This window comes from Cheilinus undulatus, linkage group 2 (assembly GCF_018320785.1).
Source record: "Cheilinus undulatus linkage group 2, ASM1832078v1, whole genome shotgun sequence".
Lineage (NCBI taxonomy): Eukaryota > Metazoa > Chordata > Actinopteri > Labriformes > Labridae > Cheilinus > Cheilinus undulatus.
Genome location: NC_054866.1, coordinates 37242452 through 37358171, shown reverse-complemented (window position 1 = coordinate 37358171; position 115720 = coordinate 37242452). Strand labels below are relative to the sequence as shown.

Genomic DNA, 115720 nt, shown 5'->3' with positions numbered 1-115720 from the left:
AACTTGAATGATAGAACAAAAGCATTTAAAAGACTCTCAGACAAACTAGCGACCTAGTGACAACAGCTCGGTGACCCACTTTTGGGTCCGAGCCTACCAGTTGAGAACCACTGCTCTGGGGGATCTCAGTGGAAGATGTGAAGTTTGCTTTAAGGTTTTTTCAAATAATATGAACTTCCATCATGATAGCACACATCCTGGATGACACTATCTTATTGTAAGAGCAACTGTAGGCCTAGTTGGTTGAGATCTTATCAGTGAAAACTGGTCAAATAGTCCATTATTGACAGCCTTCTTTTTTTGGAAGTGGGTTGGATATAGAGGAAGGGGCCTCAGTAGATGGTTGGTAACCAGTGATTTAGAGGTATTCAACTCTGATGTTTTACATTATTCAAAATAAGGATTTTCTGCTGTCACTAGTATCTTAAAACCACATCAAAGGCCCCTCAATCTCTCAGTCTCACACATGTGAAGTATTTCACCACTAGGTGTCTCCCTTCACAAGCATAATCTCACTTGTGCAGCCTGTGCAGTAAACTTTCATTGGGATATTTTCTCAAAGCATGCATGTTTAATTTGCGCAATGAATAAACATTTCAGCATGAAATTAGGCAGTCAGCAGCCAGGCTTTGAAAAGGTTTGTCTTCAATGTTTTATTTATCAGATATGACCCAGCATGGAAAGCCCTCCAACCAGAAATCTTAATAAATGACTCACAGTTTTAATTTGGTGATCTAACCTAAACAAACACAGGACTAGAAAAAACACACAAGCCCTCTGATATAGACATGTATGTTGTGTTTAAGGACCAGGAGGCCGGGTCGTCATTTTGTGTTATCCTGATCAGAAGTTATGAAAAAATTATGAGGCGGCGGGGTTTGGAAATCTTGCTCTGCTGTGTTGTGTTTGTGATCTCTGGTGGGCAGGAAAAACACGGCGTGACTGGGACAACATTATTCCTCCCCACAGACGTAGAGCATGTCATGAAGTCTGTATGTGAGCGGAAAAAAATGGCAGACACGGAGGAGTGGGAGGAGATGAAGCAAGAAGCATGTGCGTCTCCGCTGGGTCCTCCTCCTTCCTGTCCCATCCATTCACTTTTCTTCACCATGGAGCAAAAAAAAAAGAGAGATATCTCTCCTTTCTTTCCTCTTTGTGTGTTTGTGTGCGTGCGTGTGCGTATGACTAGTTATCCCCATAAGAGGTTTTGTATTCTTTCTGCATTATTTATCCTCCCTTTCATCTGAACAGTTCTATTTTCAGACGATCATTTAATGTCCTGCCCGGGGTTATCTCGTGTTGGGGAGAAGCACGGCAAACTCATGAGTTATGGATACGTGCTGAGGCCAAACACATGTATGTCTATTCCTCAAGAAAAGCAGAGGTGGCTGAGGTCAGGATGTGACACATTGGAATGAGCTTTGTTTATCCTTTCTTCAGTTGTTTATTTGCCTCCTTTTTAAAGCAGAAATGCTGCAAATGTTACTGGAAATGTGCTATAATTAAAGTTGCTCTGATTGGTGATATGGTGACATTTTGTTCGTTTTAAATTACAGCTGGGGTGACACACAACGGTTGGCATTTATGTATGCTCTGGTTTGTCTTTTCTCACTGCAAGAGAAGAGGTTTTCGCCGTCAGGCTTGCACATTTTCTTGTGCAAAACTTCACTCTCCTTGTTGGGATCAATATTTCATATACAGATCTGTAAAACAGAACAAAAGACCACTGAATTTTCCTTAAATCAGCATCTCTACATGCAGGGAAGCCATTCTCTTCGAGTGTCTGTAAGATGGAAAGGCAAGAACACCTTAATTAATGTGATCTAGTTGAAGATTGGTGGTCAGAAGCCATGGAACAAAGATGAGCTGCCAGGATTTTTGCACAATGAGTTGCATAAAAACACCAAGCAGCTGCTTGAAAGACTGGAGAGCATGTCAAGATGAATGAAAGTTGTAATTTCAAATCAGGGTTTTTCCATCAAATATTGATTTCTGAACCCTTCCTAAGTAAAAACATTAGTATTCTGTTGTTTAAAAATGAATATGAACTTTTCTTCACATTGCTCAAGGCCTGAAAAACAGCATCTTTTTGTTATCTTAACTAGTTGACATTTCCACAGATATACACTCTAAAAATGCTCAGTTAAAATCAAACTGTGCACCTTTTAATTTAAAACCTGGATCAAATTAGGATCAACTATTGTGCAAGTGTGGTTACTTTTTAACCCATATAAACAGGTAATAAATATTTTAAATGTTGGTTCATTTAAATTTACAAGGTTTTGGTTATTTTCTTTAAAATATCTTCTCTTTTTTGTTTTTTAATTTATGAAGTAATCAGGGACAGGCCTGCCCACAGATTTGGTTGGATCCCTGATAAACCCAGAAAATGGGCCCTGCACAGGTGTTACAGTATAAATCATGTACGTCTGATCAGTAGCATCGGTGCCAGCATCCCGGTACTTTATTTTGGAGCTGTGTGTCAAACTATTATTGAGTTCTGATGATGAAATTATTTATTTGTGCCACTTCTAACCCCTTTTTCCACCTATTTTTGCCATTATTATTTGCCACTTTCATCAACTTTTGTCCATTTTTGCCTTTGCCAACCAATTATTGCCATTTTAAACATATTTCTGACATATTCTAACCCCTTTTTGTCACTCCTGCCCATTTTTGCCACTATGAACACATTTTTGCCACTTTTAACCCCATTTTACCACCTTTTCTACCCATGTCTGTTAAATAATTCTTACTACTATTAACCCCTTTTCACCACTCTCCTTGGCCATTTTTGCCAGTTTTAAGTGCATTTCAATATTTGTAAAGCCCTTTTCCCACTTATAACCCACATTTGACACTTAACCACATTGTACATTTTTTTTCTGCCAGTTTTTGCAACATTAACCATTTTATGTCACATTACACCTATTTTTTGCCTTTCCTAACAAGTCTATGCCACTTTACACCAAATTATGCTACATATTAACCCTTTTTCATCCTCGTTGTTGCCCATTTCTGCAACCAGTGTTTATTTTGTTGACTAAAACTATGACTAAAAATGTTCATCGACAGCCTTTTTTTCTGTGACAAAAACTGGACTAAGACTGACAAAAAATAGATCTTTGAAGGCAAAAAACGGACAAAAAGTAAGTTTAGTTTTCGTCAAAATGACTAAAAGGAGACTGAAATGTAATGCTGTTTCCATCGGACATGCAAAATCTGTTTTATTTCCCCATTGTGAGTAAATATGACTTAAATTAAAGACTAAAATGTGGGAACTTTTTATGGACTAAAACTACACTAAAATGTTTTTGAGTTTTTGTCAGCTAAAACTAGACTAAAACTATAACGAGTAAAAATGACTAAAATGGGACTAAAACCAAAGACATTTCGTCTAAAGACTAAAACTAAGACTAAAATCAAAAATAGCTGCCAAAATTAACACTGTCTGCAACTGTTAAGTAGTTTTTGCCACTATTAACCTATTTTCGCCACAATCTTTGCCTACTTATGCCAGTTTTAACCACATTTCACTATTTGCCATGCCCATTTTTGCTTCTTTTAGCCCCTTTTTACCCCTTTCTTATCGGTTTTTGCTACTTTTAATCCTGTAAAGTCTGATACCTCAAGTAATAGACTAAAAATTCTCTTTTTTTGGACCTGAGATTTGTATTTAACCTTGACCTTGCCATAACATTTCACACAGTTTTTTCTGCATCACATTTGATACATGAGGCCACCTAATACACTATTTTCAGACATGTACAAAAGGTTTTTAAGGAAATAATTGATCATGTTGATTTAAAAACTCGTGTATCAAATATAATTGGCTTTAAAGGGTTAAAATCCAAGTTCATCACCTTTTCTGCCCATTTTAGCCACTTTTAATCAATTTTAATTCTGTTTAAGGAAAGGAGTTTTCATTTTTCAAAAGGCTCCAATTTGGCATATATATAAAAATATATATATTTGTTGCTTTTATAAGAGTGGTTATTATTCAGGTTAAAAAATATAAGGTTATCACTTAACTTTACAATATGGACCATGATTTTGCTGACCTAGACCTTAAGATGACTTGAAAATAGTGCCTGATAAGCTAAACATTTCTGAGGCAGCATGTCTCCAGACTTTTAATGGTCAATCATATCTGATCCAGTGGAAGAGAAGGCAAGCAGCAAAAACATATTTTTGCAGTTGTTTGTTATTTTTTCTGGAGTTGTATTGAATGCTACACAGGCATGGGGGTGAGAGAGGGTCTTCCCAGGTCATTTTATGGAGAATGACAGCTATCATATAAGAACCTGGTCTTAAAAGCTTGCTCTGGTGTGATACACAGAAAACTCATCCTGAACTTGTTTTCTCCAGTTTTGTACAAGGCCATGTTTACTGCTGCTTTCCTTTTTGTCAGAAGTAATATAACTGTATATCTGTATGTATGTGTATTTTGTGTGTGAATCATACCAGCACACAGAGAAGCATTCGGTTTCTGATGGGACCCCCAGGTCTTCACTCATCTTCCTTATTGATTTTCTCTTGCTTTTCTTTTTTGCTCACCCGGGGGACGGGGACGTCTCAATCGGTCCCAACTGGAGAAGGAGAGTGTGAGCGATTGAGAAACAGATAGAAGATGAGTGAAAGCAGAGGGAAAAAAGAGAAAAGAAGAGGACATAAAGAGAGAAAAGTGTAGGAGGGGAGGAGCCTTTTCGCGGAGGCCCTGGCTAACCCCTGACCTTGATCATGACCTCAGAGGTTACCCCAGAGGTCAGAGGTTGTGTGAAAGTGCCACGGCAGCGATTCACTCCACTACTGGGTGACGATGATCTTATGCAGCTTCCCCAGCCTGTCTGACATGATCAGTGTTGCTCTCTGCCTGCGGCTCCCAAGGGCCACACATCCATCTCGAACCGGGCCACACAAGGCCCCGTTAAAAGCACCTCGCAGGCAGAGTCGATGAGCGGGAGGAAAAAAGGGTCACAAACAGAGAAAAGTGGGGAAGCTAAAGGACAGAGAAGGCTGTTTTATTTTCTAGCCTGTAGCTCTAGCAGGGGTCTAAAATCTACTCTTATAATGGCACTGACACAAAGAATGTGTGTTTACTCCTCTATATTTAAACTTTAACCAAATTCACATGAACTGATGAGGCTTCTGTAGAGGCTGGATCTGTGGGCCTCAACATGTTCCCTCTGCCGTCCTTGTCAAGAACAATTTACGTTGTTTTATCCTCCTCTTTAATTTTACCATAGAGTGTAATAAAAAGACAAGCGAGGGGGGTGAAAACCCTCTCAAGTCATTCATGCCAGACGTGCATGAGCTTCAGTCGCAGGAACATGATAATTTGTAGGTGGATTGATAACTCAGAGTCTTACTTGTACCGACTTACACTGTGTACCCCCCACTGCTTCAAAGTAATCCAGAGCCTTTAGTGGAGCTGCAGTCAAATCCTCCAGGAGATGCTGTGCTCGAATTCAGAGAGTTTGAGAAGAGGCCGCCTGGCAGCTACAAAATCAACCAATTTTTAATGTTCACTCTTACTTAGCATGAAGGCAATTTTTGGAATAAAATTACTGCTCTACTGAGCTGATTCTAGCATCAAAACACGGCGGGATTAATCGTATGAAGTATGTGAAAGTCAGAGATGTCTGCATGGAAAGGGACAGAGAAAGTGCTAGCTTCTTATGTCTTTTCATGGGGAATGTGGAAAAAATCCATTTCATGTTTTATTTTCTTACATGAAGACTAAACTGCAGCACTTTTTGTCTAACTTCTGATGATTTCTTTCAAACGCATGATTAAAGAACTGTTTTTAGGAGGCTAATTTCTTTTTAAGTGGGAGGGTGTGTGGTGCTTTATTTATAGCGCTTTGGAAAGACAGCAAAGTTCTTTCTTTGCAGAGTAATGTGTGGAAAAATATGGTCATGTCTGTAAAATGTTGCAACACTACAACAGCATTTATGCTGCCTTTCACATGCATGACAAAATGCATGCAGCATTTAAAGATGTAATCACTAATTGATAAAGTATTACAGACTACTTTTCTATCAGCAAAGATAGTCAGAGGCATCAAATACGTCATGTTCCTATCAGTGATGCGTCTTCTTTGTGTGATAGCAAGAGAAAACTATACAAACATGGCACAATAGACACACTGCAAAGCTACTAAGCCTGTACAGATTATCCCAGACCTGTATTTCTGGTTTGGCTTAATGACAGGTAGCATCACAAGTCATGCAGGCTGAGCCAAGGAAGCACTGATTAACATGGCGGAAAGGGGGAAGAAATGAGAGGATTAAAGACAGGATTTATGGGTTCATATGAAGTATTTTGTTTTTTAAAGTCTTCATTTTGCATCTCAGGGTACACATCAGTTGGTTGCACTTTTAAAAAAGATCAAGATGGTGAAATTGCAAGTAATTGACACTGACTATAACAAGAATCAGGTGGCTTTTGTCTTCTTTCTTTCAAAGCAGCTGCTCCTATTTGTTACAATGAAAAGAATTTTAGTTAGTATTGGAAGCATGTGAATGCCTTTATTTAAGTGTGTTATGTCAGCAAATGTAGTGTGAAATAAGGCAAATCTATTGTGGCTATATATCAGTTAAGCACCATTCTTACAGTAGAAAGAGGGAGACATAAATAGAAAAATCAAATCAAGTAATGACCTGAAAGTTGAGCTAATTTTAAGCACAAAAATGCCCACCTTTGTTTCCACATGAGCGCAGTGTAAGAGCTGTTATTATTTAAGGCAAATTCTTCAGTGCAATTAAAGTAAAATAGTTGCAAAGAAAATAATCAGAAGGGAAATATGAGAGAGTAGTTTAGTTTTGAGATCAGCTGACAGAAACTGCAGGATCTGGGTATGTATGGAAAAAAGTAAATGCCTTGAATGTCAAATTATGGAACCCACAAAAAGCTAAAATGAGAACAACGTGTGTAGCAGATGTGTTACAGTGATAAACCTGTGCAGCTCTGCTCCGTTTTTGGTGTGCAGAGCATTTGGAAGCCATGGCGTGATGTGTTTAAGGTGGCACAGCTTGACACAGGAATTTAGGGCACTCTATACGTACAGTGTAATTAGAAATTCTTAGCATATCCACAAGCTGAGGGGAGGTGGGGGGGGGGGGGGGGGGGTCAGAGGGTATGGTCAGCAGGAGTGACGCCTCGGGAGCAGCCAGGGTTCAGCGTGTTGCTCAAGGTCACTTCAGCAGCAGATCTGTATGCACAATGACACTGTTAGCAGTGGGCTGCCCTGCTGCAAGCCATGAGATGTCTGATCAACTGAACAACAATCTTATTTGAGTAATTAACCTGGTTAATATCTATTGCGCAAACAGGGCCTTTAAATTACACTCCTTTGTTAGATTCTTGTCATAAACTTAGAAAATCATGAAACTGGAAACACTACTGGCACGTGAGCCCAATCAAAGTCTATACACTCTTAAATTTTGCAGGATTGAGCAGCTTTGTTGCATTTGCTAACCCCACCCACCCTTATAATTAAAAAATACAGTAAAATCTCCATTTATCTCTACATTCATACCACTATTTATTTATGTTCATATTTGATTGATATAAGGGCTGTCAAAATTAATCAAGTTGATTGCAATTGATAAAGGTCCAAAATTAGTGCACAAATTTTTTAAATCTCATGCTTTATCGTCCCTTTCAACACATTTTGGTTAAGCCACATCAGCGTCTCCCTGCAGCTAAAGTGATGCAAATAAGTCCACCACTGCTCCTTAACGTCTCATTTTACTTGAAAAACTTACAGACAGCTCAGTGGACAAGTCAGAAGTAATCTTAGCCTTGTGTGATCAGAAATGTACCTTTTACTGTCCCCTTATTTCCTTTAAGATCCACAGGTTCATTTTCTTGTGGTTAAATTCATGTTAAAATCTTTGATCTACCCATGAAAGCCTGTCTGTATCTGTATCCAAACAGGAAGTCAAATACCCTCATAATAAGCCAGTAAAAAATCCAAAATGACAAACAAATAGTTCTGAATACAAAATTGTGGAATTTTAAAATGTGATCAAAAAGGTGTGATAACTTGTGATTAACTACCACTAACTTTTGACAGCCCTAATAATAATAAATGCTGAGCAGATGTGCATGCACTTAAAGGGGCAGCATTTAATATTTAGCCTTGAAGCATTTAGCAGATCAAATTTTGGTCAGAATGAAACATACTATTCATTCATCATGTTAATAAACAAGTAGATCTATCTAAATAACTGTTTTAGTCACCTGAATATATAAAAATGTTTTATTTCTATTAATTTAGATTAAGCTTTTTAGTCATGCATACGGACTCCACCATCTCGGATGTTTGCATTTTGCGTGTTATTACAGTACCACAGATGGGAGCAAATCACTAGGGCTGTCAAGATTAATTGTTTTAATCGCGATTAATCAAGGTCCACATCTAGTAACCAATTACCTTTAATGATCTCTTAATTAATTTTCCGTCCATAACAAGTTCCTTTTTCTGTGGTGAAGTTAATACTTCAGTCTGCCAGTAAAAGCAGCTCCAAACAGGAAGTTAACTCTAGTTTAAGAAAAAAAGTGACAAGAAAATGTTCAAAATGCAAAAACAATGGAATGTTGAGATAGAATAAATAGGGTGTGATTAATCAGGGTTAACTACAGAAATTCTGAGATGAATTGCATTTAAAAATGTGATTCTTTAGACAGCACTACTACTAACATATTTTTTATCAACAGAAGTTAGTGCTGAGATCTAGCAATCTGTTTGTTGACACTAATATCCCCAATTTACACACTGCACCTTTAACCTTGGACTATAATTTCAATTGTTCAGATTTATTGCATTAGGTATAAATCTGCATTTAACTTTACTGATATTGCAATATTACCTCCCATACATTTTAATGTAATAAAAATACCAACATTTGTTTGTCCACTTGAATAGTAATAAAACACAAAATTTTGTATATTTTCAACTAAATTTTGCTTTATTTTTCATTTAAATATATTTAGTTTTAACGGAATAGGTGGAATTTAACGACATTAGTAGTTTAACAATGATGCATCAGCTTGAATATATAGAGACATCAAAGTAGATGGTTATCCATCGAGTTTTTTTTAACACTAACATGGATTTTAAGGAAAAAATGATTTTTTTTAAATATAAACTGTTACATATTAGCACTGTTTCACTATTTATTTTCTTGCACTGTCCCACGCAGCTCATCTGCCCCGAAAGCTCCTACAGTGGGACTTTTTCTCTCTTCATATGGCTTCCAAGTAGCCTCCTGGCATTATTTTGTATGATCTTTGCTCTCCCTAAAACGTCATCATCACATACATTATAAAACCAAACATGGCGTCGCCAGCCACTGACAAATTGGTGTGTTTCAACGTAAAAAATTCAATAAAGAGTAATTCAAAGCCATCTCGGTTATTTACCTGTAATATCTGTATGTTGATAAAAAGCTATTTAAGCAATTATAATGGCGTTATTAAGGCTACACTCCTGTATAATGACTCCGTTCCGTGCTCCAGCTGTTACCGTAGTGTCAGTTGAAGTGGTCTGCTCCGGGTCTTCCCGCCGCCCGGTCCTCTCCACTGAACTCCAACCCCCGCGCTCTCTATCAGCATCTCATTCCTGTCTCAATATGTCTCAAGATGGCGGCCAATGCAGGATCGATGTTTCAATATTGGAAGCGCTTTGACTTACAACAACTACAGGTCAGTTGAAGCTCTGTTTAAACCGTGTAGCCCTCTGTTCGTTTAGGCTGTCTTGTGTCTTTCGGCTGCTGTGTTTTGTGTTTTTTCCGCCGCTTCTCGGAGATGTTTCGGAAGAGAATTCAAGACCTCTTCCTCACATTGATGAAAGTGGCTCTCTCGCTGATCAGAAATTGATCCTCTTTGTTCAATTCAACATCGATCGGACACTGCAACTGGGCAAGCCGGGGCGACGCCGCGGGGATGCGCTGAAATAAAAACAAAACGGCGGGGCTTTGGAGGAAAGCTTTCGGTTAGCTATCTTTATTGCGTGTTCTTCAACTTTTACTGGAGCGAGTAGCCGTAGTTAGCCCGACGCTTTAGCCGCTGTAAGGTTGGATAATTTGGGGGAAAAATAAGTGCGACTCATTATACGGTGGCGCTGTGGTGACACCAACCGTTGAGACGGGCAGCTCAGACACACAACAGCGCTTTTACTCCTGTTTTTTCTGCTGTTCACTGTCAATTTGTTAAGTTTATTTTAACGCGAGTGGAAACATTAGCAGCGTTATCGGCTAACGGGTTCGGAGCAGTTTAAATTGAAGTCGTCTCGGTGATTGTGGTTGATGAACTCAGCCGTTTTTCTTATATCTCGGCTTCTCTTGACGGCAATTATACACAGTGAGGTTTTTACAGACGTTGCCACGTCTGAGAAAGTGGACTGGGACGGGACAGTGTTTGTTGACGCTGTGTAATTGAATAAAAAACGATTGAGGAAAAATTAAAAGATCATGACCTTGTTGATTAAGATGAACTCCTGAAATGTCCCAGCCTCGTGCACGCGGCTAATCTTGGCGTGCACGGAGGAGGATATCCACGGCACAGTGAGGGATAGGAGGAAAATATTGGGGCCTGTTCAGTGTGTGAATATAGCCTGTGTATATTAGAGCGTGTTTGACCTATCACAAGACATGCAGACAATGGCACTGTTGTGTTTTCTCGTGGCATTTAACGTGCATTGCTGAATTTCAAATCACAATTTATGAATATTAGCAGTCTAGTGCCCATCTTCATTAACATAAAATTGCATTATGTAGGCTAAGTCCCAATTGTTCATACATTATTTTGTGAATTGCTCAGGCTTGGGATTTAAACTTTTATTTAGGTCATGATGCCCCTATGAACTGGGTAGACAAAAGGACAGTGAACAAGTCTTCCCAGCGGGCTTTGTGTCGCACTTATGCCACATCATCAAGGCTTCACTTCTCCTATTTATTTGATCTGGTTTGGTCCTCCTACTCGTGCCCCCTTGTTCATGCATTATGTAAAAAAATTTGCTTTCTCTTTTCTTTCCTCACTATCTATCTCCCACCCCCTTCCTGCCTGCCTGCCTGTCTGCCCCCCTCTCCCTCCCAATCTTCTCCCTCCCTTGCTTCCCCCTCCCCTCCTTTATCATTATTTTCCCTTCTCTCCTCCCTGGCCCTTCACCCTGCTTTCACCCATTTCGCCCTCTCGGAAGAGCTGGTGTGTGTGTGAGAATTTGTCCAAGATCGGTCTTTTTTCGTGGATTGACTGCCAGCGCGGACAGTGAAGGCACTGCCAGCAGCCAGGACATGAAAAATGCATCGCATAAGTTTGTGATAAGGCCCTGGGTAATTATGGCAAAGGCCCCTATCACAAGCGATTAGTCAGGACAGTGAATCTGAGCGTGTGCAAAAAGCCTGGCGGTTGGCAGGCCTGTCTGCAGGATAGGAATCAGTCGGCGCTCGTGTGTATATGTGTGTGTGTGCAGAACTGCTCAGAACATTCACTGTCTATTATTGATGACATCTTATTTACTCTCCCTCCCACTGAGAGGCTCCTAGAGGAAAGCCTTCAGAGGAGAAGGACCTTTTTTTTCTTATCCAGTTTTTGACGATAATGCGGGGTTAGTGTGATATGATCATGGTCTACACATGGCCTTGTCAGCCAATTGCTTTCTCATTTGCTTCTTGCGTGTGATCGAACGGACAGCGCGCACTTAGACTCACAGTCTGTTTTGTCTGTGTGAGAGGCACCAGCAAAGGAATGTTTTCTCCCTTTTTCTCGCTGTTTCTTTTGATGATGAAAATCCAACCCAAGCTAGATGTCAGTAGCTTTAAGCCATCATAGCGTCTATTCCTCAGGCTCCAAACTGCTGATGTTCATTAAAATCCTATTTGATCAGCGTGTCCCATTCGCTGTGTGAGAAACTAGCTAGGTGGTTGTTACAGGACAGAGAGTGCTTTGAAACAGCACAGCGAGCTGTTAACTTGTCTTCTCCGTCTGCTTTTTTTCTGCCTTTTTTTTTCCCCTCCCTCCCCTCCCCACCATCACTACAAACACAAATGGGTGCAACAGTGATGCTTTTAGCAAGGTCTCGCACACTTGCAAAATGGATCAGTGATTCAGAGATGATGGCAGGGTGACAGTGAATTACAGATGGAGGAGGTTTTAACGTCTGTAATCCCTGTCCGTCCATTACAGAGTTGAGTTTCTTTAGAGGGGATCATCACTCTTCTCTCCTGTTGTTTTTTTTTCCTTTTTTTGACCCAGTCAAGCAGTTTGCTGGAACATTGTGTTTCTACTTGAGAGCGACTAGAGATTGCGCTTCATTGCAGACAAGCCTTAATAAGATATGGGTGAATAGCTGGGCGCGTACCTATACTTTATATTTTCTGTGTAAACTCTCAAAATTAAGAACAGACCTTCCTGTTCTACACAATTCCCAATTTAGGCCTTAATAGCCTGCATCTCACCTCATAACAGTTCCTGGAACAAAGCAGCCCAGGGCCGCTTAAAAAATAGTTTACTATGTTAGCACAGGACCGAAACAGATCTAGAACTAGTTCTGATTCAACACCTCTTAATGGGTAAATTTAGGGAAAGGCTTGTGTAAGCTGATCCCAGAGCTGTGGTCAGAAGCAACCTGAGTGGTTTAAATCTCTCAGCGACTGGCCCGCTGTTGTCTGTAGGAGTTTTAGTGTTAATTTATGAGCTGGTTGTCTGAACTCACTGGTGGGATATTTTTACCCCTCTGTTGCTGCACAGGCAGGGGGAGCAAAGAGGAAGGGGGGCATCACGTCATGCTTTTACTGTAGCCAACCGCTTCTCTGCCCAGTGACAAAACCTGGCATTGGGACTGAGGTTTCACTGTGTGTCGGTGGGTGGTGAACGACTAAGCATGAGTCAGAGAGAGAAGGGACGAGTGCATGTCAGGTCTTTTGGTCTGCCCTCCGTCTACTCTATGTCATCCCACTTTCTCAGAGGTTATCCTTACGGACGGTACGCTCTGTAAGTCTGAGAGGAATGTGCAGCTCCCTGAAAGAGAGAGAAAAAACTTCTCTTCATCCACCTTATCAGTGGATAATTCCCAGCCCAGGCCCTAACTCCCCAACTCTTCAGTGATTTAGTGTACGTCACAGTCGGGATCAGTTTCTCCACCCTCCCTCTACTTTGAGGAGTGTCTGCTCCAGACCCACTTTTGTCTGGTTTTCCTGCGAAAGTAAATACAGTTTACCCAGTAAGAGTCAATACCAGAATATTTAATTTTTACCCAGCATGGTAAAAGAAATTTAGTCCAGTGTGGTGTGATGTTTGAACAAAAGATAAAAAGCATTAAACAGAAGTCTAAAAATAGTCCTACCCAAACAGATGGAGTCAGCAGCTCTTAATGCAGGCTTTAAGCAAAAGTGTGTGAAAAACAGATATGTTTCCTGAAGGTGTGGAAGTCTCTGCGTATGGTTAAAATATTGCTTGAATCTGTTTTTTCCACAGTTTGTAATTTTAGACTTAGTAACACTGAGACTTTTAATGTGGATGCATTTCATTAAAAGTGCCAGCTGAGTTGATCACTTCCTTTATAGATAAAATAAAAATAGGCAGGCCACCTCCGAGTGACCCCAACCTGACTAGTATGAATCCAATATAATAATTGATTTATAATACACTGTGTGAAAAAGTAGCTTTGGGGTGATCTTAATAGGTTTCAGAGATGTGTTTGACTGCACTTAAACAAAAATAGACTGTAAAAACTGGCAGTTTAACCCTTGTTGGACTGCAAAGTATTTATTAGTTATACTGCAGACTCTAAACACAAAATCAGCGAGCTTCTTTTGCTACTAGTGCACAGTAATAATGGAATCAATTGGGATGCACAACAATGGATTTTTGCCAATATTCAGTATGCCGATATTTACGAATTAATTTAGCCAATATTAATATCAATACCTGTATTTAGATGTAGTCCAGACTTAAAACTTGAGTCCTTTTAACACACTTTTTAAAGTGCAAGGAATGATGATGAATAGCTGGGTTTCCATTACAGTTTTTCACAAATTAAAGCGATATTTCTTAAACTTCGACTGAGTACAATGTGTTTCCATTGAAGTGAGTTTTGGGCATGAGACTTGCAATTCTCATAAAATCTCTTCTCGTGAGACTCTGCTGCAAGGAAGCTCGACGTTCAAAACCTGTTGGTATGGTTTTGATTACATCTACAGTGGGTGCCTTGTTAATTCTGAACAAAAGACGAAGACATGGGATGATAGTTTAGAGGGAAAATCTTTATGTATGGAAAACCTGAGGGTATACGTGTGGCTCGGTCTTCTCTTCTGTCCACACGTACCACGCCATGTTGTCTCGGAGTGAACAGGTCATGTGACACCATACGTTATGTCCTGTGACTTGTAAATGCGGAATAAGTGTTTCCATTTCACTTTTGCGATATATTTAAACGCCTGAAAACCCTCCTCATGAAAGCGTAAAAACTTTATAGCGATATTTGAGAGGTTTTTCGAAATTCAGGTGTTCCCATTACCAGTTTTTTAATTGAGCTATTTAGATTTTGTGCATTTCTAAGGGTTATGGAAACACAGCTAGAGAAACAGACTTTGGATGACCTAGCTCTGTTGGTCTAGCCTAAAACTCCACTAACATATTTGTACAGCCAATATTTACAGCTAAACAGGCAGATTTTTATATTCAAAAATTCATCAAAAATGTTCATATCTGCCAATAACGATATCATGCTAATAGAACCACGCATCTCTAAATATTAACACCAGGTTTCACTTTGAAAAGCATCCAAATTTATGACCAACATTCCCAAGGAATCACAGGAAAAAGAAGCCAAAGTATAGAGTTTATTTGCAGCCTTCGAACACAGACATTCAACTCTTGTGAAGTCCTGCACACCCCAGCGAGCCACAGCAGCTAAGTGCTGGGCAATTAACCAAGTTTCAATTTCAACTGCAGTTTTTGCTTCATGAAAACTATAATTACAACTATAATTAAACAATCACTGTGTTGCATACTTTGTTTGGTTTGTTTTGTTCATAGGTTTTGTCATGTTTGGTAATTAGAGCACAGCCTCCCTTCTTTTACATCACAGCTTGTGCTATGCCCCTTTCACCAAAAAAGCTCTCACTTTATTTAAGTGAGGAGCAGAAGGAGCAGGGATGACTATCTAAATCAGGTAGCAACATGGTACCAATACTGTCCAATACCTACCATACTGATGAATTGCACTGGGAATAAGTGAGACCTGGACTCTTTTAGTCTTCCTCACAGGAGCCCTAAAACGGCATCCTGACGGCAAAAGCTGAAACTTTCTCTGAATTGGATGATTTGGACAATCCGGTATAGCATTAGTCCTCCTCAGGACCTGTCTGTTATAAATGGACATGAGCCCTGCTTGATGACTTCATGAGATTTTTCCAGTAGTTTTTACAAGACTTATATTGTTATGTTAAATGAGATTCTACACTTGTCTCTTACAAGAAGTTACCCCTTTTTCCTTTACTTATTAGGACTCCCAGCATCTTTTCAAAGATCTCTCTGTGAATAATTACACCACCAGCAACATTTAACTTTTTTTTCTCTCAAGAAAATTGATTCAGGCATCATTTAGTCACCAGAACCTCTTGAAAAGTATCCGTATAGCATTGGCAGAAAAAGAACAAATGATACCCAACCCTGAGAGGGAGCCACGGTATGAACTACGGTTAGTTTTAAAAGCGAAAGAAGATGGCAAAACTACTCTGCTGGACTGTTTTTGCTGCTTCATTTTGAATTCATGCACAGGTGCAGATATTGTAAAATCAATTAGCTGTTGATGATTGTGATCAATATATCAATGGAAGAAGAAATGGTCATTCCAGCTCTAGAGTAGTGAGATAATGCATCATAGTCAGCATGGATGAAATGATAAATGATGCTTAAATTAAAGTCAGTGTGGCTGCTGAAGTTAAAAATGTGCCCCTGTTTGACACTTCTGCTGAAATACTGGTTGCAGATGTTTTAATACAGCTGGTTTAACAGAAAAAGGCAGATGTCACGTCTATAGCCATGGATAAATCCACAAACAGTACTCAAGTGGCACAACTGTGCATTTATGTTTGAGTTTTTTCACGGAGGAGGAATTACTTGACTCATTGTCTTTAGAGGAGCTCACAACCAGCAGAGTAATTTTTGGAAAAACATAGTATTCTCATGTGTGTGAATGTATTTTATTGCAAATGGGAAACAGAATAGTTGTCTTTGTATGTGACCAGTAGACACAAGAGGAAGGAGAAACACAAAGAGAGAAATATCATGTTAAGGTTCTGTGGTTCGGTTCAGTGATGGCAGTGATTTAGTCATGTTAATGCCCTTTAATGTGCCTGTTTTACAAGTGTTACTAAACTTGATTAATGTTAAATGCAAAGCATTAAAATATATTTCTATTTTACCACATTAATACGCATTTATTTAAACATTTCCTTCAGCAGAAGAAGAAATAAAGGCGTAGAATGCTGCTGAAAATGTCCGGCCTGGTTAAATTTGCAGTTATTTAATCTGGTCTTTTTGAATTGATAAATGAGCGGCCTTGTTGTAGAAGACTGTAACAGTAAAGATTAAACATCCTATGTAAGAATCCTGATCATAAAGCTAGGTAGCAATGTTTAATTGCCCTGAGGTTTGACTTGTTGATGCCCAGAAAACTTTTGTTTGTCTGTTTCATTCATAATTTTGAAATGTTTAGTTCCCATATAAGCAGAGATTATATAGCCAGATAAGCCTGTAAAACTAGGACAGCACAAAGATGGTACAGAGAGTTTTGTTGCTGTGACTTTTATGTTCTCACACTTTGAAATGAATCATCAAGACTGATTGCACAAAGGACATTTTATAAGCTGTTGAAATTAATTAAGCTTCCTTTCACAGGCCGATTGTAGACATCACAATATCTTAGAGGGGCCGCACGGCTTCTTTTAAAGAATATAAAGTTTTTTCATCTAACTTCATTACTTTGTAATTTGTTTAGGGTCTTGGCTCTTCTGAAATCCGCTGATTTTTAGACTTCCAGTTTTAGCACACAGTCGTCCTTCTAAAGAAGTCATTAAAATTGTCTTTGAGGTTTTTTTTACAGCCAGGGTGTAAAAGTGTGTAGCGTTCATTTGCTTACTGAATCAATATCTAAATAGATTTTTTTGAATTTGCACCAGTCGATCATTTTCTCATACAGAAAGTCAACTATTGTGTTGACACAAAGGAAACTTTATCATCTATTAAAATGCATGTTTATTATTGCTACAAATCCACACAAGAAACCTTGTTATACATTTTCACCATTTAAACTTTGTTGTGTCTACAGAAAACTTTTGCCCAACAACCAGCAGCAGGAGCACAACATGGGGGCAGTTTCCAGAGACCTATTTTCAAGTGGCAGGCATTATTTACAGCCCCACTTGGAGTCTCTCTCTCTCTCACCTACAGCATCATAGAGTTTCAGCGTATCTCATGACAGAAGCATTCATTATTCTACTGCTCTGTATTCCTGCAGTGAGAGGGCTTCAGTGACTGGACACTTCTCTTCAGGCTCACTTTAGAATTTACCGGCTGTTCCCACTTCAGGACGGTGCCCACTACTTTATTTAAAAAGCGAGCGTATACCCGTAGCACTGTCTCCAAGGCCGATGTAATCTTGTATAGTCTATTGTTCATCTTGTAATATTAAGCCAACGGTTTTCAGCAAACACAAATCTTGCTTTCCTCGGGGAAGAAAACGTGAGTCCTCGTTCATAGTTGACTGGTAAAGGAGAAAAACTCACGCATGGAAGTGCAGAGCAGCAGTGAGCTGAGAGCTAGTTTTATTAATGCTTCAAAAAGAACCAGTTTTACTCTTTTCTTTGTTTTTTACTAGTCTGCTACTAACATTCAAATGCGTGTCCGCTTTATTTCATTAGTCTGTTAGTTTGGAGCGGTATAAGCCTTAACATTAAGTACACTTTATTAATCTGTGATTTGATAGCTGCAATACATGACTTCATTTACTACGTCTAATTAAGCAGAAGCAACAATTATTATCTAGTTATTCTTAATAATTGAAAAATTTACAGCTATATCTACAGCTGGTATAGACAGATTTTTATAGCCAAAAAAACAGTTGTAAATATCGGCAGAATTGTTCATATCTCTTATATGGCTATTTCACTTCTTAAGCAAATATCTGCCCATAGATATCATGCTGGTGTAGGCACCATGTCAGAGACTGGGCTAACAGATCCGTCTGGGGTCCTGCACCTTCTGATGTCACAAACATTGTTTACTACAACTCCACATGGACAATGTGTAAGATAGATCATTTTAATGTATTATATTGAAAGTGGCAGAGTTTTTTTTTTAATTCTTATTACTTTTTACTGTCGATACAGTAGTTTTTAAGGGTGTTTTCTTTCACAAATACCCTTTTAGTTTCAGTAAATCTTGAAATTTCTGTTGTTAATCGCACCCCTTTTTATCCTGTTTTAAAACTCCACTATTTTGCATTCAAATTGTTTTGTGCCATTTGGGATTTTTCTACTGTCTTAAAGAGGAACTGACTTCCTGTTTGGATACAAACCGGCTTTTATTGGTAGATGGAAGATTTAAGATGAGCTTAACCACAGAAAAGGGATCTTCTTATGGCTCTTAAAGGAAATAAGTGAACAGTTAAAGGTAAATACTAGCTATCACAATCTGCAGATGATTTCTGACTTGTTCTCTGAGTTGTCTGTGAGTTTTTTTTAATGTAAAATGAGACATTAAGGAGCAGTGGTGGACTTATTCTGCATCACTGTGGCTGCAGGGAGATGCCGATATGGCTTAATCAAAGTGTACTGAAAGAGATGCTCAAGTATGCTATGAATGGAAAAACAAATAGCGCATTAATTGTGGACCTTGATTCCTTGTGATTAACTCAATTAACCTTAACAACCCTAATTTTAATCATATAAACTGGATAGACATTTGTAATAAAAAATATATTTGTTGATAAAAGATAAAGAGTGACTCCCTGGGCATAAGATCTGTTCAGTTTTTAAAGTTAAATGTATTGCTTTCATAAATAATGAACTGAATTATCATTTGTTCTCTCTCACTTGTTAAATATTGTTGAAGACATCAGTCACTTCTGATATTTAGCAAGAGCAAACAGAGCGTCATGGCTGGTGAGACACTGTGAATGTCAGAATTAAAATATTTTTATTCAAATGATGTTTCTCACAACCTCAACATCACCTCAAAAATAGAGGGTCAAAAGAGGGTGATTCAGAGGTAAAGAGAAAGTCACAGTATGCATAACATTATGATGCTAAAGTTAGCTTTCAGAGTTAGCTTCATGGAAAGCTAACGGGTTCGCTATCCAGTCTCGTAAGCTGCCAGCCAATTATAATAAGACAACATCATCATTATGTGCTAGTCAATGTGACGCGTCATCACAGCCAGTCATTATGTGCTCTGTCATCAGAAGGTGCAGGCTCTGAACAGACCTATAAACCTGGTACCTACATCTGTAATATTGTGCATTCCTACTAATACATTTGTCCCAGTAACATAATTCTAAACTTTAATAGGCTACTCTTAAAATCAGTTATGGACAATCCCACCCACACTAATGGCTGGGTCCCTGATAGATCCAGCAGAATAAATAAGCTTTTCAAACGTAATTTCTTTTTGGCCCCACAAGACCTACTTCTGGGAATCCTCCCCTCATGTTCTGTCCCAAAAATCAGATAGATACTTGTATAGAATACTGAGAATAACAGCAATGAAACAGATAACTAGAAACTGGTTGAAACCAACAAGGCCACAAATAACTAAATGGAAAGAATCAGTTAAAGAAATGTATAATATGGAAAAGATCACACACAAGATCAGGAATCTAAGCAATGTTTCTCAGTCAAGATGGGGAAAAAATAATCAATAGTGACATAACTTAAACATGTAATGCATGTATGAACGTAGATATGTGTAGGCAGGTAGGCAGTTATACGTGTGTGTGTATCTTTATGCTCATATGTTTATGTATACATACGTGTTTGTGTTTAGGTATGTGCATGTGAATATATAAGCATGTGCTGGTATGAATATGTGTGTGTATGTGGAAGCAAGAATATGTTCAAATAGGGTTGTACAAACTACACTCCAGGCCACATGAATGATAAAATAATATTTGATTCTTTTTTTTTTCTCCTTAGGTCTGGATAAATTTGGACAAATATTTATGTGTATATGAATTAAAATGTAAATCAGCAGGAGTATGAATAATGTTTTGGTTTTACTCCCTTTTGTTTTCCTTTTCTTTTTTCCTTTCTTCATTTTTCCTTTCTTTCTTTGTATATAATGTATTCAAACATGTGCTTATGTTAAAATGTCAGTTTTTGGTTTTGCTTTCAAAATGAATAAATAAGTATAAAATAAATACAAATAAATAAATAAATAAAAGCTCCAACTGGGGCCTCCCCATATGTTCAATAATATAAACCCATACACACTTGATCGAGGCCCTAGCGCTTGCCTCTGGCTGGCATTCGACAGCTTGGTCAAGCAGTCAGCTAGTTTGATAAAAAGTTATTATTAGGGTCAAATGCCTTAACTAGCTCCCACTTGTTCTCTTTTGTTTTGCCATCCTAACTGTTGTGCAGGTTGAGGAGCGTCTGTAGGCAGTCTGACAGTGAAGTTTTGTTGGCCTAGTCTGCACAATGTGAACATTTTAGGAGAAAGGCTCAGACAGTGAAGTAAAGGGGGGGTACATTTAGAAAGAGGCTGCATTTCACTGGAACAGTCATATATAAAATGTGTATTTTCGTTGCTTTGATAAGTAGGGCTGTTAGCATTTATGCATTAATTGCAGTTCAGGTCCACAGTTAGTGCACTGTGTTTTTTAATCCCATGCTTAATTGTCTGTTTCAGCACACTTTGGGTAAGCCCCTGCCATGTCCACCACTGCTCCTTAGTGTAACTGTTTTCTTACTCTTTTCAATCAGTAGGAAATTCCTTTTTCTGTGGTTTAGCTCATTTAATAATCTTTGATCAGCCTTGAGTTCTTTATTTGCTTTCAAGAAGGAAGTCAGTTTCCTTTAGTTAAAGACATATTCCAAAGTGAAGCCGTTTTAAATGCTTAATAGTGGAATTTCAAAGTGCATGGAAAACGGAAAATAATTTTAAATTTACTGTAAAAATTCTGATATTAATTGTGATGAAATATTCAAATTGTTTGACAGCCTGATTGATAAGTAATGAGTGTATAGTTCAAACAAAACAGCTTTTTATGATTGAACTCGGGATTGACCATTTATCTTAATCTCATTGGCTCCAATGAGACTGCTCCCCAGAAAGCTTTCCTCTTTTCTAGGGATGCCAGCGAAAATTTTCGGCCGAAAATGGCCCAAAAGTGCATTTTCGGTTTTCGGCCGAACGACTTTTGTCACCAAAACAACAAGGCCGAAACACGATGTTGTGATGATGCAAGCAAAAACCGCGGTCAGCATGTGCTTGGATCAGTGGTTCTCAAATAGGGGTACGTATATGTGAAAGCACTCTAGGGGGTACGCGAGATTTTAAAATACATGCTGGCTGTTTGAGAAAAATTTTCTTTGCACGCCAGGAGCGACACAATGTTGCGAGTATATTACGTACATTCTAAAATCACATTCGTGCTGCGAATGTCTGCGGTGTTTTCTCTGTCCTCTGATAAACAGTGATATTTATTGGAGTGGAAGATAAAAGGAGGTTTGTCCCTCTCTGTCCTTAACTCCGTGCATAATGCGGCACTTTTACGCACAGCCAGCACGTCAGTGCCGTTTTGTTTCACTGTTTCATTCACTGTGCCAGCCAAGTTTGTAAGAAGAGGGACTGACTTTTCATTTATTCTATGTCAAATATAATCAATAAGAGTTATAATTATTGCACAGCTGAGGCCCGTGGTGAGAGGAGTTAACTCTCTCCACAGCGCACAGACTGGCTCACCTGTTTTTGTTCCAGACTGGTCAGAGGAGTCATTCAGCTGGTTGATTCAGAGCATTTATAAGTCGTTTGTCTGAGGTCAGAGGAGACTGTGTTGGTCAATATTTCACTGAAGTCTCGGTAGTTTAGAAACAGCTCCAGCTGTGTGAGTTTCGCTCTAACTAGTGCACATGGTGGTGGGACCGATTTTTAAGGCAGACAGAGGAACAAAAACGTCCTCCTCTCCAACACCACCTGATGTTTGATATCTCCTCATATCTGTCTGTATCAGTGCTCGTGTTTTTGCCTCTTTTTTTAGCCTGGTAGAGAGGGACACAGGCAACAGGCAGCCCCACATGTCTTTGTGAATGTAAATGCGCTACTTAAATATCCGCAGCAATGTCGCGCTGCAAAATGATGTTGCAAGTGTGGAAGCTTGCTTTGACTCGCTACAGGTTCTAAATGTAAATATTTTGTGTAAATAATTTGCATGAAAAAATTGCGTCTAGAGTGTAAGGACCTTAAGTTTATAAACTGGAGTTAATATTTTGCAGGCTCTTAAATTTAATCACCCTAAAACCCCCTGAGTTTCCCCCATGGCAGAATGGTTTGACCCACACTGGAAAATGCCTGTCAATCACTGTATTCTGATAAAAGGTTGAGAACCACTGATTTAATGTATACATGAGTGGGGTCAAGTTAAACATTTTATTTTGTATTTTATTTTATTTTATAATGTGTATTGTTGGAATGAAGTGCTTAATAAATATTTACATAATTTTGTAGTTGATTTATTGTTTGAAGCATAATATTAATTTTTGTAATTGTTAATAATTGGCATAATAATTTCTTTCGGTGTTGCGGTTTTTTTTTTTGGTTTTCAGCCTTGGTTTCCTCATTTGCAGTTTTCGGTTTCGGCCAAGAATTTTCTTTTCAGTGTGTCCCTACTCTTTTCCCCTTATGGGCAGTCTTTGATATTAATGCATGTAGCCGTACAGGGATGACAACAGTAGAAGTTCTAGGCTGCAATCTTGGGTTATTTCTGGGTTTCTGTCATTAAAAATTGCAGGCAAACTCTTGCATGCTGCCTAATTTGCACAAATATATATGTATATTTACCAACATATTTGTGCAGTTTAGACAAAGCTCAGGAGTTTGCCTTCAGTTTTTGAAGGATTCATTCCACTTCTAAGCATCTGTAAATCATGTTGGCTTTTTCATTTTAATTAACAAAATGTTTTGATCAGACTGAGGTTTTTGAAAGCACCAAAATTCTGACAGCCTGAGTCTATACAGAGTTTGAAATATTAAACATGCCTCTCAATTGGTTTTTAAGCCCAAAGTGACATCTCCAGATTGCTATTTTAGTCCAACATAGCATCAAAAATGTGCAAGATATGTAGTCCACAGTGATTTTAAACTAAGTTAATCCTCACAGCTGAGGATTGTGGGCCAAGTCCCCGGCTCTGCTGCTGTAAGAGCAGTTAATCAATCGTCAAAACAGTTGATGTTTAATCTTATGTCATCTGATAGATGTACTTCATATTCAGCAATACAGCAGTCTCTCCTGTATTTTCCATTCTCTGGAGTCATTTTACACATTATTCATGCAGTACATGAGGATTAGAGCGAGTGAGGAAACTGAAGAAATGTGTGGGGAGAACAACTTCTGAATAATGACAACTTTGGGTGAAAATCTGACTTAAAGCAACACAAGGAGTTTGAGCTTTTTAAAAAACCATTCGATTTGCTCCCTCTGTGCGGATTTCTGATGACCCAGCAAGCTGTAAAGCCTGGATGAGATTTGCAGTATTTTTGCGGAGTTAAACAAGATGTTAACGTGGAAATATAAACAGAGGCAATGGAGCAGAAAACGAAACGGGGGTCCCATTTCCACGAGGTACCACAATGTGATAATTTAGACCAACTGCAGATGCTCGGTCACACAGTGGGGGCTGATGTTTGAAACATTTTTGACAGAGTTTGGCAGAGCGAACTGCTCAGTTTGAAACTAATGCATTGCCTTTTTTTTCTCCTAAAACGTGTCCCTTCCTTTTGAATGAAATGAGTTCCTGCAGCAAACGCCCTGTGGCCTTCAGCGTCTGGTTCAGCCGAGCCTTTTTGGTGAACCACTTGCCCTACCTAATTTTAGTGTTGTTTATCTCACTGTTATCAAGGAGTCTGCTGGGCTAAATCAGGCCTGAGGAAGGATCCTTATGTGCAGACCTCATCCCATGTCAACCCATGACTCCAGTATCAGTGTCCTGTTAGATCATTGACCACAGGTATTGAATTCTAATAGGCCTATTGGTGTGTCCTAATGGTCCGAGTATTGAATTATGATATTGGCATGGGCGGATGGCCTCAGGATTGAATTATGATATTGGTGTGCTGCAGGCTAATGGTTCGTAGTATTGAATTATGATATTGGTGCACTTTGATGGCGTAAGGATTGAATTATGATATGGCCACTATCTGCTAATAGCTCACTCTGTGTAATTTTCAATGTCAATCACAGCTAAGGTTGCTAGATCCATAGCTGGGCCTTCAGGCATCAGTCACATCCAATAGGATCAGAATCCAGCCTGTGTTTCTGCTACTTCATGCTTTTAACTTGTCCATCAATGCATTTGTGATTTTTCTGTTCTCAAAACAAGCCTTTCATTACGGTTTAGGTCTTCTATCACCTTGTAAATCCCCTCTCCTACGTTCCGACTTTATGGATGGAACAAACTTCCACGTCATCCTCTCAGCTTTGAGTCCACCATGGTTAAATGTGTCACAGGATTTGGCATTTTCAAAAGTAATGGAATCATAATAGCTCTAAGTTAATTTTGCTAAGTGTCCACACCTTTTGCTGTGTTTATGTTGAGCTCATTCCTGTTTTGGTAGTTTGAAAAGCAACCAGAGCGGCGATGGTCCTGCTGCCAGCTTACAGAGTAAATGGACGGCCTGCTTCTGTGTCAGCCCTCTAAAAATAACACAGACTGCTGGCTGGGCTCAGCAGAAAACTACCGCCGATTATGATGATTCAACTACCCTGTATTCACAGGTGCGTGTATGTGTGTGTGCTGGATGGGGGCGGTTTATGCTTAACAAATGGTACTCTGCGCTTGAGGGAGATATTCTCTGGTATAGTTCCATGTCGTCGGCTGGGGAACTTTGCTCACACAGAGAAACTGTTTAAGAATTAGGGGTGGGACAAAATGTTGACAGTCAGTCTTATATTACTTTCCTTATATATGTGACAACTATGGAAAAAGGAGGCACTCTGTAAAGTTTTCACGACTCCTCAAGGTGTTTGCTTATGACATGAAAGAAGGTGATGAGAGGCTAAGCTAACTGGCAAAAGATGAAGTTGACAGCAGGAAAAATGATGCAAGAGGAAGACAGAAGGATAATGTTGGACAGTGGTCAAAAGAAGATAAAAGACAGGATAAGAAGAAGTGAAACTGACACCATGTGTCAGTAAATACGTTTATCCTGCTTCTTTTTAGGGATGTTTTATATTCTTATGTCAGTTTGATATCAGGATGTTTCAATTAGAGATATACCAATTGTGACAATCAGGACTAATACTGATACTAGGGATGCGCATTTATTTGCATGGTATCTGTATGTACAGCTTAGAAAATGACATTTCTTCAGATATTTTCAGCCAAAATATCAGCCACAGTTATTGGAAAAATGTCTGAATAAGTTTGGCGCCAGTTGGTAGAGCAGGCATCGATACTCCTGGTTCAGGTGCTGTTTGATGCATTCCCCCCTCCTCACTCTCTTAACCCATATTTCCTGTTAAGCTGTCCTTTCTAAATAAAAGCAAAAAGCACAAAAAATGCATGAATAAGTTGTACAGAACAAAGCAGAAATCAATGGACCTGCCTCTGCTGCCTTATGGATAAAAAGATAATCTCATTCTTTTCACACTTGATGTTAAATGTGAGTGTAATCTGCTGGACTTTTGTTTTTCATTACTTGATATCTGGATTTGACAAGATTGTATTCATCATTAATGTTAGAGTAAAAGGTTTGACTTTGTGATATTTTTTTCCCTTTTTTTATCTCCTCTACAAATAAACTTTCGAGATTGGAGTGAATAAGTCCATTTAATGAACAGTGAAAAAAATGTGTGCATTAATATTGATAGGATCAGCTAATTTTGCTATATTGGCAAAAATCCAATATTGTGCATCCCTGACTGATGTCAGTGCTCAACTCTCTGGGACAGACAATGTTGTATACAACAAGAGAGACACAGGTAATAAAAGTCAAATAACTTTTGAGCCATAAATTGTAGCTACTTCCTTTTCTCCCTCTGGAAACCCTCTGCTTTGCTGTTCTATTGACGCTATCTATGCCTTCATAGTGCTTACACTAGCTTTTCTAGTGAGCCTGAAATTTGGGTGATGATTGAATCCACGCCAGTAACTCCAGTATTGAATGTTTTTTTAATCAATTTTCTGAATCAATTTTAGAATTTTTTTTTCTTCTGCTAGCTTGGCATTAGCCACCATGTGCCACAGATTAGGAGTGCACTGATTGCAATTTTCTGGCCGATCACCGATCCTCAAAAAGCCTGACCTGCCGATTCCGATTTTGGCCGATACTGATTTTTTTTATAACTGACAGCATACGCCTTCAATGTTCCAGTCTTATTTTATTGAATAACATTGTACAATACCCGTGAAACAATACAAACTTGTTGTTTTAACTGCACATGAGGTAGTTCTCTCAAATATAAATGCAAAGTTTAAAGCATTGCTGTCCAAACTACTAAATTATATCAGTTCCTTTAGTCTTTCATTTTTCACATTTTAGTAGGTAGAGGCTTATGAAACGATATTATCCACCGATATTATTTACAAGGATCGGCCGATCACCGATCTCCTAAAATTAAGGAAATCGGCGCCGATACCGATTTTGGCCGATCGATCGGTGCACCCCTACCACAGATGCCACATGGCAATGCTTAATTTGATTAGTGAATTGTATAAATTGATGATACCCCACTTTGGTGACATCACAGGCTTCGTCTATTAACAATTAATCACCAATCAACTGGCCCCTTGCTTTTCGTCCACTAAAACAGGGTGAATTCCTTGTTAATGTCACAGTCCTGTATCTGCGAAATTCATTGGACATCCTCAGACGGTTCTTTAACCCCTCTCTGACCTTTGACCTTAGCAGCTGTCAGACTGGAGCCAGGGTTCAGAGGTGGTCTGACCCTGCAGACCTCAGCGTGACCTGGGCTGTCTGACTGGTCTAACCTTTAGAGCTAACGGATGATGACTTTACCATCTGTCTTGCCTTTTAACAGGTCTGGACTCCTTGAACTTGAACTTGTTTGAAAGTAAAAAGAGAAAAACAACAACTCAAGGGATAAAATCTCCTCATTAGCACAGGCTGTTTATATATAATTATCCATTTGTCTTGTTTTGAAAGAATCACAGAATGGGAAGATGAAAGTGTCAAATTTAAGCTTTTTTTTCATATTTGAGAATGAAAAAGTTGTGAAAATGTGGAGCTAGACGTCTTTTGAGTCTCTGTACAGCCTGGTTAAACTCTTAAACTGGGTGAAGATTGCTGTGGTCTGTAGCCAGCCAGCTAACTTTTAAAAGTAAGAGTTGTCCTCTTGAGGAAAAGGAGAAGGGGGGAAGGGAATATGTGTTTAGTAGACACAAGCTCATCCGCTGACTGCTGTCTGACCCTGAGTTCAGCGGTATGGTTATTAATAGGCCCAGAGGCCTCAACTTCCAGGAGGCCCTCTGATCAGCTCCAGATGTGGAATGAGAGAGGACAATTCAGCGTTAGCCGATCCATGTTTCACATGGAGCAGAAAGAAGCGAGATAGGCATTTGGTGCGACTGATAAAGAGCGAGGGAGAGAGGAAGGGAGGGACAGGAGACCTTTCCACAGCAGGAGTGTGTTTTGTGAGTCTTTGTTTTCACGAGTGTAAGTGTGTGTGTGTTTTTTCTCTCATTTATTACACTCTCTGCCCTCAGACCAAAAGACCATAAAAACGTATGGCATCACCATGGTGACCATAATAACTAGCTATAAAACAGCGTGTAAACTGTGAAATAAGACAAACAGACCAGAACAGCCCTGACTGGCTGGCTGGCTGACTGAATGGCTGCCTTCCGCCATAAAACTATTTGAGAGCCAGACTGAAGGAATGCCTTGGAGGCTGCTGTGGCTGTCACGACACATGAAAGGATTAGGCTCTGTGTTTTATCTCCTCTTTATCTGATGGTAATGGATAAGCTGAGTGTAGCCTATCATCTGACGCTTGGGCCGAGGGTTTGATGTTTTAGTAGGGTGACGGTTTGTTGAGTTGACCGCTTTGGTCTATTGATTGCTGTTTGATGGTTTTGATATGTAGGCTGTGTGGAACAGGTCAAGTCTTTTATGCAGTGAAGGCTCCAAATAGCTTTTAGCTGTCCTTCACTCCCCCCCATTACTCTAGTGGTTCGTTTGATGTTTGGATCAATCAATAGAAAGAGCCTGAGCTCTTACACATGCTCCATCCTACTTCCCACTGAGCTCCACTCCTCTTCCTTCATTGTGCACAGCTTTATATCACATTCTCAATGCAGAATAAATGATATAATTACAACCCATTACGTAGTCTAATGCAGGCTAATTATTCTGTCATTACTGTAAGGATTAGCTATGCTCATTCTCTCGTCCTCACTGTGTTTTTTCTGCCTCTCAAAACTCGTGCAAGCAGAGCAGAAAAGTCTTACTCATAAAGGCTGACTAAGACTCAGCCGCAGGACATGTTCTTGTTGATGTTGATCGTATAGACCACGGGTGTCAAACTCAGTCAGGAGGATAGAACATGCTCGAAAATAGTGACAGCATGAGCCGGACACATTAAAAGAGGGAGATGTATCTAACCTAATGAGGCATTTTGATATATCCTCCAGATTTTAATGCATAGAAGTCAACATGCTGCTTTTACAGGCTATGGCACAGCTCCCGCTGATGTGTCATCATCAGGCGTCTAGAAAATTACTGGATACAGCAGATAGACACAGCTAAATTAAAACGTGGAAAAGGGAATCATGCAGCGCAGGGATTAAATGTACCAGAGGCACATGAGAGAGATGCAGACCTTTTTTTTTTTTTTTTAACTGTCCTGTAACAGCGCCAATAGCATGAAGCTGCTTGTAGTCCTTAAATGGAAGGCTAAGTGAATTACAACAAATCAAATAGGCTAACGAATTGAGAACAGATCAGATCTTAACTGAATTAGTGCAACTTTGAACACTGCTCCATTGTCAGGGTTCAGAGACTTTCTAGGCCAGAATGACTCGCTCGCACACGAACAGAGATGATGATTGGATGTCTGCAGCATTGCCAGCCTGCACCTGTGACCCTGTCATTATTCACCGATGGTTACTTCCATTTGATGTCATATAAACTAATAGCAGCAGCGCCAATTTTTCTTTTTTTTTTTTTTTCTGCAGAGACCTTGGGAGCCAGGCCTCTACTGTATGTGTAGTACAAGGCCTGGAGAGCTCCACTCTTCTTCTCCCAGACTTGATTAATCCCTATCGCCCCTCTCCACGATCGCAGTTTCCATTTTTTAGTCCGTATCTGTGCACTCATCCCCTCCCCAATCTCCTCTCACTGGCACAGAATGGCTTCCTGGCAGAATGGAGGCATTAATTCAGGGATGAGAGGTGCGATACTCTCTCCCTCTTTCTCTCTGTCGTTCCTTCCCTCTCTCTCTCTTTCCCTCTCTCTCTATCTGTGCTCTGTTTGTAATGCGTGGCCTTTATCGTAGCCGAAACAGCTCACTACCCTCTGATCCTATCTCAGATCTCAATATCCTCGCCGTTCCACCCTGTAAACGCAGGGATGAAAAATCTTGCCCTTTCACCAATGCATTACACCCTCCTACCATAGCGCCATACCCCTCTCCTCCCATTGCGCCCTCCACACCACTCACCCTTCGTGACACAGGCCTCCAGCTAAATTCGAATGCTGCAAAAATGAGACCGAGTGAGCTGCACTTCCTCAGCGCCAGAAACCATCGTAGGCTCATTATATTCGTATTTAGGCTCAGGACTTGGCTCTGAAACCCCCTTGTCAGACAATAGGTCGGGCAAAATAATGACTGGCTCTCAGTGAGCTTCAGGAGAGTTAAGGCATGGATGTTGGGGAGATAAAACAACAACCAGTCTCTCAGCAGAGGAACATGGATCAATACAAACGAGGCTGCGGTGTAAAAAGGCTGTTTTTGATCCAGGCTTGCGTCAGCGTCAGTGAGGTGAGTCCTGACAGCTCCTGTGCTGTTGGTAGATATGGATCTGTGTTCAAAAAAAGGAGCAAAACGCTCAGGGACCACAAGCATCTTGTTAGGCTGTGGAGAGTGGTAGGCTGACCCGCCGCCCCCAACCGCTCTGCACACAAACACAGTTACACAAACACGCACATACAAAAGTGTTTTAGGCCTGGGCTGTCACAGAGAAACTATTGTGTTAGCTTGTGTTTAAGAAAACTCTGCGGCTTCTCCAGCGGAGAAGCAAAAACAGATTCACTAGGATATGACTTGCGTCTTCAAACCCTGCGTGGTTTGTGAAGACGGCGTCTGCTGGCACAGTTAAAGTCATGCACCCCTGCTATGTGGCAGGTAGGAAGGCAGACACGCAGCCGGGATCGCAGCCTCTTATCTGCGCCGCTGTTGTGCTGTGTTTTTGAGGGGGCGTGCCTGTGATCTGTGATCATGTACCGTGTCGTCGTAGCAAAGCGTGGCTGTCGCTCCTGACTGAGCCGCCACCCCACAACTCCAACCTCCCCCCCTTCATCCCAAACACACGCACACACAGTAGGTTTGGCATACAGAACAGTCAGCCGCAGAGTATGTGGAACGCTGCGAGGGGAGATGAAGGGGGGAGTTTCAGAGGTAGGCCTCGTAGATTTCAGATAAGGCATCTTTCCAGACGCCTCCACTGTTTACTATCATAACCACATAACAGCCTCAGACATGTCAGAGATAAAAGGAAAGATTAGTGACTGCAGTGGCAGGACAGAAACTTCATCTCCTAAACATCTGTGTCATGTTGCCAAGGCTGTTAAAAGGCTCCTCAGACAGAAAAGTTTTATTTAAAAATATTAGCCTCTTCTGCAGTGACTAATACTCTGTTTTTATTACTGAGATGAAGTGAATGTATTTCTGTCTCTCTCTGCCTGGCTTGAATTCAAGAGCGGTACTCCATTAGACTAATGTGTAAAACATGCAGCGCATGTGGAGCAGTTAACCTACATTGTGTTTGGACTAAAGGGGGTAATGGCAGACTACTTGGCATGTGTGACTGCACACCAGGTGTAAACAAAGTGTTTCATGCAGTTACAGTCCCAATTATTCTCCTGAGAGTGGGATCTGAAGCAAATCCCTGTGCGGTGCTCCCTCCTCGGCGTGCACTCCCTGGCCAATGCGGATCGACTTCATACTGTGTATATAACAATAACTTTGTTGTCATTCCAGCAGCCTATCTGTCTCGGCATCGTCGGAGCGTGAGGGCACAAGGAATTCCACAAAGTTTTGATACCTCAATTAAAGTGCGTCTGTCTCCTGTTATCTCGTTTAGTCTGCAGTCGATATGATTGGCATAATCAGACATGCCTGATTGGTGCCTCCCATTTAATTAATCAGTCTCACTGTATCATCACCTGTGGCTCATTAGAGTAATTAGAGCAAATTAGTCAGATAGAAGGCCTCTCTCTGCCGGCAGACGAGTGGAAGGAATTTCATTAGGAGCGATGAGCACCCACACACACACCTTGGGTCTGATGGCCAGTCGTAATAGGATTTGTTTACCCGTGACTGTTATCTGTGATTAGTGTTATTACCACAGTGGTAGGACTGAGAGATACTCATTTTCCTTTGGCCCAGCCTCCCCTCCTCGCTGCGAACACAGCTCGCCATGCCAAATTTCGCTCAGGGAACATGTTAGCGGACTTCCTCTTTTTTTTGAAACCGAGTTCAAAAAGAATGTGGAAAGACTGGGCTCCCCAACTTACTGCAGCGGCCCGTCTGTGCACTCATGTGAGAGCTCACGCGTGTGGAGCAGCGTGCGGGAGGCTTCTTGGCCAAGTCGGTGTTGAAGTCTCTCTAGGGAGTGTTGGCAATCTGTTCCAATCGTCTTTACAGCTGACCAGACGACCAAATGAACCAGGACAGGGACTGCTGCTGTGGGCCAGTACAGCCAAGCCAAGCAGGGCTGTTACAGCAATCACAGAGACATTACAGCCCTGCTTAATGCTCCCCTGCACACAACCATGTTCCTTCGTCTGCTAAACTAGACACTGCAGCCCCAACCAGCCACAGCCAGATTTAGAAACAGCTATGGAGTTAATGTGAGCGGTTAAATGAATTAATTCACCAGTAAATTAAACTGTTTCTGAGATTTAAAAAGTAAAATATTTCAAAGTCAGGCCAAGGAGAGCCACATAGCACTGACCTCAGAGACTGAGCCTGGAGGCCCAGAACTGAGTACACAAGTTTTTCATGCATGTTACTTGGTGCTCCGCTGTGCTCTGCAGGCGGCGCTTTAAAACATCAACACAAGTGGCAGTATTTGAGCTCTGCCGAAGAGAATTAAAGACTTTTCTTGACACTACATTAATCATGTATTGTGGTCTATAGACTCCTCTAATTAGCATGTTTTTCGATTTTGTTAATTAGTTTCTTCATTCTTGATTTGGCCCCTTGTCAAACCTGGTAATTTGGAAGGTTTATCAAACTAGCACGGTGTCAATCATTGATGTCAGTGCTGATAGTAAGAAAATCCCTGTGGTATGCCAGATGGCAGAGTCCCTGTAGAGCAGCCTTGCCCGAAGTTAACAGTATTCCTCTCTAAAAAGTTTGAAGCTTGTTAAAGCAGACAAATTAGCTGAATTGCCTCACTGATATTGGAAGCAGCTTAATGAATTTCCACATAAATCCTGTAAAAAATGACTCCTAGTTGGAAACTTTATTACAACATATCTTGGCCATGTCTGTCCACCTAATGAGGGATTTACTGATGTGGGATATTGTCGACAAACATTGTCACGTTTTAAAAAAAGGTCATATAACACTGTGTATACCCCTTTGAGGCATGACTATAGATGGACAGGGACAGATGCCATCACCCCTGTCAATAAAGAATTACAGTCCTTCTATTTAGCAATCTATTAATCTGCTATCTTTAGTCAGGACACTAAAAAATGCTGTGACATGGGTGCTAGGAAGGATCAAGTAGCTCGACTGAGGGGGCTCTGACAGCCCTCCCTGTAACGGTTCCACACAGGTTGTCTTTCGTGATCTACGCTAATATCACAATATGAAGTGCTGATTGTTCAAACCCAGCCAATGAGAATTATAGACTTTCCTTTTCAGAATATGACACATCACTATATCTTACTTCCTGAAGAATTAAAATGAAGGTTAGGTGCTGTCTAAAATCAACCTTTCACAAGAAAAAGCCAAGGAGTTTAAATCACAAGGAAACACGTGATATGACAAGATATGATATTATGTCAGATTAAACGATATATGTTATGATATGATACAAAACTGCAATGCCATGAGCTATGATATGTGTGTGATATGATATGATAGGAGAATCAGCGACTGTTCATTTCAGTCAATCAGTTCTCTTTAGACTCCTCTAATCAGCATGTTTTAGGGTTTGTTAATTAGTTTCGTCATTCATGCTAGAGCCCTTTTCATGCCATTTGACACCATGAAACACATTTGTTACGTAAAGAAAAATGTTTGAATCAAAAAGCCTATGGGTTAAGACTGTAAGGTAACTCATGACGTTTGATGATACATGACCACTGATCACCAGGGATTATGGGATAAACACTTTTTGCCAGGCATCACTTTATCAGCTGACATGTCAAGAAATCAAATCAATGGAAAAATGTAAAATTCCCCTAAGAAGTAGAGTAAGAGCAGGATAAATGTTTGCATTTGCTTCTATTTGGGGTCAGTTTTGCTCCTCACTACACCTCACACTTTAACTTCTTTGCACAAATTGTTGGGCATTATCCTGCTTCAACCTTTTCTGTGGCCTTTAACTTCCACTCATGTGACCCTTGTTCATGTTATGAGCAACACCATAAGGAAACATGGATACATGAATCAGTGCATCATATGACAGAGTAAGCTTTTAAGAACACCTTATTTTAATCATTATTTGTAATTGAAAATACCAATGTCAGCTCAATTGATAAATGTATTACAGGAGACAGACTAGTGTAATGCTGTATTGACATTTTATACCAGCCATGTAAAAGCCTGTGTCAAGCAATTTTGAAGTTCAGGTTTGTTTTAGTCGATGGAAAATGCCCCCTCCTAGATTTTCCACCAGTGTGTCTGCTTATTAAAAACACAGTGTTAAAAAGGTCCTTGTGTTTTGTGTATTCCTAGCTTGAGTCTGCACTTTTGCCATGTGAGCTCAGATCAGTGCAGTTTCGTTTTGCTAAGAAAAAGGGCCCTGAGCAGAGCTCTTGAATATGGCAGCCTTTCGTGCTTTTATGTTGCTTAAAATGGAGTTAGTGTTGGCCTCCTAATGGTCAGTGAGATGTGATGTGTGTGAACAAGAGGCGGGCAGTGGGGATTGTGCACTTTCGGATGTTACGCTCTATCAGCAAGATGAGTGTAAAGTCTGCCCGTGTCTGCTGATGTGGGCACGCAGTTTGCTGCATAGTCAAAACCTCGCTGGGTCTGAGGGTCTTTTTTTTTTTTTTTTTTTTTTTTTTTTTTTTTAAGAGTGAGACCATGCCCATAATTACTTGCCCACTTGGCATTGAATCAATCCTCTTCCATGTGTGATGTGTTTATTTAGCTTAGCAGTGAGAATTTTTTTTTGGAAAGGGGATTTGGTAGCACATTGGGATATGTGAAGGGTTTTGGAAAGGGATTGGGCTGAATCAAGGGCGTCAGGGATTGGCACATGACCTCCTAAAGCAGAACCCCAGTGGAAGAGTGTGGTTATTTCAGTTTTCTCACAGAAACAGACCTTACTAATCAATTTAACGGGAATAGACAGACTTATTGTGGTGAATTCCTTTGATTTAAGGAAAACTGTTTAGCTGAAAATAGATAAACCTGAAGTTTGCATGGGCTTATTTGCATATCAAAGAGTATTCATGCAGGATAAATAAAGATAGTATTGTTTACCATGTGGTTTTTTAACAAGAAAAATCAAATGTGCATTCACAATAGGGATACATAGAGGAATGAACAATGATGATTTTAAATTCAGGTGCAGGTTGTCAGGATGCAAGGTTTTTTAAAGTTCAAATAAAAATCAAACTATCAATGCCTGTTCTGATACCACAGTAACTAAAACAGAAGTTCCAGACACCAAATATGTAGCCATGTCATGTTATTTAAATGCAAACACTCCCCTGCACATGGCAGAGATTGAGCATGCTCTAAAAATCGTTGCAGTGTATTTGTGTAATTTAGACAGGGCTCCTTTGCTTGCTTTTGGTTACAAGTATAGGCTATATTTAAAGAGGTTTAATACTATTGACATTGGTAACAGTTTTATACAAATTAGTATGGAAAAGCAATGAGTGACGATATTCAGGACAGGAATGTGGACGTTAGCATGCAAAGAGGATCACAGAGCAGCTGTGCTAGCACTGCTAACGTACTGTCAGCCAACTTAGCATCATTAAGGTGTGAAGTTGTTTTACTGTTGCAGTGTGAAGTTGATTTTCAGAATGTCACTACAAGAGGTAGACTGATTATCGGCCTGGCAGAAGATTGATGCTGATTGGCATTTTATTTTACAGATAATTAATAAAGTTGGCTAATTTAAAGGTGTGCTACTTCGGCTCCGGTCTTCCCCTCTGGCTTTGGTTTGGTTTCTATAGTCTCTCCTAATGTCCTGCATACAACACAGTCTGACTGGCTTGATGCCAAGCAACTACCAGCCAATCAGCACTGAGTCCTGGGTGGCACTGACTCTGGGAGTGTATGGTGTCTCCCTGTTTTTCTCTCTGCTGTTTCTTATCTTGACAGAGCCAGTGTTAAATTTTCCTTGATTTTTTGACAAGCAATTTAGCTTTTGCCACATAAAGTACATTTAGTTTGTCATAACCAAAGCATATTGATTCCAAATGTTGGTTATCGGTCTCATGCATTACTGAAAGTTAGTATTGATATCAATTCTGAAAAACCAATATCGGTCGACCCTTTAGAAAAAGTTTACTTTAGACCAGCTGGCTTAACTGAATTCTATTTTACGATAGATCAGATAGGAAATAATTTACCTAGGAACATCCCTATGAAGTACATCATTTAACATCTGAAGGTAAACAAACAGCTCTCAGCTGCACAGCATTTTTTTCAACCAGTTTCAGGTGAAAAGTGGTACATTTTTAAATGTAGACGGTGCATGAAATCACTTGATTATTTTTTTTTTTTTTTAAGTGAAGGACTTTTTGTGTTGATAACCATTTCCTGGCTCTGATGTGAGGTCACATCAATATTATTTGTACTCATACCCATGGCCCCCCATAAAGGAGGGGTAAGGGGAGGGTTTTCTGGGGCCCAGCCAAACTAGGAGCCCATGGAAGTGAGGAAAATCATGGTCTGCTGTAAAGTAAAACTGTGAAAACCACAGATTTTTTTTCCTAAATAATAACCATTCTAGGGCCCTATGATTTTCACGTTATGGAATCGCGGACAGAATCGCGAAATTGGCCGATAAAAACAGAATTTACAATTTAACACGGAAATTGTGGAAATTGAATTAATTTGACTGAAAATGCTGTGTTTTTTAGAGAGAGGAACGTATATCTGAGTAATATGTTCCAGGGGATCACTAAAGTGTGGCACAACTTTACAACAACAGAAACAGTGGTGAAAAGTGGTTAAAAAGTAGCATAAATGAATAAGTCCAACATAAGAACCCAATGAGAATTTGTCACACTTTTCAGCTCCAAAGTAAAGTAACTTTTAGCCAGGGTGCTAGCACCAATACTACCGATGCCCTGATATCGTCAATAAATCACTGCTGGGGAGGGCCCATTCTCTGAGTTTCTCAGGGTCCCAGCTAGTTCTGTGAACAGGCCTGTTTATACCTAGAAATGATCGAGCCAAGCAAATTTCAAGATGAATTTTCAAACTTTTATGAATGTAACATTACAATAAATAAAGCACCTGCTCAAACTTGATATTTTTTTTAAGTTCATGCCCTGACCTTGTCCTGAGGTGCACTAAACAGACTTTAATGTTATTTAATGTTTTAGAGTGTAATCTAAATCACTGCAGAGGAGTTCCTTTATTTTTTAATTAATTTCATGTGTTTAATAGCAAAGTTTGGATGATTAAAGAATTGTTTCTATTCTCTTGGGATACCCCTAAAATAGTTCTTGTTGCTGCCAACGCCTTCTGATTTCAGATCAGCCTTCAAACTGAAGCGATCCTCTGATTTTTTTTATTAAAAGGATTTAGAGAAGTAAGCCTTAAGGCCTAATACATCATATTGTGATTAATATCATCTGGTGACTAATATCTGTCAGTATCTTGAGCCAACTGGGCTTCAGACTTGTTCCTGTAGCTAATCTTTACCAATATAATAATTACACCTCTGTTCATGAACTAGAGCATTCATTTTTTTGACAATTAATTTAACATGATTAAAATTTATTAGGTTCCTCCTTTCATCAAGCGTTGCACAAGCTTCTGTACACGCTCGAGTTCACTAACAGATAGTGCAGCTGCTCCATGGCCATGGGCAGACAGGCTGCTACATCAACTGCTCCATGGGCAGCCAGAGCAAGATGGCATGTAAGCAAGTGAGCAGTTCTATTTATTTTTTTAAACGTCCTATGCTACTGCGCAAAAAATCCATCGCAGAGGACAGTGGACCAAACCAACATTTGTTATATTTTTTCACGCTCTGTGGATAAAACGAGATCACGGCTGGTCAGGGAATTAAACTTAACGCTGATGGGGGAAAAATCTCCTAATTAGTACTTGATCACACTATATCTTTAGAGGGTTGTATTTTCTTGTGTGTGTGCTGGAGTTGTGGGGAGGTGGGCATGCGTGCGTGAGTGTGTTTTGGGACCTTGTCAGCAGACTGAGCCACAAGGGCCCCTGTGGTAATGTGTGTATTAAATGATTAGTGTGTTAGTTAGCATAACGGCCCTTCAGCAGCGTTTAATCACTCTCAGGGGTGGGCGGCCTCACAGGAGGTGGTGGGGAAGGGAAGGGGGGGGGGGGGGGGACAAGGGGAAAGGCGGAGTGAAGGGAGAAGAGAGAGATTTTTTTTTAAGAGGTACTGCTGGTTGAATGAGTGAGTGGATGATCTGTGCAGAGAGTACGGAAAATGAAGGGGGAAAAAAAGGAGGAGTGAGCGTGACAGAAGGCAAGAATCCAAGAGAAACATAATCCAGCAACACTCACACACTCAGCAGAGAGAGATACAATCTTTACAAGGCCTGAACGCCTTGTTAATGTCAGCACTTGGCCCATCATCTGGAACAAGTCCCATAAAGAGCTATTAATAACAATGCAAAATGGATGTGGATAAAGGCGGGCCCTGCCTCAGTCATGACAACACCGCTGTTGTTGATAATTGTACTGTTGTTGTGTGGGGAGGGGAGGGGTCGTGCGGTGAAGACAGTCAATAATTGTTGTTGACTGCTTGTGTGTGTAGTAGTAGTAGCTGTAGTAGAGTTTTGCTACAGAGGCTGTCATGCCCGGCACAGTGCTGGCTGATTGACTGACAGCCTGAATGACTGAGATATGTGTTGCGTGCGCTGGTAGCACACAAACTACTGATGCAGACGAGTTTTCCTTGGCGGGACATTGGTGCTGTGGTTCTTCTCTCTCTGATTCTGCCGCTGCGACATACTGGCAGAGTTCAGCTGAGGCATGATGGGAAGTCTGCAGCATGCCAGATGGGTCAAGGAGTCTGTTGTCTCGTCTAGGGTTGTCATGATACCAGAATTTAAAACTTCTGAATAAGGCAGTGATTCTCAACTTGTGAGACAGGACCCAAAGTTGTCTCCAGTGGGTCACAAATGCAGTGTTTCCCCTACCATTATATTGGGGGGCTGCCCCGCCCCCCATGAAGGTCGAGTTGATTTTATTTTATTGTATTTTCCATATAGCGCCAGATCACGACAGAAGTCATTTAAGGATACATTTCCTATAGAGCAGGTCTATACCTTGTCCCTTTATTTAACTAAATAGCCTTATGTTATTTAACTTGTCAACACGAATGCATGTAATTTCTGAGTCCCAGTTTTCTGTTTGTTCCTGCTGACTCTAAGAGCAGACCCACATGCCTCCTCCTCCCGTGTCAGAGTTGGGTTCACATATGTGCTGGGTTAGTTTGACTCAGAATTATGAGAGAGAGTTTTTCAATGCAATGTGATGCCCGGCTTGTTTTACATCTGAGATAGTTAAACGAGCGCTGTATTTCAGCGTGAGATTGTAGCAATTGCCCACAATTTATTAAATTCTCGCAACAAGTCTGACACTTGTAATGCAGGAAAATCCTGCAATCCCCTGTATATCACGCTGCAAACTGACAAACCGGTGGGAAACGTGGTTAAAATAGGTGATAGTTTGGGCACATGTCCGTGCCAACGCCCCCTTGATCTTCTCGCCACAGCAGACCGAAATACGCACGGTCCCTCACAGGTGTGTTGGGGCAGGTGTGCTGTGAATATTGGAGGGGATCAGTTCCTTTACTGACTATGACTGAGCGGCCCATCCGTGGGTCACCTGACGGGTCATTTTATCGTTTTATCATTCAGTCATCAGGGATCAATAAACTGGTTTTATTCCGTGTGCATGTTTCTCATAGAGCCTGACGCTATTGGCGGTATTTATGATCGTTATTTATGCTCGTAAAGAAACCTCATCCACATGCAGATTACGATAGAACCTCTTCAAACTTTATGAACGTAGGCGTGTTGACAAAATATTACACAGGCATAGAGACAACAGGGGGAGACGGAGACATGCAATGTGTGTGGATAACAATAGTGAAGAGAGAGAAAATGAGTAGTTAAAGTCAGCGTAGGACAAACAGGTTTCATCATAAATCACGTCTACCAAAATACATAATCTTACCTATTATAAATAAACTATGTTACAATAAACTATGTCTTAAATAATTTTTTGGTCATTTATTTGTTAAATCTTTCAGATGTCAGACTCATTTGCATGTGGGGAAGCCTTTTAGACAGCAAAGCTAACAAATACTATTGGTATTATACAGTCCTAAAGTTACTCCTGATGTGACAGGCAGGCAAAAAAGTTAATTGCATAAATAAACTAAAAAAGCACTCGGAGAGTGCAGACCTCCACCATTAGCCCTATCTCCCAATCGTAAAGAATACTTTGAAAAATTCCTGGATCCAGACAGTGATCCGGATCACTCCCAAAATCTAATCAGTTCTTTCTTATGCCATTTCTGACATTTCCTGAAAATTTCATCAAAATCCATTCAACTTTTTGAGTTATGTTGCTAACAAACAAACGAACAAACCCTGCTGATCACATAGCCCCCTTGGCAGAAATAATAATAATTATAGATAGATAGATTCTATAGATAGAATGAATAGGGGATTATTTCAGTTTTCTGTCTAGTATGATAGAAGCCCTCCCCCCATAAAAAGCTGTAATGACACTAGTTTGGTGATAAAAATAGACTGTTCTATTGGATTTTTAATCAAATTGTTTGCAGCAAGGGTAAAAATCAATATAAAGTCAAATTTAGCAGTTTTATTTTGAAAAGTACTTCATTCAGTCTTTAACTAATAAATCAAAAATACATAAATCATGAAATACTCTGTATTTTACAGTGTATGGCAAGGCCTGAAATATTTTCTGTTATTTTTACTATTGCTGATTATAAAATAATTATTTTCTGATTAAGGGTGAAGCAAACCTACACAAAACTCACCAACCCTGCATGCAGCCAAAGGCCAAAACCCTGCAGTCTAGTCCTCCATTTGGGTTCACAGCTGTGATCATATTAGTCCATTATCTGTGCTGATGAAAGCAGTTTCTGACAAGTTCATAACATGAGAGTGTCTTTAGACCTTATTCAAGAAGCTCTCCTGTGTGATCATGGTGGAAAAAAGATTGTCTGGAGGTGGGAACATTTTAACTCCTCGTTGTTGGTGTTTCGAACTGTTAGACTGAGATACGGCTCCATAGTTGTGAAGAAGTGGATCAAATTTGTCCGCTGCTGGGCCGTCTTCTCTCTGACATGTACGACTCTGGCAGGGAGTTTTCAGCAAAATGTTGGCGCCCAGGCAAATCTCGTGTTCTGGGTTAAGTGTCTTTATGAGATTTTTAAATCCTGGTTTTTCAACAACACTGGACTCATGCCTTTAGCGACGTGTTGTGTTATTGCTGCTGTTAACTCGGAGTCATCTTGCGGCGTATTTTAACAACCACTGAGTGAGTTGGACCTCTTCCTTTTCAAAGTTGAACGACTGTTCAACGCTGCAGATCCAGCGCTGTTTCTCCTTGTCCGTCTCAAAGTGCAGCTAACTTACCGTTAACTCACCACACTGCTCTGTTTACCTTCATTTCCTTGCCTCTTGCCGCTGATATAAAAACGTGCATGTGCGGAGGACTTTTCTGGATGGGCGGGGGAGACAGAGAGCTCTCTGCTGTGAGAGATGCATTCAGGAACAATGGGAGAAGCGAAACTCCAGCAAGAAATGCACGCTGACGGCTCAAAACCTCTATATAATTTATACTCGGATGTTCATGATATAGTCATTTTATACATCTGGCGTGACAGCAGCCGTGATACATCGAGTATACTCGATATATCGCCCAGCCCTACTTTAAAGTGTGCTGTAACACCATGGCCAATCTACATGTGAATCAAGTGAGAGTCAGTGACCAAAATCAGCTTTATTACAATAATTCCTGTTGTAGTATCCTGACAGTATGAGAGCTATGCAGTGTGATATGGCACAATGTTTTCCCGTCATCATCCCATCATCCCGTTTCTGTTTTCTTCTCTCTCTTGTTGAAATGGGCAAGGAACAAGGAAAGAAGGAGATGACAAGATATCGGGAATGTCAGACGGGAAGATGTCCTTGATTTTCTTTCACTTTCTCCACTCAACAGAGCTTGTTAGCTTGCTTTACAAAGAAGAGAATCTGTAGTTTTTGCATTAATATTACCCATATCTGTGCTTTAAATATTATGATCTGACTTGTGACTCATGGCAAAAGTTTGTATCTCACAGCCATCAAAGACTTGTCAATACAAAATGCCACACTTTTCTTGTCCACATTAAAATAAAAGGTGCCATATGTCTTAATATTTTACACAGGGAGCCCGATTTTTACAGGAAAAGCACTCAGAGAGCACAGACCTCCATCATCAGCCCTATCTCCTAATAGTACAGAATCCTTTAAAAAATTCCTGAAACCAGACGGTGATCTGGATCACTCCCAAAATCTAATCACTTCTTTCTTATGCCATTTCTGACATTTCCTGAAAATTTCATCAAAATCCGTCCACAACTTTTTGAGTTATGTTGCAAACAAACAAACAAAGTAACAAACGAACAAACCTTCCCGATCACATAACCTCCTTGGCAGAGGTTATTAAACTTTTAATGGACACAGTGTGAACTTCTAGTGTGTAGTGCAACGCGATGTCTAATTCTCTCATGCTGTTGGGACACGGCGCAAGGACAAAAGTTTTGGGTCTGTTTTGCATTTGAAAAGTATGCATTTTTCCATTAGGATTGCCCCAGAAACCCTTAAAAACTACAGTTTCATTAGGTGGAGTAATTTTGATTCTAAAGTATAAACTCCTTAATTGAGTTGCATCTTAATTTGGTACATTACAGAGCTCATTGTCTCTCTGCAGGTTGTTACACTGCTGTTTGTTGCTCTCAAAAAGGGACTTGGTTTTATAGTTACTGTTGCAAATACTTTCTGACAGACTAGCATCCTTCACTATAAAAACTCGTGTTTATCAGCATTAAGGGACGACTGAAATCAGTTTTTCAGGGCAGATAAAATAAGTGCTCTAATTCTTTCATGAGACTGATAACTGATGTTTGGAACAGAGATTGACAACGCGATAGGACAAACATGTCATTTAAAAAGCTGGTTACTTGATTAATTATTACCATAGACCAGAGGTTCCCAAAGTGGGAGCCGGGACCCCTGGGGGGTTGCCAGACACTGAAGGGGGTCAGGGGATTGCTTTTCACAGTTAATAGGTGAGATGTTTGCTTATATGTGTGTAGAAAAACTCCTTTAAATACATTTTTCCATTAGGCTTTGTGCAACATCGTATGCTTTAACCACTTCTGGTGACAGTAGGGGTCCCAGTTCTATAGCGCTGTAATTTTGGGGGTCATGGGCTGAAAAGTTAGGCAACCTTGCCATAGATTGAAAACTAAATTCGATATATGCACCAGTTTTGGTAGATGAGAATGAGGAATAGCTAACATTTAGCACACTGGGAGGAGGAGAGCAGGAGAGGGAGGGGTAGAAAAGGGTGCCATAGTGAGAGACGCTAACCGCTAGGCTAAGCTAGGCTGTAGTTAAAAAGAAAGTGGCTAAGCAGATCAGCTGCAAAAGAGCAAGAGCTTGATGATGACTTCTGTACATGTAGATGCCAAGCAATCAAATACTGGCTCTGTGGGCACAAGAAACTGTGTAGAGCAACAATAGCAGCGCTGGAAAAACTGAAAGGGATGAAGTGTATTCACTGAAAGCAGCTAAAGCAATGTTGATGCCTGTTTTGATACCACTGCAAAAATATTAATAGAAGTTCCAGGTACACAATATTGGGTCATTTGTTGTTTTCAGTTATCAAAAAGTGCAGTAGAATTCATTCAAATGCTCTAATTGCATTTTTGTGCAATTGAGACAGTGTACAGTGAGTAGAGCAAGTGCCTTTAAGCATAGGCTATGGTCCCTGATACTGGTCGTGGGATCAATTCCCAGTCCAGGTACATATTCCCCCCCATTCTCTCACCTCTTATTTCCTGTACCTCTTCAGCTATCCTATCAGAATAAAGGCAAAAAACCCTAAAAATGTAATTTTTGATGGATTTCTTGCCATCCAACTCACCTTTCTGATGACAAAGACTAAAAACATGTATTAAAAATTATTGAACTATTGAAGATTTTGACAGCAGAAAAGTGCTTCCGTCTTGTTATCCTGAAAGCTAATGCTGCTGGTTATTGTGACAGCAGCAATGATAATAAATGTAATTGAAAAATGTACACTTCTCTTTGCAAACAAACTGAGAAATGCTTGTTTTCTGTGTTGCAGAAAGAACTAGACGCCACCGCCACACAGCTTGCCAACAGACAAGACGAGAGCGAGCAGTCCCGGAAGAAACTAATCGACCTGAGCCGCGAGTTCAAGAAGAGCACACCAGAGGTGAGAGAATCAGATATTCACAGACACGCACAGACACACAGCCCCTGCGATTCTTTTGACAATCTGGGTTTTCAGCCTCTCTGTTTTCTCTGCGTGTCTTCTCCTCTTCGTAAATGTAGCCGTGATTATTTACTGAGAAAGCAAGAAGAGGAGGAGGAGGAGGAGGAGGAGAAGACGGCGGTGCAGGAGATGCGGGGCTCGGCTCCCAAAAATAGTCTCTCCATTAGTTTCCCTGAAATCCTAAAGAGACAAAACAGAAAACCCCTCAGGAGTTTGTATTATCTGACCTAGTTTTTTTATGCGTGCAGAAAGTGTGGTCCGTGAGTGTGTGTGCACGGACAGACGGCGAGAAAGGAAGAGAGAGAGAGAGAGCAGGAGGGAGAGAAAGAAAGAGAGTGTGACAACACTACTAAGTGGGATCATGAGGGAATTCTGTCCTGTTCCTGTGTTCCCATCGCTCCTCCTGGGAATATTTTGTTTCATCTCCGTTACCAAGGCAACGCATTTTAAAAACCACACAGCGAAAACAAAGTATTGTTGTGTTATTATTGGTAATGTCACCATGGTGAATTATTGATGGTGGTATGAATTATGTATGAACAGGGTAGACGGTGGATAGAAAATTGTCAACTCTCGGTGGAGTTGACAGTAGGCCTATTATAGTTACCACAGGAGGAGGATTGTGACTATTGACTTCAGCTTGTAGCCCACCCACTATAGAGAAATATTCACCAGAGGGATCTCTACCTACATACAAAAGACGCTAATTTCTCTTTAGCCTACACGTTCATCTCCAATCTGATAGAAGCAGAAAACTAGCAGCATACAGAGAGGTAGAGGGAGAGCACACAAAGCAAACACAGAGAGAGAAACACTCAGAGGCAGATAGTCTAGATCACAGAACAGGACACACACATTCATCAGTGTAACAAGGCTGTGATTTAGGAAGGCTCCTCTGGCGTCTGTGTGGCCCCTGGCATCTCCCTGGTATGTGGAGGAGGAATCTGAGCCAGGCCAGACGAGCGACAGGATTCATTACAGGGCTGTAACGGGGCTCAATAGGAATCAGCGCTTAAAAAACTCCCGGCGTTCGGAGGCGTAGAAGCGTCCCCGGCAGCCTACCAAACAGGCCACTGCCGTAACACGTGACGGCCTGCGATGCTCAATTAAAAATGCCCCGATCGTCTTGTGCAGCCTCTTCTGTCTCCGTGTATGTGTGTGGTTGACCAGCCTATAGAGCGGGCTGTCAGCTCTCTGTGGTCTGTAGCAGTCAGCGGAGATCACAGTCACATCAGATCAGACTGCATTAGGCTGAGCGGGAGTCCGTCTCTGATCCATTATTCAACAACCAGGAGACCGGCCCACGTTGACTGTGTCTAGTCTGCTGAGCTGTACTCGGCATGAACTGCACTCATGGTCTGCATAATAACACACACACACACTCACAGGCTTTTGTAGCATTTTGAAAGTAGTGCAAAGAAATGCAGCGTGAAAACAAAGTTTTCATAATTCATTAGGACTGACACAGTGTTGAGTTTTTTCAGACTACATCTCACTGTGCCTCCTAAGTTGTCTGAATAATTCATCCACTTCTTAATTTCCTTTTAGTTAGTCAAGACTCCTCCACCGCACTGTTATAAAGTCAAGGGTGGGAATGGTTGTAAAATGTCCCAAAGATTGCTAGCCAGAGGCACTGGTAGTAAAACAACTTTGTGTGTATGTGCGCGCGCATGCAGACACACAAATACACACACGCTTGTGTTTAGCTGCAGGGCAGACAGACAGCGAATGGGAGTTCCATACTCCCTGGAGGATTCCTCGGGCTGGCCTGTCTGCTGTCTGCCGGCAGCTCACACACCAGCCATCCATCTCCCGCTGCCTGCACCCCCCCACGCTCCCTCACTCTGCACACACACATATACACACACTCAGGATTGACCATGGTGTCTGTGTGCATTGTTATGTTATATGGTCATAAATCTTTGGAAGTGGAGGGGGGGACGGTGCAGAGGAGAGTGGACCAAAGGGGCTCAGAGCTGGGGTCCTGACTCTAAATGTTTTTGAATGTGTTTGTGGTGGGTGCAGTGTGTGCTCACTGGGTGTTTATATGCTAGCTTATCAAGTTGCAGCTTTAAGAACACCTCCCCCACCCCAAAAGGAAAAAAAATGCAAGATCAGACAACAAAATCAAAGGGCAAATGACAAATGATTGCTTGAGTCGAATGCAGCAAAATCAGACTATTAATAGTTTGAGGCATCTCCATGCACAACAGAAGTAAACAAAAGTTTGAAACTGCCTTTTTAAAGAGGTAGTAATTATATGAGGACAAGACAGCATCACATTATACAGAGGCTTCTTCTTTTGGTTACTGAACATCTGTAAATATTAACATGACTTCAAGCCACAGTGACATTCCAAAATTTAAAAGGATGAAAAAGCAAAATGGACAAAGTTTATGCCCCACCTTTTCTCTAACAAAGAGTGTGTTGATGATTAAAAAAGTGCAAGCAAAAGCAAAATACATAAAAAAAAATAGAAGTAGGATTAAAAAGGAGGTAGTTTAGGGTCTGAAAACTGACTGAAAGTAAAGGAAAACTTTGAATTAGGATACATAAGAATCTATCCAAATGACAGAACTGCCACTTCTGTTATGTTGCTGTAGAGATGTCATGGCACTTTTTTCTACTACCAGTAAGCTTTATGCCTTTGTTGTGGAAGAGAAAAGTGGATCAAGTTGGAAAGTGACACGAGAGAGTGAGGAATGACATGCAGTTAAGTGACAATGGTTTGGCTATAGCTTTTGTACACGAGGTACGGTACATAACTATTTGGCCAATCGGTGCCACACTATCGGTTCTGTACAGATGACATCACGCAGCAGCAGAGAACTCCCTTTGGGTGGCAAGTAGTGATTTATACATGGGAAACGCTGCCAAAAATGCCATGTATTGAACTGTTATGATCATGCCAAGCTTTGAAAGTGCCAAAATAAAAACACTCTTTATTCTGAAGCTACTTTTGTGCCCGAGAGTAGTAAAAAATTCCGGCCAAAAGACTTTGCTTTTTTATTGTTTTCTTATCTGACAGTGTGATTTAAAAAGCCTCCATTGGGTGCACTTGGCCTAGTGGTTTAAGGTGCAGCCCATGTGAGCGGTCGGCCCGGGTTCGGATCCAACTCTCTTGTCCCTGTTACCGATTCTATCCACTGTCCTCTGCTGTCATTAAAGGCATAAAAAGCCCAAAAATAAATCTTAAAAAAAGCCTCCATCTGAAGCTTGGATAAGCGGTGTCACACAATGCTCATGTAAGGTCCATTTCCATTAAGTTGTCCAGTTTTGTCATAGTTTAGCACATTAAACTGATCTTACACGTTTCCTAAGGCGCTTGCCCTGCTGTGACGGGACATTTTATTTGACACCATGGCAGAAGTTCTAGGCCCCAAAAATTGGCAAACTAACTGTGCCTAATCTCTGAAACTTGAAAGCAAACTCCTGCACACTGTCTACAATTCACAAATACACTGATAGTGTTTAGGCACCACTACTTTGCTATTGTAATTGTACGATTTTGACGTTCAGTATATTTACATGCACAGTGAAGAGGAGCTACATGAAGCTAGATTAGGATTAGAGTTGTCATGATACCAGAATTTTGATCAAACAATACCATCACCTGTTTCAATAACAAAAATGATCTACTCGACACCAGAAACTGCTGAATTCAGTTTTTTTCCCCAACCTTCACACCAGAAAGTGTCACTAAAAGTAAACCAATACCAAAATTTGACATTCCGGTAATGAAAGACTTCCCCAAAATAAAGTAAAGAGCCTGCGTAAATTCAAATATTGTGAGGGTCTGTGACGGAGGGCAGAGCAGAGAGGCGCGCAGCAAGCAGAAAGAGGCAAGTCTTCTGCATCAATCAAATATGATTTTGAATTTTTCTTCATGTCTGTGTAGAAGTTTTGGTTTGTGTCTAACTTACTACAACCTGGATCCCATCTTCTCCTTACATATCACCACACTGTTTTTAATAACACTTCAAGACTACTCTTCAAAACTTCAGCGCTTGCAGTACTATTAAATAATGGATTATGTAAAGCATGTGTTATCAAAAAAGTACTGACGAATCAAATTTTGAAACCTTAATAAGGATATTTAACTAGGCTGCTGTCTTTGCCACAATATATATAAGCACAGGGGGAGAATCGATTTATGAGCAAAAGTTTGTCAGTAGATGGTGATCGATCCCCTTTCAGTTAGTCACTGTTGATCTTCTTCCAGAAGACCTTGCTAACAAGTTAGCATAAAACATGACAGCCCAACTTTACAGCCTGGCACATATTATAATTGAATTATATATTCTTTACTTTTTGTACAAGTGTGAATACTATCCCTCTAGTTTACAGTGATATGCAAAGGCAGATGACAACGCTACGTCTGCTTTACTTTGCAGTCATGCAAAAAAACTGGCAAGAGAAGTGAGCACACACAGAAAGCGTAGTCTAGTTTCAGATCAACCTCCAACTGCATTATCTGGTTCTGTTAGTCTGACTTTGAGAAAGATTTCATACTGACATTTACAACCATTTGAAAATTTGAGTTTTAGTAATACTAACACAATAATATCACTTTTTTTAATTGCATGTAAGTGCAAAAACCTTTTCTATTTTGTGTCCTGAGTGTCACCTCCTTTGTTCACTCTGTTTCTGAGGCACAAACATAACTTTGGCATCTTTATGAGACATTCAAAGGACTTGTCAGGTTAGCATATGATTTTATGTTTTCATGGCTAACATATGAATGAAATTATGTAGGTTTTGAATGCTTTAGGAGTGTTTAATACTACTTATCAATTAATAACAGTGGTTTTATCATTAAAAAATGCAGCATCAAACATTCCAACAACCGTCTGTTGTATATGATGCTGTGTGGGTGTATGTGGGTGTGTGTGGGGGAGAGAGAGAAGGGGAGAGCCAGAGCGTGAGTAAGGGAGGAGGAGGGGGTTTGCTGGGCGGAGAGGAGGTCATTATCCCCAGCTGGGGGAATATTGAATTGGCCCAGACAAACAGCCACAGCGACCCCTGATGAGGTAACAATGGGCCAGGGTCAGCGCGGTCACGACCTGTCCTCAGCCCCAGACAAGCGCCCTGTCTGGACCGACCTGGGATTAGGCAGGCCACAGACACTGGTCCCAGGTCAGTTTGGGATGCACGCCTCTCCGGCAGCATCGGTTAGGCTTTTAGGCGGAGGTTTCTAAAAGGCGCTGAGTCTCTGGAGCACACATCTGCCGCTGCCCTACTTCACATCTTCATTAGGCAGTTTTAGTGAGTATGTGTGTGTCCACAAACTGTGCAAATCAAATGTTCCTGTACAGAATGTCCTATTCTGCTTTTTACCGTACGCTCCACTTCAGTTTGTCAGGATGTAGGCTCAGCTAACAGCATGGTGATTTGCATGTTCCCCTGATACATACTCGACTGGCTATCTAATCTGAAACCGCTGACTCGTACTGGAAAGTCATGCAATGGGACTAGCGGGATGAAAACGCATTTGCTTTATAGTAAAAACTTGGTGCGCTGTGAGAATTTGCATTAACTGTAGGCCTACTCAGTGGTTCTCTCACTCTCCGTCTCACACGCACTAGTGCTGCCTCTGGGTGGCCCAGGTGGTGCTGCACCTGTTCGGATGAGAAACGCAGTCCACCAGAGCACCTCAGGGTACAAACCCAGCCTCCTCCCTGCCCTCATGTTCATCACTCGCTCACGCATCATTCATTGGCTTTGGCAAGAATAGATGCTACTGTATTTCACTGATTATTTGATCACAACATGGTCTGCTGGTATAAAACTCAGTCGGTTTTTCCCTGCCACATGTTCCTGTGTATTAACTGTTATTAGAGGATTAAAATTGATCTGTGGATTATCTCATTTTTCAGGCTCGCTAACCTCCTCTTCTCTTTATTTTTGTAGGATTTTCGGAAACAGGTTGCCCCATTGCTCAAGAGCTTCCAAGGAGAGGTGAGTATGTTATTGGAAACATTTATTGACACAGTGATAGACACATGCTTGAGTACAGCATTCCAACAGTGCCTGTTTGACATTCGTCGACTCAGGCCTGGTTCCCTCTCTCCTTTTTCTTCTTTCCTCTTAAACCGTCCCCTCTCCTCTCCTCTCTCTTCTCTTCCCGCCATCTCCTGTTCTTTCTCTTGCCACTATCTCATTTCCCCTCTTTCCTCTCCCTCTTTTCTTCGCTCTGCTCTGCTCTTGATTTTCTGTCCTATTCATGAAGTCCTGTAGCCCGAGGGTGTGTTTAAATTGCATCCTGCAAAAAAAAAAAAAGGCACCACAAAACCCCGGCTCTAGCCAGTCACAGCTCACCGAATGCTATTTCCTCAGACTTTGTTTGTCTTCATGATTTGTTAGGGGTATTTGTTTGTTTTTTTGATGATCTGGTGAATCATGAACCATTTTCATTCAAAGCAGCACATTTCACTTTAATGTTGTGCATAAAAGTTTTAAGCACCTTCACCTTTAAAAGGTGACTTTTGAGTACGTGTGTGTCATCATACTCCCACCATTCCCCCTCTATCTCCTCCTCCATCATTTTGGCCTATTTCCATCATGACTCCTCCTCTCTGGCAGCCGTGCATTTCCAGTTCACTCCCATATGCGAAAGTCAGAGGGTGGGAGTGGAAGTGGCTGGTTTAGACTGGGGCGTCATTTGGGGTTGGAGTGGGTGGACATTCAGCCCAACAGTATCTCTTCCCTAAGCACACACGCTGACACGCACACAAACAAAATCATCTCAATGGGTAGTGACAGGAATGCTTTGCTACTGGCCATAGAATATTACAGTTTAACACTGGGTTACTTTCCATATTCTTGTGTTAGAGCAGCAACCACAGCCAGTGGTTATGTAAAAATGCTGTAATTTCTCGTGGTTCCTCCGCGTTCTGCTGATGATCCAGTCTATTTAGAGAATAGAAACGGCAGCAGTATAATTGGGGCTTTGTCAGCTGTTTCCACCATCCCCGTGTTGACACACCTCGCTCGGTGTGCACACCAGAACACGCCGAGGCTCGTTGTGGGTGGTCGCGGAACTGAGAAAGACATTATCTTATGATTATTGAGATAATACCGTACACCCGCGCCAGTCTTAGAGCAGCCCATCAATCAGTCGACTATTCTGCGTTCTTGCATGCCACAACTTGTGCAGCTCTGAGAATGTGTAATTTTAGCCTGGCTTTGTTTGCTTACCCCTTTGGTGCTTTGATCAAGGACAAGACAGCAGCAGAAACCAGAGGGTCTTCCTGTTAGAAGTCCCACAGTAACTCATCCTTAAACATTTGACCCGGGAGTCTGAATCTTTACTAAGTGAGTGTGGAGCCAAGACAGAACAATAAAAAGTTTTAGCCCAGGAAGTTTAAGGTCTTGATTCTTTGTTTAATCTTTGTCATTGAAAGGTGGATGCCCTGGGGTCATAATTATTACCAATAACAGTAGTGTTTCCACGAGGCCTCAGCTTGGTAAACGGGTTATGTGTGTGTGTTTTTGTTCGTCGCATGCTCAGTGTTCGTGTTGGTCCATCGATCAGATAAGCTTTTCCATTATCCAAGGCTTCAGTCTCTGCTTCCCATAGCCGCCCCTTATCAGACTCCACTGGGGCCACACACACACGCACACACAACATGCACGTACACACGCAGGTCAGCCTGATGCCCTTCACACACTACGGGTTAGATAGGGGGAGCGAGGCGGTGCTGAGTGATGGTGGCACAAGGTGCTGACGTATGTGCGTATGTGTTTGTGTGCGTGGATGTGTCAGGGATACCTTTTGCAATTGCAAGCACTTCTCATCGGTAACCCACTGATACTGGTGAGGTATCATTTGTGTCACTTCATTTGTTTTGCTTGGTCTGTGTGTGTTTTTTTGCGAGTGTGTGTGGGATGGGGGCAGGGGAGCATGTAATAGCAGATGTCATTGGGATTGGTTGGGAGAGCTGCAGTTTGGAACAGCAGGGTTGTATTTGCAAATCCTGGGTGGTCTTCTAATGGCTCTGGTCCTGCAGTTAACCTGCCTCTAACTGTAGGGTGTGTCCTACATTAAATGTCTATTTCCTGCCTCCCATGTTGGGCTATATAAAGCTGCTGTACCACTGACCTTGGCCCAGTCATTGTACAGTCATGCAGCCAGCTTCCTTCACCGCCATAGGCACATCTTTTTATTTTTTTGTGTTGCTTCATGAACCCTTCGTCTTCTTCATCATCATAAGATTTTGCTGTAGCACTCTATGGAGTCATTATTGTTGCAAAATTCAAGAGCACAATTTAATGTCTTGAGGGCATGAGTTATTGATTTTTGGGCTGCATTTGTGCTCTCTTTTTGTGCTAAGATTTTCTGTTTTTCCAAGAATGTCCGCCCTCTCTCAAATTTTTAGTTCAAATTTCAAATGATCAAACTCATGCACGTTGTTTTTGCTTGTTAGTGAAACTGCTACTCTGACTTTTCATGAGTGTGTATGAAACTTTCTTTGCGCACTTGAACACATTTCTGCTTTGTTTTAATGAACCAACCAATAGAAAACAGGAATACAATTGACCAATCGTGTTTTCTCTGCCTGTTGTTGCTGTGCTGTTATCAAAGGTGCTTTTGCTTTGATCTCACTAAGCCATAACATTCTGTCACATACGTACACGTAAAGTCACATAAAGAGATGTAACAATCATCATAAAACTTTAAAATAATTAGTGATTATCTTTAAAAGACAGCAAAAATGTTAATCCAGCATAAATAGTGTAATTGTCTTTTTTAAGAAGCAGAAAAGAAAGAGGAGGAGCTAAATTGAAATTACAGGGCCTTGAAGTGGACTGGGGATAAGACAATGTGACGGAATGTTGTGACTTTCTTAGTCTCCTGCAATTGGACAAACCCCATGTGATGACAGTCGTCTGCTTACAATAGGAAGCGTGGAGGCTTCCATATTGAAATTGCGGTCTCAACCGAACTTTGGATCAACCTAACGGCCCGCCCACTAAGCGCGACTTTCTGTCAGCCTGCTAGCTAGCATTCCGGTTGACAGAAACGGAGCCTCTGCCTGCTGAGCTATCTGTCAATCAAATGAGACGGGCCAATCAGCTTTCATCCTAAATATAATCCAAATGATCGTGGTACAAAAAAATATAACCCCCCGTGCAGTGGGAGCACAATAAGACACTAGCTAATGAGACACGTTTGGTGTTTTGAACCAGGCTGTAAACCAGTTTATTTTGTGTGTCAAAACCGGCTGTTTAACATGTGTGCAGATGGGACTTCCAGTGTTCCTGCAGCCAGGCTCAAGTGGACACTCGCGGTATAGCAATTTTTTGCACTTTCACATTGGCTTCATTTTCAGGACCGGAGGAGGCAGAGTAAACGTGATTGGTCGATCCTATATCTGTTTACTATAGAGTGGTGCAGTCGTGACGTAATTTTGTAGGCAAACCCAGAAGTTTGCGTCGCGTGGGCCTATGGGATTTTTCAATGGGTTTTTGGATTATTGCTGAAAATAAGCTCTGTGTCCAATGAAAGTTTATAAAACTTATGTTTTGTTTATAAAGATAATCTTCACTAATTGATAATAGAAGCATCCTATCTGGTTCTGGTTCTAACTGACGAAAATGAAAAGCTAACGTCATGCTATATTGCACTACAACACAGTCAACTGAATTTAATGTCGGCAGATACAAGTGAACGGCAGGCTCAGTTGCCGCGCTTTGGATGATGACTTACAGTCTTCTCGACAAATGCTGTAGTCCTTGTTAGCTGTCTTTTAGCAACTGCCTTTATTAAGACATGAAAAGATACACAATTAAAAGGTGGGGCACGTTTCAGATGTATTTTGTTGTAGGATAAAACATTAAACTCTCTTGAGCTTATGTTCCCCACAGACCCTATTTCAGGCATTTAACTGAAAATCCATTCAAAAATACCATAGACTTTCAGACGAGGGAACTGGATATGCTAAATGCTGACTCATTTCTGCGTTTTAAGACTCATTCCTGCACCACACTATTGGTTGGTGACATTTTGAGCACAAGAGAGGAAACCTAAGCACAAGGAGGCAGTTTAAAGCAGTGGTTCTCAACTGGTGGAGTCAAGGGACCCTCTATCAACTCCTTAAGGAGAGTTGAGACCTAAATCCTGGGGGATTTTTTGGTCAGTCAGATTTATTTAATAAAAATAATAGAGCTTGGGCCTAAGACAGAACAAAGTGTAACAAAAAACAATGAAATAGGACAAAACATATATGTTTTATAGAGTCTCATAGACAATTTGGCGCAATTTTTTTCCCCACTAAAAAATGTCTTCGCGACCCTGCTTTTGGGTCCTAACCCACCAGTTGAGAACCACTGGTTCAGAGCACAAAGGCAGGCTTTGATAGAAGGTTTGAAGAAAAATCTGGGCCTAAAATCAGTAAAGACATCAAAATGTGCTCTTGAGTTTTGCGACGATAATGACCCCACAGTACTCCGATCACATCCTCTGATACACACATACATTTGGACACTGATGAACAGGTTTGGTGTTGTGTGTGAGAGGTATTAGTACTCAGCAGCATCGGTAATCTCCCATTAGTGGCCTTGCATTTGAGGATCCTGATCGCTCAATGTCACACAGCACATGAAGAGGGTAAAGTGCATGATGCAGCATGATGTGAGAATGAGATATAGCAGCAGGGACAATGTGTGTGTATGTGAATTAAAAGAGAGAAAGCAGGACAGGAGGCCTGTGCATGCCAGTTAGACATGAGTGTGTGACAGAGAAGCATGTGAGAAAGACTGACGCTGAAAAAGATTGAGGGGAAAGGAGAAAAAATGAGTCAGAGAACATGGAAGTGACAAGAGGGAGAATTCGACAGAGAGAGAGAGAGACAGGGAGAAATAAAAGAGGGGGAAAAAGAGGGAGGGGTGCTGGCACCAGCCTACGCGGGGCCAGATGTTTTGCGGCTAAAAAACTAGAGATGAATCAAAGCCATGTGAAGAGATTTATTAGGTTCCCATAGGAGCCCAGGCAGTATTACATGTAGCCCGCTCTGTTTACAGTGGCAAGAACCCCTAAACCACCCATCAACTACACTACTGGCTTGGCTGGGAATGTGAAGACTTTATATTTGGACTTATACAGGCTTTTGTCTTTATTCCTTTTCTCTCAGCGAGTGCGCTGGAGGAGTTGGAAGAGAAACACAGGGCTGTTTAGTCTGAGCGCGCGAGCCAGAGTAGTCAGCTGTAGCTCTGCCCAGTACAGTAGCACCCTCTGAATGTCTTTATTTGGCATCTGTTTCCTTCGATTTAGTCTTGATTTCAGATGCGTTTTTCGCCTACTCTGTCTGCTTCTCATATTGAAGTGTGACACAGAGACTATTGTGGAGCCTTCTTGCCTCATGTTTCAGCATTGAAAACAGTTTAAAATTCCCCCTCCTGTTTGATATTTAGAATTAATCTCTTATGGATCCATTCTAATGCTGTCCATTTCAATAATATCAGTGATGGAATGCATGCCGTGCCCTCTTGTGTTAATGGCTGCATCAGTAATGGATCCACACTGTATTGCTGCTAAGAGCTGACTGAATAATCTGCCCCTGCTGTGGCTGGAAAGACTGAGCCAGCTGTTTAATGATGTCAGCGTGCTGGAGGGGAAAGCGCACACACATTTACACACAGGCCCACACACACGGACAGACTGACGGACAGACTTAGGCGCACACACACCCGAGGACAGACGGACGCAGACACGCACGGGCACGCAGCAAAATGAAACGCATCCGTCATCAGCTGAACAGCTGAACTGACTTCACGGGGAAGGAAACACCAACCCAGCCGCTGTCAAGACAACCCCCGATCACATGCAGCATACCGGCGCATAGTGAGGATAGACAGATATGTAGACCTGTCTTACTGAGGAATTAATGGGCCTTCCTTTGCGGATGTGACACTCAGATGTAAATCGCTATAACTAATAATTGACCTTCTTTTTTCTTCCTTCCTTGCAGATTGATGCATTGAGTAAGAGAAGTAAAGAAGCAGAGGCCGCCTTCTTAAACGTGTACAAGAAAATAATAGATGTTCCAGGTAAGACCGCTTATAATGCCTCTAACCCTTTTCAAGTCTGCGTTATGATCACATTAAGTTGTTGCTTACTATGAGTGCAGAGATCATCAACATGCATCCTGGTGCATCCTTAAACAAGTTGTAGAGATGCTCATGATAGGTTTTGATGGACAATCTTTTGTGACAAAAAAAAACTCAAGCCAAAAATGGTGTTTTCTCCAACTTCATTGTTTTTCTTCTGTTTTTTTGTGACAGCCAACCAAAGAAATTTAGAAAAACATCCTAAGACACATAAATGATTCTTATTCTCAAAAGTTTGTTTCAGTAGAGCCTACAACAGCCTAAGAGGGATTTAAAATAATGTTACCGCAAAGTTTGATGTAGTTGGGTCTATGTACTGTGTGTCATCTGGCCTTGTTGCATTTTCTCTCAGTCATACCCCAACCCCTTTTACATAACTTTATTCTTCTGATTTCTCACAGATGAATGGGCCTGATAGGTCTTGAAACCTTCCTTTTTCTTGTTCTTGTCTGGCATCAGTAAGGTGTAATAACTGTGTGCTGTGCCCTTTATCTGTCAACAAGAAAGTTAGGGTTAGGGATGGTGATCGTTAAGTTTTATTGATGTTATAACATAATAAAATGCCATTATAAACCGTCTGTCACTTGGTTTAGTGAGCTGATTAACTCTTGTTCTGCCAACACACATTTCAACACTGGGTTAATGGTTTTTAACTAAGGGGACTACCTATAAAGTGTGGGAGCATTTCTAATAGCTTATCTGGTCTGCCTTCAGGTCATAGTACCTCTGAGTAAAACTTACCGTTACTCTAAATCTTCTACTCCCTCTGCTTTTAGCTTACTGAACTCAGATAGCACTCATTTCAACTGGCATTTTAAACTACCGGGACTAGAGGTATGCTCAGTTAGCTGGCTAAATGGTTAAATTCGTATATCAAATTAGCCGGCTAGGGTCGGTTGAACTAACTGTTGACATCTTTCAAATCTGTAATGATGCCTGCTACCACTATTACCCCCTGTAGCCTTAGTTAATAGCCGCTGTTTCCCTGTCAGATTTTTCCCTGGCACTTTACCAGACATTAACATGAGAAGTTTAGCGATTAGCATGTCAGAGGAACAGCACAATATGACTGTTTTTTAAAATAGAAAATGGAAACAAAATTGTTTGTAGACTTTTGAGGGTTATACTCACGCACAACTACTTAACTGAAGTGATGAGGAACCACTCTACAAATCTGCAGAGGAAAGAAGGCTGTCAGAGCTAGCTGCTCCTTTTAGCCACACTCTACTGGGCACGGCAGCCTCACGTCATATACCCACAGACACAGTGGCCCTGTGATTAATTTGACTGTTTTCTAAGCATTTTCCTGTGTTTGGACTTGTCAGTTAAACACTACCTAAATGGGAATTTAGCCAAATAGGGAAATGAGCTGCCTGGAAACATCCATAACTGGGACTTATGTTTGTATATTGATTGATGTTTGTTATTCATGTATTTTCTGTGACTAGCTTGTATCTTGGTGTCGTTCATTGACGTCTGATTGCTGATCTGTGAGTGTGGACATGTTTTGATTGAATGTTGGTTATTACAGACATGGTGAGCTGCAAAAGAATTTCCTTGTTGGGATCAATAAATTTGTCTTTATCTAAATTTATATGTAGTTTACACCTAAAACTTCAGTCCTTAGAACATACTTTAATGTTTAGGTAATGAGGATGTAACTACAGCTGATGTAAGACTGTTGATTCTGCCTACAACTCTTAACTTGTTTGCACATACAGCTGGTATTCATAGCAGGTATAGGCTGGTATCAGCAGGATTATTAACTTTCTGAGCTAATATGTGCTGATACCATACCAATGATATTGTGCGACCTTTAATTGAAGTATCTCAGTTTGGTATTTTGATGACAGTGCAGATGTGCTCTCAGTTTATGTTCCCCCTTGCAGAAACTGATGTATGTTTGTTCTCCACTGATTTGATAAAATGATGTTGCACCACAGAACCCATGAAACCTGATAGCAGTATTGATGATCTTAACCTTACTGATTTTTTTTCAGGTTTTTAAAAATGCAGAATACGGCCTTTACAGAACCAGGTTTAGACCTCCATCCCCAGCTAGGGGCCAGCTGGGTACCTTTGAGACACATGATAGATAATAGTGCTGTAAAATGTTTGATACTTGCTACTTGATACAACCTCTGTTATTCAGTTAGTATTGATAACTATATATTTCAAAAAAACTTCAGGCCCTTTGAGTTTTGTTTTTAAAGATATATTTTTGGGGCTTTTTATGCCTTTATTTGGAGAGGAGGACAATTGATAGAGTTGGAAACAGGGATAAGAGAGTGGAGGAGAGACATGCAGGAAAGGAGCCACAAGACAGACTTAAACCAAAGCTGTCAGCTTGCATGGGACCCAATCTAACCGCTAAGCCATCTGTGTCTTGTATTTAACCAAAACTGCAATGAGAGAAGGAGAGAGAAATAGGGATCCATTAAGATTCACTGGTCTGCAAATACAGGCATCTTTTTGGCTCTCATAGAGTTGCAAAATTTACATCTTAGTCCCATTTACACATCACTGACATTGGTCCATAACCTCCTGTCTCTATTTTAATGATTTAAATTGTTTTCATAAATCAGTGCTATTGGTTACCCTTAGCCCTGAGTGGGTTTTTACAAATTCTGAACCAATAAAAACCTGTCAAAAAGATTTTGACTATTCAGTGTTTAATTATTTAAAAAAAGTACAGTGATTCTTTTCATTCCATGAAAAGAGGTGATTTTGGAGTTGGGAGGTTATGTCCCAACGGCAGTGATGTGCACTCCGGACAGTTCCTCAGATTTTATTGAAACTGCCCCTGAAATCTTCCTTCACCAATGCAACTCACCGCAGGAGACTCTCTGTCAGTCTGCAGGGTTCTCAGTAAGCAAGGCGTGGTGTAAAAAGAAGAACACAGAAGCGGCAGATGAAGCAACAGACACTATAATGAGAATACTGGCCTTTATGTCAATGCTAATGCATAGTTCAACATATTCACAGTACCAAAAGAGCAGAAAATTACACACTGAAAATTTACAGAGATTCCACTCATTGTTCTCTATACATCCATGGTTGTGTGCTGGTCATAGTATGTAAGCATCATCACCTCTTCCCTCTTACTTATGGTGAATTCTCTTTAATACTTCCTGCTGTTATCTTATCATCTCAACCATTTCTCACAGAAAATTTTCAGGGGGGTTTCTAGGAATAAGCCTGACTAAAATCAGCTGACTGTGTTCAGATGTGTTACTCACCCTGAAATCTTCTGGAACTTTTCATGAATTTTGTGCATGTGTGAACAGAGATTTACAAACAAAGAGAGCAGATAGGTGACAGCTGATAGGACATTTTTGGTTAAATTGAGTGTGCTTGAAGGCACGTATGTTTTGTTTAGTTTTGGTTGCTTAGGACTTTTATTTTTGTTGCTTTCTGCCTAAACAGGTCACAACATCTTTTGTTTGTATTGAATCCAAGTTCAAAATGCTGTTATCATGACCCTGATAGGTGCTGGTGTAAAGATGTGTCTCAGGTGTGCACTTGTGTTTGGATCAGCTTAATGTATTTGAAAATAGGGCATCTATTTAAACAAAGCTGGTGCTGTGTAAATCCTTGTGTAGGTCTGCCTTCATCAAGACACCTCCAGAGTTTTAAACATGATCTAGAGACCACCCCCCCACCTCCTTTATTCATGTAGACAGCACCAACACAGGCAAAAGAAAAGCATGACACCATCCCTCTGGTGCTCCTTCACTGTGCATCCAGGCGTGTGCGACGCCTTAATGTGTCCCCACGAGATCTCATCCCCACTGGTGCAGCCTTTAGAGGGTCTTCACAGAAGGTGTGTCCTGATATGGATGACAAGTGTGCCCACGATCGGCTGCGGCAAAGTGCACACACGAGGAGTTGTTTTCAGCACAGTGAGGCCGAGGAGGGACATGCAGCACAGCAGAGTGTTAACAGAACACACACCGTCACAGAGCTGCTGGTTGGAGGTTTTCAGCTGTATGGGAGCCCTGGAGGAGCCGCGTATGCAGGAACGAGCGAGGAGTTGAGTTCATCTATAGCGTAAGGAGGTCATCATATTCCCACATGGATAGACCTACAGTAATATCTTTGGATTGTACTGCTCCCAATAAGTCAGCGCCAGCTCTGACGGGGCTATTCTTAACTTGCAGCGAGACAATGATGTAATGCCTGATGCACACACGCACACAGACACAGACCAGCCTGACTAATGCAGCAGTCTTGAAAGAGGAAACAGTGTGTTTTGTTCTGTCTTCTATCAGCTGAAGGCCTGGTTAGTCAGCCCAGCGTGCTCTGCTTTAGATTAAAGGTGTCTGGCAAGAGTGCTCAGCACCAGTGGCCCACGAGTCAAACTGCTTTTAACAGCCTGTACAGTTTATAATCTGTGTGTGATCGGGGGGGGGGACGTGAAGGACAAAGGTTTGATAAGAGTGAGAAAAAGTTGATTTTCAAGGTTTTTGGGACGCAAAGCAGTCCAGAACCAGGACATTTAAGTCACGTTTCTATCAAGTGGTCCAGTTTGATTGAGTATGGTTTGGTATGGTCCAGTATGCTTAACTCCAAAATAGTTTGCATTTCAGCAGACACCCGTCCCCTTACTGTTGAGAGTATGCATGTGATGTCACAGTCAGTGTGAGTCTCTGCCGTTCCAGCCAGTGAGTTGAAGAAAATTTGTACTGGTGACAAAAATCAGTAGGGAATTGGCAGTTAACAGCTTTATTTCAGCTAAAAACTGCTGTTCTTTAATAGCTACATCTTGACTATGTCAACCGCGGTCAGTACAGACCCTCAGCTGATGGAATATGTTAATAGAAATGTTTGGAGTTGTAACAGTGCGTGAATAAAGACACAAGATGAAGCTTGGCTATACAGGAGATACCACAAGCATTCAGTTAGTGATGAATATAGTCTGAACTCAATTCTATACTCCTTTCTCTAACCTTAAAGGAAAATTAAGCTTATATATTTCAGCAGATCAGCCATACAGTAAAATAATATCCAATAATATCCAATATCCAATAATATCCAAGTCATCAAATGGTAGTCGATTATGTTTCATAGTTGAACAAATAGTCCCATGATTTCTGCTAAACGCTGCTGGTTTTGTAGGGGAAAGGCAATTGTCCATCAATATTTGTCACAGATAAATTAAAGTTGTCTTTGTAAATTAACGCGATTTCAGTGAACGTTTCATGAAATGAATGTTCCTGACAATATAGCATTTATATGAAATAATATTAAAGTTGAGAGCTGTACCATGAGAATTTGTCACATTGAAAATAAAGTAAAGGTTTTTTGGTGTTAAAATCGAGCAAAATTAAGTAAGAAATCCTGGCTAGATTGATCTTGTTTTAAAATAGGCCAAAGCCCAGAGTTTTAGAAATAGATCAGACAACCCCAGAGCAGCGCTTTCATAGATCACCTAAAGTAAAAAGAAGTAAAATCACTCAAATGTGGAGAATCAACTGATCTAAATCATTGAAATTAAAAAAACTTTGTTAATTCACTGTCACATCCATTATTGATATTTCAAGCTGATATGTCCTTTCAGGTTCTGCTTCGTGTTCTTGCAATCTGGTCCACATAAACACCATGAAACACGGTTTGTGGCCACATATCAACATCCACGGTCCAGGAAATGGCATGGATCTCTATTGGGTCCAAATATCCCTAATTCAAGACAATATTAGTCTAGTTTTCTCCTGTTTTCTCCACATAGAGAAGACGGCTGAGTTTTGCAGCCCAGTTGAGCAGTCATGTTTTACGCTGAAAGTGATGTCAGTGCAGACCCTCTATTATGTGTAGCTAACCCTAACCCTAGCCGACTACATTTTTTTTGTCAGTTCAGGCCCACAATCCCAGCCAAATGCTCCGTCTGATCTGTTACCCAGCCTCCCACCACAAGTAGCCACTGTAGATGTTCCTAATGACAACTGCCTTGCTGCCAAAATGTTCTGACATAAAAACCGTTAGCTTCTAAAGCATGTTTGTTGACAGGAAATTGCGTATAGCAATCAAAGGCCCATGGTGCTAGCACTGCTAACTAAAGCCACATTCTGGTGTGAAGTTGGTTTACAGAATGTATTTCCTTAACTTTGGACTAGTCATTTAAATGCAGTTATAGTTTGTGTTTAATCGGATGGGAGGTTATACGCCCAGGAACATCACTTCATTCTACTTTTGTGTATTTGTAGGGAATCTTGTGTATGTTTATGACAAGGTGTGTTGGTTTGTGTGTGTCAGAGCTTAGCCCTGCATGGCGTGTCACCTTGACAGCACAAAATCAGCATGAAATTCCCCAATCGTTCTCTGCTGATCTCTCATTAGCATAGTTAAGATATCTAACTGCGTCAGACATGAGGCACACACACTTGTGCACTCACTCACACACACACACACACAGCCCTTACCCCCAGCTGTAAGCTGTCAGTTCCTCTTATCTGTACAACACACACACATAAACACACACACACACACACACACACAAACTGCTCTTTTAGCTGGCATGCTGATGAGCGTCGCCCGCGTCTCTTGGCTGCCTGTCACCAGTCTGCCACCCATGAGCACCAATCAGATGTGATTGGCCTGACTGACAGGGCTCTCTTCATCACACTGACAGTTAACCCTGCCGTGTGTTCACAGAGATGTTGGTAAAATGCCTGCAGAAAGTTTGCTTTCTTCCGTCTGTCTCTGTTTCTTTAATCTCTTATTTACCTTTTGCTTTGCCTTTTTTTACCGCTCCACTTTGTCCATCTGTCTGTGCCCATTTTCCTTTTCTTTTTTTTAAACTTGCTTTCAAGCTGCATCATAGTGAACATTTTAACTGATCACAGCCCAGTTAATCTCTGTTGTTAATGTCTGTCTGTGAATCACTTCTTCAGCTCTCTTGCTGTGTCAGCACAAACAAAACAAACAGGAAACAACATCTCTAAGTGAGACAGTCATCTGCACTGATACATCGACTGATATTGTATCATTCTATGACCTTTTATGGATAAAGTTTTCTTGATACATCACTGAAAAACAAGCCATGGCCTTGCTGTTATGTGAACTGTTATATCTTTGTTCTATTGTTTTCTTTCTTATCAGTGAACATTGTGTTAGTATTTACTGTACATCAGGAGCAAAACAGGGCGATATCAACAATTTAAAAGACTTAATCCCTTAAATGTTTAACTGTAAAGTCAAATTTGGCTGTTAATGCTTTATAATAATGACTTTTTTTTACAGTTTGTTATAATGCAGAATGACAAGAGAACTCTAGGCATTACTTAGGAGGTGACATTACTGCAGCACACACATTCTTAAAACACAAGTTGTCCTAGGAAAAAAAGGGTGTTAAGTGCTTCACTGTGCACCTTAGTGTTTACATTTTACAAGCTTTTTCAGACAATTAGTCCAGGTTAGACAAACTGGTAAAAAATAGTTTAGAACTTAGATAGCTAAAATGAACAAAATGGATCAGTTAAAAAAACAAACTTTCCACAGTTTTACCTCAAAATAAGCTATAAACACCCCAACAGGTATTTGTACAAATCAGCAGACGTATTGATTCTTCTGTTAAAATCACCATTTTAATATAGAAGCTTTATTTTGAGAGTTGGCCACAAGTGGGCACCTGACCTAACCCTCACCCTAACCTGGATTTAATCTTCCTCATTGGCATTTTTCAACACAGGAGGCTGCTGCTTGATTTAATGTTAATTTGGAAATAATATAGCTGGGAGGTAAATAACTGACCTGTAAAAATCAAGTACCAGGTATTAAAAGATGTTTCCAGACAAGCTCCAAACTTTATCTGCCGTTATATGTCACCTTTTTATAACAGCTTTGTAGTTGTGATACTTTTTGGTCCTAGCTGGCCTCTGTGGTTATCCATGGGGCAGACTAAAGGTCAGGGTCGGCCTCAGCCCAGTTCTCCTGGAGCTGTGAGAGATTCATTGCCTCGCTCGAGGACACTTCACCCGGGCACATGCTCGCTCTCCCAGGGCCTTGAATGTAGTTATTCCTAGCTCACTCCGCACACCACGCCGCCCTTGTTTGTGTAATCTGCTTTGCAGCGCGTTAATGTGCTGTGTTTTGTCTCTGCCAGATCCTGTACCTGTGCTGGAGCTGGCTCAGCAGCTGCAGCTGAAGCTCCAGAGGATGCACGACATTGAGACAGAGAACTCCAAACTTCGAGAGACACTGGAGGACTACAACAAAGAGTTTGCAGAGGTCAAAAACCAAGGTTAGAGATGCATGAAACACATTTAGGGAGTCACTTTGAGAGGGGCATGGATGTAGGACGCTCATTAATCGCTCATAATCCAGTATCAAAAACTCACAAAGTGTTTATTGTTGTAGTTTGACAGTAGTTAAAGTTATTACTGTACAGACCAGTTTTAACCACAGACTGTACAAATCTGATAAAGCAGCAGTGAGAGGGAGATGACATCATGCACATATTGTTATTTAAATTGAGTGACTGAAAAAAGCCTTGGTTGGAAATTAACATTATGGCTAACACAGACATATATATCGAGATAATCATTGTTCTTTTGAAACTAAAGTAAATTCAGAATACAAGTGCACATGCAGTCTGTTTTTGGGGCTCTACTTGGGTAAAAGATTCTATTAGGTTTCCTGAGTGACGATTACCATTTCACTCAGTATAGTCCACAACATTTCTGTCCAGCTGTATCGCTCCTTCAGTACTATCTTTTTTCACTATGCATGCAGAGTGTGCAATCCTGTGAGCTACCAGTACATCATTTCAGTTCTCACACTGCAGTAACATCGATACTTGTGAAGTACAAACCCTCACTCTGTGAGTTGCACGGCCCATCTCTGCAGGCCACATCTCATCTTAAGTTTGGGAGTCTTTTCAATCAAACCAGTACTCGACAAGGTCTACTCACTGAACCACCCATTTTTCTTAAATGCACAGAGACACACTGCTGGAAGCAGCTATCACAGCATGCTCTGCATAGCAAAGTGATCAGTTGCAATATGCAGTGAATTTGCCAGATTTTCATTACATCAGGTTGTGTGCAGTGGATGTAAGTGAAAGCTGCACTTACAGGTGTTATGACAGCCATAGCGATCACACCTCTGTATACACTTTTTCGATCCAAAAGGTGATCTTTTTTAATTCTTTATTTTCATTAATTGTTGCTTTTACTTTTAACAAGACAAACTGTATAACAGAACAGACAGGTCATTACCAGTCCATCTTATTTTCTGAATGGAGTGAAACTGTTTGTCTAGCATACATGTCATACAAATCAATGTGGTCTAACTGAATTACTTATACAACACAAGGGGGATAAACATGAATTAAATTTGTTATAATAATGATGACGTTGCATAACAACTTCTAGGGGTGCAATGGTATTTGTATGTGTCATGTGTCACAGGTCGGTGCTTGTAGTCCCATGATGAATATGTATAATTTCTTTCAATGGTCTGTGGTCTAAATGGAGAAAAATGGCAATCAAAACTGACAACACTGCCCATCAGTGTAGTTGTCAGTAATGCGTATAACTGTTTGCTTAGCACCTATGGACAACATATGAAGAAGAGGAATAAACAGGTATAACAAAACTTGGTCCTCCACAGGTAGAGGTCGGTGCTCACAGAAAGATCCAGTAGCGTACAAAGGTGTTTCAATGGATCTATTTCACAGGTAAATCCAAGGAAAAAACTTGAGCACTGAATCACTTAATATAGTTTAATAAGCTGCAGAGGACTAATGTTTCGACGCGCACTGCATCTTCATCAGAGTCGAATAGTAGTGGTGCGGTTTGAAAAACTTAAATACCCTCCTTATTACAGAGTTTCAACCCTGATTGATTGTTTAGAGTGGGATGTCAGCACACGGTGAACCAATACTGTGACAGCAGATGAAGAATAAAACTTTCGGCCTTTGCACCTGAGTAAACTACATGAAGTGATTTGTGTGCTACAGTTTCTTCCTTGGATTTGCCTGTGAGATAGATCCATTGTAACACCTTTGTACACAAAAATGAAAACTCAGCTACAGGTGCAGTTGCATAAGAGAGATGTGACCTGCCAGCTTCTTCCTCTTAACAACTTCTCTGTGCTTTTTTTTTTTCTTAAAAAGACTCTGGATTAGCAACACAAATGGATTTTAAAGGCTATAGACGGATATGCAGAAGTAGGGAAACATGACTACAAGTGTGTGTTTAGGTGCTGTGCTTGGACCCCTTCACAAGGGGCCATTCTGCAGTCCTTCACTAACAAACACGAGTCAGGATTTTGAGTAGTAATTCACACTTTGGCCAGTGTTCTGTACCTCTACATTTCCTTGTATAGCCTTTGATATGCTGTTTACTATCAACTATGTGACGTGTCACCGCACACTACTTAAATTATAAATATGAAACCTTAAAAAGGCTTTAAAATACAAAGTTTATTTTCATTTTTTACATTTAATTTATTTCATTAATATCAGGAGATATCAGACTATTGTTGATTTTAATGTTGCGTTTTTTTAATCGTGTTTTCCTCTTTTCATGTTTAGTACCTCACAAGTTATACCAACTATCACAGGTAGTTTTCAGTAACACTGGAAGGATCATAAGCTGCACTACTTTAAGTTTTAATGTTGTAATGAGGAAAATCTAGAATTGGGTCTTAAATTTAGGACTTAATGTTCCTTTTTTACCAATGAACCAAACTCATACTGAACTGTGACCCCAAAACTGAGGTACTAACCAGACCATGACCTCTTAGAACTGTTAGACCCCACCAACTTCCTTCTTTCTATGATACTTTTCTGTTCATAAATGTTACTCATTTGGACCAAAACCTACAGAATTTAACACGACAAAGTCTTAGGAAAAAACGAGATCTTTCCAGGTCATATAATTCATTTGCAAATGTTATCCACTCTGCTTTTTTTGGTGGTTCCTTTCAAAAGTTTGTCTTAAAAGTGTATCTTTAGGGCACAGATGGCACAGTGGCACCATGTAAGCGGCTGGCCAAGGTTCAAGTCCAGCCTGTGGCTCCTTTCCTGCATGCAATTCCCAACTGATAACACTGAATCTTTGCAGTCATGCAGTGAATTATTTCTCCAAGTAATGAAGATAAAAAAGAAGTCTTAATTAGTGAATGTATATCTTTCAGGAAAACTTAAAAACTATTTTTTTGCTACAGTGAAAGATATAATTTGTAAACATTAATTTAAGGAAGCTCCAGCTGTGACTTTTTTCAGTATATTCCCCTCCATGAAAGGTAAACAAGTAGCAATATGTAAATCATATCACTTCAATATGTTGAAGTGTAAAAGATGCAAACTCATTTGAATGAAGACAAAAAGTCATTATTTACTAATCAAAACAGAAATATTGTGATTATGCTCGAGGACAACTTCCCCATTATGTCTGCATGTTAATCATATGTACATGGCTTTATAGTGCAAATGTAAGGTCAGAGGAACCTATTTAGAAGAGCTTTTCAAAGGAACACGCTATTATTTGAACATATTTCAATGCCTCATAAATTTTTGAAAAACACAAAAAAATGTACAAGGTTTTACATTTTCAAATAGGATTTTCAGGGGAGGAAAAAAAAACACGAGGCAGACTTTCATGAATAAAAAACGACAGGCTACCTCAGGGTAAAGAGAGATGGAAAAACTGACAAAGGCGGCGGGATGAGTGAGAAGCGGTAATAAAAGTGGTGTAATTTCAGCTGAAAAAAAAGGAGGAGCGAGCGGGTGAGAGCGGGGGGAATGTTTTGGAATCCCCCCTCTCCTCAGCGAGAGTTAATTGGAACAGCTCGATAGCGGCAGGGTTCCATTCTGCCATTGATTTTCCTGTTCCCTCATCCTTTATCCCTCCTTCCCGCCTCAATAGATGGGGGGATATTTAAACCCCAAAACACACCGTGGAACTCCCACTCCTGTTACACACGCACACACGGACCCGCCCGCACGCTTGTACATGCACTCACACACGATAGAGAGAGAGCAGGGGCCATTGATCCCCGCAACCTAAATGTTTAAAGTTCAGTTAAGCAGTTAAGGGGTAAGAGGGCTCTGAGGGGACTCTCCTCTATTGATTATGTGTCAGAGCAGTGAGACTGGAGTTTAAATCACACGCACACACACACAAAGTGCTAAGAGCCCTCAGTCAAAGGCAGCAACGCTCTTTATCATTGTCTCACTCACTTATATCTTTCTCTGAGAAGCACACATACGCATACGCACACATGGAGGCCTATTTATTACCCCAGTTATGTGTTAGATTTATTTCAGGCTGCCCCATACAGAGCTCAGCCATCAGCAGGTTATGGGGTTTCAGCACTAATGCAGTCCTAATGAATACAGCATATCTACTGTAGTGAACAGTGAATATTCTATACTGGTCGAGGATGTAAAGATTAGGCAGGAGCCATAGGGGCCGAGGCCTTGGCCCGTGCTGACAGAGGAAGAATGCGAATATGAAACGCTGTTCCTTAAGCATAGGTCAAGCCCCCTCCTTCAAGAGCTGTATCGTCAACACTGCCATTTATCACATCCAGGAAACCACTTCAGTCTGTTTTTCGATACATTTTGCACATTGCCTTGTATTTTAACTCTTCCTTCCTTTTCTCTCGACGCCCGTCTTATGAGTCTCTCTGCTCTTTTTGCCTCCTCTAGAGGTGACCATAAAGGCCTTGAAGGAGAAAATCCGCGAGTACGAACAGTCTCTGAAGAATCAAGCAGAGAACCTGGCCCAGGAAAAGCAGCTCCAGCTACACAACGACTATGCAGAGAAGGAGAGGTATAACTGTGTGTGTGTGTGTGTGTGCTGTGTTTCAAGTAATAACCTCTGTATTATTTTGCCAATTTCAACCTTTGGGTCACTGTGCCCTCAGGCAGGCTGAGATTCTAATCTTTAAAAGATAAGTGTATGATTTTTGACTCATTCAGCTCAGCTATTCATGACTTGATAATAATATAATTCCTCCTTAGCTAATAGTCCTCATACTTATCAGTATAATCAACAAATTGTGGCTTATTGCTTCCCTGACGTTGCCTCCTTTTTGCAGATGAATGGAAAATGGCCAATATAGAAAAACAATGCCAGCATTTTTGTCATGTGGGTGCTTGCCATTCTTGTCTCAATGGGAACCGGCACCGTCTACTCAATTTTCAGTCTTAGCCGCCATATATTTCACCCTGTTTTTTTTTTTTTTAATTTGTTTATTTTTTTATAAATGCTGCTGCTGCCATTCCTGAAGATATACAGGGACTAATGAAACCCACCTAAACAATATAAAAACAAAATACATGATTACTTCCTTTTCAAACTAAATTAGTGTTCAGTTTTCTCATGCTTGTAAGTCAGTTGCAGCAGTAAATGAGCTGAAAAGCTGCAAGACATATATAGACATGCAAATCTTAGAAATAAAAGTGACTATAATCACTAAGAGAGCTGTCTGGTAAAGTCACCTTACAGGAAGGAGCCCGTTCGACATACAGATAATTACACTAATTGCTCAAGGTGTGGGTGGCCATATTTGTTTTTCATTTAACTACAGACTTGGGAGCCATTCCTCCTTAACCACTCCTGTAAATCCAGGCCAACATAAGGGTGTCAAGCTTTTATCATTATGTGTATCCACATTAATACTTAAAATACAAGTGGAAAATACACTTGTCACCTTGTTATATTCTCCTATTTGAAATCGAAGGCATAAATTCACATGTGAGCTCTGGTATGAGAAGCTGGTGGAGCCTCAGGGTTTAAAGAGACGGCTCATTATCACTAAAGAAGAGAAGGAGTTGAAGACCGTAATGATGAGGTATCAAACCTGAAAGTGTTTGCAAGGTAGTAAATGAAACTTAGAAAGTCTAAGGGAAAGATTTGGTTGTAGGAACAGTGTGCAGGGGGTCTTCAGATGCCGTTCTCCCGTGAACTCTGTCCGCTGATCAGGGCTGTGCACCGCGGTCGAAGCGAACCCTTTGGCGCTTTGCTGCACGGCGCAATTTTCATATGTGAAAGTTGCTTTTCCTACTAATTATTGTGACTTACTGCAAGATAATAAAACAAAAATGACACAGAGGGCCACATTGTAGGCTGTCTATCTCTCTTTCTCTCCATTATGAGCTATTATAAGCTCTCTACATATTGATCTGCATGTTTAAGCGTGTGCAATTTGAGACAGCATGATGTGATGATGGAACAGCCTGCCATTGGTTGATAGCCCCTCAATAAACATTCTGGTAAAACAATATGGCTGTTAGTATTCAAGCTAGCTGCAATAAATGATTGAAACGGATTTTAAAGAATGGATACAAACTTTTAAATGTTGGATCTGGTCTGGATTTAATCTTAAAAGTCTCTGAAAAATCACTCAAGGTCAAGAGTTGCTGGAAAAGCTTCTGTAAGGGCTATGAAGGCATGGATAGCTTCAATGGAACAGCACAACAGCCTAGTTTCAAGAGAGATAAAAGTAAGATGCTACAGTTTATGGTTCGAAAGTTACTTTTCTTTTAATAACCTAGCCTCAGTATCGGATCAGTGCACACATTAGTATACTCGCTGACACCAATATCCACATTTTCAGCAGTAACAGACATATTTCCAATACTGGTATTGGAATCTGGAAAAAAAAATTCTCAGCTTATATCTTGGTTATAATAAGACTGGGCTGGTAAAGCATTGTTTGTCATTTGTATGTGCTGTCAATTGCCCTGCCGCACTAAGATGGTGATGAGATGGCTGAAGCACCTTTGTGCACCTTCATACAGCCTGGGCAGCAGCAGTTTGAGCCATAGAAATGATGTATTGTTGCAGCAGTGTGAGCTGACTGGCTTTTAGAAGGTGGCAGAGTGGCCTGTTGCAAACAGTTGTGCGTTTCAACTCATCATGAAACTTTGGCCTGTTGCAAAGAAAACAGATTCATAGTGAGTTTTAAACTACATAATACTAGTGAAGACTACAAAATAGAAGCACTGCAGGGTCTTTGTGTCATAAACAGGTCCTCTTTTCAAATTGAAATGGGATTTGCTTTGCTCAATTCATGTCTTAAGGGGTGAGTTAATGAGTTCTTCAAAAAGTTAATCCAAAGCACACTGTCTAGAATTAAAATGTCTTTATTTCACATGGCAAAATATACTTAAAAACAGCCTACTAATTGTTGCTAACAATGGTCTTGATGAAGACCTGAGTAGGTTGTAACACATAGGCTATTTTTAAATAAATTTTGCCATGTGAAATAAAGGCATTTTAATGCTACCCAAATCCTTCAGTTTGCCTTGGATTGAAATTTTTAAGGAAAATTACAGTCAGCATTTTATGAGTGTATTCTTCATTTTGTTGTCATGCAGTCACTGCTTCACAAGATAAACTGAACAAAAATGAATGGCAAGAGATTAGAAATCAGTATTTTTTGGAATAAGTCTAAATTTTATTACAGCTGTCATGTGTCTTGGCATGCTGTTCATCTGTCTGTCACATTGCTGTTAGGGAGATGTTGGTGCAAGAAGTCAAGCAGCTCAGCTTTGTTCGATGGCTTGTTAAGTGATCACCAGAGCAGCCAAATTAAGTAGAATGAGATGTACCTGAGGTGAAATTCAGCAGGCATTGGAATTTGAATAGATTTGCTTTTATGCATGTAGTTACCCTTGATTAAATCAGTGGTCTCTCTGTGTTTTAAGACAGCGGTCCCCATCCAACGGGCCATGAGCTGGTGCTGGTCCATGGGTCATTTGTTACCAGGCTGCACAGAAAAAATACATGAGTTTTATATCTGTTTAATTGACTATCAGAGTCTGAAAGATGTTTAATTTTGAAAAATGACCAAATTTACTTCTGTTATGTCATCCGTCTGTGCCTTTTGATCTCTTGACACATGTCAAGACTCTAGCCTCGGTTACATGGTTACCAAAAATTAAGCCTACAAGCTAGTTAAAATGAAAAAAAAAAAAAAAAAAAACATTGGAGAGCTTCTTTGTAAAGGAAAAAGGTTCAGGAGGAGACAGAAGTAGAGCTTACAGCTGCCAAGAATAAGAAAGAATAAGAAAGCTGCATTTAAAAGACAATACCAGGAGTCCCACTTAAAATACAGGTTTATTGTGACAGGTGAGTCTCACGCGCCCACTGATTCAGCATTATGGTTAGATGTATTTTTTCTGCACTTTGTTTTTATCTCATTTGTATCATCTTATTCGGTGCATTTATCCCCCACACGTTGATGAGTGGTCCATGAAAATGTCGCTTTCATGAAACCAGTCGGTGCCACCAAAAAGGTCTGGGACCACTGCTTTAAGATAAAGCTTTACACATTTTTCAAACTTTTTTGTTAGTTGTGTCAGTGAACATTTACTCACCTCACACCTTTTATCTTTGCTTAACTGAAAAGTTTGTTTCTCTGTCTTAAGTTCTTTAAAACTTTTGTTGGGAGACTTAGCTTGGAAAGAAACAGACTGAAAATGATACTCATGCCTCTATAGGACCTACAAAAGAAAAAGAGACCAATATTGGCATTATTGAGACACTATTACATGAACAGGACAAAATCAGCAAAGGGGTGAGAGGTACCACTTTGATGAAGGCAGTCACTGAAAGGGTCAAGGAGTTTGTTTCAGAAGCTTTATTAAAAATTAAGAGTGATTTAGATCACTGGTTCTCAACTGGGGTCTCGAAACCCAAAAGTTGGCCTCAGAGCTGTTTTCAGTGGATCAGGAATATGAACCATAAAGTCTATAATGTATGGAGGCCTGAAAGATATTCATCCATAATTTTATTTTACTCTGTTATTCTGTGGTAATGATTATGCTTCCATTGTTGAGCTGTCAAGATTAACCACATTCAGCACAATTAACTAAGGTCCACAATTACTGCATTTAAAAAATGTGATTAATTGCATGCTTTATTGTCAGTTTAGTTCATATTAATTTTTAAGGTTGTGTATGTAACCATGGTTCTGTGAATCCTGGATGACTGCCAGAGGCGGTGCTTCAAGCACTGGATAACACATTGCGCATGCGCGTGTCGAGTCGCTATACCAACAAAGTCACATGAGACACCTGCTGACCCGGACAGCCTATATCTTCCGGTGTCATCAGGGAATCAGTTCCTACGGAATCTTCTTGTGAGATCACAAGGATTCCGAGTGACTCAGCGCTCTGGCGGTCATCCAGGATTCAAAGAACCATGGTTACATATGGAACCTTACGTTCTATTTCATCCTTCCTGACTGCCAGAGGCGGTGCTTCAAGCACTGGATGACCTATACCAACATGGTCATGAGGAATCCAATACATGCCAACTTACTGCAACAAAGCAGCAGAGTCTGGCAAAAGGATCCCCCCCAGGGAATGGGTGGTGGGGATATTCACTTTGTAGAACCTTGTGAATGTGTTTGGAGTCGCCCAAGAGGCTGCATCACAAATGGCCTCCAAGGATACCCCTCTCATGGCCGCCCATGACGTGGATATACCCCTCGTAGAGTGGCACTGCACGCCAGATGGCAGTGGGCGACCATCTGTGTGATATGCCTTGTTAATAAAGTCCACAATCCAGTGGGACAAGCGTTGCTTGCTGACAGCACTACCTCTCTTAGGACCACAATGACAGACAAACAGTTGGTCCAATGTACGTATGTTAGCTGTGCTATTAATATATGCTCTCAAGGCACGAACCGGGCACAGCAATGCTGGTCTGTCATTATCTTCCCCTGGTGGGGGACTGAACGGCGCAAGCTGTATGGGTTGATCAAGGTTCGCCCTCGACAACAACTTAGGCAGAAAATCTGCGTGTGGCCACAAGGTGACCCCACAATCCTCTGGATGCCACCTCAGACATGTAGGGTTGACAGACAAGACGTGGAGCTCCCCGACACGCTTGGCTGTAGTAATGGCAAGGAGGAAGGCTGTCTTCGCCAACAACCACCTCAGCTCTGCCTGTGCCAAAGGCTCAAAAGGAGGCAAACACAGACAGTCAAGTACGAGGGACAGGTCCCAAGTTGCCACTCTAGGGGCTCATGGGGGACTGAGCCTCATAGCTCCCTTCATAAAAAGGGTAACTAACCTGTGGCAACCAATTGTTCTGTTGTTGACTGGAGCATGACAAAAAGAAATGCCAGCTAAATACACCCTGAGGGTAGACAGGGAATGACCAGAATCCAAGAGGGATTGTAAGAACTCCAGAATAGCTGGTACAGAGCAGTGTTTAGGGTCTACATGGTTGTCTGCACACCATGCTGAAAACAGCTGCCACCTGTTCTCATACTGTAAGCAGGTAGATGGGGCTCTGGCATTCAGGCCTATTTTACGGACAGAAACTGAGCAGCGTGTCAACATGGGGTTGGGCACTGCAGCGGCCAGACCCACGGCTAAAGGCATTGAGGGTTGGGATGCCAAATCTGACCCCCAGCTGTGACAGGAAATCCTGCCTGTTCTGGAGGCGCCATGGTGGACTGCAACAGGGTCTGTACAGTAGTGGGAACCCTGATCTCCCTGGCCAGAAGGGGGCCACCAGCAGCACCCTGTGGCCCTCCATGTGAACCCTTTGTAACACTGCCTGAATCAAATGGAGTGGAGAAAAGGCATACAGGAGACCCCTTGGCCAGTCATTTGCCAGGGCATCCTTCCCCAGAGCACTGGACTCTTCCCTGCAAGAGAACCAGAGGGGGCAATGGGTTGTGGCCTCTGAGGCGAAAAGATCTACCTCTGCCTTGCCGAAGAGATCCCAGATGGTGAGCACCACCTGTGGGTGAAGACGCCACTCCCCTGGGGAAGGCTTGTCTCGTGACAGGAAGTCTGCAACCTGGTTTCGCTTTCCAGGCAAGTACATCACCCTTAGACTGGTTAGGTGTGGGGCTGCCCTGAAAAACCCTGAACTGAAAATGGCGGCCTTGAAAAGCAAAACTGAGAAACTGCCTGTTGGGGGAAAAATGGGAACATGAAAGTAGGCGTCTTTCAGGTCGATTGATGTAAACCATTCCCCTTTGTCTACAATGCGCTATACCTCTGCAGTGCTGAGCATATGAAAGGGCATTACCTTCATGAATCTGTTGAATCCTCATACGTCCAGGACCAGACACAGACCGCCGTCCTTCTTCGTTACTAGAAAATAGATTGGGTAGTTGCCCCCGGGCTGGGCCAAGGGGTCTACAGGCTTGATGGCACCTTTTAGCAAGAGGGCAGAAAGCTCCTGGTTGGGAGCTTGGGAGCGGGAGTGAGAACACTGCCTTCACCAGTCAAGGGCGTGTACATCACATCCCACGGTTACAAATTATTTATTACAAAATAAATAGAGTTGGCTTCAGCGAAAGCACTACTGCCACTCAAGAAAAAACAGTCGTAAGTAAGGCTGGAAGGGGAGCTAAAACGCCGCCTTTATTAAATGAGGGTATATTCAGAAAAAATGTGAAATTACAATTGTTATAAAATAGAGTTGGCTTCAAAGAAAACAGTATTGCCACTACAGAAGAAAATATGTCAGAATGGGTGGGTTTGTTCGTTTGTTAGTTTGTCAGCAACATAACTCAAAAAGTCATGAACGGATTTTCAGGAAATTTTCAGGAAATATCAGAAATGGCATAAGGAAGAACTGATTAGATTTTGGGACTGATCCAAATCATTGTCTGGATCGAGGAATTTTTGAAAGGATTCTTTACTATTGGGAGATAGGGCTAATGGCAGAGGTCTGCGCTGTTACCACTTTACACCAGGAGATGGCTGACATGAGTAGCTTCAATCCCAGCAGCATTTTGGGTATGTTTCTATTTAAAGTTTTGGAGTTTATAGAGTTTGAAAGATGCACGCCCGTTAAAGAGACGAGTCAGAGCGTACAAGAGAGAAAGACAGTTAATTGTAGTGAGAATACTCGCAATGCTGGGAGGAATAGAAGAATATTCACCCTCTGCCATGACTTTCAGTCGTCCGGTGAGACCATGGGTGCTTCTGCCATGACAGTCCACACATAGCAAAGCCAATGCTTTGCCTCACTGTGTCTCCACCCAACCAGGGAGGGGGTAATTGGCGAATTAGATTTTGGGATTGAACCGGATCACTGTCTGGATCCAGGAATGTTTTTAATGGATTCTTCACTATCGGGAGATAGGGCTAATAGCAAAGGTCCGCGCTCTCTGAGTGTTTTTCTAGTTACAATTGTTACAAAATAGAGCTGGCTTCAGCAAAAATCACTATTGTCACTGAATTAGAAAAAAGGTCAGAAGTAAGGCTGGAATGGGAGCGAAAACGCCTGCTTCCTAGTCAGGGGTATGTAAAAAAGTCACAGTTGTAATTGTTACAAAATAGAGCTGACTTCAGAGAAAACACTGTTGCCACTCAAAGAAAATATGTTGGAAGTAAAGCTGGAATTGGAGCGAAAACGCTTGCTTCCTAGTCAAGGGTATGTACAAAAATCAGTTATAATTGTTACAAAATAGAGCTGGCTTTAGCGAAAACAGTATTGCCACTCAAAGAAAAAAGGTCAACAGTAAAGCTGGGTTGTGCGCAGAAACATCGCACTCACAGCAAAACTGGCAGCTGTGTACTAGAGTTGAACTGGCTGGAGCGGACACACCTACCGATAATCAAAACTTTTTACACCTGTGTCAGGAGTGGGAGTGAATGCACTGCCTTCACCGACAAAGGGTACACAAACAAAACACTGGCAGCCACTGGGCTACTTTGATACTGCAGTATACAGGCTAACGTGGGAGCGACAAACTGTAGTTTTGGCAATTCAAAAGATAGCCGAAAGGCTAAGCTGTCGCAGCCCTTGGAGGGCGACTGAAGATGCTGACCACGATGGTCACAGGGCTCCCAGCAACAGCTGCTTCAAATTGCTACTTCTTAGTCCGACACCTGCAAGTGAGAAGATGTGAAGAAACTGATTCCCTGATGACGCTGGAAGATACAGACTGTCCGGGTGAGCAGGTGTCACACGTGGCTTTGTTGGTATAGCTACTCGACTTGCGCATGCGCGATGTGTTATCCAGTGCTTGAAGCAATGCCCCTGCTGGTCAGAAAGGATGAAATAGAAATATTGGCTTTACTGGCATGAAAAACATCAGTTTCATTATTAAAGCAATCCACACATTTATAATAAAAAATAGCAGAGAAAAATATTATAATTGATATTTACAAAATGGTTTAATTTTATATTATGGTTAAAAATGTAAAAGTTTTATATATTTAGATATGCGGAAAGTTCATTGTGGTGGTGTGGTGATTGAAGGTTTTTTTTTTGTTTTTTTTTTTGTCACAACAGCTCTCACGTAATGTGAACATTTGCACACCATTACACTTCCCCCAGCAGATATGGAAGCTTTGGTTTATTTTTCATGTTGGTGGATTTTTTGTTTGCTGGGGTGAAGTGAAAAGGACTTGTCTCTGATATCACTGTTGGCTACCGTGGGTGCTAAATTGTCCTTTTCAGCACATGTTGTTTAAGTCACTGCAGTGTCTCCTTGCACTCACAGTGATGTAAAATAAGCCCACTGCTGCTCCTTAATGTGTCATTTCCCTTTAAGCTATTTACAGAAAGCTCAAGGCAAAAGTCATCTATAAAACATTTACCTTTTAACTGTCTTTTCAATCTATAACAAGTTTCTTTTTGTGTGGTTGAATTCATATGATAATCTTAATAGCCTTTTAAAAGCAGGTCTGTACAGGAAGTTTAAAAGCCGGCTAAGACTACACAAATTCAGCCAGGTTTTGGCATGATTGCAACGTTGGAGCTCATCGTCAAACCTCAGGCCCAATTTTTCATATCAAGAACAACAAATGTTTTGAAGTGCCTAATTGTTTCTTGTTTTGTTTTTTTCTTCCCTTCCACACAGTGGCAGAGAAATGGTGCCATCGTGAACGACGAAAAAACAGCGTAGTCTGAGCTGGCCTTATGACAGCAGAAAAATCCCAAATGACACGAAAACTGTTTAAAATAAGAATATGGAATTATGAAATATGATAAAAATGATGTGATTAATCACAATTAACAATAGAAATTCTGATGTAAATTGTCAAGGTCTCTAGGATATTAACAAAACAAGAACAGCAACCGCACAAAGAGGAAGTGACCCAATACGCTCACTGTACGTCAGCATGTCAGCCATATGGGTGGATGGGGACCTGAGGGGGAGCAAACTGAAGCAGAAAAAAAAACGCAATTTTGAAGTTTTATAAAAAATCTATACATTTTTATGATGTTTTCATGGTTCTATTTTTGAACCAGTATACCCAAGAAGTCCTCTGAGAAGTATGAAGGACAATTGGAGCAACAGGGAGGGTTGCAAGTCAAGACAGACATACATCCAGACAGACAGACAGCTCTCCAATTACAGTTGTCAGATTTACACCTTATCACTGGAAATCTGAGTTTGATGTAAGCAAGATAATGACGTACTTCTCAGATGTGATTGCTTTGTCCAGTTTCTTTTGTCATATTTTGTTCCATATAAGATTCAAATGAAAACATTTATCATCAAATGAACTTGCGTGGTTGAAATTCTTCAGAAATTTGGGTCACTATTTTTTATTAAGGAAGTGTTGGTGTGTCCTGAAGCTGGGCCAGTTGAGAAGCAGTGGTTTAGATGACTTCTTAACAGTTTGATTATATTCATCTTTACTTTAACTACTGCCGTTTAAAGCCTTGTGTGGATCTTTCTTAGTATAAGGTCTCTGTACCAGCTGATGTTGATTTACAAGATTCCTGTTGACTGAATGTACACTGCAGTCTTCATATTTTCCCCAAGTGTCAATCATCTTTGTTTGTTGTGAAGCTGTGCTGAAGCTTATTGCCCCTCTCAGACGTGCACTAGGAGATCAATTGTCCAACTGTATTTCCTTTACGTCAGTGTTTTATAGGCCCCTTCCTGTCTGCAGAGAGCTGACTTCCTGTGTCTGAGAGGGGCAGTAAATGGATGGCACCTCTGATGCATTTTATCCTGCGAGGAGTGAGGGAAGGAGGGAGAGAGCAAGATGAAAGGATGAAGTAGCGGGCAGAAAAATAGAGATGACAGGAGAGACAGATTGGCGGAGAAGGGGGGCATCAAAGAGTGCCATAAAGACCGTCTTTGTGCTAGATTATTGATGTTTTTACACGCAGTGGCAATTTCTCAGCAGAGCCCAACTTTTTATATGCTAAGAATGAATCTATTTTATCCTTGTGGTTTCTGTCTCACCCCCCTCCTCCTCCTCTCCCTGCTCTCTTACTCAAGCCTCGCTCTCTCACTCTCTCTCTCTCCCCCCGGGTGCAGCGTGCCCCAGTGGCCAGACATTCCTGCCTAATAGGACTGCTTAATGAGGAGTGGGTTGTGTTGGGGAGGATTTTAGTGGGGAAAACACTTCAGAAATGGTGGGAAAATAGAGGAAAAGTTGCAGTTGCCACAAAGTGTGAACCCAAAGATTTACTGACTCAGTATCTCTGTCTGTGCCTTTCTGCTCCCCGCTTTATTTTTCTCGCCTTCTGTCTGCCGCTGCAGGAAACTCCAGGAGAGCCAGGACTCCATGTCCTCAAGGTTGGAGGAGGCCGAACACAAGGCCCAGTCCCTACAGACAGGTACCAGCTTACTCGCACTGTACACACCTCAATACTGTAATAACCAGTCAGGATAAAACAGCAGCCTTAGAGCTGAATGTGAGCTGAAGCTGGCCTCCTGGGTATTTCTCAAGTAATTCTCTCGAGTGAACACTAAAAATCTTAATGTGCTTAATCTGGACTAGGTGGGTGTGATTTGATCAGATTGACAGTGGCCTGGCAACATAATCAAATAACTCTAAACCTGTCAGAACTAGTGAGAAAAGCAAGGATACAAAATTATATGGTTATTATGTCACTTAAATTTGACTTTGTCAGATAATTGTGTGTTTGTTAAAGCTGTTGATGAGTTTATAGCTGGCAATGAAAAACAGTGATATCAATAATGATGCCTCTATCTGACTTACAAAAGCAAACAAGACTACAGTCAACAAGTATGACCACAAGCTTAATATGTTCATGACATTATATCATGGTTTGAGGTTCATTAATAATCTTCAAGCATTGACTTATCACTATTTGTAGTATAAACGTGTTTCATGGTTTTTGCCAAAATTTGCAAGACTGTTTTAGTTCTACTTCCTTCATACTCTGTCCTACATCTGCCAGAGGAGTATGGGAACTTCTAAACTTCAGTTTCAAGAACTTCTCTTGCTGTCTGTTGCAAAGGTCAGAACTTAATTGGGTTAAAGACGTTAAAGTTTTCTGCTCCCATTTATAGTAACTTCCAAAAAAAACCCTGAGACTTAATGAGGTAGTCTCATTGAATGCTTTCAAGAGATGCTAAATTATCAAAGATGTTTCAGCCTGCTGGTCCAGTAAAAAAAAACACTTTTATTACCATTAATCTACACTCATTGCCCTTCATGACAAAGGGAAAACATAATTTTAGATTTTTTTTCTTTTTATTTGCAAATTTATTAGAAATAAAAATCTTAAATGTCACATTCACATAAGTATTCAGACCCTTTGCAAAAACACTTTGTGCAAAACCTCTTACATTTGAGAATTATGGAGAATCTTTTGTGCAACATGATTTTTTTAGCTGTCTTCAGATCTGTGCCTTGCAACAGTCCTGTCTCTGAGATCTGCAGGCAGTTCCTTTGACCTCATGGCTTGGTTTTTGCTTTGATATTCATTGTCAGCTATGAGGCCTTCTAAAGAGAGGTGTGTACCTTTCTAAATCACATCCAATCAATTTAACTAGCTTGTAGCAAAGAGAACGCATTCAACTTGAGTGTGATGTTCTTCCTCACTTCCAACATCTACATTCTAAGGTAAATGGATGCAGCAGAAGTCCTTGAATAATGACTCTGTGCAACATTTTGGGATTTTAGAGAAAATCTCTGCATATTTTTTTTTTTATGGCACCAGTTTTAAGCCAGTACACCCAAGAAGTCTTCTGAGGGACATCAAGGACAATTGGAGCAACAGTGTGGCATGCAAATTGAGACAGACAGACACACTGCCAATCATAGTTGTAAGATTTACCACAGGTGGACTTCAATCAAGGTGTAGAAACATCTCGGCAACAACCCAGAGATATGGGAGGAACCTGACCTAAATTTTAATTGTTTTTGCAAAGTCTCTAAATATATTTTTCAACTGTAGCATCGACTGTTTGGACTGTAGCTGATTCCACATTGTGGATGATTTTGATGGGTAATTCAGGTAATCTTTGGGTCATTTAAGGAGTATTTTCCAGGTGCTGGTTTTGCTCAGTTGGTTGAGCAGGTGCACATACACTAAAGTCCTGAGCGCAGTGGTCGCAGAATCCTAATCCCCAGGCATGTTTGGCGCATGTCATCCCCAACTGTTTTTTCCTGTCTGTCTTCAGCTGCCCTGTCAATAAAATTTATGAAAGTAAATATCTGCTGATATTTTCTACCCAAATGTTGGCTAAAGGCATCTGCCTGTATCAGCTGTGATTATTGGCCGTTCAAACAAATGAAATGGTGGAGTTTTAGGCTGGACCGACAGACCTGTGTGAGCTGAAGTCTTTTCTTTTATTCATCAGTCCTCACACTTTAAAGTGTGTTGTATATATATATGTATATATATCTGTATTGGCTTAAACTTTTTTGTACATTTCAGATATCACCAAAAATCCAATATTGTACATCCCTGGTAAAAAGCCCCAAAAAATATCAAAGAAATGAAACGTTTTGAGTACTTCACCTTTGTAAAAGCTAACTTTCTACAAAGTAACTCACAAATATCTCCTCTGTCTTTTACAGCACTTGAAACAACTCAGGCCGAGCTCTTTGATTTGAAGACAAAGTACGACGAGGAATCTACAGCAAAGTATGTCTCTTATTCATCTATGCGTGTGTTTGTGGGGAGACTTCTCCCCTTTTTCCTCCTCTACAATCTGTCCCTGACATTGTCATCCTGTTTGGTGAATCTTCTACCCTGGAACACCCCCCCCCCCCCAACAGCTGGATTGTCTCCCATCACGCTCAGCAGCCTCTAAATTCTGGCATTACCCACACACTGTAAATACTGACAGGGGTTGTAATGCATTCTGCTGCCCCAGCACACACCAAAAATAGAGATTTGTTGTTTTTGATGGTTCAGGCTAAAGTGCTATGATTCATCAGGGTCAGGACTGAAGAGCTGACAAGGGTCACTGACTTGAAGCCACACAGACTTCTAACAGGACCTGTAAAGCCTGACCAATGCTAAAATATTTCTGAAATTCTAAAAGATGTTGAAATTGTCAGAAAGCCCACACATGATGACAAATAATGATAGATTAACAGCTTTTCTCCAAAACAGCACACCACACACTAACAGTTACCATTCACAAACAATTCCTGACTCAAAACACTGGAAGTCTTTGAAAAAATCTTGTGGTCAAACAGAGAGTAAACAAACATAGCACATAACAGGAAGGAAAATGGCTTTTGTAGTTACTGGAATAATTTTACCAGAAAGTAATAAGTTTGGATGAAGTTGAGTCAGCAGCATGAACATGGGCTGAACATGCAGGTAGTGACTAAAATTTGATTGCTTCATCTGATGTGCTTTCTTCTTCTATTAGCTCACTTCCAATTTGGCTATCATTTTGATCTAGTGACTTTCCTTCAGTGCATGCACCACCTTTCCTTGTGTTATCCCCACACATTAGACTAAACTGTAAATATTGAGCATGTTTAACATTTAGGGACTGAAATTGGAGCAGCTCCAACTTTCTTCTGAGCATTTCTTACACTACAGGATAAACGGGTAACGTAATCTAAGGACTATAAGTAGGGCGGAGTATGGAAATCCAGTACCGAGGTGGTACCATTACCAACACATCTGATACCCCCCGGACGGGATTACAACACAGATATTGATACTTCATTTCAATACCCTTCCACCAAAAATGAGAGGCAAGAAAAGCATTATCAGGGTCTTTGAAAAGTCTTAAACTGGACATTTGCAATTTAAGTCCTCCGAAAGTCTTAAAAAGTATATATATATATTTTTTTTCTTTTTTTTACCGGTGAGAAGTAAGGGAAATTGTCTGTATCTAATCTTCATTTTCTACCCCACATTATATAGTTCTGATTGTTCATTTTCATGTATGCTTGTCCACTTAACAAAAAACGGCATTAGAGCAGTGCAGCCTGCATATAACCTACCTACCTGTCTGTCTGTGAGTCAGCCCCACCCTCTCAGTGTGAGCAGGGCTCAGAGAGGATCCTTCGGTGTTAGAGATATTAGCAAAAATAATTTTAAAAAGAAGAAGAAATGAAATCAGCCACAAAGAAAGAACTCGTTCCAGAAAACAGTGGAAAAACGTTGGCAGCAACAGGATAGCTGTAAAGTGGGCATCAAGAGTTCTCTGTCCATATGTTTATGCTCCCTCTTGTCTGCATCTCTTCCCCTTTCACTGTAGAATAATGAACCACAATATCATTTCAAACTCACATTTAGCGCTATGGCTTGTTATGTTTTAGAGAAAAACTCTGACTTTCCACAGTACTGTATAAAAAGTATCAATTTAGCATCGGTATCAGAAGAAACCCAAAAGATACCCATCCCTAACTCTAAAGAATCTGTCCCCAATTCCCTCTAATTTTTTTCTTGTGTGCTGCCTGTTAAAGACAAGGTGGCTCTGGGCATCTATCAGTATTGATCTCATAGCAGTAGCAAAAATGAGAACAGAAGCTTTTCCATGTCAGCACTCCACACTGTGAAGTGGCACTTTATGACATTCTCACTCGGTGTCCCTCAGGGTTCAGTATTGGGACCCTCTCGAGAACCCGAACCAAAAGTTATAAAAATCAGAGGAAAAACAAAGCCCTTTATGGTGTTTTATTTGTACCTGGTGCCCAGCAAAAGTAGAGTCCAAGTTTCTTGAAACATTAAATCCTTCTGTAAAACCAAGACTGGTTATAAATTGGTCAAGGGCGACCTGTGTGCGCCCTCTACACAAAAGTGCGACAGAGTATCAACTTGGCTTTTAAGGTTTCCCCCACCCCATTTACCAGGCCCCAAACTCACAGTGTCTCTCCATTAACAGAGTTGTTAAATTGATTGGCTGTTAAAAACAGATCAATCCCTCTCTCTCTCTGTCTCTGCCTCACAATACTTTTTTCCCTTTTCTGCCTCCCTCACTCCCACGTGTTGTCTTTTATCTCCCACATTGTAAGTGTACAGGGAAAGCCAACAGGAAGATATAGCATGCAATGTAACGGCACTAATCAATAGGTTTAATAGCCTATCGGATGGCTCCTGTCCCATGTCCTCACGACTGTGTTGCCCCCTCTTTCTTTTCTTTTTTTACACTTCCTTCTTCCTTTTTTCCGTCCTTGTCTGTTCCTTTTATGTCAGACAAAAACACGTTTTGAAAAGACACATATAGTAGGCCCCATTTGCTTACAAAAGCTAATAAACACATGCCAGCCCACGTCCACTCACACTCTCCCATACACACATACAAATACGCACACTCACTCATGAGCCTGAGGCAGTCAGGGTCCTTGACTATGTGGCGTGCTGTGATCTGAAATTTTAATGCAACGCTTTAAAGCACACACAAACCCTCTCTAACCCTGCACCCTCCCAGTCCTTGGAGTCCTTCCCCCGTTTACTGCTTGGCTGAGCAAATCGCCAGTGTTTGGCTGAACACAACTTTTAACCCTTTGACTGCATATATTTTGGCACTGCAAAAACACAAACGCCATACATATCATGCACTCTTTCTGCACAAAACACACAAGCGAACACACACATACACTCTCTCGCTCTAAAGTTTCCACTAAGGAGGACATTGCGTGACAAATCCCCCCCATCCTCTTGCTGCATTCGGGTAATCTGCCTTTTAAAATACACACTTGTGCACACACAAGCGGGCGTACACACGCTCCCTGAGAATTTTGGTCGATGATGCAGAGCCCAGAGTGTGTATGAGCTTCGGCGGGAGGCGGGCCTGCAGATGTAGCGTAGCCCCCTCTCTGTGTTGGCGCTGTGAGGGTCTGGCTGGGCACGTTTTTACCCGTTTAGTCCCTGTTAAAGATTAATGATATATTGATCTCAAGCCCCACAGGATGCTGTGCGCGTGTGCGCTCCTGTCTCTGTTTCTGCCTGGCTTTATCTCCGTATAAAGGCTTGATAGCATTTTGGGGAAAGCATTTAATTACTGATAATTAGGCGCAAGTCAATAGGCTTTTCCTGTGTCCGTCTCAAAGAGACACACACATATAAAATGGCGCACACCGTACCCACACGGACACACTCTAACAGCTAGCTTCTTTTTAAGCCTCCTTGAAATCCCCAAGGTAACACGCTGTGAAAAACGCAATGTGGAGAAAGCCAAGGAAAGAAAAGGAATGGAGTGATGAAAGCTAGAGGGCAAGAAAAGCGAGTCGGGCTGCAGGGCTCGAGCGAGGAAGAAGGGGATAAGAGCGCGATAGAGGAGGGAAATGAAAATCTAAATCAGGGGAATATCCTGCTGGCACTGAGGACAGAGGCCGAGGAAGAGAGGGCAAAAGATGAGAGAAGGGGGGAGAAAAGATGAAAGGGGAAAAAGTGGAGGGCATCGGGAAAGGGAGGGAGAAGGATAGAGGGGTGGAAAAGAAAAGGAGCGCTTGAGAGAGAGAGGGAGAGAAGATGATAAGAGATGAAAAGGCCTGTGTGAGATGGAGGAAGTACAGTAGGGGCTTAGAGAGGCTCTGGGCTTGTTTCAGAAGCCCTACAGTACCCACTGATGTCACTGGCTGCACACTTTCTTGGTACAAAAGAGTGTGTGAGAGTGTTTGTGTAAAAACTTCAAGTGCATCTACTCTATAGCTCCTCCCTGTGGCTGCTGTATGGAGCTCTGTAAATACATTTTGGGGTCATAAAATCAGGATTATCATCACTCGGAACCTCCCTTTACTGTTCAGTGTTTGATGATTTAATTCCTCTGGGTGCATTCATCCCCCTGGACAGCTCCTGCCCTGCCCAATGACTGACTGACTGTATCGGGATATGCAGAAAATCCCTTCCCTGTGATCTGATTTGGCCCTCAGCCTCTAGCTTTGCCTTTATAATTCCCAAATACAGCCAAATCCAAAGGTTATTTAAGAAGACTTTGTGCATCTGTACTTTGATTAAATGATCACATTTGGAGCGGGAGCCGTGGTGTATTTGGGTTGCATTACTACCCATAAACGCTCTCCATTACAAGCTTTTCTGGCTTGTTGGCTCCTCTGACCTTAACATTCGTGTGTGTGCGGGGAGTGCGATTGAGTGCACACGTGGGTCCGGGCACACTATAGCTTAAGACAGGATAAAAGCCGGTGAGGTAGTGTACTATTATGTTGCTTAAATGCATACTAGATCCTTTTAACTGTTCGGGGAAGAATAAAAGCGGCGAGTGAAAAAAAGCTCTCCCACCCACATCTGATTCTTTTTGCTGCATTGCCCGTGGCACAGTGTTGACCTAATATCAACTGTGTCTGTTTTGTTAAACACATTCAAATCAGTAGTACTCAAGCCTATGGGACATAACGCTGTTTCTCATACTGTGACACACAAATACAAAAGCTGCGTGGGTTACTCGGTTCACCATCAAAAGATTGCAGCAAATCAAAAGGTCCTAATGGACGTGGCAGTGCACATGTGCACTTGCATCTTTGCATTCAATGCCGCCCTTGTGTCCTTATCAGCAACTCTTAAATAAACACACATGCGCACACTAGGCTGCACTGAATTAGTTCCTCTGGATTTCATGCATTTGTTTTTGTAGCTTCCTCATGTGGTGAAATGTACTCCGAATATATCTTAAGGCACAAACAAACATGCTGACAACTAATTAAGAATGAGGGTAATCATATTTGGGTAATTATACAGGCATGGTGTATAATCATACAGTTATTGCAAAGCTTTCAAAAGTAAAACTTTATTTCATTCTCTTGTGTTGTTTTGTCTCCAAAGTTTCCTCTACATACAAGCATGGGCAACTTTGATCACCAGGAGGGTAACACTAATTTTATTGTAAATGCCAAAGAGCCAAAATGTCAGATATTCCTAATTTAACCTCTATAATTACTAAAAACTTAAATCATGATAATTGTCATATCAGCATTCATATCTTTAAACTCAAGTGTAAATATAAATGTTTAATATAATGAGCTAGACAAAGAATTGAATCAAATTTAAGCTACTTTTCAATGCAGTGAACATGATAGCTTCATATTACTTTAAATCTTTTCATATCTATTTTTTATTCCATTTGGTGGTGCACATATAAAGTTCTCCAGAAGCAATTGTTAGCTAGTTATATCTACTGATTTCTTGCAAAGTACTAAACACACCTGTAATCAAAGATTTTAAAAGAAATGTTTCTATTTTTTATGCCTTCATGGCAGATTTTGTTAACCTTGCAAAGCAGATGGATACGCCCATTTCCGTGTTTGTCACTGGCAAATCCATCTTGCAAAGCTCCCATCTGAACAGTTTGGGCCTGATTTGAAAGTGACAGGACCAATCAGCAACGAGGGGCAGTACTTTCAGGCGGGGCAGAGTCGTGACATAAACAAGCAGCAGCGAGAGGCCGGTGCAATTATGGTGGAAGAGCTTAGTGTGGATGCTGCTAAAGCGCCAGTTTTATCACAACTTGATGACATTTCTTCATTAAAAGAAGAACAAAGAACAGCAGTGAGTTGTCTTCTTTTCAAAAACAACAAAAGTCGAGTATTTGCATGTCTATAGTTGCCATGTTTCACATTATTCTTCGGTAGCTGCGCACACACAGCTTGATAGCGGCTTTGTCACATGTTTTGTTGCTCTTATTGGCCCGTAGAGATGTGACAGACAGAACATTCATCTAATCACACTCAAAGTTTTTTTCAAAGTCTCTGCCTTTTTGTCAAACGTTTCCTGTAGAAGCTTTATAGAAGCATTATGAAGACTTCCAGACCAAATAGTTTTTGACAGTTTTGCACAAAAATGCCAATCAGATGATCTATTACAACCTCAATAAATCAGGCCTCACTCAAGGATTTAAAAGTTGCATCCCAGAAAGCATGCAGAGAACGGCATAGCCAAACTATGTGAACTAAATTGGCTGATTCGTTGTGTTTTCTTCCTAGGGTATTTGAGTGAAAAGGAGGGCCATATGTGGCCCCCTGGCCACCAGTTACTCACCCTTGCTCTACATTTTTACTTTACAAGGTGTCTGTAGGGTCTTAAAAAGTATTAAAAGTTGTTAAATCAATTCAGGGAAATTTAAGTCTTTAAGAATTCGTCTTAAATGTGAGAGTTTAAGGTTATAACTTTTAACAATTTTTTTTTTAATATTTGTGTTAATCTATGGCATACATAATGTAGGTCAGCTTTTTAGATTTAGTTTCAGTCACACATGAGATTCTTTTGACACTCTGCTAAATCTGATGTTATTCACTCAAAGCAGGCCTGAAGTTAGTTTAAGATGTAAAAATGATGTAAACATGAAGAAAGCATGACTTAAAATCAGCCAAAGAAGCACGAAAATAAGAAGTTTTCCCTTAAAAGTAGCTTTGATCTCTGGTATATGTGCATATCTTTGCAAGATATTAGAAATAAATCAAAACTATTTTATAAAAAATTAGTAACTGCATCAGAAAACAATTTAAGTAAATATATTTTTAAAACTTGGAAATATGCTTTTGACATTGCATTGAAGAAGTAGCTTTAACCCACTTTAACTGTGGCAGACTGGGGGTATAATGAATAATGCTGAAAACTGGATGTATTTGTAGTAATTGTAGGCCTTATTGTGAGTTTCCCACAATTTTGAACACTGGCTCTTTGGCAGTGGGAATGAAATTAAGATGGCCCATCCCTGTGTTAGTGTTAAAATGTAAGAAGATAGTCTTGAAAAGGGTTTAAAAGTATGGAATTTAATGTCAGATGTTCTGTATTAATCCTGTTTTATTTTGAAGAAAGTGTCAGGTATTCATGTCACTTACAAAATGATTTAAAAACATTTTTTTCCACAGTCATATTATATGTAGTGCTATGAAGATGTATTCGTGCTGTCTGACCTCTAGCAAGTGAGAGGTGAACCGTGGCCTCCATCCAGACCATTAGTCAGACACAATCATACAGCTTCATAGCAGATTAGTCTGCTGTATTAGGACTTAGAGCTCTATTAATGTAATCCCTCTGTTTTAGTGTGTCCCGGGTTTTAGGGGCTTACATGTGCACACCCACACACATAGACACACACACACACACACATACACACAGTTAAATACATGTATGCACGCACGCATACAAGCTGTTTGGGTTATGGAGTTCACAATCAATGGATTAAGGTGAAATTTAGACTGTAGCTTAATGGACACGACACCAGCATCCTCTAAATGTGATCTCTCTGAACAATCGCACACACGCACGTAATGTGTGCAGAGTGTATGTTCATCCATGTTTATTCATCCATTACTTATTTCTGTGTGAGTGCTGGATTTCTTTTTGAAAGCACTGTACCGTACTGGGCTCTAACAGTTGATGTCTTTGTCAGGGCCGATGAGATCGAGATGGTGATGACCGACCTCGAAAGGGCAAATCAGGTAACTCCCCCACATCTGCCTCTAAGTGTTGAGCATGAAACAACCGTATTATCCTTTAGATAGTAGACTTTTCATGTTTTATTTTTACAATTCAAGGAAAACAAGCTGAAAATTCTGTCTGGAATCAATAAGAGAAGAAAAATGTACTGATTCATGTCAGTTTAATTCTAACATTGTAGTCCTGTGATGTTCTTTATTTTTTCCACTCATTAAATATGTTAAAAAGACAGAAACAAACACTGGAATCATTACTCAGACTAAGGAATATGTGTTTATGGAAGGCCTAGCATACAAACCCCAATTTTAGCAAAACTTGGGACAATTGGTTATACATGTAAAGAAACGGTATATAGTCATTTGCAAACATTTCCCCCGTATTCAATTTAATTAACCACAAAGACAAGATATTACATGCTCAAACTGAAAAATGTTTAAAAAAAAAAAAAAACGGGTTCCTGCAGATCCTTGAAAAGTCTTAAACAGTTTTAAATTGTACATTTCAAATGTAAGGCCTTAAAAGATTAGATTTTTACCAGTGAGAGGTCTTAAATGTTTGGAAGGCATTTTGACTAAGACAAGTCCTTATCCAATCTTTGATTTCTTGCCAACTTTGTATGATTTTAATCATTTTCCTCTAAAGATTTTTACATAAATATTCTCCATAATTTAGAGAATTCAGAGTTAAATGTTCTGACTTTCCTATAGGAGGATCCCAGACCCCTCTCTGATTTTATTTGACTCACTGTGATTTAATAAACTTTGTTCTGTTGTGCAACACTAGTCCAGTTCTCTTACATCTGGGCCACCAGGTTGCCCACTCAAGAATCTTTGCAGCCCACCCTTATTTTAACAGTTCTTCCTTAAAAAAAGCATTATTCTGCTTTGTAATAATTAAACTGTTTAGACTCAGCTAAGCACACCTGCAAAAATGTGTTGTGATAAATATCAACATACAACTTATTGATAGACTAGAGGCATCAAAGAAAAGAAATTGTGGTATTTATGACCAAAATAATTCATTTTGCCCTATACCATTTGACCTATCATAAACAATTCATTCGATCAGAAAGTTCAGCCCTGGTCTGGTGTACCGACAAGTCTCATGCCTTTCATTGTTTTTACTGTTTACCATGCAAAAAGTAATATAAAATTTTCAACATTCAGAGGTTAAAAAGTCTTGAGTTTGACATTTTAAAAGTGTCCTGGAACCCTAAATACACACAATCAATTTGATGCCTGCAACCCATCCCAAAAAAAGTTGTGACAGGAGCACTGTGATTTACTGGCAGCCAGTCCAGTGTGTACCCTGCCTCTCACCCAATGACAGCTGGGATAGGTTCCAGCCCCCCGGCGACCCTGAATGGGATAAGCGGTGTTGGAAAATGGGTGGATGGAGTAACAAGAATAAACTGGTAAAGCTGTGGAGTGCTCACCTGTATTATTCCCAGACTTTTCTTGCTTCTGTGCCAACTTTTTCTAGATGTGTTGCAGTCATCTGTTTCAGAATGTGTGTATAATTCCAAGTTGATCAGTTTGAGCGTTAAATATCTTTGTGTTGTATTCAGTTGAATTTGGATAAAAAGGATTTGCAAATCACTGCTTTCTTAATTAATTCATAATTTACAAAATGTCCCAGCCTTTTTTTGGAGCTGGAGTTAAAAAACTGTAAGGAGTGACATGCTTCTTTCGTGTGTCGAACATCAGTGTAATTTGATCTGATCCTGCACACACACTGTCCTGGATCCTTAAATAATTACTGGAGCACCAAATGTGAGTTAATCCGCTGCTGAAAATAGTCCCAAAGTAATGTTTTATTTACTCCTGTTAAATTTACACTTTTTAAAGATTACAGTGCCTGTTTTTTCTTTTTAAAATCTTTAATGCCTTTCTCAAAAACCCTTTCATGTATATTGTTTATATTTTGAATATATATATATATTTTATTGTATTGGCTTCTTCAGCAGGATATAACAGACTTAGGGCTTAAGCTGTGCTCAGACTAAAGGAGTTTTAGACCGATTTATTCCTGATTCACGCCTTCTCACATTGAGAAGAAATGTGATCCAGGATCTGGGCTGGTAACAAAATTTGGGGGATTTTTAGTCAAGTAACTTTGAGAATTTGTCTTTACTTTATCAGGGATGCATGGCTAATTTTAACATGTTTGATGTGATGCGGTGGCTCAAGCACTAGAGCCAAACATTGCTATTTTAATTTGAAAAATGTTGCTCTAAACAGATTTCCCTGTCTAATTGACTCAATGTGTCACTAATTCATGAGTAGATAGCTATAAACCAATTATTGCAGAATAGCTGTTTAAGTGTATTTTCATTATTATTATCACACACCACATTTTGTTTATTGCATCTTATTGTGAGTTGCCCTCTGAATCTTTTTTGCAGGGGCTTTTTGCTTTTATTTGTAAAGACAGGACAGTAAATGGGGTCAGAAATCAGGACAAGAGTGCGGGGGCTTAATGTGGGAAAGGAACCACAGGTTGGATTTGATCATGTGCTGCCTGCTTGGAAGTCTAGCTCCCATGCAGCCCTGACTTCTAGGCCAGTGGTTCCCAACTTTTTTACTTGTATCTAAGAAAAGCCAAGACCCCCATGTATTAAAAATGATAGATTATTGTCAAAAATAAACATACATTTTAATTGTTTCATGGAAAAAATCCTAAAAAAGACAGGTCACATATGTTCATCATACCAAAAGACTTTGTGTAAACTATTTAAGTAGACTTTTGCCATGTTCTTAGTTAATATATGCTGATCTAATTTTGACAATCTCTGAGCGGCAAAGCCTCTTGCCTCCCCTACAATCTTTAGTAACCCACCCAGGGTGTCCTGGATCCCAGGTTAGGAAACAGTGTGGTAGGTCATCTACACCATGTTGCCCTGTGATTCATAACCCTTTCTGGTTTTGAAAAATATTTCAAGCACAAGTCTTAAAGTTGACATTGCAGCTGACAATGTTTTGATGCGTTGTCAGCACAGTCCTGTTCAGTGAAATTAAAACTGACAGTTAAGCCTCACCTCACGCTCTCCCTGAAGAATAGATGAGCCATTTCACCATCATTTTCTCATCTGCACTAGCAAAGCCTTCTGATTTTTTATTTTTCTCACAGAGAAAGGGTACCATTGCAAGAAGATGCACATACATCTGGCTTTTTATTTTAAAATCACAGAGAAAAATGTGAGGTTTCATTCTATAAATATGATGCAACCTGGTTTAAAAATCAGCTAAAAGCTGGTTTTAAACATCCTGTGGTCTAAGCTTGCCCAAGTTTTGAGATAGATTTGTGATAAGAATCTGTGAAATCACATTCTTGATGAGCGAAAAGTGATTGTTCTAAAGTGTGAGCACTGCTGTTTGCTTTAAATGTTTATAACACACCTACTAAATCCATCCAGTTAAACAAAATAAGCCCTGCAGCGTGCCCTCTGCCCCAGCGTTGTAAATATTCCTGTGGTATCTGTTAATGTCATTGTTGTTAACTTTCATTATTAGCCTCAGAGTATGATTTGTGGCTAAAGGGGTAGCATAGGCATGTAATGTTAATATTAGCCCAAAGGTTAGCACTCTAACTATAATGCCACACACACAAACAAACACACACTATTCACACTTCTGATTTGAGGTTTACAGTGGATGACAGCGTAGCCTCCAGCTCAGTCACAGACTTTTTATACGCTTTTATAAGGAGAAAATGGAAAACAGGATTTTTCCTTTTTTTTGCAACGTGCAGTCCAACTCCCACCCAGTCAATAACAGCTCTCAATATGGTTGCAATTAGAAACACTGTGGAATCGGCTCCCTGTAACTCCTAATGACGGCAAGCTGGCCACTGTTGCAGAAGAGTCCCTGCTGGAGCTCGCCACTTCTGCCATAAACACAAGGCAGCGGGAATTGTCTCAATTCTCAGGACTAATGTGAGATTTTCAATTAAGGAAAAATTCACCCACGGCCACTGTTTAGCACTTTGTTTGTATTCTCTTTGCCTTCCTGGTTTGTATTATGTATTTCTTTATGCTGGAGGCAACACTGACACTCAGGAAGAGCATGATAGCGTCTTGGGAACTTTAATTCAACCTTTTTTTATGCCATTTGCTGAACATTTGTTATACACTGAAAAAAGATTGAGCTGGAGGAATGCTGAATAATCTTTACTGTTTCATCCCCTTAAAAACTGATGATGAAGCCACACGACCATCTTTAAAAAGCTTGTAAATTTCAGGCATACTAGAGTATCTTTCCTTTGTGGCCTTTTTACATCCGTTCATATTAAGTATGTTTCATGTTCTCCAGCAGGAAATTAAGACAAGTGAGGGATTTTGTGTACACTGTAAAAGCACATTAAAAAAGTAGCTCTGAATTGAGGAATATCTTTATCATGTTTGACAGTTTCAGTCTCTCCACTAGTTGATGTTCCTTCAACATTTCTTCTCTTCATTGCAGCGAGTGGAAGCAGCTGAGAGAGAGGCAGAGTTGCTTAGAGAGCAGCTGTCCTCCAGCAGCCAATCGCAGCCGCTCAGCAGCCCGGCCAAAGCCGACCCCGACACGGTATCACAACTCACCACTTCTCTGACTTAATGGATAAATGACAAAGAGGTATCGATAGGCTAAAGATCAGCCAAACCCCTCTGATTGCAGCTCCAATTTATGGATCACTGCGGTCGCTGATCATAAAGGTCGGGCAGTGTAGTCATCAATAACACATTGATCTGTTGTCTGATATATTGATGTCTGAGGAAAGGTTGCTAGAGTTGCACTGGTGATTGGTTTATTGATTCATTGATTCCCTGGACCTATAAAGCAGACCTCAGATACATATTTTGAAAGCTGTGATTGGTCAGCACCTCACTACTTATTATTGATCATAACCACAATCATTATATTGATCTGTTCTTTCAGGCTCAGGTGTATTGATCACTGTAGAGTTCAGCTAATTTATCCGACAGCAGACTTTTCTGAACATTTGTGTGCATTGCCTTCAGGAACAGGCTTCAGAGGGGGCATCCCACTCAAACCTGGAGGCGGAACTCAGGGCCAAAGAAAGGGAGACCGCCCAGCTGGTGGAGGACGTCCAGAGACTGCAGGCCAGCCTGACCAAACTCCGAGAGACCACCAGCTCCCAGATCACACAACTGGAGCAGCAGCTCAGCACCAAGACTGCCACCCTAAAGGTATGAATATCCGAGTTCAGTTGTTTATCTTTACAAGGATTTATGTTATTTTCAAGTACTTTAGATGTTTATTTCTAAGCTTTATTGTGTGGTTTCATCCCACCTGTAACTAAAGTGACACATTTACTCGCTCTGTTCTGTCATCCAGAGATAAATCACCGCATAAGTACGTGACAAAGACAAAGATCCAAGGACTCCTTCATTATCATTCTCATTTCATGTTATTTCATCTCTTTATCTAAAGGAACTGGAGGAGAAGCTGCAAAATCAAGCTGACTATGAGGAGGTGAAGAAGGAGCTGAGGTAAGGAGCATGCAAGGAGATTTGTTTTTCTGAGTGTGTGTGTAAATTCCGATCATAGATCTATTTATTGCATGCCTTTGATGTTGTTAACAACGTTAGACAAGATGCAAGTCTTAATTTAAGATGAGTAATTCAATTGAGTGACCTTATGAAGGGGAGGCTTGTTTGTCTGTAGCGCTGCATTTTTTTGTTTCACACCCTGCCCTGAATTCTTTTTTTGTCCTTCAGAAACAGAAAATAAAAGGCTGGAACTCTACATGATTTATAAGTGTGTATGTGCATGTGTGTTGTCTTTTGTTAAGCGGTTAATACAGAAAATTTCTCTTTGTGTCTCCGCAGTATCCTAAAGTCTATGGAGTTTGGCACATCTGACTCTGTTCAGGTAAAAGAGACATTAAAGGCTGGTGTTCAGATGTTAAAAATGAGAGCAGCTTCACAGTTGAGGAAAAATATGAACGATTGAACAGTTCCTATAGTGCAGCCTTTCCCAAACTTAGGGCCTACCTGCCAACATGTAGGTTTCAAAATATGGGGAATTTTTTGGGGGCTGTGAGGGTTGCCAAGAGAGCTCCTCCTCCAGAAAATCTTTAAGTTTACCACTTTATTTTCGCTGTTCAAGTGTATTATTATACACTTATTTCTCATGAAATGGGTTTCTTTTAGTGAAGAAAGAGAATGAACCAATTATGCCTATTTCATTCAAATATCAGCCCCAGTGTCTGTTTTTTTTTAAATGATACTGAATAATACCGATTTTAATAATACCAAAGCGAAAATGACAGAAGTTTTCTACTTTACTTAAGATTATCCAGGTCATAACATAACAGGGGATTCACTGTAAAACGAGGTGTTCGGGAAAGGTTTAGGAACCACTGCTATAGTGTACAAGGAACAATTTGACATTAACAGATTCCATTCACATGTAACTCGAGTCCTGACTCTAAAACTAAAAACCTTGGAAAAATCTCACAGTCAAACATGACTGCAGAGTAAAACAAACATGGCATATGACGGGAAGAAAGACTTGGCTTTTAATGTTTTGATTACCTATTACTGAAAATCCACATAGAAAAGAGAAAACTTTTCAGCTTTGTGGAGCATTGAGTCAGTTTAAATGAAAATGAAAAGCAGGTTGCAGATTGCAAGTCAAAATATTGTATCAATAGAAAAAATAGCCAGCTGTTATGAAGTGATTAGTCTGCTGTTTTGCCGACTGTCTGTGCTTACAGAAAGCTGACTTTAAAGCCATTAAAGAATTTCAAACACGGCAAATACCAACTAAGATCAGAATAACAGAATGAGTATGAGCTATAAATGTGATGGCACAAGATCTGTGATGGCACAGTTGATGCTTAGCTATCCTTGACATTTCCTCCAAGGGTTCCCCAACACAACATCAGTGACAAAAATAATGATTATATATGATTAAATATGATTATACCAACTTCACCTCTGTAATTAAACAGACCAAGAACTACTAATCTATAAACCATTTATTTCACAAACATACACAAGTAAGGATGTTAGTAAAAATGAACTTCATGGCATTTAGTTGCATTTTCTTCACCACTGGAAAAGTGCCCTCTAAAGCAGTGGTTCTCAGCTGGTCAAGCCTCAGGATCCACCACCAACTCCTTCATTAGAAACTGTGACCCAAATTACAGATGTTTTTCAGTCTGATTTTTTTAATGGAAAATAGTAGAAATTTGTTTCCTGAAACACATTTCTGGCCCACTAAAAAAGGCTCCACAACCCACTTGTGGGTCCCATCCCACCAATTGAGAATGCCTAGTCTAAAGGGAAGTTTATCAAGTTTTGTACTCTGAGAGGGCACCATATCACATTTTGCCCACTTCAAGGGCATGTTGACGGTACTTTGTCAGATTTACCCTACTTGGAGGATAAGGAAACAGTGTAGAATTTTGCCCACTTACAAAGACATTTAAGAAGCACTTTGTCAAATTTTGTCCACTTAAAGGTGACCAAGGTCTCCCATTTAGAGGGCACCTTGTAGGGCAACCTGCCAAATTGTGCCCACTTAGAGGGCACCAAAGGGGGAACTTTGTTGAACCTTGGAGGCCCACCTACCCCTGGGGCTTTTGGCCTTTATCCGGATAGGACAGCCGAAGAGACACAAAAAACATGGGGAAAGACGAGGGGGAAAGATGTGCACCAAACAGTATTGAGACTTTGACCAGTGCATTGAAGACTATACCCTCTTTGTATGGGTGCCTGCTCTACCCACTGAGCTAAACCAGCACCCAGGTTTTTAAATTTTGACCACTTAAAGTGCACCCTAGAAATGCATGTCGAGTTTATCTACCAAAGGGGCATCCAAGAGAGCACTTGGGCACCTTTTTTCCAACATTAGAGCCCCTCAGAGTCCACCAGTGCACAGTAATGATCATGCTTAACAAAACTCAAATTTTAAGTTATTTCAAAGTCATATTCTGATTTCCGTTCTGGCTGTCTGATCCATCAGGACTCTTCCAAACCTCTGGAGGTGCTGCTGCTGGAGAGGAACCGCAGTCTTCAATCTGAGAGCGCCGCTCTGCGCATCGCCAACACTGAGCTCAGCGGTAAGTCTGAGTCCAAATGTGAAGTCACGGTTTCAGGTTTGGATCTCAAACCTGCAAATGTAAAAGAATCCTGCATTGATGGGGAGTTTAGATGAAGTCTCAGCTGCAGTGCAGACATGAAGTGATTCTTTTTCTCTGAGAATACTTAACCATGCTTAAATATGTTTGTGATATTTGGTAACATACAAAATAAATGCAAATCTGTCACGTTCCTGGAACATTTATGCCTTAGCCCCACACTTCATGCAAAGGAAATAAATGCACATGTGGTTTCTTTGCATCCCGCAGCAGGAGGTCAGCCTGAACAGTAGCAGAGTTGCAGTTTTTACACAAAAATGAGGACATAGTACTATTGGCCCTACATCAGGTCTCTTGCCCTCTGCAACAGTGTTTATGGGTTTGAAATGTCATTGCTTTGGGCTTGAATAGTTGAATAGCTTTGAATTGATTAACATTCACAGTAAAGGGAGCTTACTGTCTTACTCAATCATGTTAAGTCTTAGTGGTTATGCATTAGAATAATATTTCTCTCCAGTGCTTATCAACAAGATGGATTCTAGTAGTTAAGACTGAGAGAAAATTGTTTATTTCTGTGTTTGTTTTGGTGAATATGAAAATCATTTGAACAATTGAGAACAGAGGTGAATTAAGGTCTTTACTCAGTCAGCACAGTCTTTGTTTTTTGAGGTGAACTGCATCTATTTTTTTGTTCAAATGTAGATGTTTTTATTGCCTTTTGTTTTTATATCCTGGCTGTAGTTTTTATGAACTAAGGACTATGATTCTGCATGAGCGATGGATTAATTCAGTGTTTAGGAACCCACTGCAGCAGCACAGAAGAGGACTCACATGGTGTATTGCTATCTAAGGACATCGTTTTACCCAGTCCAGTTACTTCCACTCTGCCTGCGAGAGAGAGAGAGAGAGAGAGAGAGAGCGCGAGCGGCTGAGCCATGGGCCGAGCTAATCTGCCTAAGTGGCACAGTGTCAATTGTTTTGTTTGTCCTTTTCTTCTTCCAGGCTGTAGCTTACAAGAAAGGTTGAAATCACAAATGCATGGGCACTTTGTCTGGGGGGGTTGGCAAAAAAGGAAAAACAAAGTTCACTAATTTGGAAAAGACTTGATTAAGATAACTTTTGTTATTTTTTTTGTCTCTCTTTTTTTGGAACCCCTTTTTTGTTGACTCCCCCATAATGCATGGTGTGTTTGACCTTTCTTGTAGGGTCAGCCAGGCGAAAAGGGACAGAAGAGTCCGAACCCAAGGAGGAGCCCATGCCAAGCGACCCCTCTTCCTCGCCCCCTCCTCCTCCCCCCTCTCTCCCTTCCTCCTCCCAGCTCCCCTTGTCTCGCACTCACACGGATCCCCTCAACACTGCCACCACCACCAGCAGCGGCGAAGCGCACCCTTTCACTCCCACAGGCATTGGCCAGGACTTCTACTCCCCTGTGTTTCCTCTGGTGGGGGGGAAGATGGCTCTGAACTCTCTGATTCAGCGGCAGCTGCTCCAGACCTTCTACTCCAAAGCCTTGCAGGAGTCATCTGGAATCCCCAGTGGGGCTTTACTTTTCACCCCCTTCACCCCCACCCTTAGCTCCATCCCTACCTCCACCCCTGGTTCCGGGTCTGCTGCCATCCCTCTGGCAGCCAGCAGCCCCCAGCCACCCCCTGCCAGCCCTGACATAGCTCCAGTAAACGGGAGTAGCACTGCCGGCAGCGCCCCGTCCCCGTCGCCGAGCCATTCTGACGCCACCACAGGGAGCATTCTGGACGGGGAGGATATGGACACGGCAGAGATCGCTCGGCAGGTGAAAGAGCAGCTGATCAAGCACAACATTGGTCAGCGTGTGTTCGGCCACTACGTGCTGGGACTCTCCCAGGGCTCGGTCAGCGAGATCCTGGCCAGACCAAAGCCGTGGAACAAGCTAACCATCCGAGGGAAGGAGCCCTTCCATAAGATGAGGCAGTTCCTCGCCGATGAGCAGAACATCCTTGCTCTGCGCAGCATCCAGGGCCGTCAGAGAGGTGAGCCTGTGTATGTTAAATGTGTCTGTGTGAGAGAGATTGTGTGTCTTGCATGTGTGTGTGTGTGTGTGTGTGTGTGTGTAGCCCTGCACAGAGACATTGATTAGCCTGTCAATATGGACTAGCTTTTTATTTTTCTTTCTCTTTCCTAACTCCCATCCTGTGCCACACCTGTGTGTTTTGAGTCACGCACCGATCCCAAGAGCCTCTCCTAGCTATAGTGGTCAATACAGAAACCTTTCACACATCAATAGTATTGATCGGTTGGGGAACTAGGAGGTAGGCAAGGATACTGTTAACTACGGGTGGATTCGATTAGCCTGGGCCTGCTTTTGTTAACGCATCAGGACATTTCTGATTGAAGGTGGACCCCATGTTTAAAAAAAAAAAAAAAAAAAAAAAGTCCACCAACCAAGTCTCAGACATGCAGTCTGTTTTAAAAACTACACTTATTGTGTCCTGTTTAATATGTGCTTTTACATCATGAATCTCGCTAGTCTGTCAATGTAGTTTAATATTCCTGTAGGAGGTAGAGGTTTGATTCCTGCAGGGGCCACAGATGGTAAAGATCAATGCTTTAATGGTACTATAAAATGCACTGGATCGAAGAGTCCACACATTCCATACATTTGCAGATCATTGTAGGACATCGTATAGTCTAGCTGTTAAAGAAAACAAACACACAAGTGCTGTAACATAGTGTGTGGTATATTGTTTTTAACAGAGGGCTCAGGCCAGCCCCAGCTTAGCCGAGTGTTTCAGGATGTCCCGAAGCGGAGAGCCCTCTCCAATACAGCTTCACACACAGGTCTGTCCCCTTCACACACAGAGATTCTAGCACGTTCTGTCCGTGTGGCATGTTTGTGTCAGGGTGAACTGTATCTATCGCGTGTGCGTGTGTGCTTGCGTGTGAGTTGGGGTTTATTAATTTGGGATGCAGATATACATGTGCCTTGAAGATAACCGCACAGCTCCAGTGACTTGCGTCAAAGCAAAAGCCAGCATGTGTATTTAAGGATTTTATTGCTAGTTGTTATTCTGTGGGGAGCATTTACTGTACGAACCCTGTAGCACATGTGCATGCGTGAGCTCCAGAGGGACCAGAAAAAAATTATGACAATCCCTCCAGTGTAGTAAGTTGAAGCTCAGTGTTGGGAATGTTGTTCTTTGTGCTGTGCTATGGTGTAATTATTCAGCGTCTTTATAAGCTTGGGTATTGTTCTCTTTACCAGCTTCCTACTATGTTATCGCTGCTTTTAATCTGACAAGATTTTTCATCTCCTCCAATTCCCTCTGCCCTTTTTTGCAGGTAACATTACCGCTCGTGTCCGCACCCCAGAGGCGGGTTCAGACGAGGCTATCAAGTCCATCCTGGAGCAGGCTAAAAGAGAGCTGCAGGTGCAGAAAGCTGGTGAGTCTGTGTTTTTTCTCATCCTCAGAGGATTCAAAGCAGTGAAGATGATACATTCTGGCTGACTGTTAGTTAGTGTCACTCATGAATTCTTTCGTCTCTCGCTCAACAGACTTGTCCCATGCCCAAACTTCATATGCAGGACTGAAAGGAGGGGGTGGAGGGGGGATAGGAGGCGGAGGGGGCAGCGGCTCAGATGAGGCCATCCGCTCTATCCTGGAGCAGGCTCGCAGAGAGATGGAGGCCCAACAGGCTGCACTGGAGCCCATCCTCAAAGCCTCGTCCTCCTCTTCCTCCTCCACTTCATCACTATCTCAGAGAGATCTCCTCAGCTCCTCACTCACTGCTCCTCTACCCCCGTATAACCCCCTGGCCCTCTCCCTCAAGAAGCCCCACAGCTCCCTCTTATCCTCGCCCTCGTCCCCATCTCCAATCCTGGACTTTAGCTCCAGCGTGAAGCGAGAAGCTAGGACTTCTTCAGGGATCGACTTGTCTACTGACGGAGCTCTCAGGCTGGGTCGAGGCTCTGAGGGGTCGGCCCGCTCTGCTAGTTCTGGAGGTATCGGCTACTGGAGGGAGCAGTGGTGGAGCAACATGCATACGGATGCTCGCAGGGGGATAGGCAGCCAGACAGGAGACGAGAACCACAACCAGGAGGACTCCAAAGAGGTGAGGGTTGCAGGAAAAACACTTGTGTGCATGGTAACATCGTAATACTTAAAGTATTAAAAGTTTATATCAATTTAGCAGAAATGAAAGCTTTTAAAAGTATTACAAAGGATTGAATGCAAGACTGTGAGGTCTTAATTTTGTAGCTGTGATCTTTTTTCTGTATTTGTCAAAAGAAGTTGTAGTTGTTTTACATTTAGTTTTAATCACAAGTTAGATTTTGATGAAACTCCACCAGATCAGGCAAGAGTCTTCACACTTGTTTGTGTTCTGGTCTGTTGAGCTATCAGTGCATCCTTAAAGCTCTGCTGTGTCCCTAGATAGCAAATTAACAATGTGATCATTTAATGTGTGCATGCAAGCGGTGGGTAAAAGCAAGTTTTGTGAAAAGTGGTTGGAGGGGAAGGTGTTGGAGCTGAGGCTGGGGCCAATGACTGTTAACATTTTACTGGGTTTTGTAAATACAAAAAGAGCTTTGTAGTGAAGCTTTTGCCCTGCATAATACTAGCATACAGTCTGTTAATGTTAATGCTGTTAGCATCTAAAAGAAAGCTTTATTTCCATAATACAGCAACAAAAACTATCTGCATTATTTTGGCTATGTTTTCACATTTTCATCTTACATTCTGCACAAAACATGCATTTAACTGTGTCACCAATATAACTGGGTTTTAAAATATATCAAGAAAGTCTTGAAAAAGGTCCTTAAGTATTGAACTGGATGTCAGATTTTCTGTGTACCCTGGGTCAACAAGTAACAATACTGTCACCTGTACATTTTTTGTAACACTATCATAGGTATGAATGTATGTCTTGTGTTATAGTGCAAACATGAGGCATAACTGATGCAGCCATTAGCATAGTGGAGTGATAAGTGACAGACAGCACTCTTGTGCTTTTGTAATTAACGTGCAGCACCATAAACAGGCAAAACGAGGGTTCTCGCATCTCAAAGTTTGATGTCTTTAGTAGCAGCAATACAGCAAGTGCGATCACATTGCACAGCGTCTATATCAGCCTATCTGAGGCTTTAACACAAGCTGTGAGCTGTAATGGATTGATCAAGCCCAGCGCTGCAGTGATTCATCTTACAATGGATTAAAAAGCTCTTTAAAGGTTTCAGTGTGCATTAACAGCTGATCAGGAGATAGCAATACACTGAGCCACATAGCTGAAGTTTGCAAAAAGTTTAGTTTACAGCTCACTTTATAGTAAATAGGAAGTCAGGAATAAGTGTATGACTTTGGACACAGCCAGAGAAAGGGGCTGTGGCATTATCACATGAACTCTGTAACTGCTTAAACTCACTGGTACCTTTGATAAAGCTAAGTTAAATTAATGATAAATGCTATTTCCATCAAGCTCCTCACAATATAAGGGAACAGTTGTTATTTTTTTTTACAATCGCTTTTATTGTGAATGCCTACATCAGGAAATATGTTATAGCTCAGTGGTTTTCAACTGTCTAACAACAAATCGCTGCCCAAGTTTTCAAACACTTTTCAACAACACGTTTAGTTAATTGAACACGTTGCTGTTTGGAGCCTGTTTGGACCAAAATACGTGATATAAAAAAGAAAAGGGAAAAACCTGACAAATTCCTACCCTCTTTCCCCATCATTATGTGTCAATTGTTGCTATTTTTCCAGAGAACTTGTGAAATTACCTCATTATCATGGGAAAAGTAGCCATTTATTGCAAGAAGAGGAGATAAATTAGTTGAAATATTGATCAAACATTTAAATTTACCCAGTTTAACAAAATTAAAGGTATCGATGCATGTCCAATAAGGACTTTTCCCAGCTGTGTTTTTTTTTTTTTTTTTTTTTTTCCCCAGACACCTAGTCGCGACCCACTGAAACTGCTCTGCAACCCACCTTTGGGTCCCGACCCAACAGTTGAGAACCACTGGTATAGCTAGTAGCAGCTGTACTCACCTCAGCAGGAGAGAAACAGAACTTAAAACTGCAGGTGCTTTATAAAGAAGTGACCTCAGACAGATTTCTAAAGTCATTTTTCTCTGATCTTATGCTCAGACATAAGTTGGGTATGCCATCACAGGGTTGTTTGAGGGGAGAAGGAGGGCTGAGTATGTAGTTAAATGTGCCAACTGATTCATTTTTGTAATAAAGTGATATAATAATAATTAATACAGTTACCCTAAAGGACAAGAAAAATACCATAATACCATGGTACAAATTTTAGGCCATATCGCCTAGTGCTAGCGTGTACTTTCCCTGCCCTTGCTCTGTTTTTATCTCTGGGTTTTTAGTCCACAGCGGTTGCATGTCTGAGCCATTTCTCCGCCTGTGTGTTTCAGGGAATATTGAGTGACAGTCTGTCTCGACACAAACCGTGGAACAAGTTGAACCAGAGGAGCCGAGAGCCGTACCTCCGCATGCAGCCGTGGCTCAACGGAGACCAGGGGCAAAACGCACACATCCAGCCAGCTCCCAACCAAGGTAAACAAATCACAGACATACACACACATTAGATTCACACAACCAGGCTCCTTGGGCTAGAGCATTATTCTGAAAGCCTGATTAGAGCTAGTGGCTAGTTGTTACTGTCAGACTGTCACTCACTCACCCCTCCCTCCTCCTCCCACCCCTCCCTCCTTCTCCCACCATCCCCCCATCCTCAGTGCTGTGGCAGTGTCAGCCAGCAAGCTGCTGGTTTGTCATGTCATAGACAAGTTAGTGTTGCAGCGCCAGATGGCAGCTCTGCGTATGTGTGTGCGTATGCGTGCTTGTGTGCGTGTGTGTGTCTCTCTTTCTCTCTGGGGGTGTAAACAGCAGCTAATGTACACTGACAGCTCCTCATGACTGCTCTCTTCCAGCCTGCTGAGCTGCACAGCAGTACTACACAGACAGAGACAGGGAGATGAAGGAAAAGGAGGAGGAAGCCAAAAAAGCTTCAAACTGAAAACTTAAGCACCTTTGCTGTTTGTTTAACAGGAATTAAATTAATTGATGTTGTGTGACTGAAGTCCCTCCCAAGCGCAGCAGGGAGAGGAGATGAAACTCGGTTTTCTCACACAGTAACATATCTCCTAACCTGTGTGATCTGTCTCGCTCTGTCTCCTCTCCTTAAGCAGAAGGTACACCGAAGACGTCGGCGAGCTGCAGCCCTGCTCCAGAGTCACCTCTCAGTTCAGCTGAGGAGTCTGTCAATGGCCTCGCCGGGGATCCACTCATTTCTCAGTCCTCCAGTCTCAAACCTCTGTCTGAGGATCCTTCAGGTGGAGAGTCTCAGCCCGGCACCCCGCTGCCTCTGCCCGGTCATTCTGGTCTCAGCATCCAGGAAATGGTTGCAATGTCCCCTGAGCTTGATACCTACGCCATCACCAAGAAGGTCAAGGAGGTGCTGACTGATAACAACCTCGGTAAGATACACAGGAGCAGCTTTCTGTGCAGTTTAGTCACTCTTTTTCCCTTTTCCCCCTCCCCACTCTTCTTTATTTTTGATGAATTATTCAGCCTTTGAATCAGTTCCCTGAAATGACTTTTTCATTTCCTCTCTTTTGCCTAACCAGGCCAGCGTCTGTTTGGGGAGACTATCCTGGGTCTGACTCAGGGTTCTGTCTCAGACCTGCTGGCCAGGCCCAAACCCTGGCACAAGCTCAGCCTGAAGGGCAGAGAGCCCTTCGTCCGCATGCAGCTCTGGCTTCAGGATCCACACAGTGTTGAGAAACTCATGGATATGAAACGCCTGGAGAAGAAAGGTGTGTAGTGAGAGCAAAATCCTAGCTAATAAACACATCCATACGGAGCAGAATGCCTGCTGAAAGAATGGAAAAAACACAGAGACAGAAGATTAAAAATTCCTGTTATCTGCTTAAGCATGCACTTATTTTCTAAATACAATCAGAAATACATGAGTAGCAGCCTTTGAATTGCACATCTGCACACAGTATCCTTTGTGCAGGACAGCAGAGCATGTTGTGCAGATCACAGTCATCTTGGTGTGATGTCAGTACCAATCAGGACCGCAGACATCACATACTGTATTAGATGTGACAGCTAGGGGACTGCCGGGGGCCTGCTTACTCACAGTCATCAGCACTCCTCTTCATCATCGTCATCATCATAATAATCACTAGTGTCTATAAGCTTGTATTTTTATCATTTGTTAGCCCTCAGCCCGCTCTATCACTCCCATCATCCTTTATTCCTCTCTGTTTGCATGATGCGTTTAAGAATCAGCAAAGCCGAGAGGCCTCGCCCTCCCCGCTGCCTCACAGTGACCCCCGACTGCCCACTTGAAGCTCTCTCAGCGGAGACGGGATGCGCATGTTTGAATCTGCCAGCAGGCACAAGCATCCAGGATCAGTTTACCCTCCTGATATTGCAAACTAGGCACAAGGGCAAAAAACAAAACTGACCTTAAACCAGTGCGTTTGGGGCCCGGGCGGGTGGGGTTCAACTTCGTTTTAGATTATTGACCCCAAAGTAATGCATCCAAATAGCATCGGGGAATAGTCCTGGCCGACAGCAGAGCCCAGAGGAAAGACACAGACCTAGTCTAGGCTAACCGTGTTTGACCCCTCACCCTGGTGGTACGAGCCTGTGAGGCAGCACACAACTTTCAGAGCGGTCTAACCTTGCTCTGAGGGGTTTTTCCCTGCTACACTAATATATCTGGCAGCGTGTATTGGGGTTGAGAAAATGTCAACCTCATGTAAAGCTGCCATGAGCTGTTCATTTTCAGCCGCTGCTGCCCGCAGAGAACGATGCTGCTTGTTTGCTTTAAAATGGAAGAGATGCTTTCATTGTTAAAACCCCTGAGAAAGACAACGACACCACCTAGTGGATGTAGGAGAGGATGGCAGGATCAGGTATAGAAAATGATTTGATGTATATTATCTTCAAGAACTTGTTATAAATCACACCTGAACTATAACTATTTTTTGTTCAAGGAAATCTTCTATCTTAAATCTTTAAAATCTTCAGTACTTTAAGTGTGTTTGGCACTAAAGTTAAGCCCAGAATAAGTAAATGAGTCATTTTTAGTATGTCACAGTCGAATAAGTGGTCAGTGCAGATTTAGAGTGCATTCACACCTGGCCTGTTTGGTTTGTTTGAAACAAACTCGAGTCCGTTTGCAGAGTTTGATTTGTTTGTGCTGCTGTGAAATCTGACCACCAAACTCTGGTCTCAGTCCACTTCCATTCACACTCTGGTGCGGTTCATTTGTGTTGTGAGCACGAACCGACCTTGATCCGGGCTAACTCAGGAAGCATTGAGCTTGTCCGTGGTGCTGTTGTGAAGTGCTTATTCCTCTGACCTTTTCAACGGGGCAGATGTCTCTGTACACTCCCAGGAAAGCGATCAACACTTGATTAATTGATGTATTATTAGAGAAATAATGCGATTCATGATCTGTTAATAAACAAACACTCACCGCTCGCTGTGGCGCACACTATGGCAGACTAATACACACACAATGCTGGGGAGCATGCTCATTCTATCCCTTTTGTAAATTACCTTATTTTTGGATTTATTCTGTTGCATATTGTCTTCTGCTGTTAAGTGCAAAATATGTCATTTGGTAACGTTATCAGGTTGATTAAGATCGAAGTATCAAACAAAGTTCACTCTTCACACAGTTCTTTCATTTATTTCTTTATTAAAGAGATATTTGACTCTCAGAATATTTTTTTAAATGTATTTATCTCAAGTTAAAGTGTCAAAGTTGTCTGCATATAGGTGCGTATACATGAACTGCAAGAAACTGACCAGTCAGAGAGCATTTTCCTCACACATCACAGGTTTTAGTCCACTTATAAATGCCCCCATGTGAAATGTGATAAATCTAAAATGTCAGATTAATAGTGTTGGGATAAAATTGCTGGACTCATTGTTTTATTATGTACAATTAATAAACTATCAAAATGCCGATAAAATGTTGCTGCTGATAGTATTGTTTTATTTAGCCAGCATCTGATCGATACAGTATAACACAATAAGGTACATTACAATGAGATACAATACTAATGTATTAATAATGAAGGAAACTCTGTTGCCACATTTTAGGTACAAAAACATAACACAAGTGTATTTTAAAGTCTTAAGGTGAAAGTCTGAAATTCAAGGAAGCTGTGGTTAAGAAAAATGATGGATTGAAGTAGATGAAACTTGAAATATGTCAGTTATTAAAAAAGTGAGAAAACAAGCATTTTTTTATATATGAGTAGCCGAAATAAGTTATTTTTAAAATAGTGAAGCTTCTGTAATTAATGGTTAACAAACTTAGGATGAACTTTCTAGTGATGGACTAATTGAGTAATAGATGTATCCCAAGACTGATCAGCTGATCAATAAAAGCTGCTCTGTCTGGACTTGTTAACCTTGGAGATATATATATATATCAGAGTTGATGCTCATTGACACAAAAATAAAGCCTGGTTTACCACAGCTAGCATTGGCATTTCATAGCAGTATTATCATTTTATTAAGGATACTCTCCAGTTGCATATTATCTGACGCGCTGACTCCTCTTGGTGTATTTTTTGTCTCCATTTAGCTTACATGAAAAGGCGGCTCAGCTCCCTGAGTGACAGCCATACTGTGGACACGGGATTGGTGGGGCCAGAGTACATCCAGGGCTCCCAGAGCCCAGGACAGCAGCATCTGAAGAAGCCCAGGGTGGTGCTGGGCCCTGAAGAGAAGGAGGCCTTGAAGAGGGCCTACCAGCAGAAGCCCTACCCCTCACCCAAAACCATCGAGGAGCTGGCCTCCCAGCTCAACCTGAAGACCAGCACTGTTATCAACTGGTTCCATAATTACAGGTCAGTAAAGAGACCAGCTTGAATTAAGCCTTTATAAATTCAGTACACTGTACAATCCGAATCATTTTTTCGTTTAAAAAAAATGAAGCTTTATGTTTTTTCTCTATAATTTTACATTTGTATAATTGAGTTTTAGAAAGGTTTTCTTCTAAATGTTAATACTGGGACTAAATGGGCCTACAGTATGTGGATATTTTCAGCCAGAGAGGGTTTTGGTTTCTTCCCTGTCGTCCTGAAGGGCCTTGAGTACACTCATACAGTGTTTTTACATCTGTCATATTTTAAAATGCATCACGCCTGCAGAAGAAAATGTTTGATTTTATGGTGTGAGTTGCGTGACTAAACTTGTGTGTCTTCACCAGGTCACGTATCCGGCGAGAACTCTTCATAGAGGAGATCCAGGCAGCTGGAGGGATGGGGCCCGGCAGTGATGGGGGCTCCCCTTCCCTCAGAGGGTCCAAATCAGGAGAGGGGGACAGCTGTGATGGGACAGAATCTGAGGGCACAGTGGAGACACGCCAAGGACTGGGCTTGAGCCTGGAGGATCACAGAGGAGGATGCAAAGACCATGACATGGAGGCTGAGTCTGAGGCAGGGGGCTCTAATAACTCCCCTGCCCAGCTAGACTGCAGCACTGCAGGCTTAGTCGGGCCAGGCTCCAGCTGTGGGCAGGGTGGACTGGGTCTCTTCAGCCTCACAGAGGCGTCCTCCAGTAGCTCTGCCTCTAGTACAAACATCCCAGCCTCTGGCCCTGCCAGAAACCCCAGGGACAACAATCTGCGCAAGAAGAAAGCAGCCAATCTGAATAACATCATCCACAGGCTGGAGAAGGCTGCCAGCAAAGAGGATCCCTCAGAGTGGGAGTTTTAGCTCTCTCTGACCGTCCCTCGTCCCTCTTGTCTCATAACCTCACGACCTCGAACCTTGGACCCCTCCTGCTTTGTTCCAGTTGGAGAGTGGACACAGCCAAAGTCAAGCTCAGCAGCCATTTTTATTACATAGAGGCTTTCCCAAAAGAGGAAAGAAACAAAGAGTGGTTGGCAAAACCCTTAAAAAGAAGATTTACTGAATACCTAGAAGAACAAAATAAGAGAACCTATGTGTCTCTCCTTTTTTTTTTAAACTGAGTTTTGTTTTTGTACTGAGAAAAGCACTTAGCCGTCCTGCTGGCCTCCGGCCCTGCTGTACCTCCCCCCTATCACCAGCCACTGGTGCACCAGACTGGTTAGCCCAGAGCTGGGGTCTGACCCACAGCTGGGCTTGAAACCTGGACTCTGAAACACAGGCAAGGCCTGACACAGCAGCTGTCACAGTGATAGACACTGATAGATGATAGATAGAGACAGGAACTCTCTTACAAGAACTCTCACTTTCTTAAAGGAGATTTTTTCCGCTCTTCTTCTCACCTCCCAAGTGTCCACAGACCTCCCCTCACTCAGTGAGACGCCTCATTTTTCACACTGTAGAGTGACTGTTACAAACCCTTTGCCTTTTTCACTCACTGCGTGTGTGTGTTAGTGTGTGTGTTTGTGTGTTAGGGGTTGTGTCTGCGTGTTTACACACCCAAAAAAAGGTGTGTAAGTTTGTGTGTGTGCTCTCTTCTCAATGGCAGCATGTTTTCTTTTGTATCTCACTCCTACACTCTTAGAGGGTAGTGTTTGGCCTGCCGGCTGAGCTGCCATGGTTACTGATGTAAGAAAGATGAACTTTGACCTGTTGTGTCCCATATCCTGCTGACAGCCATGTGATGGCCAGAAGGATCTCTTTAATTCCTTACAAACACGCACTCATCTGAAGAGGAAGGAAGGAAGGATGAAACCCTCTTTTTGCCTCCTTAAACCCTTCTTTTAAGGATGAAGGATGATCTCTTTTTTTCATATTGCAATTTGGTTGCCAATAAGAGATTGCACAGTCTATTGACTCTAAAGAGTACAAAATAGGGAATTTTAGGAATCATTTTTAATTAGTACAAAATAAGAGCAGAAAATAAGAGAATAACAAGTTACTGTTTTAAAAAAAATTAGAACGGAAAAATGTTGCATTGGTGAAATACGATACGATGAATTCACGTAGTACTGTAGCTGTCTGACATGGTGATACTTTACGTGTCTCTTGTTGTTTTTAGGTTGTGAACGTTCACAGCTTTTACCCAGCACTGGACCTGCTGGGTGTGTGTGAGACTTCTCAAAAAAAAAACCTTCTCTGTTCACAAACACTTGTCTTTTTATAGGCCAAATCAGGAAGAGCGTGCGTGCTTGTGAGCGTGTGCGTTTTGTGTGCATTTGTATTTGCCTGCATGTAAGTCAGGGTTGAGGTCAATTCACTCCGACTGAAGAAGCAGATTCTCAATAACGACATTTTTGACTGAAAACGTTGGGCTTTAGTGAATATTTGCAACGTACAGATGTTGTCAATCTGTACTTCTGTTGGCTGCCGTTTAAGTGAATTCACCCCCACCCTGGTGTGAGTAGTTACACTCTCCTCCAGTCTCTCCTGTATCCAGGGATGTACGTCTTTTTGCATTGAATTCTACTGTATACACTACAAATTCTAAGGCATATCACCTCCTCCCTGTCCCACACAAGCCCTCAGTGCCTGTCAGCCTACTGCCTCCCCTTTGTGTGCGTGTAAGCGTGAGTGCATGTACACACACGCCTGTCGATACAAGCGTGTGCACAAGAGCGTGTTTGATTGAGGAGTGTTCAGTGTTTCCAATGAGTGGGGTCATATTTCGTATCTACTTGCACACACTACTAGTGCACAACTGACACCCTTCTTTAAGCTGTTTGATGCGTTACCATTACATTAATCTTCTCACACAGTAGTGTAATACTATGATTTACTGTAGCTTGGTTTTATTGCTATTTTGCATTTATAGTTTGGTTTTTATTCTGCTTATTTATAGGTGCTGTATTTTTCATTTAATGTCTTATCATTTGAGTTGTCTATTTTTTAAGGGATTATACTGTTCCTGAGGGCAAGTAACATTTTTATTAGACGTATAGACTGCCGGCAGTATTGGTTAATATTTACAAAGATGTACTAGTTCTCATTTGTTTGTATATTCATGAATCCTAAAGTTTAGTGTCATTTCAATAGCTTTGAGAAATGTGTTTGCTACAGTTCATGCTCCCATAAGCATTAAGCTTTTTACCACAACAGTTATGCTCTTTAATTGCTAGCTAGAGAATCAAAGGACATATCAAAATCAGTGAATATATTATAGCATATCTCTTTTCCTGTTTTCTACTCTCCAATAATGTTTTTTTTCTCTCTTGGGCAAGCCCAACACTACCGCTCGACAGGGCATGCAGCTTTCTTTAGATAGAGTTCGCCCGCTCTCATCACGTCATTAACAGGTCCAAGTGTGTACTCTTTGTCGAATACGTCAAATGAAATTACCTAAACATGAGATCACATGTTAACTTGAAAGAGGTCATATCTGCCAAATTGAGATTAGAGAAGTGTACCAGCGAGCAGGAGTGCTACGCCACATTGAACAGGAAGCCAGCCTATGATTATGCAGACATTTCTATAGCAGTCCGTAACAAAGCACTTATTAGGATCGTTTTTAAGACGTACCTTGGACAGGGTCTGTAAACACTACAGCAAAGTACGATCCTGGGATTCTGGGAAATGTATGCCTTTTTTAAAAAAAGTGGTTGTGAACCAAGCACAGACTCTTATCTGCATCTTAACACTAAAATCAAAAGATAGCTGAACATGAATACTGTATTTTAATACAGTAGCCCCCTCAACTCAAACTGTGTGACAGAACGGCCCGTCATCTTGTACAGTTGTAGATATTATACATGTTTTGGTTTCTATCCAAAACCTCCACAGTTGATCCTTCAGCCTCCCCTTTCCCTGACTCTACATGTTGGCAGCCTGTCAGAGAAACTGATAATCCTGTTGCACTGCATTAAGATGCAAAATTGTAATGAATCTAATAATTTTAAAACTCCTCAAACATTGGCTCTCCGTGTGGACGACTGATGTGAAACATCTGTCTTCTGCAGAAACTGAAGGCTTATGCCTCTTGTCGGACTGCTCGGACTGAAGAACCACAGTGTTTCATGGTGATGAATAGCTACTGTAAAGTCTAATAAGCACTTAACCCATTACCCGTTTTATAGCCAGATCCATCAGCTCACCCGAACCATGTGAGATCATCAGATTTGTGCCTTTAACTGCCAAGCAGGGCACCAAACTAGTGATGTCATTAGATGTAGACGATATCACCTGATTTGTTGGTAATATATCCCATACCTTGATCTAGATTTATTTCTTACGCTCCATGTTGGTACTTCTAAGTCTCATCCCTCCTGAGAGGGCTGTGTGTAATTGCTGGAGTGAAAAAAGACAAAAAATGGAAGTTGTGTTTTCTCATGACTCACCTGCAGACATGTTTTTTTTTAATTTTATCTTCATTGTTCCCACAATGCATTTCTGTCATTGTACATAACCTTACTAGCAACGAAAAGCGAGAGCATTGAATGAAGGAGGACGCATGCAGAAACAGCGTACACTGTAATAACACTGAATTTACTCATAGGGCATTTTGTATTTTTCTGTTTGTGTCAGGTTTGCTGTGACATTAATAAACGGCACTACAGGTATTGATAATGACGTGTGCCAATTCTAATGGTTATTTGGGAAAAAGAGACGTGTAAATACAGTCGATCAAGTAGCTATTGATTCACTATAGTCACAGTATGCTTTTGTTTTGAAGGCAGGAGGAGAGAAGGGACGATTCAGGACTTTTTCCATGATCCACAGATATTTTTCTACAAATTTAAATCAGATGATTCTATACACTGTTGAATAACATTGTAAAGGTGTAACAGATGCTGTATATCATATCATGTTTTCTGAAGTTGTAAAGCTTTACTGTATGATCTGTTGAAGTAGTGGTTATTCATTTGACATATTAGTTGTAATGGAAGCCCGAACAGCAGCACTGGTCACCATATTCAGGAAAAAAGAAAAAACAAAAAAGAAAGAAAAACCTCAGATGTTTTTTGTAATACTTTTAGAATATATCTTATGAAGTGGGTTTTTGTACGGAAACACTTTCCGAATCAGCGGTGCTGTATGCATAGCACACTCAGTAATACATACACACAATACAGCACAATACACTCATCCTTTCAACTCCCCCCATCTCCCGCTACTCTCACCTTTACCTGCGTGCTTTTTCTGTGTTTTCTTGCTCACCTCTCACATTGGCTTCAGATCATTTTTTTAAGTCTTAAATCATTTCCTCTTCATGCTTCATCATACTACCCAGAGATCAGCTCTGGATCAATAAAAAACATTTCAGCGAACGCTCGCTTAAAAAAAAAATTTAAAAAAAAAAAAAAAAGAGGAAGCAAAAAGCCAAATAGTGAAATAGTTTTCTCCACCTCTGTCGAAAGGTTGCTGACAGTTTTTCTGAATGTTGCTACCTTGTGTTGTCGCTTCAGTTCACCCATAGCTTAAACCACAGTGTAGTCTGACAACCAAATGACCCGGGGAGGGGGGAGAGCTTCACCCCCTTCCCCCACACCTCCCCCCCAAATGGAAAGCTTTAAGATGCTTGTTGAGGCTTTAGCGAATACAGAGTGTTTTAGACCATTTTTTTTCCAACCTGTCATCAAGAACGTGGAAGTAATAATTCTCATAACTTCTCCCACTGCTTTCTTTTTTTTATATGTGAGTGAGTGTGCGCGTATATGTGTGTTGTAGTACAAAAGGCTGCATGACTGTAAAGGGATGGTTAAGATTTTTCTTTTTTTGTTTTGAAAGATGTTTCCCTAGCACTTCTGTCACTCCTGAGATGCTTTTTTTCTCCTTTTCGGGGTGTCCTTCCCCTTTTGTTTTTCCTCATGTATCATGGTTTCGTTATCTTTCTATTTACTAAACGTATCATGTTGTTTGTTCTCAGCACTGTAAAACAGTCCCTTCTACAACATTGAAAAGCAATATCACTGTATGAAACGTTCACAATGTATTTGTTATGATTGACATTTGATTCATCATCATTATTATTCACATGCACCCTAGGTGTGATAATTGAAGTAAATCTCTTTTATACAAATACTAAAAGTGTGCCGTGGCTGTTTTTTTTTTTCTTGTTGAACACATGGATAGTAAAATAAGTATTCTCAGAGAAAGAGATGAGTTAGAAAGCCAGGAAAGATTCAGGCAGTAAAAAGGGGGTCTTCCATTTGCCTCTTCCAAAGGTGAGTTATTTTAGGAACCTTTAATAAAATCCTCCATCAAAGTGAATCGTAAATATTTTATATCTACACATTTTCCCTCTGCTCTCAACAGGCCGTTATGCCGACCTGCAGGTGGAGTTCTCGGCTGCGGTGAGGACGAGCTCCGAGCAGAAAGAGCTCATCCTAAAGCTGGAGCACGACCTGAGCACCATCCAGGCCTTGTCCTCCCTGCCCCGCCCAGACACAGAGGGCTCAGAGGTCAGCAACCTGGAAAACATCCCAGAGCCGATCAAAGAGGCCACTGCAATGTTTGCTGGTACGTCCCTAGATTTAAAGAAATTGATTCCAGCCTCCCCAGAGATGATGTCGCCTGCTCAGATGTCTCATTACTGGACTCATGCATCGAACCAGTGGTTCTCAACTGGTGGGTCAGGACAGAAAGAGGGGTGTGAAGCCCTTTCAATTGGGTTATGAATATATGCCAAAAAAAGGCTTA

General features: G+C 41.1%; 1 protein-coding gene across 1 annotated transcript; it reads left to right on the top strand.

Annotated features, from left to right (window-relative positions):
- The first annotated feature begins 9473 nt into the window (after positions 1 to 9473).
- Positions 9474 to 115327, top strand: cux1b (cut-like homeobox 1b). Its single transcript, XM_041797104.1, is given in 24 exon segments — positions 9474 to 9545; positions 9547 to 9711; positions 44258 to 44368; positions 50339 to 50386; positions 56398 to 56476; positions 64638 to 64775; positions 69192 to 69315; positions 79976 to 80052; positions 82269 to 82335; positions 90011 to 90059; positions 94518 to 94622; positions 95057 to 95245; positions 95490 to 95548; positions 95888 to 95930; positions 98031 to 98127; positions 99351 to 100151; positions 100876 to 100959; positions 101461 to 101562; positions 101675 to 102231; positions 104552 to 104693; positions 105329 to 105616; positions 105767 to 105955; positions 108757 to 109021; positions 109384 to 115327. Coding segments are annotated over 24 exon segments (4359 nt in total). The 3' UTR covers positions 109892 to 115327.
- Positions 115328 to 115720: the final 393 nt, after the last annotated feature.